Source organism: Gobius niger (genome assembly GCF_951799975.1).
Source record: "Gobius niger genome assembly, chromosome: 19".
Lineage (NCBI taxonomy): Eukaryota > Metazoa > Chordata > Actinopteri > Gobiiformes > Gobiidae > Gobius > Gobius niger.
Window position 1 is genome coordinate 8301928 of NC_136870.1, and position 136007 is coordinate 8437934.

At 42.8% G+C, this 136007-nt stretch overlaps 5 protein-coding genes across 5 annotated transcripts in view; all 5 read left to right on the plus strand.

Annotated features, from left to right (window-relative positions):
- Positions 1–15531, plus strand: part of frmpd2 (FERM and PDZ domain containing 2) — an 18507-nt gene extending 2976 nt beyond the window's left edge. The window contains exons 3-28 of the mRNA XM_079577951.1: positions 1–79; positions 1060–1125; positions 1217–1396; positions 2418–2487; positions 2838–2913; positions 3003–3138; positions 3229–3300; positions 3426–3600; positions 4814–4949; positions 5023–5158; positions 6274–6426; positions 6524–6709; positions 6793–6952; positions 7065–7272; positions 7805–7905; positions 7992–8072; positions 8693–8800; positions 9057–9173; positions 10374–10552; positions 10633–10710; positions 12577–12664; positions 12775–12860; positions 13109–13295; positions 13919–14133; positions 15277–15343; positions 15442–15531. The exon at positions 1–79 is cut by the window's left edge and continues 85 nt beyond it. Of these exons, the coding sequence (XP_079434077.1) occupies positions 1–79; positions 1060–1125; positions 1217–1396; positions 2418–2487; positions 2838–2913; positions 3003–3138; positions 3229–3300; positions 3426–3600; positions 4814–4949; positions 5023–5158; positions 6274–6426; positions 6524–6709; positions 6793–6952; positions 7065–7272; positions 7805–7905; positions 7992–8072; positions 8693–8800; positions 9057–9173; positions 10374–10552; positions 10633–10710; positions 12577–12664; positions 12775–12860; positions 13109–13295; positions 13919–14133; positions 15277–15343; positions 15442–15479 (3178 nt within the window). The 3' untranslated portion in view covers positions 15480–15531. The remainder of the gene's footprint in view (positions 80–1059; positions 1126–1216; positions 1397–2417; positions 2488–2837; positions 2914–3002; positions 3139–3228; positions 3301–3425; positions 3601–4813; positions 4950–5022; positions 5159–6273; positions 6427–6523; positions 6710–6792; positions 6953–7064; positions 7273–7804; positions 7906–7991; positions 8073–8692; positions 8801–9056; positions 9174–10373; positions 10553–10632; positions 10711–12576; positions 12665–12774; positions 12861–13108; positions 13296–13918; positions 14134–15276; positions 15344–15441) is intronic.
- A 55066-nt stretch (positions 15532–70597) lies between these two features.
- LOC306979023 (growth/differentiation factor 10-like) lies at positions 70598–74262 on the plus strand (the record flags this gene model as incomplete). The annotated part of the gene is made up of 3 exons (XM_079577793.1): positions 70598–70890; positions 72227–73116; positions 74071–74262. Exons 1-3 carry the CDS (start codon positions 70641–70643, stop codon positions 74260–74262), a joined length of 1332 nt encoding a protein of 443 aa, XP_079433919.1. The 5' UTR covers positions 70598–70640.
- A 2067-nt stretch (positions 74263–76329) lies between these two features.
- gdf2 (growth differentiation factor 2) lies at positions 76330–77769 on the plus strand (the record flags this gene model as incomplete). Its single annotated transcript, XM_079577891.1, has 2 exons — positions 76330–76660; positions 76886–77769. 2 exons carry the CDS (start codon positions 76330–76332, stop codon positions 77767–77769), a joined length of 1215 nt encoding a protein of 404 aa, XP_079434017.1.
- Positions 77770–79353: 1584 nt separating this feature from the next.
- Positions 79354–81803, plus strand: LOC306979094 (retinol-binding protein 3-like). Its single transcript, XM_079577904.1, has 4 exons — positions 79354–80630; positions 80723–80913; positions 81150–81292; positions 81385–81803. The coding sequence occupies exons 1-4, from the start codon at positions 79443–79445 to the stop codon at positions 81708–81710; spliced, it is 1848 nt and encodes a 615-aa protein (XP_079434030.1). The 5' UTR covers positions 79354–79442; the 3' UTR covers positions 81711–81803.
- A 704-nt stretch (positions 81804–82507) lies between these two features.
- Positions 82508–118684, plus strand: antxr1c (ANTXR cell adhesion molecule 1c). The gene is made up of 18 exons (XM_079577976.1): positions 82508–83042; positions 93269–93340; positions 94162–94233; positions 94390–94471; positions 94550–94580; positions 94653–94726; positions 94845–94913; positions 97542–97622; positions 98433–98493; positions 100131–100229; positions 100859–100928; positions 105070–105148; positions 106856–106951; positions 108225–108263; positions 108428–108526; positions 108606–108773; positions 110550–110630; positions 117031–118684. Exons 1-18 carry the CDS (start codon positions 82885–82887, stop codon positions 117271–117273), a joined length of 1674 nt encoding a protein of 557 aa, XP_079434102.1. The 5' UTR covers positions 82508–82884; the 3' UTR covers positions 117274–118684.
- The last annotated feature ends 17323 nt before the right edge of the window (positions 118685–136007 follow it).

The following is a 136007-nucleotide window of genomic DNA, read 5'->3' on the forward strand; positions in this document are numbered from 1 at the left end:
CTACGAGGACGCAGCCTCCTTCACGGCCCCCGAGGTCCCGCAGGGCCACGGCGCCTCGAGCCGCTCCGCCACCGAGAAGGTCTGTGTGTTGGTGAGGGGGAAGGTCCTGCATTAGCCTGGGTTACTACAGGAATTACCTTATGTCACATTGAACTAAATACATGCAACAGAAATGAGCAGTTTAAGAATTATCCTGGGTTATCCTTTATGCATTTGAAATGTCTAGTGATATCAGAATTTCCCTAAAGGATATGCATTCTATGTATTTATGGCTGATACAGTAGTATTGACGTAGTGTTGAGGTTTTGTAATTAAAGGCACACTGCGTAACATTTTGGACTATACTGTTGCCATCAGTACAATAATGCTCCTAATGACCAGCTCGACACAGACAATGCTATTCCTGCAATGGGTAATCAAAGAATGGATTTGGATGGGAACCTAACCTGTTAAAATCTCAAATTCTACTGATTTTGGTCACATCTCCATGGAGACGAGCTGGAGACGTACCCACTCCCGGTAAAGTTATCTCATGTCTTAGGAGAGCTGAGCCACTCACAGCGAAACTACATATTTGTTTGAGGTATTTTTCAATGCTGAAAATATCTGTCATAAAATGAAAGCTTGTATTTCAATAAAACATTTTGGGTAAAATTCTACGCGGTGTGGCTTTAAAAATATTGATTTTGAATTAATTATATATACAAGATGTTGTTTTATGTTCTTTGGGCTAAAGTAGATGTCTTAAAATCATTGCTATAGATTTATTTTCCCTTCTCATACTTTGTTTGAGTTGATCAGTAACTCAAACAATTTGACGAAAAAATGATCCAAATTGACCCAATGCATTAGCCTAAAACACTGACAGATCTGTTTTTAGCTGATCTGAATTTTTAAAAAGAGAATCATTGGTGTACTAGCTGAGACTGTCGCTGCCCCCCTTATTTTTTTCCTTTCGTTATTTGTGTTTTTGTCCTCTAAATTCCTGGCTCCAAAAACTTAGCCAACTTGCTAGCATGAACAAACTTCAGTTGAATGTGTGTTTTGTTTTTTTGTCAGATGGTTGTGTACTCAGTGGGGATGACCCTTTATTGGTGCGTTGACTACCAGCTACCTCAAAACCAGGTACACAATTCCTACGATGTAAAAATACTGACAGGAAAAAGCCTGTCCTGTCCCGCGTCGCTCCTCACATGTGTGCCCTCGTCCGCTTCAGCCGGTGCAGTTGAGCGCAGAGCTGGAGGGCCTTCTCCTCAGCATGTGCGAGGAGGTGAGTGTGCGGAGGCCCGAGCTGCTCTCGGTGCTGGAGACCTGCGAGCTGCATCACAAGGCGGCCATGTTGCCTCCCGCCGAGCGCTGCGTCAGGCAGCTGGTGGAGGACGTCTGCCGGAGCGCGGTGAGTCACTGTTCAGTACGAGCCAAGACCATAAACTGTGAAAACCTTGGACGTAGCATCGCTATTAGCTGCTGAAGCCCAATAGGAAATGTGGGCAGGCTCCGGTTTGTCCTTGCTGTAATAGACGTGCCATTACAACTTTTTTTGCACAAGTCAATATTGGACACCAGGTCGTCATTCTGACCTCCACATGTTTGTCTTAACACGCTCAATATCTTCCTATTTTTTTCCTTTCGTTATTTGTGTTTTTGTCCTCTAAATTCCTGGCTCCAAAAACTTAGCCAACTTGCTAGCATGAACAAACTTCAGTTTCAGCTTGTTCACAGAAGCTCAACCCTCACTTAGTCCATCGTTATTCTACAGTGTATGGCCAAGACACACTGAAGAAGTTGAAAAAGTTATTTGTATTATTCAAGTGTAGCAACTTTCAATCCAACTTACTGAGTATTAAATAGACAGATAAATGAGTGAAGTGGTTGGTTGGTTGGTTTACTGAGGATGAACTGCAAACAGCCTAAATATTGAATGTACTGTATTCTTAAAGTATCAGCATTGGCCCCTGTTTTTTTGGAAACTGGAGCGAAAAAGAATAAAACAGTAAATACTAATATTATTAACATAATAATAATATAATGATAGTAATAATGGTGTAAAGAAAGGAAAAACAAAACAAAAAACAAACAAAAAAACGACTATGACATCCCTATGATTATTACTGCTATTCATAGTGCTAAGTGTAACAATGCATTTTTTTAAATTATTATTTATTTCTTTTGAATTAATTTTCTTGTTATTATTATTTGGCTTTATTTATGTTGGTGTGTTTTGTGGGAAGTGGGTGGGACATGCGAGGAAAAAACACATAGATTGTCTTGTTTGTTTGCAACTTATGTGAAATAAAAAGATAAGCCATGCTTTTGTGGCATTTCCAGTGGTATGCCTAGATTTTACCCTGGTGCGCCTTGATGTATTGTTTTTTAGGTATTTTGCAGGAGTAAATAAGTTGGACTGTTCATTTCAGGTTGATAACGTGCCTGAGAGTGGATCCCAGCTGACTGACCGCAGCCAGATGGTCAGAGACAGATTACACAGTGAGTGCTGATTCAGTGCTAATTCATGGAAAAAATGTAGTCTGGACTACAGCTGTACGGATATGTTGTTGTATCCGACGCTGAGAAAGTTTGTCTGGTATCTTTCCACTGGGAACTGATGTCCTTTTTGTCAAACTAAGACGTAATGGTCAGATATATTTGTATGTGTCCACTCTGTTGACAGGCTACTTCATTTTAGAATTCAAATTGTGGTCCAAAGCTCACTTTTAACATCCCAAGGTCAATGTGCTAAAGGACAGAAAGCTTTAGTTCTACAGCTGGAAAAAAATTGGTTTAAGCTTTAATAATAGAATAGAGTCTGGCCACTAATTGCAAATCATTGTCTTTAGGAGGTTCTTTTACCAACTCTACCTGGGCCCAGAGGCAAAAGACCAGCACACCCTTCTCCTCATCTGAGCCAACGGGGTAAGTGCAGGCTTCACTTTTAAGCAAATCATCAGCTCGGCTTCAGATATATTTCTATAAATCTCTGAACGGGGCTTTTGTGGGCGCAGGAACGTCCGTCAGCGGGACCCTTACTGCAGCTGGCAGATGCCCCGCAGTCCGTACCTGGACGGGGGTCGCCATGCCAACTCGCGATCCATCTCTCAGTTCAACTCCTCCATGAGCCTCAGTGACAAAAAACTCAAGGTCAGACCGAGAGAAATGTAATAACTATTCGGTGAAAGCAAAAATGAAACCAGAGAAAAGCGAAAATGAAGCGCCGTTTTTATCTTTCAGGATATAGGCCCCGAGTTTGTGCGGGTTTTGGACGAGCCACCGGTTGTGCTAGAGCTGCCTGGATCCATTGTGGTGAGTTATAAATCTATGAAAAAGAATGCGAGGAGAGGGAGTACTAATAATAGGGATAGGATATTATTGCGACGGCTCAGCTTGATTTTCGATCCGCTGCAAAGCTTCTGTTTTTCTCTCTGCAGTCTAAGAAGGGCAAGTCTCCAACCACTCAGAGAGAGCTGAGCGTGGTGATGCCCAGCGGTCAGAGCATCCAGGTCAAGTGTGAGGTCAAGTCCAGAGGAGGAGACGTCTTTGACATGATCGTGGCCCACGCCAACCTGGTGGAGCACTTCTACTTCGGCCTTGCTTATATCGACGGTGAGAAAACGGTCTGAACCTTCTTCGGTGGTTCCCAACCCGGGGGTCCTCTCCCAAGTCACAAATAATGCTCCTCTTTTTCAATATTGGAAAAAAAGGGGAGCAGGAGCAAATCCCAGAAGATTGTAGTTAGAGTTTTTAAAATCCTTCTTGTCGGCATTCACTTTTTGCGTTAAAAAAGTTCAAAGTAGGATGCTACATTTTTGCAACACACAAAACTCAGCTCAGTATTTATTTGCCTTATTGTTGTAGGGCTTCGTTTTTGACCAGTTAAAATGAGGCGCACTTGACCCAGTCTGAAAATACTCTGCTGAAAGTCCGTCCTCTTCAAACTTTAACAGGAGCCATTGATATGAATGTAAATTATTATTTGCAGTGTTTAACAATCTGCCTTTAGCTGAGGCAGTAGGTCCTGTGCACAAATGTTTTTTTGGCTAACTTCCTGTGTGCGAGTGTAGGTTAAAGACTACATTTTAACATTAATTAAGATTAAAACAAAGAAAACTTAAATAAACGTCAAGCCGAGTGTGTTTCAAAAAATGTAGCTGAGATGGTGGTCCATTAGCATTTGTTAGCGTTAAATGAACGTTAGCCTGTAGCTCCAATGCTAAAAGATTTACGGTCATAAACATAGAATTGTTTTGCATTATGATTGATGTCCGTATTATATTATAATTATACAATAGCTGCAAGTTTTCTGCTACTTAACAATCTGCCTTTAGCTGAGGCAGTAGGTCCTGTGCACAAATGTTTTTTGGCTAACTTCCTGTGTGCGAGTGTAGGGTAAAGACTACATTTTAACATTCATTAAGATTAAAACAAAACATAAGAAAACTTAAATAAACGTCAAGCCGAGTGTGTTTCATAAAATGTAGCTGAGATGGTGGTCCATTAGCATTTGTTAGCGTTAAATGAACGTTAGCCTGTAGCCTGCTAAAACATCTACGGTTATAAACATAGAGTTGTTTTACATTAGGATTGAAGTTCGTATTGTTGTATGTTGTAATTAAGTATCCAACAGCTCCATGTTTTCTGCCACTTACTTTTTAAATATGTATTTATTTCAAAAAGAGACGGCTAACTCATTACCTTAGGAAGTTAGCATCGTGTTGCTTTACATTCCGTGCACAGAGCCTATTAGAATAATCTTATCTTGTGATCAATTTGCGCGGGCTGCTATTTTATTTATTTATTTATTATCCAAATTTTCCAGATAATGAGTTTTTCTTCGTGGACAATGACACGAAGATCTCCAAAGTTGCCCCAGACACCTGGAAGAAAGTGCCTACTGCCACGTTTGTCCTTTTCTTTAGAGTTAAATTCTTCGTCAACGACATGTCTCTACTGTTGTAAGTACAGCTTATATTGTACATCTGATTCAATCCTTCTCCACATTCATTGAACTTTCCGTGTGGGCATCAGGCACAGGCAGACGCGTCACCAGTTCTACCTGCAGCTGCGGAGGGACCTGCTGGACGACAGACTGGCCTGCCACGAGGAGACGGCCCTGTACCTGGGGGCCCTGGCTCTGCAGGCTGAGTACGGGGACAGCACTGAGGTGAGGAGAGCTTTGTCAACACAATGAGGTCGGTCTGATGTCTGCGTGTTTGTTCATTTACAGCACAAATACTTCGCCTTCTCTGCCAGTGAATATTGCATTCAAATAGAGGGGAATAGGTCAAAGTAGGGGAGCCGAGGAAGAACAGACAACAGATGAAAAAGTTTGCGGTATCTGAGACTGATCCATGGCTCGCTGTTAGTTCCAGTTTGTTTGTTAGTTAGCTTGATCAGTTCTGTTTGTTTTGTGGCCAATTCTATCACATATCAAGCACATACATACAATATCGAAATTGTGTTGCCCTCAAGTCTTCAGTGCAAAAAAATAACACTATATAGGGCAGGGGTCCCCAATTAAATCAGCTCGAGGTCCGCAAACCTTTCTTTCGTAACTTTCGACATACATCCCGGGTCCGGACATGTGCATTCATTGCTCTTGAAAATGTTGAAACATGAACACAGCTTGTCTGTTTGCAAAGCAGAACTGATTAACGAATCAAAAATGTTGCCATATTCATTCGATGTTATTCAAATTGTTTAGAGAATTTTTAATTCACCCCTACTAGAACCGCCACCTTAACGTGGTGGAGGCGTTTGAGCACCCGAATGATCCTAGGAACTATGTTGTCGGGGGTTCCTGGGAGGGTCTCCCATGGCAAATGGGTCCTTGGTGAAGGGTCAGACAAAGAGCGGTTCAGAAGCCCCTCATGAGAGACCAACAGGCCCGGTTAGAACCATGAGGCCGTCCTTCTGTGGACCCACCACCTGCAGGAGGAGCCATAGGGGCTGGTGCAATGTGATTTGGGCAACTCCAACAGCTGCTGCCCCCACAACCAGGCAATGGAAAAGTGGAAGAAAATGGATGGATGGATGGATGGATGGATGGATGGATGGATGGATGGATGGATGGAATTTTTAATTCAACCTTAGAAATTAAGTATATTGAGAGGATGAAAAGGCTTTGGGGTCCGGACTAAAGCTTCTGGAATATGGTCAAACGTATTTCCTATATTGTTTTCAGATTGCAGATAACTCTGTTGCCGTCCTATAGGGGGTTGGAATGTTTTTTCTATTTCATATACAAAACTGATATTTATCTATCTTTGACATTGTCAGATGTATGGCAGAAACTACTACCGGCCGGACCAGTACATGTGCAAGAGTGTGATGGAGAAACGTGCCTTGCCCTACATTCAGGAGGAGCTGCTGCGGCTTCACACCACCAACGCACAGATGCTCACGGACGAGTCGGAGTCTGAGTTCCTCAAGGTTATATTGTCTTAGTATAATTTAATTTGCTGATTATTTTTATTTAGTTGATTATTTATTTTCTATTACTCACAGCTGTTTCCTTGTAAATCCCCAGGTGTGCCTGCAGTTGCCTGAATACGGCGTCTTTTTACACCGCGTCACGCGAGAGAAGAAGCCTTTAGAGGGAGAGATCCTTCTCGGAGTCTGTGCCAAAGGAGTCATGGTCTATGAGGTCAAAGATGGCTGCCGCTCCACCAGTCAGAGCTTCTACTGGAGGGAGACGGCGACTATCTCCTCCACCGTGAGTCCAGACCCGAGACCGCAACCCAAACAGCCACAGTGGTGCTTTTTTGTGTGTGAAGTAAACTGCCGTTGTTTCCACAGCGGTGCAAGTTTGTGATAGAAAGCCGCGGGAGCAAGAAGAAGTACACCTTCATCACGGAGAGGTCGAAGATTGCCAAATACCTGTGTAACCTGTGTTCAGCCCAGCACAAGTTCAACAACGAGATGAGCTCCCGCAAACTCAGCCACAATCTGCTCTCAGGTCAGCATGAGTGGATTCTTCGTGATCATCTTCTGTCTGTGTGACTAGATGAACGCAGGTAATATCCACAACACGATAACTAGCCATGATTTGGATGTGTCCCTGTGCGTAGATGAGAGCATGGTGCAGTACGGCTCGATGTGTCGGCCCCCGAGCAGCCGGATGAAGTCGTACTCCTGCTCCGAGACGCCGCTGTCCACGGTGGACGACAGTGGACTGACCACGCCTCAGGAGGAGCCCATGTCCAAACTGTGTGAGGACGTCACCGCCAGGATCGAGGCTCGCATCAAGATGAAGAGGCCCAGCACCAACGAGCAAAGGTAACGCCACGACAGCCCCGCTCACTTTGTTGGGCTTTTCATTTAAACAAAACATTACTTGCCAGACGTTTCGAAGTTTTACTCTGATATAATTAAAGTTGTAGTCAAAGTACCACCAAAAGAATGTTTGATCATGTTACAAGTTGTCCTGAAGCCCAACAACAAGGCAGGACAAGATGATAAAAATTGAATCGCGATCGAATGTGCTGTTTCTGTTGAGAGACTGTCATGCATTCATTGTTTGGTTCTGTTTAATGCAGTTCTATGCTCAAATAAGACACATTAACCCACCTACTTCTCCTATTGGTCAGTCTCATCGTGCTCCAAGTGAGTGACAGGGGGCTTTAACCAATCACAATGAGGTCTGAAGCTTTCAGAGGCAGCAGATGGCGTTAGTTGCCTCTTAATAGCAACATTATGACCTGCCAAAACATCTCATCATGTTACTGACCTTTTTTTTGCGCTTAAGCTCTGCCTCCTCTTTGTAATTGGTCACTCGTCTGTAGAAATCAGACTGACTTGTCTTGTGCAGTACGTGCTCCAGTAGTCTGCGCAGCAGCACCGGGATGCGCTCCCCGTCCTGTTCTCAGAGGAGCGGATCCGAAGCACCCTCGGGTTCCCCTGCTGCGAGAGGTACGCGCAACCGGACCGCTAACTTCAGAGGTATGCTAACGCTACGTGATTAGCTTCTAACTCGTTTTCCCTATGTTTACGTACAGAAACGCCACCCAAACTCGGCTCATCTTCAGAGAGAGAGGTCATCTGTGTCACATTAAAGAAAGACGCCAAACTTGGCCTTGGTAAGTTCGTATTAGATTTAACTTGAAAAAAAAAAAATAGTTTTGATCACGATGCTCCTTTTATTCGATGGCTGCCTCTTGTAAAATGAGGATTACAAGTTTATTATGCTGACTTTACTTTGTTTTGTCCTCCTCCAGATCCAAGATTGTTCACTTGTGAGCTAGCAAGTTCGTCGTTAGCATTAGCTTGACAGAAAGTTCAGTTTTGCTCGCTGGAAGTTTGGAAATATTCTCATAAACTTATTCAGCGAAGAGCCTGGATGATAGAAAAGTTAGGAAAGAGTTTGGACCTCAGCTACAAGTTTAAACTTGACTTGCTTCTTTTTCATTGTTTCGTATCAGCAACAAAAAAAATGGTTACGGTGGCTTTAAAGTTTGCAACACCATCTTGCATTGGGCCTCCGCGAAGCTAGAAAGGGCCCTGAGCTCCCCTTGAGTTTCCTTCCTTATCAATCTCAAAAAATACAATGGGCTAAGCTTGGTATTCCTGATCCTACCAAGCTCAAGATCTATAGATGGGCTTGTGACAGGTTCCCCCAGCAGCAGTTAGGGGGACATTAAAGTGTATGTCTTAATTAAAATCTTCCAAAAAGCTGATGTACGTATGCCCTTTTTGGCAGGTATTGTGATTGTGGGAGAAGACTCAGTCGGCCGGTTCGACCTGGGAGTCTTCGTGGCTTCCATTGTTCCCGGAGGACCTGCTGACAAGGACGGACGCATCAAGACAGGTACGCAAGGCTAAAGAAGACGCCTTCGTTACTGCGCATACAAAGACACACAGAATGCCTTTGTACAAATTGACTTATAATGTATTTTGCTGATGAAAAATGTTGGCTTTTATTGAAAAACTAGCACGTGTTGGGAGATGTGGCAAAGCATGGCCTGACGCTGACCTACTCCCGAGCGTGACTCCCGGGCTCGCACACCACATGCGTGCCGGTGAGTCGGCCAGGCCCCCGGTTTAATCGTGCCCTTTGCCTGTAGGTGGTCGCCTGATCTCTCTGAACAACACCAGCCTGGAGGGCGTGACGTTCAGCGAGGCGGCAGAGGTCATGCAGAGCAGCCCCGAGGAGGTGCAGCTCATCATCTCGCAGCCCAAAGGTGCTTTGTGCTTTGTAGACCTCTCCTCTTTAGCACTGCTTTGTAATGGGAGTCATTTGGCCGCTCCGGTTCAATGGGACACCTGTTCAAAGGCCACAGGAAGTGGCTCCGCCTGCAAATGGATGTCAAAGCCTTCCTTTTTAATGGTTTGTATTTTAAAGGAGACGTGTCGTGTTAAACGGGCATTTTTGAGCAGCTTAACCCGACTGTCCATTTAGCCAGAGCTGGGCACTTTTAAAGGGGGGGTATTATGCAAAATCGACTTTTTCGAGCTTTACATCATGTTATTATGTCATTCCCTCATTAAAAACATGCCTGAAGTGTTGCCTTGGCACATTCACGTATTTTTGAGTCATCTGTAAAAACTCTGATGGCGGCCATTTTAGGGATAGGTTTGCCTGAGTCCTCCTAGGAACGCCCCCACCTCCTGGAGACGCCTCCGAGCTTTCGTCACCAGCCGAGCTTTCGTCACCAGCCGAGTAACCAACCACTGCTCCTCAGCAGAACCCCCTCCCCACTGATGCCACAGACAGCGTGTGGAGGGGGCGTGTCGGAAAGGCTCAGAGGTTCTTAAAGAGACAGAGGCCTATTTGAAGACATTCACTACAGCCATTTTGAGAGAGCAATTTTATACAAGGCAGTTATTCTAATTTACTGCATTTACAGACCAACAGAAGGTTTCGTCATCATTGTAGTGTGATATAGACTGGTGCTATGTGATTGAAAAAAGCATAATACCCCCTCTTTAAAAGACCCTTCTGCGGTGCCAAAAATACCAAATATGGTACCAAGAATGTAAAAAGCTGTTATTTCAATCCAAGAACAAATGAATCAAAATGTTTGTTTGTTGTTTTCTATGCTTGATGCATGCCAATGATTTGACCCTTCTCAAAATAGTTTCCATGACCACGGGATTTGTCTGTCGATATGGTTGTTTCAGAAGCCACTCACTTCATAAGTTGGGTTTAAATACCGTGTTGCCAGCATAAAGACAATCACCCATGCGGCAATTATCCTATAGGAGGCTCGTACCTATTTGCTTAGTTAAATCCAGGTTCAGCCCAGCTTTTCTTGCTCAGACGTCACTGTTCATTATGCACAGAGGCTCTATCCGTTCGGAGTATTAGTGATTTGGTAATGTTGCTAATGTCGCCCTGACGTAGCGCCGCATTTCAATGACATTTCCCCGCGTCTCAGCAGTCGCCCTCAGCCCGATCAGCCTGCGCTCTCCTATCCTGAGGCGTTACGAATCCTCGACGCTGCTGACCGACAGCCGCTCAGGCGATGAAAGCTTCGATGACATTGTCTCCGTCATGATGACACCAAAGACAAGCAATCGCCTCCACGTCCCCAGAGACGCGCGCCTCTCGTGCTCGCAGGTAGGCCTCTGTGCTCGGATTGCTTCGAGACTATCGCATCACAGACATTTTGACCTACTTTCCGTATACGTCTCTTTCAGGATGGCAACTGCACCCGACGAGAGGTGATCGCTGTTGAGCTGAGGAAGATTTCAGGAAGTCTGGGCATCAGCATTTCCGTGAGTGGAGCATCCGCTGTAAATGATGGCCCCCGCCTGAGTCCACTCGGCACCATTAAGGCCAAAGAAGATTAGTTGAAGCTAGGGCTTTTCTGCAGATAGACTTGAAATTGAAGTCTTGCATTCTAGATTTCACTCTGCGTCTGTTAAACACGTCCAGAAGAGCTGATATATGAACTGCTAAACTCATACGAGAATCACATGCTTTTCAGGACATGTGCATCGAGGTTAGAAATGTATCATTTTTGTTTTCGTTACTGATTCCGATGCTCAGGTTTGAGTGTCTGTCAAAACCGATAAGCAACATGATACATACTGGGAGAACTTCCATAAAACCAGCATCATCGTTTGTTATGTATGTGAGGGAGTTTTTTTTCACGCTCACTAAACCCAACCACACAATCGTAGCTTCTGCCTCAGCCCTGATGTGTTAGCCAGTGTTAGTGATAATAGCAATAACAGTGCAGCGGTAAAATCAAAAATATGTATCAAAATAGTGACTGGATTCTGCACGGGTTCGCACGTGCTGGTGTTTTGATCACGTTCCTTAAAGGAATAGGCCACCGTTTTTACATACTAAGATATGTTCTTACCTTAGCTTTGACGAGTTCTTTAGGACCTGTCTGATCTTCACCCGTGCCTTCAGTCACCTAAACACAGCGCAAGACGGCGTTAGCATTTAGCCTCTCCCTCTCTCCTCTATAGCTCCAAAACAGGTCAAGATAGAAGCTACCGAGCTCTTCCGCGTTTTCCCTATTTAAATATGGTTACGTGAAGTGTTCCACTACAAAGTATAACACAAAATTAAACAATGTGGATTTTCTAAGCGGATAAAAGGGGGAACTATATTGTAAGGCGTAATAATACCAGGAGTAGTTCGAAATCTGCGCAGTAATCTTCACTTTACTGCGCAGTAATCTTCACTTTACTGTGCGGATGCCAAATTACTCCTGGTATTATTACGCCTTACAATATAGTTCCCCCTTTTATCCGCTTAGAAAATCCACATTGTTTAATTTTGTGTAATTATACTTTGTAGTGGAACACTTCACGTAACCATATTTAAGTAGGGAAAACGTGGAAGAGCTCGGTAGCTTCTATCTTGACCTGTTTTGGAGCTATAGTGGAGAGAGGGAGAGGCTAAATGCTAACGCCGTCTGCGCTGTGTTTACGTGACTGAAGGCGCGGGTGAAGATCAGACAGGTCCTAAAGAACTCGTCAAAGCTAAGGTAAGAACATATCTCAGTATGTAAAAACGGTGGCCTATTCCTTTAATACTGTACTAGCGCTAGAGCGGTTTGATATAATCTCTCTCTCTCTCCGAACATGGACAGTGTTTAACTCACAGTGGGATAAGTAGCTAGTTTGCAGTTTGTCCTACAAAAGCTAAATTACATGCGTCATGTTAAGAACGAAGAGGAAGCGCACAACGTAGTCAGCGTTGCTTGTAGCACACGCCTCAGCCGACCCCTTTTTTCTTTAAGCTACGCCCTCAGGCTACCACTGAAAGCACTGGGGCACCGTTGTAGGCACGCAAGGCAGAAGGTCGGGCCCTTTGTCTTTGGCTAATTGTTAAGACTACCTATTGCGTAGTCTTAACTGAAGCAAAACTGCATTATTTCTGCAGTTAAAGGCCCATGTACATGATATTTTCCCTGGTAGTGGAAGGAAACTGGTTTAATCATGCACCAGAAGCCGAACAACTCCTCTGTACTGTCTACGAGCAACAGTGGAGTCGTTTTTGAGGGAGAAGCCATAGGAGCTGTAGCAAAGTGTTCTGGCTTAAGTGCTGTGCGGGTTTATGTTTGATCGTATAAACTGCCTTTGACATCATTGTACCCTTTTCTGTTTTTGTGTTGTGCTCAGAGTGGAGTCAATGTGCCAAACGGGTGGATTTACATCAAGAGCCTTGTTCCGGGAGGAGCTGCTGAGAGAGATGGCCGCCTGCACATCGGTAATGGACCCGAGCGCCTGAACTTTTTCCTGTTTTATTTCGATATCAGCCACAACCGCACCATTATCATTGCTAAACCAAAGGTGAACATGTACAATGGTGTTTCCCAGGTGACAGAGTGGTGGAGGTGGATGGCGTTCGCTTCCAGGGCTTCACCTATCAAAAGGCTGTGGAGTGTCTGAGTAAAACTGGGGAGGTGAGCCTTCATTATTCAGTATCAATACCATTAGCGATTCTGCGTAGCATCGATTACTCTCCAGTTTATTCCTAGCAATGCCTATGGTCTTAAAGGTACAGTATATACAGTATATACAGTGTTTTGTATAAAGAAGTGTAAGAGCAACATTAAGCTCACACAAACAAAACAAAAATGAATCTCTGGTTAATGTTTCCGATGTTTTGCTCCCCCTCTGCTCTAACGTCTCGGCTCATTATTCCATGCAGGTGGTGGTGATGTCCGTGGAGCGCCAGTCTTTGAACCTGCCCCGTGTGTCTCTGAGCGTGGAGAGCAGCAGCAGCGGCTCCAGCAACAGTCCCTCCACCCAGCCCAAGAACAGCCGCCGCCCCCCGGCCCGCTCCTCCTCCAAGAGCTCCCCAGAGCTGGCGCGCGAGTACAGCTTTGTGAGCGAAGGTATGGAGCGCGGCTGAACTCTCGCACACTTCCTCCGGGCCCTGATCTGCTGACCCTGACCTTCTCCTTCTTATCCCTCCTGCCCGGCTTTTATCCGTCAGCCGCGCTTCTATCTGAGCGCCGCAGACTCGCCCTCCGCTCATGACCGACCGAGTCTCGACTTAACGTGTGCTGTGTTAGAGCTCTCGTCACATTTAGATTGCTTGCATTCATTACCAGGCGATGTGACCCATGCAGTGTATAAGAAGGACTTTTTCTGTTGTGCTTGTGGTAATAGGCCTTTATTTAGTCATATTATTATATAAGTAATCACACAATGACTGTCTTTCCTAATGTTTACAGAAGACTGAAGAGGAAATGCAAGTAAAGTCTTATTTATTTTGAAGGTGAAATTATTAAGTCATTGAAAACATCTAACCATTTTTATCAATGTTATTTTAACACACTTCGGTCTGACTGTTGTTTATGTGCTTGTTATGAGTGTGTAGTGTTGTATGTGAGAATTCAAAGTTGTGAAAGTTCATAGTTGTTATTATTCCTGTAAAAGTGTGGTCTAACCTCCTTTGTAAATATATCTTTGTCCTTCTCTTCTGTCTCCGCCATCTTCTCCTGCACGAGATCAGAAAACACCCAGGAGGTGACTCTGACTAAGACCCCCAGTGGTCTGGGCTTCAGTTTCCTCATGTGCGAGCTGGACCCGCCCCTGAAGGACTTCAGCAGCCTGGTCCGGATCAAAGAGCTGTTCCCGGGACAGCCGGCCCAGCAGAGCGGGCTCATCCAGGAGGGAGACGTGCTGCTGGCCATCAACGGGCAGCCACTTAAGGAGCTGTCCTACCCAGTACGCACATACTCTCACGCCTCTTCATATTAGCACATGTTTTTCATGTTCATATTACTTTTATTTCATCATCATTGAAGAGCAGCAACATTAGTAGGATGACAAGCTGCGACTCAAAAAAGAATATAGTTTTGGTTACTAAAATGCTAATTGTATTTTCCTACATATTAATGTTTATTTAGGCAATGAATCAGTTCAGAAAGTTGCTATTGTGATTTAAACAACTCATTGATCACTCATTGAAAGGATTTATGAGGCATATACTTTATCAGTTGATACATTGAGAAAGAAATTCTCCCTGGGAAAGCCTCGTGACCTAACAAAAATAATTCCAGGACCCACTTTTGGGCCATGACCCACCAGTTTAGAATCATACAGACGGTATAGTATAGAGCAGGGGTAGGCAACGTCAGGCCCGGGGGCCAAAACTGTCCCTCCATCATCAAACTCTGGCCCTCGAGATGATTTTGAGAAACATTATGACCCAAATCAGAGCTCAAAGTACTCTAGAAATGTTAAAAATACTGTCAATTTCTAAGAGATTAAATCTAAAGATTGAGTGGATTTGGTCTGACCTTAAAGCAGATAAAACCTTTTCTTGCCAATGGAACAAGTACAAGTTTTTTCTTAATTCAGATTATTTTGCATAATTTCAGGTGAAAATAAATATATTTTACATTGAAAGTTAATTTGTTTGATTTCCAGTGGGATTTCTATTTGTTCCATTGGCATTGGTGTTTTTATCTGAGCTTAGATTAGTTCAAATCGACTAAAATGTAACATTAAAAAAAAAAAAAATTAAGTAATTTATCTAATTTACGATGGACATTTTTCCAGTGTGTGATGTACAACACTGGCATATGTAGAAAGTGATGCTTTACTCGGGTCTGGCACTTGGTCTTTTGACGATGAAGAAAACCGGCCCTCCACTGAGCAAACTTGCCGACCCCTGGTATTGAGTAACTTTACTGAGTACTGTTACTTCTTGATAATATTACTAATCATAAGACGGAATTACTCTTAAAACTTACAAACTCTTAAAAAGTCACTCTAGTGCCTGAATACATGCTACGGAGCAGGCCTACTACAATCCCAATGCGTAATCCATTCCATGTTGTAACTATTATTATTGTTTGTTAATAGAAGGTGCTGAAGCTCTTCAAAAGCTCTCCCTCTGAAGTCCGTCTGACGCTGTGTCGACCCGGCCCCGGTATGTGCAGCACAAGAACACACACCTCCACGGACGCCTTCACCTTTTACCGTTCATATCTCATCACTGTTCAGCTCTCGACTCTCTGGTCCGCACAGGGGTCCTCCCTTCTATCGACCAGTTCACCGGCACCTGAGCGACGTCGCCGAGTCGGCAATGAGCATTCAAATGAACCGAGGAAGCGCGGGGCACCGTTCCTCTGACGGCCAACGGGACGTTCCAGATGTATCAACACAGATGTGAGTATCAACACAGATTCATTCAAATAACAGCATTTGACATTTGTGGATCATTCGTAGGTGTTGCAGAAGAAGGATGTCGAAGAACAAGAGCTCCAGGGGGCTCTGAGGATCTGTCAGATGATAATAAGATGAAAAGGTAAAGGCAAAGTCACTGATAATAAAGGAGTTTCCATCTCTTCCACTAGAGGGCGGAATAAGACCACACGCCACAAGTCAGCACAAACCCAACTCTTTTTTTTTTGTTCTCCTCTTACAGATGCCGCAGTGTGCTGAAGAAAAAGGGCAGATTCATCTTGATTTGTGCGAGCTCTTTGCATCACTCGTAACGCGGCGCTGTAAATTTGCCTCCCCAGCTGACACGCTTCTATTTTGCTAAACTCCTCCCGGTCTGAAAACACACAACCACTAAATGCTGCGCCTCTCCCCAAGGATCAGTTGCTTTGACTTTTTTTTCTGAATATGGATGACCCCCCCCCTTCTCGCCGAAGTCATTTACTCGCATCTGACAGAGTGGAAATGCGCACACAAACACGCGCCTCCCCCGGGTGAGGTGAATGGGGAGGAGGGGGGGTAAATAACGGTGCCTGTATTCCGCAGTAGTGCATCTGGATCCCATCAGCTCGCCTCTATTTTTTTCTTTTTCTAGGGTGAGGGGGGGGGGGCAAATGATCCCAAATGTTTCTAATTATGCCACTGGAGTCGGCACGAGGCTGCGAGTGGAGGTGTGTGAGCTCCGGCGTGCTTTTTTTTACTCATGGAAGCGGTAACGGAGTCGGACAGCCCGGTCAGGACCTCCGCGGCCCCCCCGGCTCAGGTCACCGCGCGAGGCCATGATGATGAACGATTCTTACGCCTCGGCTGACACCACTGACTTTACAGGAGAGGTTTCATTTCTCTCTCCCGAGCTCGGAAATTGTGTGAAACAGCAGATGAAATGCTTGTTCTTTTGCGAGTGATGACCTGTAAGTCACTTCAGATACAAACAGGGTTAAGGCAAGACATTGCAGGTGATGATTTGGACAATATTTTTTTTAAGATTACTTTTTCTTTTCTTTTTTTCATTTAATGTTTTCATATTAAAAGGAGGCATTTTATTTTTTCCCTCGAGGGGATTTTGGATATCTTGTTCAGTTTTTGAATACATTTGCTTAATACTTTTACTATGCCGGTACGTGAATGATTGACCTTTTTTGGTGTCTATCCAAAACATTTTCAATCAATATCTAAAGGCAGAATGATCATGTTCCTTTATTCCATGTTCCATTCCAAGGCAATTTCCAAGGCAAACACCAGGCATTGTTACTTTAAAAAACACAACACACACATTTCTAGTACTTTTTTCATTTCAATACCATACTGGTATTATTTATTAACACCCAGCCCTATTTTTGAATAAGTACATCTGTAAATGAGTCAGATTTTACCTTGTTTTTGTGTGTCCGAAAATCAATGCGTTTTCAGCTTTCAAAATATTGTTAAAGAGGGGGTATTATGCTTTTTGTTCTTATAACTCCTTAAGCTTGTCTGACTGAAAGTGTCACCTATGACCTTTCATTGGTGACTGCGTCCAACAGTATTCAGTCCTTAAAGAGGGGGTATTATGCTTTTTTCAGTCACATAGCACCAGTCTATAGCTCACTACAATGATGACCAAACCTTCTGTTGGTCTGTAAATGCAGTAAATTAGAAGAACTGCCTTGTATAAAATGTCTCTCTCAAAATGGCTGTAGTGAATGTCTTGAAATAGGCCTCTGTCTCTTTAAGAACCTCTGACCCTTTCCGACACGCCCCCTCCACACGCTGTCTGTGGCATCAGTGGGGAGGGGGCTCTGCTGGGGAGCAGTGGTTGGTTACTCGGCTGGTGACGAAAGCTCGGAGGCGTCTCCAGGAGGTGGGGGCGTTCCTAGGAGGACTCAGGCAAACCTATCCCTAAAATGGCCGCCATCAGAGTTTTTACATATTACTCAAAAATACGTGAATGTGCCAAGGCAACACTTCAGGCATGTTTTTAATGAGGGAATGACATAATAACATGATGTAAAGCTTGAAAAAGTCGATTTTGCATAATACCCCCCTTTAAAGGGACTAGATGCAAGTTGGTAATTTCATGCTCACAACTGCCACCTCAGGTCCCGAAGTAACAACTTTCTGAGTGACAGCGCAGGATTTTAGAGGCAGTTGTGGTGAATAAGTCTGAGCTCACTCTACACATTAGGACATGGCTGGAACATGGGGATGAAAAGTCTTTGTTTTAATATGTTTAAACTCCGTATAGTCCCTTTAAGTATAAGCCCGGGTACATTTGGTGTCTGTAGGTGGAGATGTTGTAAGAAAAATAAATTAATAATAATAAAAATGAGAAAAAAGCTATAAAGTTTAATTTTGCATTTAAATCTATCCCGAAACAATCAATCAGTGCCATATTTACACAGCTCATTGTGAATATCAGGCAAAAGTTAGTTGTATCCATGTGACTGTTCATATATTAACAGAGCAAACTTGCCCTTCAGATAAAATTACATGTTGAACGCTGTGAGCGAAGTTACCAATTGTGTCTTTATTGTGGGGACATTTAGACATGAAAAGAGACACACAGTTAACAAGGAAACCAGACTAGAACGCTCTGTGAATGTGTTGTCTGTCCACTGTCTCGTAATGATGACTAATGCAATCAAATAAAGTACAGCACGAAAGGTTTTTGTCCGTCTTGATTTCTCTGCCTCTGCCTTGTGTTGTGGTAAAAGCGCTCATAATTCAACAAGTCTAAATAATGGCCTTGTCATTAGTGCAGTGATGATGGGAAGCCGAATTGCATGCTAAAAATGTGAGTGATTGCCGGACACTAGCACGCAAGCGAGACACGCCATAGTTGCGAGCCAGTGACTGTTCATATCGAAGTTAAAATTGATGATCATAAGAAAACGCTCGACCATCTGCGCCATTGTTGCCCCAAATGTTCTGCAATTTGACTTTAAAAGAGACATATGCAGCTTTAAACCATCTTTTGTTTTTGAACAGATTGTTAGATTTAGCCGTTTCTTCTTCTACGGTGTCAGCACTTCATTCTGTACTTCCTGGATGCTAAAACCAAAAAACTGTCCTCCACATTTTTAAAGCCCATAATCCAACATTATATTGGTTCTGAGCTGTTCTGCTCAAAGTGTGTTCATCAGAGCGTGCTGAAGCTGTAAACTATGCTGTAAATCCAAACTGAAAGTTAGCTTTTAACAAGTTCTTCCAACGGCTGCCAGCAGGAGGAGCCCCGGTCAAAGTGTTCACCAGCTCTTTCACTTGTATTTCATTTAAAGGATCTATATCATGCTATTTTAGCCATTCCAAAGTTAAGTATAGGCATTTATATGATATATTGTACCTCTACCACTCTGGAGCACTCATTTTTGTGATAAATATAAGTGTTTTCTGGAGGTATTTTTCAAACCTGGAAGACACAACGCTTCGATTCAGTTAACTCCGCCCCCTCTCTCCACACATACAATTTGACCGTAATATAAATAAACAGCAATAAGTGGAGTTACTTCACGATGCAGTTATAAGGAGTTGACATCTGCAACACAGCTTCATAAATGGCTAACACACATGCTAATATGCTAACACACAAGCTTACACGTGTTTGGATTGACTCACCACTCTGGTCCATCGCTGTTTACATTATGGGACTCGAGTTGGTTATAAAAGTTAATCCACTTTGATTCTGGCAAAGGTTCACCAAACATCCATCAAGAGATAGTCACACTATTTTGGTGAAAGTCGCCGAATCCCGGAGAGAAAAAACAACTTCTGACGAGTGGCCTCTTCTTTAGGAAGGTTGAATAAAGTCCTTGTAGCCAAACGCGAGACATAGTTTCAGAATATAAAATATCTAATATCAATGCTGAGGCACCCAAAATAACATTTTGAAGTCTATTTTAAAGCCTCAAAAGCATATGTCCAATTCATGGGAGACTATACTTCATTGTCCCCTTGGGAAACTTGTCCTCTGCCTTTGACCCATCCTTCAGTTCCGCCGGGGGTGACCTGTCAGGAGTGTAGCTTTGTCTTGTCTTATTTTGCTTTTACTTATTTCATGTTAAAGGCACAACAAGTTCTTACTTCCTTCAAATACGTCTCCATATTGTGTAAATGAATCTCCATCTTTGTTATTTCCGCATGTTTGGCAGGTCTCAAACACCTCTTCCTGGACGGTGACGAACTGTGAACACTCCCCTCTCGCCCTGAAGCCTTTATGGACGATGAATGAACGCACACATCACAAGTTCACAGTTGGTCTTTCATGTCACTCTCCTCTCAGCTATTATTGCCCCAATTAAGTTGATTGTGCTAATGTGTAAAGTGGACCGGTGCCATTAAAACCGAAGGGGTGTTGTTTTTACGGCGGCCCTCGAATCCATCATCGGGAAATCTGTGACATCACTTCAGCTCTGGAAACAGAATAAAGGACAAAATTATGGAATTTGACTCATTACTGGCAGCGGTGAGCGGATACCCCAATTACAACTGTATCCTGACCATTAAATGAGTAAATATTATTCAAATGGCGGTCGCAGTGAGGTAGGGAATAGCTTTTTTTCAGAAAGATTTGAAGGGTGATTGGGCTGAGGAGAGAGAGCAGAAACGAAAGATGTCGTTTTCAGCAATCAAAACACAACAGAATGGCTTTAGATATTCTCAAAATAGCAGTAGGAGCAGTAATTCTGACAAAAAAAATAAGATAACGAGGCCGATCTCCTGTTTGAATATGAGGTGAATGAGGAGGCGAGCGCGCAGTTGGAGAAAATCAAAAGGAGCAAAGTTGAAAAGTGAATTCGCAAAGTGTCAACAGCGCTCAGAGTGGGAGGTCGCCTCGGGGGAAGGTTGCCTAATAACACAAGGGGAAAATTCAGCAGCTCTTTCAACGGAAATCCTCACCATACGTCTCTCGGCTGCTGCGAGAAAACAAAACAGGAACGGCAGAAGTGAGTGTGGAGCGGCCGTGCAGGCTTGGTTTACATGAAGAAGCAGTTTCGGTCTTAATATTTCAAATCTAGCTCCATTTAAGCCTTGGTTTGACACGATTTGATAGGATAATTGACAGGATGACAAGCTATTTTTAAGGTTAAAGGGATATTTCAGGATTTTTGATATAGGCCCTCATTTCCTGGTTATCCAGAGTGTTGCTGATTTCTGGAGATATTTTTTTCTTAAATTCATGCAGTCCTTATATTTGCAGAGCTTAGTGGCGCTAGGCTAGTGCATGTCTACGGTATCAGCTAGCCTGCATTCAAAACAGTCTGACCGGCTCCACAGAGCACCTGAGGCAAATCACTTATAACGCCAGACTAACCATATAAATGTCTGTGTCGATAGAGTAAATGTAACTATTTCGCATTCAAAATAACTTATATTTGAGCAGCATCAGCTTCGTGGATGTATGAGCTAAGTAGCTTGAAGTAGCAAGGTCAGCTATACTCCAAAACCCAAAATGCAGAAAAACTGGCTTCTTTTATAGACAATCTTATAGAATGAAATGCCCCTTTACACTTTTTTTGTTTTTGTTTTAATAATGTGAATTTATACAACATATAACCTGCCCCATGTTCTTTTAAAAAAAAAAAAAAAATCTTTAATATGTGCACTGAACATAGTGAGGTCATTACGCTGTACCTTTTTTGTTTGTATTTGAATAAAATAAAGTAAATAATAATAATAAAAAGAAAAAAAAGTTATTGCTCCAAAAAGTATTCTATATAAGTGATTTGCCTCAGGTACTCTGTGGAGCGGGTCAGACTGTTTTTAATGCAGGCTAGCTGATACCATAGACATGCACTAGCCTAGCACTAGCCTAGCGCCACTAAGCTCTTCAAATATAAGGACTGCATGAATTTAAGAAAAAAAAAATCTCCAGAAATCAGCAACACTCTGGATAACTAGGAAATGAGGCCCTATGTCAAAAATCCTGAAACATCCCTTTAAGGTCTTCATTTGTCGTTATCCGTTGTTGGACTCTATTGTTGAGCCACAAAATCGCTTCAACGACTTCTTCTCGCCGTCATGGTCGATTCCAATCCCTTTTGTTTTGATCCACCAGAGCACTTATGACTCCCTCACAACATCCCGCCTCTGTTTTGCCAAATGGCGGTGTTATTTTTGCGAATCGCCGTCTCGAGTGTCCGTAAGCGCGGCCATTATGCTTATCTTCAGTCAGTGCCTCGCGGTCTGCCCATTTTCCTGTTAGCCGGAGTGGGCTGTTGGCAGCGCAGCGGGGGCAGTAAAGCCAGCGTTTGGGGGGGGTTTCTTTTGATACAGTAAACCTGAACTCTGACGCCCTCACTCAGCGCCTCGTCCTGAAGACAACCACATGTGCGAGAGATCAAGGAGCGCAATAGACGCAGCCCGATGTACGACGTGTTTAAGGGCCAAGAGTCAACGACCTGAAATGGAAAACGAACACTGCGAGAGAAAGTCTTTTGGACACTTTGTCGTAAAGGTATTCGGCCTGTTTTGTTTAAAAGAATGTAGTTATCGGAAACCCTCGCGAACTTGACAAGCTCCTCATATGCAGCACCAGTTATTCATTCACTCTGTCAGACTTTAGTGAGGTTCGTCTGATCTGGGGCAAATTGACAGAAATGTGACGCGCCAACTGCCTTTCCAGCCATCGGCGATCGCATCCACTCTGAGACATGTTCACAAGCAATAAGGGTACCCAAGGACAGACTCGACCCAGGTTTGAGTCAGTCGGCTCTCTATCAACTGTTGAGTGTCCTGCCAACAGTGGGGAGAAAAGAATTTCCCCAAAAAAGCAGCATTATGGTTGAAAAGATGATGCCAACATTGATTGGAGTGAAGGCAAAGTAAAAAGGAGTCCGGGAAAACAAGCGTTTCCTGGTTTCAAGGGTTGAAAGAGAACGTAAACTGTTGAAGGACTATTATTATTATGATTGTCAAACAGTGCCATCAGTCGAAGAATTCCCTCATGTGCGACCTTAGAGCGCTCCCTGCAGGACATCCGGAAGTTCAGCATGAGCCTGGCACCGAGCGAATGGAACGCGCCGCATTGTTGGATGGGTCGGGCCACTTCATTTGAACTCAATGATGTGTGCTCCGTGTTGTAGAGCGTCCCACCGAGAAAGCAGAACAGAAGATAAATCAAGATGGCGGTTGTTGCGGCAAGTAGTGAGAACTTTTTGTTCATGTGTTCAAGCTCAAATACGGCTGAAGAAAATCTGGCCATATAAAAGCTTCACGGATACAGTGGGGATATTGTGGAGTGGCTCATTTAAATACTTGACTAAAGATATCCTGACAAGACTTAGGAGGAGGAATATCATTGTCATATCCAAATGTTTACAAAATAAAAGGTATGACTAGAAATACTTAAAAAATATAATAAAAAACATGGTAAGGCAGGGGTAGGCAAGTTTGCTCGGTGGAGGGCCGGTTTTCTTCATCGTTAAAAGACCAAGGGCCGGACCCTCCGATTGAAGCAATTGAAGTAAAGCATCACTTTCTACATAGGCCAGTGTTGTACGTCATATACACTGTAAAAATGTCCATCTTAAATGAGATAAATTACTTAAATCACTTGAATAAAGGTTTTTTTTATGTAAAATTTGAGTCAGTTTGAACTAATCTAAGATCAGATGAAAACGCTAATGTCAATGGAACAAATAGAAATCCCACTGGAAACAGACAAATTAACTTTTACTGTAAAAAAATATTTATTATTCACTTGAAATTATACAAAATAATCTGAATTAAGAAAAAAATTGTTCCATTGGCAAGAATAGGTTTTATCTGCTCTGAGGCCAGACCAAATCCACTCAATCTTTAGATTTAATCTCTTAATTCAAGTAGATTTAAGTCATTTCTACCTATAGATCAGTGGTTCTCAACCTTTTGGAGCTGCGACCCCCATTATAACAGTTAAAGGGGTTCGTGACCCCCGCCCTGGTCACACCGTGAGAAATCGGAACATTAGCCTCCATAATTCTTAAAAAACAAAGAAAATAACAAATGGCTAAAATAAAATTCATCAAATTACGAACATATAATGGCACTCTGGTAAAATAGCACACACATGCAACAGTAAAATATTATAATATATGTTAATAAAAAGATGTATGTTTTATCTACATGATCTGGCGACCCCCCAAATTTGTCTCGTGACCCCCTTGAGGGTCCCGACCCCCAGGTTGAGAACCACTGCTATAGATGAGTGTTCTTTTAGGATTATGGCCTAAAGGGTGCTCTGCCAAGACATTTTAAGGAATTGACCGTATTGTTCACATTTCTAGAGTACTTTAACAGGCATTTGATCTCTGATTTGGGTCATAATATTTCTCAAAATCATCTGGAGGGCCAGAGTTTGGTGATGGAGGGCCGGTTTTGGCCCCCGGGCCTGGCGTTGCCTAACCCTGTGGTAAGGTATGACTCCATGTTAGTTTTAAGTCATTAAAGTCATCACTGTTGCAGAAAGGTAACTTGTGGGCATGACATTTTCTCACCATCTTCGCACAAGTCTCCAGTGCACTGTAAACCCGTCCATCTGCCGAGAGAACCTCCACGATCCTTAGCCTCCTTGTTCTTTTTCTTTCTCTCATTTTTTTTTACGCCATCCGACTGTCCAGGATAAACACTGCGGACTCAGACCCTCCACCTCGCCGCAGCAGTTAACGCCAACCTTCCATGACACTCCGCTACGCTGCGCCCCGGCCACTGGACACCTTTTACAGCCCCCCCGATGCCTCGCCTCCCCCCCCTCCCCCCCACACCCCCCCATAGGAACTGTTAACACCGGCAACTTCATCTTTTTTTTGACTTTTTTACGTAACGGAAGTCTCCTCAACCAATCTTTTCATGGACCCGAGACCAGAAAAGCAAAAGTTTTAGAGTGGGCAAACACGAAATCCAAACAACAAAAAATAAACTCCGCTCGGCGCCGACCACATCATAAAATCGAGTATTTATGCAGGATTTGTGGGTCTTAAAACGTTTGGGTAATTTGAAACGTGTTCTAAGGCTTCGCAGTGTAAATACGAGGGGGCCCGTACAGTAGTGGCATTAATCGCGAGCATGAAAGATTGAGAAGGCGGAGATATGAACGGCCTAAATATTAAACTGAGCCGATACAACTCAGGGCTTGAGACCTAGATGACTGTCGGCCTGCAGTTGTTCATTCATAGAAATGTGGGATGTGAGAGGCTTTGCTTCGAAACACACTTTTGGAAACATATGGGCTGGTTTATTTCAGTTCTTCAGGCTAAGCTCCATTAAACCATACAATGTAATGCATACTGTATATTCCCTTGTCCATTTGTATTCCAGTGGAGTGTTGTGTTCAAAATGTAGCCAAAACACACTCTACCTTGTCTGAGTAGGTTTCCTCCGGGTACTCCGGTTTCCCCCTACCACTAAAAACATGTACAATAGGCCAGGATGAATAAGAGTGTGATTGAGAGGCTACAACCTGGTGTGGCTTGTTCATTACCATGCACGGTCCCTGCCAAATAAACCAACAAACTAAACTTTGCTTTAGGTCAGGGGTGTCAAACCCATTTTGCGTCGTGGGCCGAAATTCAGCTCCCATGTTTTCCCAATACTACTGAGGAAACTTTTTTTTAGTAAATTAATAAAATAGTGCTGATTTGGTCAAAAGCCTGACAGGACTGTAACCTAATAATAATTGTTAGAGAATAAACAATGGTGTTGGAGAGGATAGATGAAGAATAGGCAGCAGTCTGGATGTCTTATACAGGAGAAGTTTATTTACCATCAGTGTGGGACCCGGAGACATGAACTCGAGACATTGCTCTAGTCCTACCATTCAAGTCTGTCTATGCTTCCACAGAAAAGGGCGTCATACTGATGCGCAAGCAAAACAATCAGTGGCTGAGAGTCTGAGCACCACAGTCAAGGCTATGACAGAGATAGCCTTGACAACTTTACAGCTTGACCCAGTATGATAAATAGTGATTTAATGTTATCCTCTGACAGTATTGCACTTTACAAGCCTGTGTCACAAGTTTCTACCTTGTAGTCATTATTCACTCACTCCACACTTGGTGGTGGAAACCTATCCTTGTAGCCACAGTCACCCTAGGGCAGACTGGCTATTTACCACGTGGCTATAATGCGTTGTTTATATCCTGATCTCTTATTATGTTAGTGCCCTCTGCTGGACAAGTGTGGAATTATATCCTTTTTTTTTTTTTTTGACAATTTAAGCTGCCCCCTAGTGACTGGAGTGAGCATTCTGATTATTTCTCCGCGGGCTGGATCACGATCTGGCCCGCAGACTTTGTATTTGGCACCTGTGCTTAAAGTAGTAATCATTGTGTAAAAGTAGCGTTTGAGATGGTGTTTGTGGTTTATACTGTTCATATCTAGTGGCCACCTCGTCATTTAATATCTTAATTTATGACCATGAAAAACTGTCAAATCAACAGGCCGTACTTTCTACAGGGACTGGCTTCTCCATTGTTTGTTTGCACGTGGAAAGATTTTTGGAATCTTGCAAATAATCTTGCAAATCGGCGCAAATAACTGACCACTCCTGGCAGCCAAATTTAGGCCTATACTGCAGAGCTGCTGTCAAGAATTTTGATGGGTCCCTTCACCCTCGCCCTTATCAGGTTCACCAACTCTCGAATTGTTTTTGGATTGGGGTTTACCGCACGCTGTGCACTCTGGTCGGCCTTTGGAGAAACAAAGCTTTGTCTTTTTTATGTCGGTCTATTTCATGAGAACACCATTTTCAATCCCCTCCAACCATACATCACTTTTCATACAGTCGTGTCTCGTGAAGCGTGAAAACAAATAACATCGTTCACCTGTAGCACATGGGAGCGCGCTGACACGACACCGCTCTCTGGCAAAGTTTTGAAGCCCGTTGTTTTTCTTCCGCTCGGGACAGTAAATCCAGTTGGGAGAAACGCGCTGACCACTCCTTCGCCTTTTATTTGACGTGCAGATAATGTCCGTGAATGAAAGGAATCCACTTTTTTTTTCACAGACCTTTAGAAATCTCTGGTTTATTTGACTTTTTACACACCCTTTCCGTGTTCCCTATCCTTCCTCCCATCTATTATTTGAAGACAGGGGGCCCCAAGTCGGCGGTAAATCTCCGCTCGGTATCTGTCCATCAGTTCTCGTAAAAAGTCTAATTGTCCTTGTAAGAAATAGGATCCTCTTTACCTGTAAAATGTTTTTTTCGGGTGGTGAAGATCCTCGTAAATAACGCGTCGCCAAGTTCGAGTCGCGGGAAGCCGTCTTGTTTCGATCACGCTCGGAGACGGGCGATGTGACGCGTGATTGCTACAATGTGGATGTGTTTTCTGGAATCAGAAGCAGAAAAAGCCGTGCGAGCGTCTGTGCGCGTAATGCATCGCGACCTGCGGTACGACGGTGGGGTTGATTGCCTCCACCTGTTCCGTGGGCGCCGCATGTAATCTGGTTTATGTTTCCCTTTGGTATGCAAAGCGTGGGCAAATTTCCATATGCCCACCGCTAAGTGTTGAAATGGTTTTACAAGAGACCATATGTGGACAATACGATGGACGTAGCTCATAAACGCTCAGCTGTCGAGGACTTCTCTCCGTCATGGCGGAGGCTTTCAGAGTCAGCAATTGGTTTGTTGAGGTGTTGACGTTTGGCCTCTCTTCGTAGAGGCTTCTTCGCACTCTTCTGATCGAACTTAATTAACACACAGGCTTCAACTGTGGTAGAAAGGAGTCTGTCGTGATGACGAGACTGACACTTGGGCAAACTGATGGGCGAGCACCTTGATGGCAAATGCGAGTGTGGAGAGGTGGAGACTGTGAGACACGCTCTTGTCTTAAATCATCAGCTCAATCCTGACAGATGGTCCAAAATGGAATCAAGTTTTCAAATATCTACAACGCAATAAACTGTTTAAAGGAGGAAGCACTACGCCATAGTTGCAGTTCCTTAGCTCAGTACGAGTTTGTCACCGAAGTGTCAACCAAAGTGTTGGGAGAACCTGGATTACTTGTTCATAGTTGACCCCAGAAACTTTAGTACCCAGAGAAAGCTGATGAAGATACATGGACAGTTTGCATAACACAAAAAAAACAGAAAAGTCCGGGAACGGGATCCTGGAACCATGCCAACTACTGAATGAGTTTTACTGTGCATTGATTATTCTTTACATCCTTACTATTTATATTGATCCTATGATTATATTTATTATTATGTGATTATATTTGAGCACCTGAATGATCCTGGGGGCTCTGTTGTCGGGGGCTTCGTGCCCCTGGTAGGGTCTCCCATGGCAAACAGGTCCAAGGTCACAGGTCAGACAAAGAGTGGTTCAGAAGCCCCTCATGAAGGACCAACAGGCCCGGTTTGAACCATGGCCATCCTTCTGTGGACCCACCACCTGCAGGAGGAGCCATAAGGGGCTGGTGCAATATGATTTGGGCAACTCCAAGAACTGCCCCCACGACCCGGAAACGGACAAGTGGAAGAAAATTGATTGGATGGATGGATGATTATATTTCAGATAAGTAGATTAACAGTTGTGACAACAAGGGTGATCCTTAATTTTATTTTGAAAATTGTAAAGCCAAAAAGAAACCACTGTTCCCAACTTGCATTTTTAAAAGTCATTCAAATCCAGAAGATGGCAGTGCAGAGCTACTCCCACACTGTGACAAGTTGACAGCCTTACAGCCATTCAACAACATTCCAGGTTTTCTCATTCACAACAACAGCCTCGATTTCCGGGAGAGAACTTACATCAACATTCTGTTCCTCAATCTAAAAAGACTGCATCGTTCGGGCCGGAACTTGGAAACGTCATCCGCACAGAACCCTCGCATGGGTTGCGTTCATCAGTAGCTCATCCTGTCTGTTAGTAATTGTCGTGCTTCCATAGGCTTCCATCACTGAACCCGAATGCCTTCAGTCTGACATTTATTAACAGAGCAGACGGACCATCAGATTATTGTGAACATATGGGCCCGGAGACGCATGTTCGCCATTAACTCTGCATCTATTCTGCGCCCGCATGGCCATAACATAACAGTGGCTCAGGGGGTGAACGCATTCGCATCCATGCACATCGAAAGGTCAGCGGATTGAATTCAAAACTGGCTATGGTTGTGTCCTTGAGCAAGAAACTTCACTCACCTTGATTTGTAGTGGTGACAGAGATCGGCAGCTTTTATTAACGTGCCAGGCTTTTGTAAAGTGAAATGCGGTTCTGGTTTGACAAAGCTCGGCAAAGGATGTTCAAATCATCAGACACGACGACTCGATTTCCCCTTGATCATCATCTAAGAGGGCCATAAGAAATAAATAAACAGCTTTTATTATCGTGGAAAAGTCTTGTGTGGAAAACGGCACCCTGGCTGAACAGTCCCGGCAAATATGTGTTGCTTCTAATGCCTGAAACAGAAGTGCGTTCGATTTTAAAGCCCCCACATGGACTAACCTGGAAATGGAGTGAGTATTCCACGACACTTGATGACCTTTTCAAAGCAGGAGTCGAAAATAAAGTGCTTTTTACAGCTTCAATTCCCATTTCTACAGCCCCGGCCGTGCTCCCGGTGAGGCCATGCATGTTGCTCTACATTTCATTTCACTTTCAACACAAATAATGGCAAAGCGCTGAAAGAAGCTCGGGTTGTCAGTCACGTTTACGCTTCCTGCCTGCTGGGGGGATGTGAGCGCGCTCAGTAGCACTCTCTCCTGACTCCCAATAACCTGTGAGCTCCAATAGGAAAAACACATTAATACTGTATAGGTACTGACAGGAGAATGGATAACACATACAGGAGATGGGGGCTGACATTACCTCATTGTAATAAAAACAACATTATTCTTGCTAAGTGAGATTCCATCCTCACGCTGTGGACACCGGTTTGCGGTGACGGACGTCCCGCGCTCACGGCTGCACTGGCCGGCGTGAACTAGTATTAGGACCATTCAGAAATGGATTAGTTGAACTGTGGGAAGAACTCAAACTTCCTTAACACTTAAATATATGATTTTGGGGTTGTTTCTTAGTCTAAAACGAAGATGGCCAGTGCTAGTACAAATGGAACTTCTCTTACTTATGGCTCATGCCTGCTCAGACCATTAGTAACGCTTCGTGATGGGATTTATGGCTCGTCAATGGGAGCCAAATCGCTCTTTTAAAAGAGCTGTTCAAAAGTCACACGTTTATTTCAGAAGCCAGGCTGTCTAAGATGTCATTTGGTCAAAAAGGGACGTCTTTCGATTGAAATGACTCAAGTTACTACTTTTTAAATGTGGGTTATGTAACAAAATCTTAGCCCTGTACCAGATTTATACTAGTCTAATCATAAAACGTTTGTATCAATTTCATGAGCTTGCAGGCTAGAGTTATTGTTAGCATTTCTGTAACAGAGACACTGAAAAGTGACTCTGACCGTTGTGAAAAGTGTTTGTAAACTCATCCCAGTGACGAGCTGGGATGTTAGAACTGTGTGAGGAAAGTAAGGAACTAACCGTATAATTTACTAGTTCCCTCTTTCACTGTTTGTAAACAAAAAATCAGGTACAGGGCCTTTAAAGGAACAGGCCACCGTTTGTACATACCCATATATGTTCTTACCTGAGCTTTGACGAGTTGATGCGTACCTGTCTGGTCTTTGTGCGTGCACTCAGTCACGCACAGAGACCAAAGATGTTGTTAGCATTTGGGCTCTCCCAGGATATTCCAATAGCTCCAAACGGGGGTGAAGTTGAAAGCGACCAAGCTCTTCCACGTTACGCACAAAGACCAGACAGGTACGCATCAACTCGTCAGGCAGAACATATCTCAGTGTGGAAAAACGGTGGCCTGTTCCTTTAAGAAAAACAGGCTATAAGTTCCTTTCCAAGTTTGGCGCATCAAGCTTTCTCTCATTGTTTCTGATCTTCCCGTCTGCTGTTTTCTAGTGTTTGCTCAGTTACATTTGTGAACTGAAAAAAACTAACTTTTCAAAATTGAGATCCGGCTCAAATCGTTGACGTCAAAGAGACGTTCAAAAGGATCCGATTTGGTCACGAACATCACGACGTCATGATCACACGTCCAACATTTTTACTACTGAGTCCAGATGACAGCTTAAAGGGGCTAGACGCAAGTTAGTCATTTTATACTCACTACTGCCACCTCACGTCATATGTGTAACTGCACCTTCTATATTAAGCTCGTGCATGACGGCAATTCGGGCCGAAGCAACACCGTTTTAAGTGACAGTCCAGGATTTTAGAGGCAGTTGTGGTGAACAGGTCTGGGCTCATTCTACACATTAGGACATTGTTGGAACATGTAGGGGGAGGAAAATACTTAATTCTAACATTTTTAAACTCCGTATAGTCCCTTTAAGAACCTTTGTTCAACCAGCACCACATCTGTACAAATCTGCAAATCTGTACATTCCAGCACGTTTTTCACTACAATGGCATTTGTGTTAAACGTATCCTTCATTTTTAAAACGAGGACGTCCAATCCAGGCTATGGATGTCTTGCCCAAGGACACAACAACATAATAGTGTGAAGCGGAGCTCGAGCTATGTTATGTAAGTGAATAGAATCTACCATTTCAGGTGTGGTTGACTATGTAACTTTAAATTGTCATCTAGTGTCTTCTATCAGACAAAAAAAAGACAGTAATTGTACAGTAGTTACACACAGCATAATGCTACTAAGTGAGTTACATCTAGTCTAGTCAAAAGCCCTCAAATCAAGAATAATATTCAGAAATCAAGTCTATCTTTTAGTTATTAGGTTCCTTCCAGTTTCTACTATAGAAAACCGAGACGCATGATTTAAAAGTAGGGGTGTGTTTCTTTTTGTTGCACATAATATGACTTGCATCTGCGCTCTGACAGATACTCTCATTATAATTTCATTAATCACAAAAGTCTGACATTCTGCACTCCTTCAAAAGAGAAACGCCAGGAGAAAGGCGATCTTTGTTTCATATCCGCCCGCGCTTCCTCTTCCAAACCGCCGAACAGGAGAGCGCACACATGATCTCCATTCACAAACTCCACTGGCACCGGCGTCGGAAGGCCCGTCCGTATTGTCTTAAGATATGAGCCAGATCATCGGGAGCGTGCTTGCGTTTTTTTTTTTTTTCCCTGTCGACCGGGGGATGGGGTGGAAAAGACATGCTGGTCCATTTAATGCTGCTGAAAAGTATATGCTCATCTTTTGTCCGCTCCATTTGAACATTAAACATAAATGGAACGCATACCTCAAATTTTAAATGTTGGATTTGAGATGGAAAGTCCTGCAATGTTTCTTAACCGCAACACTTCAGTCTTTGTTTGGACAATCTATAGAAGCCAACCACAAATTTGCTGAAATAACCACTGCGGGTCAATTTGAATTCATCCTTCTATTTCCACAAGCATTTATGATACAAAAATGCAGCCTGCAAAATCCTCTCAAGCCAAATATGTGTTTTGTAATGCACTCTGTCAATACTTATGGTCAGATAGCAGAAAACTAAATTGCCTGGCTGAGGCCTTATGGTTTCCCGTTCATACTTTTCGTAATTTTGTATCTCAATCTTGTGGGTTTGGACGCGTGTAAAACCACATAGCATTTTTTTTTTTTTTTTGCCGTTTTAGTATTTCAACCTGGATAGACTCAAACAGAGACAAAAGCAGCGATTAGAAAGATTTATTGACATGTGTGTTTTTGGCGATCAGACCCTGGCAGTAAACATCGATATATAGATTAAAGTTGCATATGGATGGGTAGGTTAGCGTTTGGGATGTCTTCTCCCGAAGCCTGGACACTGGTGGTGGTATGGGAGACCGGTGAAGGATGTAGCAGTGTGAAGCAGTGGACAGAAGTGGCGGTGAATGGGGTGGAGGTGGGTCGCAGCACAGTTGGGAAGCAGATGAGCCATGAACGCGAGAGCTTAAATGTGGTACCGAGGATTGGCTGCGACGAAGGTGTGGCTATTCGCTGATGGAAGTGTGACCCTTGCAGACGTAATCATTAGCTGGAGGTAAGAGACGCTGAAATGAGTCTTCCAGGTTGAATTCACGCGAAGGTTTCAGAAGCTATGCAATGCAAGTGAGCGGTCAGAAAGTCCGTGTTCAGTTTAAAATCTTGGTGCTCACTTTTCGAGCCCTACAGGGTCAAGCTCCCTCTTACATTGTTGACCTCATTAAACCCTACGGCCCGACCCGGAGCTTGAGATCGTCTGCACAGAACCTATTGATGGTTCCACGTACCTGTTTTAAAACTCGGGGTGATCGCTCATTCAAAGCTGCCGCGCCCCGACTTTGGAATGAACTCCCACTCGAATTGGGCTCTTTAGACATTTTCAAAAAGCGCATAAAAACACATTTGTTTACAAAAGCATTCTAGTCCAATCAACTCACCCTGCTTATGATGGTCGGCATATGTTATGTTTTTAAGATGTTTTCCTATCTGTTTTTACTGTGAAGCACTTTGTGACTTTGTGTCTGTGAAAAGCGCTATACAAATAAAGTTGACTTACTTACTTACTTACTTACAGAAAACTTCAAGACAGTTCAACTTTCCAATGGGCCATCGATTTGGAATACAGAACAGCTCAAAATGGGTCCAGCGATGGTTAATGGGTTTCCAAATTGATGAGAAGCAAACAAATTTAACGGGATTGCCCACAACAACACTACTCCAAGTATGTTTTGGACAAGAAAACAATATTACAACACGGGGGAAAGCTGGAAAAATTCGATTTTTGCATCATATGCTGCCATTAACACGCTTTGCCAGTCCCGCTTTTTACAACTTCAGGACATGAGACAAGGCAACAAACTCGGAATTGGCCGGCCAAGCAAGCAACACCCCGCATTAACCAGTTTAGGAAATGCCGTGATCCACTCCTCAAGGCAAGTATTGTAGCTGTGAAAACCTGACTCCTTTCACCTGTCAGAAGTCATTATGCCTGATTCCTGCGTGGTATTTTGGGGATTGGGGCTACGGAGAGAGCAATCGGACACAACCCATTGTTTTATGGAAACGCTAACTGACCCGCGCCTGTCCTGTGAAACTGTTCTCTCAAACAAAAATCAAGTCTTATCAGAATAGCAAAACACCAGCTGTTTGGATAGAGCGAAGCGACCTCAGAGGACGCGGCCCGAGCCTTCCCCTCCCGCTAAACCTTGTTTGTATATTCAGCGCGGGGCTGATTCGGGTGCGTATTTTCCCTGAGTCTCCCGATGCAATAGTAGCGGCTCTCGACGAAATCCGAGCACATCGAAATTCGAGTGTATTTATTTCCATAATCCGCCGTCATATAAGCCAGTCCCAAATCAAGGTAAACTGCCAATGAGCTAAATTTTTAAATATGGTCCCGAATATGAAAATAGGAAAGGCATAACAAGGTTGGGCGACCTGCAGGAGTCGGCGGAGTATGCCTGGCAACAAGCGCACCCCCAAGTTTGAAATGCGTTTTTGGAGCATGTGCCAAGAAAGCCTTCATACATTTATTTATCCTGCTTCGCCCGTAAGCCCAGGAATAAAAACCCAGTCCAAGTTGACCCCCAGCCATTGCCGAAAAAGCCCGCTCCGATGCTGTAATGGATATGCCTCTCTATGATTTTAATCCATTGCAAATCTCCCTATTTATTATGCTTGCCGTAAAGACGTGAGCCTAACTGACCCCTTTGCATTCGGGTAGACAAATGTTCCTTGTAAAAGTTAATTCTATATCCCGAACAAATTAAACATCTCTAAACCAAATATATACACGCTCCGGTCTATGTTCCTCGAGCTGCCGGATAAAACAATATTACATCATGCATTTATTATAACTGAGCTGCCAATCATATCAGACTCTTTTTTTTTTATATACGGTTTGCCTCCAGCCTCGCTAATGGCTCTGCTGCCGACTCTGGAATAAGAATTAGAAAGTAATGGATTGTACATAGCATGGATAATGTTAAGACAGGGACATTTTAAAAGGATCCAGGTTAAAGCTTCATTATAGGAACTTATGGAACACCAACCACAGCCGATGATGATGACGTTCCAATCACAGCAACCAAAGACAACGTCTCTCACGGCTGATTAACAACTTTAGTGCTTCGCCAGTTGGTATGTTATTGTATTTGGACATATACTACATCTGGAGCTAAAAAAACTATTTGGATGTTTGATATTTAATATTCTATATCATTGGGAATTGTGTCTCTGTAAGGATAAGATAGTGACCCTGAAACACAGGCACCACAGATGGTCAAGAGTTTGCCTGGAGCTCCCCCCGCAGGCAACAGTGGAAATGACTTTCAGTTTCGTTGCACCGTGTGGTTAGCAGCTTCATGGCGGCATGATAAACACACTGAGCCCAGAACAATGTTGGATTTTGGGCAGTTGTGTGTGTTTGTGTTTTTCCTTTGATGCAGCATATGCACAGGATGAACAAATCGGAGTGCTACAGAAGTAGAAGAAGAAACGACCACTGAACATTAGTATCTGAGGAGTACTTGAAGCAGTAGGTACTAAGAAACTTCTTTTTACTAATACAAATTAATTGATAAATTGAATAAATACTACACTGACAGAAAAGACAAAGGGAGAGAGGGATATTGTACATCTAATTACACAATGGATATATTTTTTTTCACTCAAACTTGGCTGTAAATGCTGTTTAGGTGCAGCTAGCCCGCAGTTAGCTTTGCCCGTTAGCCTGTTAGCTTCTTCTTTGTGATTCCATTAGTGTGTATTGGTGGCTCCAGTCCGGTGGCAGTCAAGTTGCAAACATGGTTTTCTGGCCAGAGACACCAGGAGGAGATAAAAGACCCCCCAGTCATCCCATTAACTCTTGTATTACCCCCAGAGCGACTACGAAGAGGATTTATCAAGGTAAACAAGTTACTTAGTACTGCTTTAAAACAGTGTGAATGAAGTGAAATAGTACTTCAAATATGTTGTTCACCTCCCGCTTCTGGACTGGAGTTTACAGCCTGTAGGCCAGAGTAACGCCTAATTTGAAAGACCTACAAACGGCACGGTAGCGCAGCGGTTAGCGCCTCCGCTTCACAGCTAGAAGGTCCCGGGTTCAATTCCCACCAGGACGGGGCCTTTCTGTGTGGAGTTTGCATGTTCTCCCTGTGTCTGTGTAGGTTTCCTCCGGTTACTCCGGTTTCCCCTACCACTAAAAACATGTGCAATAGGTGAATCCTCCAGCCAGGTGATTCTGACCATCAGCCTGGCTCCACATTATGGAGATGGTCCCCGGGCGCGGCACGGCCGTCGACCACTGCTCCTTACGGGTTGCCCCAGCGGCATCGAAGGATGGGTGCAGAGGACAAATTTCCCTACGGGGACAATAAAGTATGCTTTGTTGCCGTGTTTTTGCGTTTTTATCCTTGTTTCTTCTCATTTTTATTGCTATTTTTTTCAAGACGCTTTTAGATTTGGGTAAAGCCAAACTGGAAACAATGTGCTCAGTTCAGGTGGGGGTTAAGAGGTTAAAGAATCGTGCATACTGCGTACGTATACTATATTTTTTCTCACACATTTCTTGACATATTGACTTTAGGGCTTTGTATAGAGAAAAACAAATGATTGCTATGATTCAACCTTTAAATAGCAATGGTGAGACACTTAACTAACATTGAAGCAGAAACCAGTAACTTTTTCATCTTAAAAAAATTATTTTGGACTCTCAGAGATGGCTATTTGTGCTTTAGTTCCATGCAAAACCTTTATGAGAATGCAGCACAATGTGGTTCGCCAAACAACAAGCTAGACATAAATAATTTTAATCATTCCCATACTATCCAAGGTCTGTAATTGGATAAGCAACGAAGAAGAAAAGCCTTACTTATTTTGACATCCCCGCAATATAATTTATTAGTTTGTTTACTAGTGTATAAATAATATAGAGGCAACTCTCAAATCAGGCCCAGTCGTGCACAAAGCCCTTTTACTGTGCGGTCGCGCTCCATAAAGCCGCTCATTATTTATATGTTGGACAGAAACGTCAAACTGGGATGAAGGCATGAAGGCCGCATCCTACAATAGCTGCTACTGTGTTTGTGTGCTTGTATTTTCATATTAAGGTTGTTAACGGGCCCCTAGCCATGACTCTCAGCAGGGCCCGAGTGCATTTTGTCTACGGTGGATGCATGCTGTTTTACTTTGGAGGCCCTCCGTCATCATGGGTGGCCACCGCTGGGACTTTGGCACACTACGCACTTATAAACATACACAGTCGACCAAATGGTAGGGCTGTAATGGATGCAAGTTGGGGGTAAATCATATTTTATAGGAAGTCGATTTTTCCAAAGCTTTTCCAGGACATCAACAGTATGAAATGGAATTTATAGGAGCTTGGTTTGGCTGGAATTGGAATAAGGAGTGATACGGACACAGTAGGTACAGACGGCATCTCTGGGGAGGGAGAACGCTCACAAACTGTCACGAAGCTGCCGGAGAGGGAAAACACTTTCTATTCCATAGTATATATATATATATATATGTATATTATATATATAGATCTTATTCTACCAAATAAGTTCAACAGCTTATAAATACTTACATGCTAATGGATAGCTATAAAGCAGTACAAAGTAACTTGTTTACCTTAATAAATCCTTTTTGTAGTCCCTGTGGGGGTAATAAAAGTGTTAATGAGATGATTGGAGGGTCTTTCATCTCCCTCTAGTGTCTCTGGCCAGAAAACCACAATTGCAACTTGACTGCCACCGGGTCGGACCCACCAATACACACTAATAGAATCACGAAGGAGAAGCTAGCAGGCTAACGGGCAAAGCTAACTTTGTTAGTATTTACAGCCATGTTTGAGTAAAACAAATTCCATTGTGTAATAGGATGTACAATGTCCCTCTCTCCCTTTGTCTTTTCTGTCAGCGTAGTATTTACTCTCACGGACAATTAAAGTAAAAAAGTCGCAACTTGCTACGACACCTGCAGTGGCGCTTATGACCTTATTTGTGTGTGCTAAATATGCTCATATTCTGCCAGAAAACACCTATTTTGGACCTTTTTTTTTTAAAATAATATTTTGTATAATAGTTAAGTTATCATATGAAGATGGACTAATAAACATGCGCAGAATCATGTTAACATGTTCTTTTCCTCGCATTGTTTTTGTGGTGCGTCCAAGCCCTTGGTTTTGACCACTCACTCTCGCTCCCGTTTTCTGTTTGGACAGGTCATTTCTTTTCCTTGAGTGTGTGTTTATTTTCTTACCAGACGATGAGCACAGCGCAGTGACAACCGTACAAATGCGGGAAGGCTCATTTTAGAGCAGTACTAAGTAACTAATGCCCCTAGAGGCCATAAGCGCCACTGCAGGTGTCGTAGCACGTTGCGTTTTTTTACACATTAATTGTCCGTGGGAGTAAATACTACGCTGACAGAAAAGTCAAAGGAGGAGAGGGATATTGTACATCCAATTACACAATAGAGATCATTTTTTCACTTACTTGGCTGTAAATACTGTTTAAGTGCCGCTATCCCACAGTCAGCTTTGCCCGCTAGCCTGTTAGCTACTTCTTTGTGATTCCATTAGTGTGTGTTGGTGGCTCCGACCTGGTGGCAGGAAGTTGCAATTGTGGTTTTCTGGCCAGAGACACCAGGGGGAGATGAAAGACCCCCCCAATCAGAACAACAGGCCCCGCTGAGTGTTCCCCATCTACTGTTAATGTTCTCTGTTGTTCTTTCTGTCCTATTGTTGAACATGCACTGTGTACGTGAAAAATAATTTCCCCCTGGGGACACTGAAGTGTAAAAAAGCCTTTATGACATCCACCCCTTAATAACACCTTATCACAAATGAAAACAAAACACAAACTCAAAATTCCAAAGTAAAAGTGTAAAAGTCCAACTATCACAACTACACAGATTGAATGCAGCGCAGCACAGCCAACGATCTCTTATAAGTCGATGGGTGAGTCCATTCTAGGCGACCATTTTTTTGCGAAGTGAGCAAATCTGCGAAATCAGCATCCGCCGTCGCTTTGATGAAGTCCAAAAGATACACAAATCTGGATGCGTTTTAAAGCATTTGCGGGATCATCTGTCAGCTACCTGACTGGTCATGTTTCCAGCTGTCTACTGTACAGCGCGTGTAAACAGACTCGGTGTTGCGGCCAAACAAAATGCTCCTGTTTGTTTACTACCACCGGGCAAATAATCCGACCCTATTTACACGACCTTTTGCCGTCTCGCTCACTTGTTGCAACATTTCCATCCCATTTCGGAGGTTTTCCCCGCGATTCTGAAACCTGCTGGCTCTTTGTCACGTTTTCCAGGAACCTTTTGTTTGCTTCTTGATAGAGAATATACATACGGCCCACCATACCGCACCGCAATGCAACAACAAAACGTCCATGCGTGTAAGCCCAATAGTAAATGCCTATAAACAAGAGCGTAATAGGCCGCGTTTGTGTTTAGATAAGTTCCCTTCAAAGACCCCCGCTGGGGCCGTAAAAAACAAACCGCTCAAAATATGGCGTTTCTTTTCTCGTCGCACTCGCATTCCGGCGCCCTCGCCTTTCGTCGTCCCCGGCAACAGGCATCATATTGGGATGTCCATTCATGAAGGGAAGCATTATAGCGCGGCCAGCTCCATATAATCAGTTTTAAATGGGCTCCATGCTAACGAGAAGCGCAAGCACCCCTCCCTCTGTCAGAATGCCAAAAAAACGGCCCCCACAAGAGTCGGGAAGACATAGACAACGGTTAGCTTTTTATCCGCCAAGTGGCTCGCGTCCCAAAAATGTATTGAGGGGGAAAGCGCTGTTTTAGTGGGACGCATAAATATTTCATGGGGAAGAGTTGTTATGGCAGTTTAGACAGAATGGGGAAGTCAGGTAGCCGCCAAAATATCTGAGGTGGAGAAAATTGCGCTGTCGTAAATCTCTATCGTAAATCACACAAAAAAACAAAAAAAAACATCCACGCCAGCCAAAGAATTCCGAGCTCTTGCCGAATTTGTTTTTAATGATATGCAATTAACTTTATCAAAGCTGGTTCACCTCCCCATTCATCTGCGCACAATAACAAACATCAAGACGCTGTGTCGAAATGAAAAAGCCCACAGGGGATGTCTGTTTACCCACTTCTGAAACATCCAGCATAACTAAATTCTAAACACCCTCATGTTCTCAGTGTCAATGACAGTGCCCCAGTCGATGACAGCATGACGAATAGTTGAGGTAACACACATTGGATTTTGATTTTTTTTTTCAATGAGCCAAAATATTTCTGTAAGAGCTTCGCAGATACGTCTAATTTTAAGTTCTAAGCAAAGTGTATTCAACAAGATGACGAATGAAAGAGCAGCCCGCAAATAAGACACAGACCCCAGATCACAGAGAGGGATATATTTTTCCTGTTTTCAGTCCCGGCAATCGAGCTGGCTGGATTTTCTTCACTTACAGATGACGTTTTCGAAACATGTTTTAATCAGAATTTAGCGGAGATAGCCACCTTTTGTTTGTCCAGGTCTTGTTCAAAAGTGAGGGAAAGATGGAGCGTGAAAATAATGACGGACGGATCAGGGCGGCTGCTGTATTGGACTTATGATGAAGAAGAAGAGTGGAAAGTTATGAGCTACTCCCACTCATGGTCGTGAAGTGTGGGCCATGCCTGAAAGGACAAGATACAAGTGGTGGAAATGGGCTTTCTCTGCAGGGTGGCTCCACATCGGGTGAGGAGCTCAGTCACCCAGTAGATACTCGGCGTTGAGTCGCTGCTCCACATTGAGAGGAGCCGGCTGTTCCTGTTGCCTCCTCGTCGCCACCCGAAGGAGGTGTTCCGGGCATATCCCATCGGGTAGTCTCCAAAGTAAATTTCGCTGGGGGCCAAAATATATCAGGCAGACTGTCCATTTACCACGTGATTATAATGTGTTCTCATTGTATCTCTTCTTATGTCAGTGCCCTCTGCTGGACATGTGTGGAATTCTTTCCTTTCTTTATTTAAGCTGCCCCCTACTGGCAGGAGTGAGCATTCTGATTATTTCTTTAAAAATTCATAACTCCGCACATTCCTTTTTTTTTTACATTCTTAGGAATTTGTGCTCTACAAGTCAGGGGCCGGATTGAATCATCTCCAAAAAATCCGCAGACCAAATCCAGCCCGCGGGCCGTCTGTTGGAGACTCCTGGACAATACTGTATCTCTTATCTGGCGGGGGAAACGCCTTGGGATCCCCCCCAAAAACTGGAGATGTGTGTGGATGTGGAAATCCGGGTATATCTGCTCAAACTGGACTCAGGACCTGACTCTGGATAAAGTGGAAGAATATGGATAGATGCTTAGTCACTGTGGACACCTGTGCACCGTCTTGTGTCACCGCTCACAACTACATCACGTGGGAAGGACATCAACTCAGCCTTGAAGAAGCTACATGGTTTGTGTCGAAACATCGGCTTTAAATCTAGCTTGATTGGACTCAGAATGAACCTGCCAGGATCGTTTTGACCCTTGCTACTGGTGACTCTCCAATCACAATAGTCAGTAACAACAATATACAGCATACAGTATAAAAGAACACAGCACAAGCATTTCTCCACAGCAGAATTTATAGCCACCTGCTAATGTTCTCAACCCACTGGCAGCGCAAACCAGAAGCCCTTGAACCAGCTGAGGTAACTTACACTTGCTTTAAATCTCTTCCATAAAGGCGTAACAAGACGACGAGTACGTTCCAGAAACTCAAAGCAAGTCTGGATGTTTGAATTGAATGATATAGTATTACCTTTATGAAAGCATTTTCACCTCCCAATTCATCTGCGCACAATTACAGTCATTAAAACAGCTTGTTCTCCAATCCACTGTGAAATTTGGCGTGTCATAATAAAACTGATTGCTGGGGTGTCGAGGGAAAAAAACAAAAAAAAAACGTCTGCGTGCGCATGACTCATCTTCAAAGACTAAACACGAGCGGGGAAGAATGAAGGAAAAGTCATTTAAGATCACAGCGGCGAGTACAATAACATGAAACGCTATGAGATACTTTTACACACATGTCCTGCACGTCAACGTCATGCTATTCAACCTTATTAATCTTCCACCCATCTCTGTCTGTTTGGCACCGAGTCAGACAAAACACGCAATAAAGCAGTCGGTAATAACTGCACTTCAAGCCTCTGACTTACTGACAAAAAGCATGCGCTGCAGTCAGGGCGCAGTGTTTGGAACCCTCCGCCTCGCCATTCCTCTGGTTCTGATGTGCAGACAGGATGCCCTCGGTGTTATGGCTCTGTCTCGGGCCCGTGTCTGAGAAGAGGGGGGGGGAATCAAAAGAGCACAACCGTGGGACTGCGAGTCTAAATGTTCTGCTTTGGTCTTCGTAAACCGCGAGATAAGGATGAGCAGAGATCGGCCGATAGAGGCGACACAAAACTGAAGGCGCTTTGTGTCAAGGGCCGAAGTCGGGAGCGGGTGGCAGTCAAAACAATGTTCAAGGGCCGTGTGATCGCATCAGACTAACGCACTGCGCGCTTTAGTTCCTCCTTTAAAGAGCTCGGTGGGAGTCGATTGCTTTCGGGTTTAGTTTGGAGAGACACAGTTCTGTCAAGGCTTGTTCAGGCTCGAGAGCGGGGTCTCCAACAGGCGGCCCGCGGGCCAAATCCGGCTCGCGAGATAATTCAATCCGGACCCTGACTTGTAGAGCACAAATTCCTGAGTATGTAAAAGCCACTAGGGGGCAGCTTAAAGAAAGAAAGGATTGAGTTCCACACGTGTCCAGCAGAGGGCACTGACATAAAAAGATATCAGGATATAAACAACACATTATAATCACGTGGTAAATGGACAGTCATCTTGAGGGCCAGAGGTTTTATGATGGAGAGCCAGTTTTGGTCCCTGGGCCTGGTGTTGCTTCCCCTGGTGCATAGTATGGTTTCTGGCCATGAAAAATACAAGGTACAAGCCACCAGTTTTAGTCAACGGCATGCTAACAAATCAATGGCGCAGTTTGAGAGCAGAGCAGCTCGGAACAGGTCCGACAATGGTTTATGGAAAATGTGAAGGACACTTTTGGGTTCTTTGCGTCAGGCACTGAAATTCAGGAATTAAACACTTCAATGAGGATAGGAGAAACCAGATACTGTAGATCATAGGTGTCAAACTCTGGCCCGTGGGCCAAATTTGGCCCGCAATGTAATTATATTTGGCCCGCGAGGCTATACCAAATGACTACTCGAGCTGGCCCACCGGTATTTTACTTTTTTTTTTTTTCAGATTTTGCATATCTGGACTATTAAGTTATATATTGTATAGTAATGAGTGTTGCTTGTTCCATATTCGATGTTAAAGCAAATCTTGTTTGGGTCCATATTAAAAGGTTCATTTGTTCAATGATGGCCCGCGACTTTGTTCAAGTTTTACATTTTGGCCCACTGTGTATTTGAGTTTGACACCCCTGCTGTAGATGGTAGATGTGGATGGAGGAACATTATACCATATATTGTACAAAAAAGTACATTTTGCTTGATGTCGTCAGTATGTCGTCCCCTTTAACACCTGCAAAGCTTAGACTAAGCAGATAGAAACTTGTTGCTGCCTCTGGGCAAGACACTTACATCATACGCCATAGTTTGAGAATGTAGCCTACTCCCTTTAAACTCTGCAAAAAATATGCATAATTTCTTTTAGCGTTGCTTCTCTACACTTCTATTACATCTCACTGAAGATAATGCACAATACAAGTATACCAGAAATTAGTTTAAAAGTCACCGAGAGGTCATAAAACTCCACTTAATTGCCCCGGCACAGAGCGAGAGGCTGTGTGTTCTAAGGTCCTGACGTGAATAGCAGTCACCACACATAGCTGTGGCCGCTCTCAGGTTCAGCCATGCAAATCGTATTAAATGAGCGCTACAATGGGACAAATGGTTTAAAGTTAACAAGGCAGGGAGCATCTGGTAAAAGTGAGTCTTTACAATCCCGACACACACACACACACACACACACACATGCACACACACAGTAACCCGGAGAGAAAGACACATTATCCAGCCATAGGAAGAGAATGGCTTTACGGGACAGCTGTGTAACCCAAGAGAGGTGGAGGAAGTGTTTAAGGATGCTACTGACATGGGCCGTCATCCCGCTTTTGTGTCGCATTGTGCTGAATGGTCATTGGCTTCTGAGTGGTCTCCCGAAAGACATCTCGGGCCAAAATGACTCATTATTTCACTACGGGGACGGGGGGGGGAAGTACCTGCTGCAATTTCAAACCAGAATCCACAATCAGACATCACTGCATCCTCTGTCAAATCATCTTCTCGTCGCTTAAGATCTTGGCTTTCTGATGACCGGCTTGTTTTCCATGGAGATGCTGCTACTTAGCTTTGATAACAGGAAGTCAAATGCAAAGGTAGCTTAGTAGGGGTCCTTTGCTCATGACTTAATGCCCCGCAGTGTGGCTTTTAATGTTACAACGTCGCAATATTTGATCTCAATGCCACCTCCCCGTGCGTTGTTTATGTTTTTTTCCCCCCTCAATACGAGAAAATGATCCAGAGCTCGCCATTTCTCCCTCCACGCTTGTAAAAGTGTCACCGCTGCTCGGGGAATGCGGAGTTAAAAAGCTGTAAAAGTTTTGTGTGTCTGCGTGCGTGTGCGCAGTGAGAGGCAGTCTGACAAAAAAAACCACAGAATGTGCCGGTGCGAGGATAAAAGCACCGCACCTACGCCACGCCGATTAACCCAGCGCTGCCAAATTAAACCATTAAACTCCTCATCATCCCGAGGACGAAAAGAAACAAGTTGACATTGACGATGACTATGATTATGTGTTTCAGAAGTGCGACGGTTTCTACGGCTTTTCAAAAACAGTCTGTGATTGAAGCGTCTGTGTTGACATGAAGGGGGTTGAAGCGTCTTTAAAATCTTGCAGTTTCGAAGCACTAATCGCTGACCTACGCTTGCTCCCGTCCCACTTTGTTTGTCCCCTCGAACCCTGAGGCGGACGCGGTTATAACCCCCCCCCCCCCCCCCCCCCAGGTCCGTCCGCTGTGGTCGGCCGCCCCGCTGTCCCTGAATCAGCATATGACACGGTGCATTGAGGCTCCATGACGACTCGGCATCTTTTTTTTTTTCCACAACAGCTCCTCTGGTGAGTTCTAACTTTGATGTAACGTTTCCATTGTGTTTTTTAATTCTGTTCTGTAGCTCAGTCATCGAAAGTTCTTGAAGATTTCTCTGGAACATGTGAAGTGCAAATGTTTCCCACCACATCAGATGTAAGGATTGTGCCAGATGTGCTCGAGTGCTTCAGAGCTACGCAGGCACTTAGCAGGGGCGTGCTCGGAAGGATTTCATTCTGCTTTCAAAGGAAAGTTCATTTTAGTATCATTCCGTTTAAACAGCTACAAACATGTGATTCTTGCATAGTTAAGCAGCATATCCCAGTCTTCCATCAATTGTTAAAGGGATATTTCAGGATTTCTGACATAGGGCCTCATTTCCTAGTTATCCAGAGTGTTGCTGATTTCTGGAGATATTTTTTTTTGTAATTCATGCAGTTCTTATATTCGAAGAGTTTTGTGGTGCTAGGCTAATGCAAGGCTAGTGCATGTCTATGGTATCAGCTAGCCTGCATTAAAAACAGTGTGACCCGCTCCACAGAGCACCTGAGGCAAATCACTTATAACGCCGGACTAACCATTAGGGCTGAAACAACTTAACGATTAATCGACAACTAATCGATTACTAAAATAGCTGTCAACTATTTTAGTAATCGATTAATCGTTTTCTAGTAAACACAGAATAAAATAGAGCAAAAAAGACATGACAATTATGTATTTTGGATGAAAACCTACATTGTTTTTAAAGTTAGGGTCTGCAGTGTTTTGTACATTTTAAATTTCATATGTATCTGTCTTTGTCTCATCCAATCACAAAGCAGCATTAGCACAAAGAGCCTCCTACAAACGTTTACTTTAAGTTTACTCCATCAACATGTCCACAAGCGGCGCCACTTTAGCTTTATGTGATAAAAAAAATTGAATAAAAACACAATTTCCATGCACCTTTCATAGCCAAGCGATTAATCGATTAATCGTAAAAAATAATCGGTAGATTAATCGAATACCACAATAATTGTTAGTTGCAGCTCTACTAACCATATAAATGTCTGTGTCGATATAACTGACCTTGCATCACATGAATGATCGCATTTTGAGGGACTATTTTCTAGCAGATCACTCCGCCGCTGCGTAGCTTATACAACCACGAAGCTGATGCTGCTCAAATATAAGTTCTTTTAAATGCAAAATGGTTAAAATTACTCTATCGACACAAACATGTATATGGTTAGTCTGGTGTTATATAGTCAGGTGCTCTGTGGAGCAGGTCAGACTGTTTTTAATGCAGGCTAGTTGATATCGTAGAAATGCGCTAGCCTTGCAATAGCCTAGCACCACGAAACTCTTCGAATATAAGAACTGCATGAATTACAACAAAAAAGATCTCCAGAAATCAGCAACACTCTGGATAACTAGGAAATGAGGCCCAATGTCAAAAATCCTGAAATATCCCTTTAACCTCTAACAGCAATTGTAATGCCTTTAATCCTAACTCAGAAAGTTCTCTTAACAACTCTTGACAACATGAACCTCGCGAAAGATCTCCCGGAGACTCCCCAGTTGCACCTTTCCAGACCACGGATCCACTGGCTTTCTGGAGGCTTCTTAACTTCTTAATAAAGTGTCTGAATGACTTTCCAATACTCTCCTCTCTCTTTATGCGCTGAACACGAGCTCCGTCTAAACGCTCCGAGGAGGACGTGCCTTGAAGAGCTTTTGCTGGGTTTTTTTTTCCGCCTTTGAAGGACGCGTAGCGCGGGGGGTTTCCCAACAACGATTCATCACGGTCTGTCATCTCTGAGCGTGCGCGTACGTGTGACTATCTGCCGAGGGCTCCTCTTTAAGCCATTAGCGGGGATTTTGCCTTTTCCTTTGAGGTGGTGATCTATTTCGTCTCAATAAGGCGAGAAGCTGGATTTAGCCCCCCGAAACCTTCCTGCGCGCTCTCGGATTGGACTTTCCAATTCGGCGGCTGCAGATCGTCAAGCGAGAGGACCACCGCCATTGGCCTGCGTGTGCGGTGGTGAGGCTTTTGCGGATCCAGATTACAGAAGATGAGATCATGCCGGGAAAACGAAAGTCTTAATGGTGACCCAAGATGTTTCGCAGACTTGTCTTGTAATGAAATAACCGCACAAAGAGACAAAGGGAACGCAGTGGAAAGATGGCTCCTCGCGGCGAGATAAAGACCGAACGCTAGCATTTGTCTGGAATTCTCCTCAAGCAAAGCGAGACAGTGGCTTTTCTCTGTTCTCCGTGAGGTCAGAGAGGTGGTTGTTCACATTTATAGGGTGAAGAGAAAGTGCCTTCTGTCAAGCCACGTGTCTGCACCATATATTACACTTGATGACTACTTTTTTGTGTGTGTCTGCAAGCCCTTTCAATAATCCATCACTGGAAAAAGTCCCCAGTGCGGCAAATAGAAATATTGTGGTCTTTTTTTCTAACACATTTACAATTGTTTGTGCTGATTATTGTACGTGTGAAAGGGGAAGAACAGTTGTAATCTATCCCTGATATGTTGTGATAGCACATAGCACATGTGTCTTTCTTGAACACTTTTGCCTAACAGGGATGCAGCAGAGTGTTTTAATTCCAGGGGAAAAAAGGAATAGATGTAGAAACGCAATAAATTTGTCAGCTCTATGTTAGCTTTGATAGGTTTTGTTCGCTTAAAGCAGTACTAAGTAACGTGTTTACCTTAATAAATCCTTTTCGTAGTCCCTGTGGGGGTAATACAAGTGTTTATGGGATGATTGGAGGGTCTTTCATCTCCCCCTGGTGTCTCTGGACAGAAAACCATGTTTGCAACTTGACTGCCACCGGACCGGAGCCACCACTACACACTAATGGGATCACGAAGAAGAAGCTAACATGCTAACGGGCAAAGCCAACTGCGGGCTAGCGTCACTTTAAACAGTATTTACAGCCAAGTTTGAGTGAAAAAAAAATGATTTCCATTGTACAATTGGATGTACAATATCCCTCTCTCCCTTTGCCTTTTCTGTCAGCGTAGTGTTTACTCTCCAAGACAATTAATACGTTAAAAAATCGTAACTTGTTACGACACCTGCAGTTGCGCTTATGGCCTCTAGGGGCAAGAGTTACTTAGTACTGCTTTAATAAAATGCTAATTTTACAATTAAGTGACACATGTTCTTTTTCTATTACAAATTACACTTGCATTTTGTCAAAGTCAAGAATTTTGTGATGCTTCATTTTTCATTTAATATTATCCTTTCCCCCCCTTTATGCCATGTCATACTATTGTGTCCTGTCAATGAAAGTGAATAAATCAGGCACAATTTTTCCGCTCTTGGGAAAACATCGGCTTTGATGTATTACATGTTTTCTAAATGAGATGAAAGCACATAGTAGCACACTTGACAAAATAAGACTGCTCTTTTAGGGGTCTTACATGTTGCTTGGAGCACCCATATACTAGACACGAAAAAACAACAACATGCAAGCCACCATTTTAGCTCAGAACATGCAAACAAATCTATGGTGCCGTCATTAATGCAGCTTAACCTCTTACCCCTCGCCTTAACCGAGCGCATTTTCTCTAGCTCAGACTCACATTTTGTTTTCGTAGTCTTTTTGCTTTCTACATTGCTTTTTCTCCTTGCTTTTTGATACTTTTTTTGTCATGTATTTGTCACATTTTTGATACTTTTTAGTCGTTCTTTCATTATGTTTTTGCGGGACATTTTTATTGCTCTTTTGTTGCTTCTTTGTGGCTCTTTTTCATTGCTTATTTTGTTGTATTTCCACCCTCGTGTTTGTCGTAGTTTTGATGCTTTGTTCAGGGCGCTTTTAGATTTGGGTAAAGCCAAACTGGAGAAAATGTGCTCGGTTCAGGTGGGGGTCAAGCAGTTAAATGCAGAACAGCTGAGGACAGATCCAATGGGGGTTTATGGAGTTGGAAAAATGCAAAGGACGCTTCTATCTGCTATGCATCAAACCCATGATGACTCAAAACTACTCCAGCTTTGTTTTCCGTAAGGGAACAACGTTACAACAAGCTCAGTAAAACACCCGTGCTACTGTAAACAAGAACCGAACACACAGCGCTTGGCTAATGTGCATGTCTTACACATAAAAACTAACCTAAAGCCGACACATTCCACCAAAACTGAAGTCCGCCGCCTAACTTTCAAAGAGCGGCTTTGCTCCACTCATAGCTGACAACTCCTACCTCCAGGGCCTGCCTCGGAGACGAGTGTGAACCGCCACATCATTCAAACCGCCCTCCACTGAAGTCTTTCGGCAGGGAACCCTCTCCAGCTCTTTCATGTGCTTAAGTCACGTCTATCACATTAACCTTAATTGGCTGTGCGAGCTCTAAAAAAACAACAAACACATCCTGAGCACCGCCGCGACAGCTCCGGGCCCCGGGGGGGAGGCATCCGAGTGTGACACCGGGCCGAGTCATCAAGCGGCTGAGTACACATGAAACCACTGGGCCGCACTGCAATCTACTGTTAAGAGCCGACCGCTGTAAGCTCAGGGGGGGGGGTGAGCTACTGTGAGGAAGGCGATAGCCATCAAAGAGCAAACCTGACATGCACCAAGGGATTCAGCAGGTACATTAAGGTCACATGGAGATTTCATTTAGGCTTTGGGGGCAATCTGACACCAAGAACAAATTAGCAGTTCCTTTGGAAAGTCTGAGGAGTGAGGAATAATGAATGTGGCAACGGCTGCTACTGCTAATTGCAACATGATGCTGAAATGATCATAAGGATTCCAGGGTGAGTGTGTGGACGACTGGGGCATTGCACAAGATTCTTCATGCAGGCATTTTTGGAGGGGACACAACATTTGTGCTTGTTTCTTGTGTCTTCTGCTGATGCACAGAGTCAGGACTAAACACGACGAGGCTGAGTCTCAGTTTTACCTTGTTAAAATATGGAACAGACTTCCAGAAGATGAAAGACAGGCCTCAACCATCCTTCAAATCCTGGTTGAAAACAGTCACTTTTAGCTGTGCATAAGATACTTACCGAAGTAAACATATTGTCCCTTTAAAGGAACAGGCCACCGTTTTCCCATACAGAGATATGTTCTTACCTGAGCTTAGACGAGTTGAGACGTACCTCCATCCTTTGATCGTGCCCATGGAAGAGCGTGGTCACTTCTTGCTTCACCACGTTTGGAGCTATAGGAATATACTGGGAGAGGCCAAATGCTAACAACATTTTTGGTTGTTTTGCGTGACTGAGGGCACACAGTTCTTCCATACTGTGATATGTTCTTACCTGAGCTTAGACGAGTTGATGCGTACCTGTCTGGTCTTTGTGAGTGCCCGTGGAAGAGCGTGGTAGCTTCCAACTTCACCCCTGTTTGGAGGAATACATTGGGAGAGGCTACATGTTAACAACATCTTTGGACTGAGCACACGCACAAAGACCAGACAGGTACGCATCAACTCGTCTAAGCTCAGGTAAGAACGTATCTCAGTATGAAAAAACTGTGGCCTATTCCTTTAAAGTATTTTATCCACACTCTTAACTTTGAATGCAATGAATTCATGATTATATTAGTTTTATGGATTCATTTGCTCTGCCTTCCTGTAATCGTACGTAACTGTGAACTGCCTTGAGTACGAATTGTGCTCTACAAATAACACTGCCTTGCCATCACTTCAAAATGACCCGCGTGTTCAGGAGACTCTAACAATTTGCTGGATGTCTCTGCACGCTCTTCACCCAGTGTCGCCCTGGGCTGTCCCGTCCAATAGTCTATAGCCCAACATCCCACTCCAAAAAAACTGACCTCCACAAGGTGAGGCGAGTGCACGCCACAACCAACATCTGCCGCGCATTTTCATTCAATCAAACCACAATGGAAACCTCAAAACAATGCCCCAATCATGTTTCAGGACATGGTTTGTGTCCAAATGAATGAAATGTTGCATGCCGCCGCACTTGTATACAGCGCTGTCATATACTAATCAACACAGCCAGATTGGGTGATAAAAGGTTGCCACAAACAACGGGCAGGAAGTGGCCAAATCCACCTCCGTTTGTCATTGTATTCCACAGAAGAAAGGACCAAACTGGCACCAACTATAATGACAAATTTATGAATGAGGTGTATCATTGGACAAATCGTTCCACCAGTGTCATTTGTTTAGTTTATAAGAATATGTTTTTTTTCCAGGATGGCGGCAGATAAATAACTGCATTGACTTCATCATCTATAAATGTTAACCGGTCAACAGCTGCATGTTTTAGGATAAAGTGAAGATAAAAGACGGTTGATGAATAAAGTAAACTAGCCATGTCTGTGGAGCAGCTTAGACAAGTGTTAGACAAGTGTTTCCTCGCACCCCCATGCCCTCCGCGAAGTTTACCCTAAAGCACGCACACCATTCCTGGCCTTATGAGCCAATGTGTGAGACACCCCTCATTAAGTTTGTGTGTGAGAGCGTTTTCACGGGCCCCTCTACTGGCTTATTAAAAGTGCTTTAGAGCGACACTATAATCTGATGTTGAAGTTCACCTTATTTAACGTGTCCTCATGTTTTCATTCACACTGGAGGAGAATAGTGTATTCCTTGACCAAGGCCTATACTCTTTGGGAATTACAAACCTGTCGTGGGAAATTGTGTATTTCTTGTTTGTAAAAAACGCAAAAGTTGGATATGCATTTAATGTTACATACACTGTCAAATGCTGCCATATTTGAGTAACAATTGGTCTCAATTTTCAAACACACGTGCCGCATCGCCAGTGGAAACAGATTGCTTAAACAACACATGTTTACTCCATATCCCTTGACATTTCAGAATATGCCAGGATCGCTCTGTAAACAAACTATGGAGGGCAAGCAAGCATTGGGAACAAGTCTTTTGCTTTTTTTTTTGCACATTTAAATGGTATGAGCCAATGTGTTGAGTCAAAAACTTGATGAGATTAGGGGAAAACTGCCTTTGCCTCCCAGCCTTTCCCCTCTCCATGCATTCACAAACACAAGTCAAATTGAACAAACCAATTGGAGGTCCCAAGATTGATGCTGCTCGTGTAGGAGACATCAACTGCAAATAAATTAATCTGGTTCCAGATTTTGTTTGAGTTCCAAACAAAATCTGGCTCAACGTGTGAATGAGTGAGTGGTGACCAGACGGATACATGTGCAGAGAGTCATCATTCTGGACTTGCCAGAAGCACAAACTTCTGCTGATTCCGCTCCATCTACCCAGCAACATTTAAATTTGTTGCTGCTATTGCAGATTGCAGTTTAATACGTTTACTTGCACCATCAACTCTAGCCAACACATTAAAACCAGTTTTGGGGTCATATCTCCGGGGAGCTAATCTTTGATTCCATTCACAAAGCCAAAGAAACACTTAAGTGCGATAATTAGGCTTCACAATGCCTGTACTATTGTTCTATTGGCAAGCTCAAAGTGTAAGGCAATTAGCTTTGCTACAAAAGGCTCGTAAAAATAATAATACTAATGGCTCCTGAAACAATGCATCTCATTATGTTATCAAGTTAAAATTTTGGAGCTGTGGTTTGCGCTATAAAAGCGAGTAATCTGCCACTGTAGACTTGTAAAACATGTTGTGCTGCACAGTGTATGTGCGACTTCTTTGCTTCATTAGCCGAGGGTTTTCACAAACGCTTTCTAGTAACGCCGCCAGTGACATGAAATTTCAATTTGTACCGACTGACGTCAAAGCAGGCTCAGGTCACTAATTCACTTTAGCAGAAAGAGAACGACAAAGCAAGCTGCACAAAAGCACGCACAAAACTTTTCCAGATAGTGCCTTGGATAGAGCACCGTGCAATAGTGCGTCTCGGTGCCACACCACATCAATGGAGCGGCCCAGGTTGGAATTCTCTCATGGGCCTATTTGCTCCGTCTTTCACCCTCGGCTTCTTGGTCCCGTGCTTCCTGTCTGGCTGCACTGTCCAGACTCCAAATTCCCTCACACAGATAGAAATGGGTATGAATGACTATTTCCAAAATATACAGTATTGCAAAACCTTTTTAATGTATCTTAATTACTCTTTATTGTGCGTATTGTTATAACTAAACAGAGAAACTCTAAGTGGACATCATTCAGCATGGACTATGTTGGGTAATATTCCAAAAAGAAGTTGGAGCAGCAGTCGGTGTTGGACAAGCTTTAAAGATTATACGAGCTGTCATTTTTGGCCACTGACATGCTAACAAATCAACGACACGGTAATAAACACAGTTTGAGTGCTCCTCTGAACGTCTATGGTGATGGTTTCAGGGCATTTCAAACTGTGTCCAAATGTCGACCCTGACCCCTAACTCCTCATTTACTATACAGTGCTGCACTATGTGTACTGTAGTGGACTGTGTACTAGGACACGCATCTCACCACACACTACTGATGACTCAAGTGTCAGAGTCACGTGTGGTGTGGCAAGGAAGCACCAGTGGACTGCACGTCCAAAACACAATGAGTGCACTAAAGTTCGCCAAACTCTGGTAATAACGTACTTCTGCAATAAAGACCCACCAAATTCCAGTAACAGCTTAATATTTATGGTTAAATATTAGTCCAATAAGTTTTATTTAACTTACAGAAAATGGCTTCGATTATTGCCTTTTTGTCTAAGAGGCGAAGCTATCAATCATTTAACAGCTCAAGCGAAAGGTGAGCGGCTAATGTTAGCGTTTCACCGTAACGGGTTATATTTAAAGGGGCTAGATGCAAGTCAGCCATTTTATACTCACTACTGCCACCTCAGGTCTTATGTGTGACTGCACCTTCTATATTAAGCTTGTGCATGACGGCACTTCGGACCCGAAGTAACACCTTTTTGAGTGACGGTGCAGAATTTTTGAGGCAGTTGTGGTGAACAGGTCTGAGCTCATTCTACACATTAGGCTGGAAGATGTAGGGGGAGGAAAATACTTAATTTTAACATTTTTAAACTCTGTATAGTCCCTTTAAGTGTTTTGTTCATGAAGAATACACAACATGCAATTAGAACAGCGGTTTTCACTCATTCTGTGTAGTTCAAAAATATGTCAATGCATTGTGGTCTAATTTGACCGATTGTCAATACTTTTCATCATGCATTGTGGGACATGAGTGCACTACTTACTTTATCCTCTCTGGACATTCAGACATAACAAAATGGCATGACTACAATATAGTGAAAACAGCACAAGAAATACAAAACGGAGTGCTTTAGCAGTGGAAGAAGAAACAACCACAAGTTAACGGATATGTTTTAGCCTGCATGAAGCTAGTCGATTCGGGATATCGTCCCTTTTAAGGAAAACATTTGGCTACTCTTACAGCTATAAGGAACTCTAAGTGACAAAAGCCCTTGAAAAGCCTTGATAACATCTTAAATGTAGTTTCTTGTGTATGCATTATCTTATAGTTGTAAATATCTTGCATTATATCAATGATCGGTAAAAAGTACTTGCCACCAGGTACTTTCTTGTGTCACTTGAGTTCAATCTTTTGTCAATTTCACCCACATCTGCTCAAAAGTACGAGCAAAACCAACCTCTCCATCGCTTGAATTCAGCTGTGCACATGGAAGTCTGGAAGTAAGCACCCTAATCCCACCGAATATCAAAATTCAAATAAAACCAAGGCATGACGGTCTGGTATTCCACTATTTACCCCTGCATGCCTGCCTGCCTGGCTGTTTTTCTCCTCACCGCCTCCCGTTTCCATCCCGTATGTTATCGGTTGCTCGCAGAGAGAGAGGGGTCACTGGGGGGAGCACGTCAGTCAGACAAGAGAGTCACCCAAATGATGACAAATTGTCTGCCATGCACGGGCCCGGCTCCCAATCAAGTCCAGACCTGGGGGTTTTCTCTGTACGCACGCTTCCTGAAAATGGAGATGGATGGCGTTCAGGTGAAGCCCATGGTCGCTGTTCTGTCACTGGCTATGAGGCGCTTTTACCGTCAACCCTGGACGTCCGTCAAGAGATGCGGGCGCTGTTTAAGAGGTGTCTCAACCCGCAGAGCGCATTTCTTGGCAGGGGAATTGGGTCTTGAACACTGGCTATCAACGCTAAAAAGGAAAATTGCACTTGGCTCCGCTTTCCTCCGGCTGCAAGGTACAAAGGCCTTGACCGAGTATGACCGACAAACTGCCTTCACCTGTTTCTGATCTCAAGTCGCCGACCCACTCTGCCACCTTTTCCGACGGGCCGCGGTCCAGAGAGACAAGTAATCGTGTAACCCGACGCTTCCGTGCTCTCCAGTAACGCTGTTCTGCGCCGCTACAACGGGAACAGTTTTCTCATCGAGCCATAAAGCTGAGGAGAATATGCAGGAATGCTTTTAAACATGGACGGCAACAATGTGTGGATTAAAGGCACTGTGCACGTTTTTTTCCTGTTGCAAATGGAAAAATGGGAACGGGTTAAGATTGAATTGTTAGATGTGAGGTCGAAGCTCATCGCGAACTTTCCCAATGCCTTCCAAACGTCCAGATTCTGCGGATGTTTGGAAGGCATCCATTCGCAAATCTCACACTTCAGGGAGCAAAGTGGCCCAGTAATGTTTTACAACTACAGTATAGCCGGCACCAAGCTAATAGTTACTAGCATCAGTGCTTCTTTCGGGTTTATGCTAGCTGAAAATACAGTTCTCCAAGGGGTAAAGGGTCGAGCTTAGAACATTTCGAGGTGCTGAGACACGATTATGCTGCTTTAGGCAAGATTTTATTGTTAGTAAATTCCTCATCAGATTCATATTTCATTTTTTCTTTTTTCTTTTTTTAATACTGGGGGACTGGTGGTTCGGGGCCCAAAGTTAGGTCGCTTAAACACTTTTAGTGGGCCATGATTCTTGGGAGGTGTCATAACAAATTGCTGTTGCTAAATTGTTTGGATTATAATTGAACCTTTATAGCAGGGGTAGGCAACGTCAGGCCCGGGGGCTAAATTCATCCCTCCAGCATAACACCTTTGGCCCCCAAGAGACTTTTGAAGAAACATTTATTCATAAATCAGAGACCAGATACGTAAAAAGGACTCTAAAATGTGGAAAATACTGCCAATATTTTCACATTTCGCAGCAAAACACCCCGTTAGATCATATATTATGTGCATAACTTATATTTGTAGAAAAAAGGTTCTTTACTTTGGGTTACAATAGCGAGTTTTGGTGTTTGGTGTTTTGGCATTGAAGAAAATCGGCCCTCCATGACACAAACTTGCCTACTCCTGCTTTATAGGCTTATTCAATTCTTATTTAACAACGATTTGAGGCAAAATACAGTATTTCACATATATCAATAGCTTGTCATCCTATGGGGGAATCTTGAGAATTTCTGTTTATAGGAAAAGATAGAAATTGTGAAACACATATTTTTGGTAAATTGAACCGATTTAGAATTGATTTCGTTGTTACCATGTCTTATGTCTTCCTTATTATTGTGTCTTCAGTGGAATCCAAAGCAAGAAATTGAATCTGCTTCATGTCACGGGGAAACCCTTTTTCCTGTATCTAGTCTGTGCACTATTGCTCTTTGTACTTCTACAAGCAGGAGATGAACCCGTGACAAACATACATTTCTCTAAAGTCACAATTCAATGTCTTTATGCAACGCTCTGAACCAATGAGCTCATGGAGAAATGCAGGACTTACTGTAGATGTAAAAGATGCCTCTGGGTACAACACATTCCTAGATGAAAGAGAACAGACTTGTGGCCATTTTGGCGTTGTGGCCTTTTGGTTGTAAAGTAATTTTGGGCGGGTGTGGGGGGTGGGGGGGTCATTGTGGGTGTTAAAGGAGATGAAATCAAAACTCACAGGCTGAGCCACAAGGTTTGGACTTTAAAAGAGAAAAGTGAACAAAATAACCAGGCTAGTTTCCCCCTCAAGGCTCCCTCAGACCAAGGTTGTCCAAGACGCAAATTAATGTTGATTGAAAAACAACAGAAGCCTTTGTCTCTGAGGGTTTGAATATGCTTTACAACCAGCGAGATTCTGGCTCGGTGTCCTGTTATTTATAAATGAGAGACACAGCTCAGAGAGTCTTTGGATGCTATCGCTCTGATGACACGAGTTCAATCAACCAGCTTTTTCATGCTGATATGATTTTCTTTTGCAATCCAAAAGAACTCACCGCAGTGGGCCTCCGCACGACATCGGGATTTCAGGACGGTAGACAACAAAAGACTGAACTTGTTTGAACCAGATAAGATAGCTGTTTAACCTATTGTCCATAATAGTTTCATTGTTGACGTCTCCATCTCCAAATGCTCTTCAAAGGCTTTATTGTCAGGTGAGTCTAAAATAAATCGCATTTCAAAACTGGGTTCTTATCTGTCTCCTCTTTTCTTATCTTCCTCCCCCGCAGTCTCTCGGATGTCGGCTGCCAGGATTTATTCAGCGCGTCTGGGCCGTTTCCACGCGGATGTTGGTTTTGCCCGCACAGCGCCCCTTTAACATCTCTATCTGATATGCGCATTCTGACATATCTGCCATGTTTTCCTAAGCTCCCTCTACCTGTCCTCATAAATAAGGATCGGACATGGCACCATACATGTCTGGCATGCTGTCTAACATTACACTGCACTACATCAGCCACTTGATTTCAAACTTTATCCATAGCTTTATGTAGAATTGGTTTGTAGTTGAGAGTTGGCTTGAACATTCATCAACTAAGCATTTGACCATTTTACCATTTTGCATAAACTAAAACCAACTAAAACCAATCACAATTTGAGAGGATCACATACACGACAAAAACAAAGTATGTCATTTACAGTTTATTCAGCACTAAAACTGTGCGAGGAATAGTTAATAGGAAAAGTTGTTTTTGAATTGCTTGGTTTTACATCTTGGACATAAAAAATCTTTGTCCAGATGGAAGTACTTGAAAGTCTTTGTTCAGAGGATGCGACTCAACGTCTAAGATGGCCCTATAAGCGCTGGAGCTGGCTGGCGTAGAGGGATTCTGGATGCAGCTGTGTACGGCTGACTTGGCCATTTCAGGATAGATACAGACGGCGTCTCTGGAATCGCCCATATATGGTCATGTTTGAAAACAGTTAAGGGGGGAAACAATTTGTCTCTAATTATTCAAAAACTACTTTAACAAATGCTGAATTATTAATATAGTTTTCTACTAAATAAAGATACAAAGACATGGGGAGGAGCAACAGCCCATAAATACATAAATAACGGAGAATGCTAACCTGATGCTACATGTCGGGCTAATGCTAACAGTTAGCTAGCACTAGCTGCCATTTTTTTCACAACCTGCTTTGAGAAAATATCCATATGGGCCCGATTTACACGTGACTTTACTTATGTGTGATGAATAAATGTATTATCCACCAGAAAATGCCTGTGGAAAATTGTGTTTCTCTAAAGATTCTATTTTCCCCCTCGGCGAAGCCACGCCCCCTTCTATGACGAGATGCCGTCTGTATCTATTTGAAAAAGTAGTTTCTGTTCTGTATGGAGAGACTATTGCACCGCAGCATTATGCAAATGTAGGCTTTATTCAGTCTTATTAAACCTCTTTCGGACACGTTAGTCTTGACGTTTTTGCAGTATAACTTTAAAAAAGTGTCTAGAAAACACCCCGTACTTCAGATGTTATCAAATGTAGATACACAAAGATCCAGCAGGTGGTGCAATGCTGCAAGTGTTTCCGATTGACGTAAATTATGCAAACTGCTAATCTGCCGATGGAAGAGTGCGACCATGAACAGGAATCAGAATAAGAGGTTTGTGAAGGTGGCAGACTTTATAACACAAAGAAACTTTATGGAATCCTCAGCAGCACAAGTCAACACGTGTTGAGGACATGACATTATAACATGGTTAAAACCTCAAAAAGCCGATTTGGCAGGTTCTTAAACAGTTGCCAGTGTGTGCGCAATAATAAAAAAAATCAAATATTTGGCAATCAAACTTTGCTGGATTAATTCCCTGGCTTTGTCATCAAAATGTATAGTCAATGTCTTGTGACGTTCTAGTTAACGGCAAATTTCAAATGTCTTCATACTCACATAATGTTTTTCTATCAGCTGCTTGACAAAAACAGTCAAAAAGAAATCCAAACATTTCAACACAAAGAGGACATTTTTTTTCAAGCCGAGGCCAAGCATTACAAGCTCTGATCCAAACTGATTAGCAGACAATGTATTCTTATTAACACCGATGCGATATGTGTTCGAATTGGCTGCGGTCATTTCCTCGGACATGTGGACTTGGCTCGGGGTTTGTGAGGATAAAGACTAATTGCTTGTGAAACAACACATTCGGCCAAGTCCCATTGGGTTTGTGTAGTAGCCATATCGGGTAACTCACTGGAGCTGTTTGGCAGAGAGTGGCCGGCTGACTTCACTCCAGACGTATGCACCTGACACGTGGAAAAAAAAACACGGCACCACTGACAGGAAGAGAGACAAGAGCACACTGTGAGCTGGGCTTCCTCTGGGTTATTTGATAAAGAGAGGAAACAGGCCGCAGGCTGGTTCACAGGGGGTTTGACAAACAGGGGATAGCGCATTAGTTGCCACATCACAGTAGATTAGGCTAAATTTAACACCAAAAGAGGGGTGGGTTGGAAGATAATCAGCACAAACAAGACCACAAAGGTCACATATTTTTTTGAGGTGGTAGTTGGTGTGAAAGGTTTTAAGAACCTCAAAACAAAACGGATAATAAAATGTTTTCACAGTTAGCCTTATGATTGATACTTGACTCAATGGAACTGTGAGGAAATCCAGTATTTTGACACAGAAGTTGCCAGTAGTGTTTCTATTTGGGTTGCACCTATGTCATCATAGGTTGAAGGTGGTTCAAGAGTGTGAGATGTCTTGGGCCAACAGCTATCGACCCAGAATAAGTGTGAGGTCTTGTTACAGAGGCTGATTTTGATCGTGTAGGACATTTCTCAAAACACAAGGAACATCCATCCATCCATCCATCCATTTTCTTCCGCTTTATCCGGGGCTGGGTCGCGGGGGCAGCAGTCTCAGCAGGGATGCCCAAACTTCCCCATCCACACACACCTCCTCCAGCTGTTCTGGGGGGACCCGGAGGCGACACAAGGCCAGCTCAGAGACTATGGGCCCAATCTTGTGTCTCAAAACGCAGACGATAGCGTGACATTTTGCGCTCAGTAGGAGCACTTTGTGACCTTGCCACTCTAGACTTAGCGCATTTAAGTGGGTGGAGACACACATTTTCCTCCAACCAGATCGACTCCACGTCCAGGAGAGTGGTTGTGTGGGGTGAACATGTGCTTTTGTTTTGCTTCGCGTTCACGCCAAGCGCGGCCGATCCGCGCCACAGCGGACACTGTAGCTCTTTTTCTCTCGAGACGTGAACATCGTTTAGCTCACGATGGGGTAAATAAAGTTTTTAGTTTGACCTGTGAGAGCCTAAGGCTTAAGAAAGAACGCAAGACAGCGCAATGTAAACGAGGAAGTGAATGTCAGCCGTGTTTCCATCAGTGCAGTCACCTCCTCTTGTGACGCCCCCTCACAGGTGGTGGAGGCGAATGGCACATATAGCTCCGCCACTCGGAAAATAGTTCGCCAAGAGCCTGCGCCGCCCCGTGCGCCGCCACAAGATCTGGCCCATAGTCCCACCAGCGTGCCCTAGGCCTTCCACGAGGTCTTGTCCCACTAGGACATGCCTGGAACACCTCCCGCGGGAGGCGACCAGGAGGCATCCGAAACAGATGCCCGAGCCACCTCAGCTGGCTCCTTTCGACGTGAAGGAGCAGCGACTCTACTCCGAGCTCCTCCCGGGTAACTGAGCTCCTCACCCGATCTCGAAGGGTGCGCCCAGCCACCCTGCGAAGGAAACTCATTTCGGCCGCATTCGCGATCTTGTCCTTTCGGTCATTACCCAAATCTCATGACCATAGGTGAGAGAGGGAGCGTAGATCACAAGGAACCTCTTCATCAAAAGCAGCACGATTTGGAAGTGATAGTGTAGAGCTGATTAGAAATGAAGGGAACATGTTGATAAGACAGATACTAGTGTAATTCCAAGATCTTCAATCAGGATTTGGATGTTCCTTCCTTCTGTCAAAAGAAATTGCTCCGCACACCTGCAAACTCACATTTTAACAAGTCATCGGCCGGCCAGATACTAACACCAACAAACTGTAAAAGTATCCAGATTAATACGCACATTTTTCAGTCAGTGACTGTCAAAACAAAAGCGTTGTTGGGAGAAGAGTTCAATTTACTGTTAAGAGGAATTACATCCAATATTTACATTCCAATACGTCCCAATTACTCCGCTCGTTTTATTATCAGTACGACGACGTCTTTTTCACTGTTCAACTTTGTGAGACAGGAAGCAATTCAGTAACCCCACTCATCACGGCTCCAGTTGTGCATGTCCACGGCACTTTCGAAAGCCGTTTTGATAAATACCATGACAATTCCTATACGGCAGACACGCCATAGCATATTAACCTCAATATGATGGAGTGTGTGAACGCGCTGCCTAAATCTAAGGGGGGCCCTGACTCAGTACAGTGCGCTATCCTCTCAAATCCCTTCAAAAAGCAGTGCGTTCCCTGGTGGATTTATGAAAAGACCCCATTTATAGGCACGAAAAAGAGCCTGTTTCAACAGTCTTTAAGTGCCATGGCCAAGTCAAACAACGCGCCCGGCCAGAAAAATTGAAGGCCGTAATGCACCGACTTAATTCCATTCTTTTGCGTGAAAGGGGAATAAAAGTTTGGGACTGGTTGGAAAAACTGGCTGTGTCCATATTGACAGAAGCACTGACATACAAAGTACCACGCAGCACGAGAAGCAGCTTGAGGCGAAATCGCACCGCAGGCCGCCGCTGTGGGGCCGCGGCACGTCACGGCCAAAATGACAAGTGATTTATGGACAGCCGGGACAGAATGTGAAGAAGAAAAAAAACGCAATCGGAGGGAAATGCGAAAGGGAAGTGGGCTCGCGGAGGAGAAAGAGTAAACAAAGGCGCTGTAATAAAGTGAATGGAGAAGATGGAGAGCGCTTGGTGCCAGCGGTGCGTCCATTTGGTCCATTAATGTGGAGAGTGACTGCTTCACTGACTGAGGGAACGATGGGAAAACGGAGCCTTCCTGTAGGGCTGGCCCTTGAAGTGATGGATCGTACTGAGGTCAACGTCACAGGCATAAACAATGGGGGGCCATTGCTGTAAACGAAGTACTTGCAAACTGGTTTTGTAACTTCGCTGTTTTGCCATTTGCAGTGAACTGGTCGACCGAACAATATGGCTTATTTTACATTTGCATTTGTAATAGGCACAATCTGCTTTTCCCACAGGGTCTGCTCCTAACAGACAATGAAAAGTAGGAAAATGTGAATAGCATGCACCTGCTACATGTCAGCTGTTGCTTTAGATAACATCTTGTCCTGGTAAAACTGCTTATTTTCTTCTGCTCCTCGCAGTGTTTTGACTTTAATTGCACCAAACAAGAAAGTCAACCAGACTCATCAAATGTCACAAATAAGTAAAGCAAAACTTCAATAGCTTTGTAGCCTGAGAGCAACATTCACCTACCTTCATTTCAGACCGTTTGGATGTAACGCCGTCTTTCCTTTCGGTAAAATATGTGACCAAAGCTGGCCTTTAAAATACAGCTGTTTCAAAAACCTGAATAATGGTCGCAATTTGTGGTTGTTGTCAATTTTTCAAACAACTGCCAAACACATCGCGGCAGATTGCTCTCAGACAGAGGCCTCCGAGGCTGCATTGCCAGCAGGGCTCCGTAGCGCGGCAAGGAGAAAATTACAGTCTTAAAAACACTCGAGAAAAGTATAGCCATTTAGCACTGAAAGCTCTCCTCTTGGGAGACATTCACGCTCATCTGTTAAAGTGTCATGCGTTGACGTTCGATTTACTGCGAGCTGGTGGGGTTTCGGGGGCCGCAGCTGTAAAGGTTCACCGTGACATGATTGGTGAGTTGAAGATCTGAGCAGCATCCATCAAACTTTTCGCTGGAAATCAACTCTCTCGGATGGCACGGCGAGATCGTTTTTCAAAAGCCGGCCACGGTCTGTCTGCGGGTTTGTCTCCCGTTTTGCTCCCGTCTGTCTTTGTTTTTTTTTTAAGTTCACCACCTACAGCTTAAAACCTTAAGATCTGGTTTCTCACTTTCCTTTTGTGCATAGGGATTTCCCCGAGTCCATATTCCAAACCATAATGAATCTAAATTTTCCTCCTTGAAGTCGATCCATCATCCTGCTCGTACCGTGTATTGTGCGTTTCAGAGACAATGCGAACTCTGCTTTGTTTAAGAGTTAAAAGAAAACAACATGCAAAACTATTTTCCTAATTGGGCCACTCGAGGAAAAGCGTGTCAGAGCTGAAATCCATCACGCTGATTGCTGGCCTTGTCTTCGTCGGAGCCACATGGGGTTGGTGCTGCTGATGGAGCGGGGCTTGTTGGGGGGTTCTTGTGGTTTGGGATATGGCGCATGCTAGCTCCATCTCAGGAGGGAAGGCCGCACAAGAGCAACTCATTACCTCGGTTAGTCATCATTCCCACCGTCTGCGCGGGGATGATGAATGAGCACGGTCCACATGTGCGGCTGCGATGGTCATGTAGTTCCGAGGTCAAAATGACATCTATCTGGGGGCTCATACAATCCAGGGAAGGAGCAGAAGCGCACTTTCTGCACAGGCGAGCTGTGTGGGAACAAGGACACGCCCTGGAGTGGTTTGAGCTGAGGGCCCTCTATGTGGGGAGCTATTACAGAGGTTAATATATTTGCCTGTGGGGACAGTTCACAGCCCAGTACATCTATTTCTATGATACTTTGGTTACGCAAAGTGACTTCGATTGCTTTACTGTACGGTACGACACTCCCGCAACTGCAAATTATCAGCAGCAGGGAAGAAACTTTTTACTGTGGCTTGTGATAGACTCAGCAGAAGTGATAACAATATTTTTAAAGTAAATATTTAAGTAAGGAATTGGGGAAAATGGAGACATTTGGAAAACTGCCCTAACTTTTAAGCATTATTGTTGCATTATTAGACCTTGTAGTGACCCAACAGCTGTATGAGTGGTTAGAAAGGTGCCTTTACTTTCACGGTGGTCTCTACAATGCTTCAGAATCTCTTGTTTTGTAGGTTTTCTGGTGAGAGGCTCCGTCAGCGGTGAAAAGCTTCTAAACAATTGATCCCGGAGTGTCCTAGAGACCACTGAGAAGGAAAGTAAAGGCCCCATGCTGACCCCACACGCAGCCACTAGGTCACTATAAGGTCAAACATGCACAAACATCATCTTTTTTTCCCCACATAAAAAGTCGCCTAATGCACCTTTAAATATGAATTTGACTTAAGCAAAGAAGTCTAGCTAAAATCAGTTTATCACTACTCTTGTACATAGAAGAAAGAGAGAGAAAAATTGCAAAATGTGAGAAAAAAAAAAACAAATTCATCACTAAAACAATTTTTTTTAACCTCTTAACTCCCGCCTGAACCGAAAGGATCTTTTTCAACTCATTTTTGTAACTTTTCTGTCATTTTTTTTTGTCATTTTTTGGTTACATTTTTTTGTCATTTTTTTGTCAATGTTTTATCAAATTTTTGTCATTTTTTTGTCACATTTTGTCACATTTTTGTCATTTTTTTTGTCACATTTTTGCCATTTTTTTGTAGCCTGGCTAACACCAGACTAAAATCCCAAGTGATATTTAGTCTGGGGACCACCAATTCATTTTCTCGTAGGAGAGGTGTGGTTTACGATCGTCCATACTCGTTTATTGGGCGATACGAAAAAAAAAAAAAAAGTCTCATGCGTCTGCACGTAGCCATGGCCAATCGTATCATCGTATGAGATGACGTATGACGTACCCGCTGTAAACTTTTGAGCTAAATTATTTAGAACAAGGTCTAAAGCTTGATCAAAAAATACCATCGTGTCTGCTGCTGTCACGTTGGATCCGTAAATAAACTTTTTTTTAATTATCCGTAAATAAACTACAAGCTTCCGTATATCGAATAGTGCGTCATCGTCTTGCCGTCCCTCCTCGCTCTGTGATTGGTTCCCAAATCCACCGGAGATTTCGGCCATGGTCCCCAGGCTGTTGTGCAGTTCGAAATAATTCGAGCGCACACAGCAGCCTGGTGTTAGCCAGGTTAATTTTTTTGACAATTTTTTGTCAATTTCTTGTGACATTTCTGTGACATTTTTGCCACTTTTTTGTCAATGTTTTCTCACTTTTTTGTCACATTTCCATCATTGTTTTCGTCTCAGCTTTTTTCCAGAAGCTTTTGGACTGGGGTAAAGCCAAACTGGAGAAAATGTCATCGGTTCAGGTGGGAGTTAAGGGGTTAAGTTCCATATGCTTTTGTTTAAGGTTGTGTTGGCAGAAACGTGTTAGCAATAGATTGTGGCTTCTTGCGATATGCATATTGTGTCATCTTCTCCTTTATGAGGTATTTGGATTACTACATCCTTAATTAATTTTTCTGACGCTGTCTAAGAGTCTGCGATAAAACATTCAACAAGGCATTACCTACTCTGCTGGAGAATGGTGACATTAAATCTCTTCCCAACATTTCACTTGGCTTTTTTTTTACAATGACATTTCCAAAAATCCTCCAGACATATTTACGCAGTGCGGTCACATGCATTATGGTGACAAGTGTCCTGTCAGCAGCTTTCCCAGGTGCTTCTGTTGTCTTCTGCTGCTCGTATTTCACTTGAGTTTTCCTCCAATAAACTCTGGCAAATTGAAGCCATTTGCAGTCATAAATTTGTCATGGGCCGATTCCCCTCTGACTCAACCCCACTGCTGCCACATTACTGCAAACCCCTGAGCTCTCCTGGAGACGGCAAAAGAGGTAACAGTTTGTTCACGCGAAGGGCTGTCATTTTAGTTGACGGATGCTGATTTAGGCTGGAGTGCCTCGGAGGGAGGCGTGGCGCGGCGCTCGCGTGGGGGGGGGGGGGGCCCGTGTGAGTGGACGCCTTGGCACTCGGCAGACTCGGGACGAGGGGATGTCACGGCCTTTAGACTTTCTCTCACAAACATCCATAACCAGCGGCGGCGGGGCGTGAATGGTCATTCAGCTCCAGCCAGCAGTATGAAAACAAGTCAAAGAGGAGGAAGAGGAGGGAAGACGGAGGGGGGCGGATGAAGAATGGACTCTGTGGCCAAAAGAAACACGGTGGGCTCCTCCGTCTCCCTCTCTGTCCTGATGAGCACCCCAGGCAAATATTCGGTGAATGAGAGCATGGTTCTGAGGGGGGTATGCTTCCATTTCACAGGAGGGGAGAAGAAGAGGAGGAGGAGGAGCTGGACCGGAGCTGTCCCAATCTGATGTCACACATGATAAAGAATTTTCGATGAGTCTCCAGGTGCACGGGCATAGGTCAATCTAACCAATTCGTTTTGGTGTTTTGATTGCGGTAACGATGGCTTTGTCTCTCAACTTTGCGCTTCCAAGTGAAGTTTATCTTCATCTTTATTCTTCAATGTCGCGCTTTTGCTCATGCATTTCTGCACAGTGGATTTTTGGCACAACTTGGGAAGCATCTAACACACATGAGGAAAGCAGTGTGAGCACAACGATACATAACGGCACTCTACTTTAGGTTTGTTATTACACAGGAAGAGCATCCAGCATAAATATAAATATGATTTTTTTCCCCCACAAGATTTCTACTTTATTTCCTTGACTCATTTGATCCAGTGCAGCACTCTCTTTCTCTACTTCCCTTCCAGTTCACTGCACAACAAGTTTGATCCGTCAGCCCCATTTACAGCAAGATACGTCAGACTCAATATAGAATAACCCCGTTGCAGCATCAAAACAACCCAGATCGCTATTGTCTACATTAAAAATATCCTGCACGACTGAGAGCTTGCACAAACAGAAAGATCTGAGCTGAAATAAAGAGAACAGCATGACTGCATGTTAGCGGAGTCACACAAACCTGCGCCGTGCGTCTCCGGCACACATACAGCCTTGTAATGAAGAGGAAACGCGTACGTCACTGGCCGCATGTAAAATCAATCTATTACAACAACTAATGCAGCACATGCGCTCACACGATTGTCTCATGTAAACCAATACAAAGTGGGAAAAACAGGTGTGCAGGCATAATCAAGACCGGCGAACAACTGTCCCAACATCCAATTCACTTTGCTGTCCGACGAAGCTGTGCATGCGCTCGAAATGGGCGTAATGCGACGGGGTATTGTGAGAGCCAGGAATGAATTATCTTCCACGGCTTGAACAGGGGAGAGAACGGGTGGTTCGGCTTTAAGTGAGTGCTGGTAACTGTATTGGATGTCACACAGAGGGAAGAATCTTTGCCAAATTGCTGCTCTTTGGTAAAAGTAAAGCACTCCAAATCTCCCTTTTCAAATAGAAGCTGTTTGATGTGTTCTGACGTCTTGAAAAGCTGAAAAATGTATTGTGCTGTTAAATGTAGGAAAATTATTACAGGAAATTACTTAAAAGCTTCTTTTTTTTTTGCATTTTTAAAGACCACTTTCAACTTTATATATATATTTCACCACCGTTTTACAATTTCTCTATAACACATCATTTTCTGCATAATACCACATTGTTTAGCTGCAGGCTGACGTGTGTGGGACCTCAACCCTCAACACTGCCCTTTGATCCCTGGCAGCAAAAAAGAAACCCCATAATGGGGTGACTTTATGATCGTTTTAGAATTTACACTCGTTGGACAAAACAGTTTTCAATACAAACCAATTATCCTTTAAAAGGCTGCGCGGACATTTACTCTCCTTCTCGTATGGCAGGGGTGCCGTAAACTGAGCGAGCCTATGAAGTTTGCTGTGGGTGAGATAAATACTCACAAGGGTTTCAATTACCTTTGAAGCAGCAGCTAATCACGGCTCTGGAGAAGACTTGGCTCAGCGGCTACAGCTGGTTAACCAGAGGACGCACTGTGGGCTGGCGCTGTTCCATGAGGCAGGCTGGCACCGGGAGCTGAGGCCGCACATAGCATTGCATTTTAGACTGAAGCTGTCTATATATGAGGTTTCAGAGTTAAAATATTAGAGGATCAAGGTGCGTAAGGTGAGTAGGCCAATGTGTTTGACTCATGGGGGTCGTAACTTCAAACGTCCCTTCATCTATCAGTCTACTTTTTATCTGCTGACAGCCTCCAACCAGAAGCCTCCTACCAACGTATGTGCTATGTGCTTTTGATCCATATCTGCCTGTTTAAAAGAACAAATCAACATTAAGAAGAGGTTTCTTAATCTTCAGCTTTCAGCAAGTTTTCATATGTTGAAATTCTGTGTTTACATCTATAAAATAAGCCTCTTTCCGGCTTGTTTGGAAACATCATAATTCCATTTAAAGAGTCCCTCGGAGATGTGTTTTTCTAACCCCATTAGGACCAATTAGAGGAGACCACACTGAGTGATAAGACCGTGAGACTCCCTTGGCGAAGAAAGATAGCATCTGACTTAGTGGTTGAAACGAGACAACTTTTAAACACACTCCACTGTTTTCCTGAAAGGGATCCCAGTCCTACCAGTGCTCTTCATCTCCTCTGCAAGTCCCACCGGTGTCAAAGAGCCCCTTGTGGTCCCCTTGGGCACCGTAGGAGGTATTTTAATGGCAGCCTGACCCTCTGTGGCTCGAACCTGCTGCCTTTAAGAGAGAATACAGCCATTGTGCAAACCGAGCAGAGAGAAAATGGAAGCAACCATTCTTTTTATAAAATTGCACGGCCACTAAATCTATATCAAAACTCATCAGTCTATATTGATGCCACACCCGTGATGATGCCAGATAACATCTCCAATACTCTCTCCTGTGAGGTGTTGCATTCTATTCTTTCGCAATAACACAAAAAATATTCCCCTCAGTATTGATCAGGGGCGGACTGGGACTGAAAAACAGCCCTGGACTCTGACCAGCCTGGCCCAAATTAGCGTAATTGTGACACTTCCACAAATACATATTTCAACCTCTTACCACCCACCTAAACCAAATGCATTCTGTCCTCTTTTGGCTGTGTAGCACCTCATTTGAAAGCTAAGACCCACAAAACTGACCTTTTTCCTCGCGCTGTTGCTGTGTTGTGTCACATTTTTTATGTTTTTTTTTCTTTCTTTTTTCATTTTTGTCACATTTTGGTTGAGCTTTTTGTCACATTTTTGTTGAATTTTTGCCACATTTTTGTTGAGTTTTTGTCACATTTTTGTTGAGTTTTTGTCACATTTTTGTTGAGTTTTTGTTCCATTTTTGTTGAGTTTTTGTCACATTTTTGTTGAATTTTTGTCACATTTTTGTTGAATTTTTGTCACATTTTTGTTGAATTTTTGTCACATTTTAGTTGAATTTTTGCCACATTTTTGTTGAATTTTTGTCACATTTTTGTTGAATTTTTGTCACATTTTTGTTGAATTTTTGTCACATTTTTGTTGAATTTTTGTCACATTTTTGTTGAGTTTTTGTCACATTTTTGTTGAGTTTTTGTCACATTTTTGTTGAATTTTTGTCGCATTTTTGTTGAATTTTTGTCACATTTTTGTTGAATTTATAATTATTTTTTCTATCATTTTTTGCTGTGTTTTTTTGTCCGTGTTTTTCATCCTCTTGTTTTCTTTCTCGCTATTTTGATGCTTTTCTTTTTAGCTTTTTTTAGATTTGGGTAAAGCTCGGTTGAGGCGGGACTGGTGGCCCTCGAGCCAGTGGCCCTTCTGTGCTCTTCCAGAATGGACATATGGTCAGTCCGCCCCTGGTATTGATAGAATTGTCTGAATATTGTTGATTCATTTGAATAATTGTGTCAATATCACTCACCTGCAGGTCTGTCTTGGCACATGCAGTGTTTGGACATGTCTGAGAGAGAAGAACATAGAGCACAATAAGAATATAAATAGGCAGCTGATGTCTAAAACTAATATATTTATAGAAACACAGCCCTGTAACAGCAATTGTTTATGCAAAGATCATAAAACAATCATCAAAAACGGGGCATTCAGGCGTAACCGCTGATGAATTTTTATTGCATCCAGTTTATTTTCTTAAAGGCCTATTACAACCTAAATGCAGGCCTAAATGCATTCTGTCCTCTTTTGGCTGTGTAGCACCTCATTTGAAAGCTAAGACCCACAAAACTGACCCTTTTCCTCGCGCTGTTGCTGTGTTGTGTCACCTTTTGTATGTTTTTTCTTTCTTTTTTTTTTTGAGTTTTTGTCACATTTTTGTTGAGCTTTTTGTCACATTTTTGTTGAATTTTTGTTGAATTTTTGTCACATTTTTGTTGAATTTTTGTCACATTTTTGTTGAATTTTTGTTGAGTTTTTGTCACATTTTTTTTGAATTTTTGTCACATTTTTGTTGAATTTTTGTCACATTTTTGTTGAATTTTTGTCACATTTTTGTTGAGTTTTTGTTGAATTTTTGTTGAATTTTTGTCACATTTTTGTTGAATTTTTGTTGAGTTTTTGTTGAGTTTTTGTCACATTTTTGTTGAATTTTTGTCACATTTTTGTTGAGTTTTTGTCACATTTTTGTTGAGTTTTTGTCACATTTTTGTTGAATTTTTGTCACATTTTAGTTGAGTTTTTGTCACATTTTTGTTGAGTTTTTGTCACATTTTTGTTGAATTTTTGTCACATTTTTGTTGAATTTTTGTCAACAAAAACGGGGCATTCAGACGTAACCGCTGATGAATTTTTATTGCATCCAGTTTATTTTCCAAAGGCCAACTCTGACGTCTTTCTCCTCACAGAACGACGCTATTGTAAAGATGATGTGCCGCAGTTGAAAGCGGTTCGCCAGCGGAGCCTCGGTTCTCGTTGGCTGTGCGTCTTGAGGCGTCACCGTGTCATAAAGAGGATCAACTCGTGCGCGCGTGCAACTCTCCCCTCTTCTACACAGTGGGACAGCCGTGGACCGTGAAGCTCGCCGCGCGGCTCAGACGAGGATTACCTGGATACTGGCGGGAGATCTTTCCTTCTTCTTTTCTCGTTAACTTCCAAAGTCACGTCAAGGTTTCTCTGCGGCTGACTTCGAATGGAACTATTTGCCTGAACGTCAGAACCATGGCGCGCCGGCTTTTCCATATTGTGCACGTCTTGGTGCTTTTGGAGTGCGGCTGGGGTGCGCTGGCGTCGCTCGAGGATGTCGGGGAAGCCGTGCGTCCGGACGGGGAGGACTCTCCGCTGTCGGAAAGCGCAAAGCGGGACATGGTGTCGGTGAACATGTTCAAAGTGTACGAGAGGTACAGCAAGGACCCGCAGAGCCACAGCCAGAGGGATGGGAACACCGTGAGGAGTTTTAAAGCCGTCCCGGGTAGGCAGAGAGTTCACACTCGAGTATGAGGCGAAACCTGTTCCAAAGTTTATTCATTTTGTGTGTTTTTGGTATTCTGTGCTTTATAACTTTTACTTCGCTCCCATTGTTTGCTCTTTTGGGCCATATTTAAACAGGGCTTTAACAGTGTTTATTTGATGGAGTGAACTTTTCCTGTGAGGTTTGCTGAGGTCAATTTGGTCTGTTTAAATATATTTTTTAAAGTTAATTTCAAGTTCACCATTGCACCCTGAATAAAGTTTTCAATAATACAGTAGTCATAATAGAACAATGTGGGTAATACATTTGATATGGGGCTATGTTAAATCCGTTCTCCATAACTTACCTGACCTGTCATAAAATGTCATTGGTGAGGCTAACCTCAGTGTCCTTCCAACAGCTGTTAAGTCAATCTCCAGCAGCTTTAACTGGCCGTCTGAGTGAGCATCTTCACATCTGTGTCTTGTCACAGTGAGATTTACTGGAATGGCAGACAAGTCCCGATGTGGGCTTGTTCACCGGTAGCAGCACCAGCCTAGGTGTTAGACAAGAGACTATTATCACACCCAGACACTGGCTGTGAGGAGAAAAGCCTCAGAGGAGCTCGTTCTACTCTAAGCACTTCCATATGCTGTGCACCTACTGGACCGATCCATTGTTTGTCTTTCAGGCTGCGGTGGAAGTGTGGAAGACGAGGTTGAACCTGAAGATTACAGAGATATAGGATGAGGTTTTGGTCATGCGTGAGGCAGGCACTTAAGCGTGCTGCGTTTAATGCTTTCCATGCTGTTGCATGTGTCAGTCACTGGTGTATGTGAGGCCAGATGTATTAGACTGTGATTCACATAAGTCAGTGTGATGGGGAAAGAAAGAGGGAAGACAAGGGGCAACTTCGTCATTGGTCATTTCAGAAGGAAATCCACCTTGAGGGCTTCAGATTATCTGTTCAACCAAACATCTGTGTGGCCAGACCACAAAGTCACAAAGAGCTCAGGCCTTTGATTCTCATATTCTTGGTGCAATTATAGGATTATTCTTCAAAACTCTGAGGATGTTTTGGAACTTAGCATTATCCAATGTGTGTTGCTGCTGCATGTCGTGATTTTTGTTCTTCTTTCATAGCCTACATGTCCAGTCATACTATAATACAGTCACAGTCTGTAGTTCATCAGTTTGTTGATCAATCTCTGTTGACTACCATATTCATTCAAACCTGTATTTAAACAGTAAAAGTCTCATTGAGATAAAAAATCTCTTTCACAAGAGTGCCCTGCCTTTATGTAGATTTGTGTTTTCTATCCTATATAAAATAATGAATCATTTCTCCTTCTTCCAGCACTCTCTCACGGCAAAGAATACTTCCAGTTCAACCTGACCTCTATCCCGGACTCGGAGCTCATCCTGTTTGCCTCTTTTCACTTCCTCCACAAGCGACCGCGGCAGCAACAGCAGCGAATGTGGCGTCTCCGAAGGCCCCGGCACACATCTGAAACCCATCCCCTCCAACCTTCTCCGAGACTCCTCTTCTACGGATCTTCCTCAAATTCGGATTTAGCAACGCCACTGGGAAACATAACTCTTAGCTCGTTTAAGAAAGGATCTTGGCAAACGGGAGACATCACCGCGGTGTTGAGACATGCGAGGGATGTCAGGAAGCTTGTGATCTTGGCTGAACTGGATATGGGATATGCTCAAACACAGCCCCGGGGCAGTTACAACCAGGAGCGCTTGTCTTCGACCAACGTACCGTATGTTTTGATATATGCCGATGACCAAGCAATCGATGAGCCAAACAGCGTTGCTTTGTCACTTCAGCGATACGGTCCGTCATCAGTGGGCGAAGAGTCCGCCTCAGCATCCAGGATTAGAAGAGAGCTTAACCTCCAAATCCAAACTAATGACATCCCAGAGGTCCAGTTAAACAATTTTAAGAACCATGAACTTTGGCAGAACACATACTTTCCTGCCAAAGCCAAAAGTGAGGCGAAGCCTGACAAAAAACAGGGTCAAGAGAACAGCGAAGGTCTGAGCAAGCCCCAGGTGTTGAGCTTTGATGAAAGGACGATGAAGAAGGCCAGGAGGAGACAGTGGAGCGAGCCCAGAGTTTGCTCAAGACGATACCTTAGGGTGGACTTTGCAGATATTGGCTGGAGCGAGTGGGTTTTGGCTCCAAAGTCGTTTGATGCTTATTACTGTGCTGGCACCTGTGGATTCCCCATTCCCAAGGTGAGGTATTTACAAAACATAGGTAAAAGAGGAAAAAAAAGTCTTTCTGCTTGCATGTGATCAAGTTATATTACCTGACAAATACTTGGATGTTCTTACACTTTACCGACCAAAGACATCGGGGGGATCTTCTCTGCCTTTTGGTCTGGTAATAGAAATTTAAACACAAGTTAGAAAAAGAGTTTGTGCATACTTACTTACATGCAATCAGCTACGAACAGCTGAATTTACTTGATTCACAGCTGAAGTTTCACCACAAACCTTACAGCTTCTTCAGGGCTGGATGGTTGACAGTGGTTCCACAAGTCAGCCTAAAAAGTTACATAGATTGTGAAAAAGGTCAGCTTTAAAGAGGGGGTATTGTGCTTTTTTCAATCACATAGCACCAGTCTATATCACACTACAATGATGTCGAAACCTTCTGTTGGTCTGTAAATGCAGTAAATTAAAATAACTGCCTTGTATAAAATTGCTCTCTCAAAATGGCTGTAGTGAATGTCTTGAAATAGGCCTCTGTCTCTTTAAGAACCTCTGAGCCTTTCCGACACGCCCCCTCCACTCGCTGTCTGTGGCATCAGTGGGGAGGGGGTTCTGCTGAGGAGCAGTGGTTGGTTACTCGGCTGGTGACGAAAGCTCGGAGGCGTCTCCAGGAGGTGGGGGCGTTCCTAGGAGGACTCAGGCAAACCTATCCCTAAAATGGCCGCCATCAGAGTTTTTACAGATTACTCAAAAATATGTGAATGTGCCAAGGCAACACTTCAGGCATGTTTTTAATGAGGGAATGACATAATAACATGATGTAAAGCTTGAAAAAGTCGATTTTGCATAATACCCCCCCTTTAAATCATGCACATCTAGCTACTTTGACTGACTGGACTACCTTTACTAAAGCTGAATTACTTGTCAGGTGAAAGCTGTCGACATTGTGCTATTTAACGCTGTCTGCTTTTGCAGGTGGTGCGTCCGTCCAATCACGCCACCATCCAGAGCATCGTCCGAGCGGTGGGAATCATCCCGGGCGTTCCCGAACCGTGCTGTGTTCCAGAGAAAATGAGCCCCCTCAGCGTCCTTTTCCTCGACCCCAACCGAAACATGGTGCTCAAAGTTTACCCCGGCATGTCAGTGGACACTTGCGCCTGTCGGTAGAGGAAGTAGGACTATTACAAACTATATCAGGAGTCCCTTCCGAGGACAACAATGAACTTCTGAGCGGAAATATTTCTTGGACACTCAAAGTAGTGATTTCTTTCTCTGCATCAGCTCTTCACAGATTTTCTCCTCTAAAGTGCACTTAGAGTCTGCTGAGTATGCAATGATCCGGACTTCGTGGACCAGATTAGGTGGATAGGGCATACTTAAATAAGCTGCTCTCACACTTTCATGCCTCTTCCTGCTTTTACTCTGGGAGAGCTTGGTCTCTTTTCTTCTGTTAGCTTGACTTCATTGACTTTTTATTTTATCTTGGACTTTGAACGCACCATAGTCATGAGGACACATTTGAGAACATTTACACATCTGTAATGTTGCAGCTTGTTGTTTTTTTATGATGAAACTAAATTAATGTCATGATTGCTAATGCTTTCCTTTACTAAAAAAAAGTGGTGCTTAACGATCAACTATGTGATTTCTCTCACACATCGCATATTTAAGCCTGTGATTTTATATGCAGCAGTAGAGGATAATTTGTTGGAACTTTTTCTTTCCCTGTGTGGAGCATATTTAAAGAAGACAGTGCAGTGCTGCCCCCTGTTGGGCTTTCTGGGGATGTTGAAGGATTGAATGAAATGTGCCACTTACTCGTGTGTATGTAGCCTTATTCCCAAAAGCAAATGGTAATATAGTTGTACAGTTGTCAAAAATGCTTTATTAGGTTTCACAAAAAACATACGGGCGGACAAGAAATGTTTATATCATGTGTATACTGTGAATCTGTGATGAATACTATTTTCTAATCAATTTAAATAATTATGTTGCTTTTCTTTATTTTTAAAGTTTCAATGTACATTATGTTATGTAAAATATAAACAACTATACAGCTATTAAGGTCATTTCAAATGTAGAAAGTCTGATGGATGTAATTACATTTATTTAATAAATAAAGTAAAGCCTGATCCTGTAACTTTGGGCCTTCATTCACATGGGGATTGTTAGATATAAATGCCCTAAATATATGCTTGAACAAGATAGAAGGAAGAATAATCACAAATCTCATCAGCTTTTACTGTGGTGATTCATGAAAAAGGCCTACAAAACTGATCGCAACTTTTTGTCGTGTTGTCACCCTGTGTTTCGTTTTCATCCTCATTTTTGTCACTATTTTGACTCTTTTCTCAAGCTTGCTTTTAGATTTGGGTAAAGCCAAACTGAAGAAAACGTGCTCGGTTCAGGTGGGGGTTAAACCTCAGCTCGAACACAAAATGGATGTTTTCCACACCAGTTTCATTTAATACACACAAAAAAAGTCATTGTGCTCCACCAAACGCCGAACCAGGTGCTGTTGCTGCTGCAGAAGCGGCTGTTAGACCTGACGATTAAAAAGCCAGTCATTCAGATTGACCAAAGTTGTGATGGCAATTTAGAAAAATAGGGCAAGTTGCACAGTCCAACACCTTTTCAATACTTTACCACGGAATAAATGTTTTCCAAAAAATATCAGCAGCTCTGAGTGACTGAAATCCAGGTCAATGACAGAAGACACACTGACTTGTGACTAAAATACAGGAAAAAAAAATTGATTGATATTGTAAAAGAAGGTTTATTTTGCGTTGTAAATACACTCCCCTTGTGCAATACACTGCACTATAAAAACTCATCATCGGAAATGATTGTCTTCTCAGTTTATGCTGCTACTAGTTTCACCCTGATCTGGGAAAAGGATGTCATGGAGATGTCTGCTTCATAATGACCCCACAGTTTGTAGTGCCTGCCTCATTATCACTGTCAAGTGTTTACAAAGGCTTCATTAGCAGCTTGCCCTTCGATGATAAACAGCCTAAAGAAGGCATCTTTGGCTGTGATAAGGCGGCCTGGGCTACTATTTTGGTTGACACGAGTCCCTCTGTTTACATTGGGATCATGGGAGCGGACATGACTGCGGTCCTTGCAGTGATGATCTTCATTTACAAACTGTGCCATTGCAAAGTCACTTTTAATGTGTTTGGAAGAAGGTAACAGCAGCTAAAGATGGGAGAATGCAGGAAGTTTTCCTTGAAAATGCTGAGCATCACACCGTTCTTGCTCCAGTTCTGTTTGAGTCTTGTGGTTTCCAGCGGCTCCTGTAAACCACTATTTGAAGATGTTGAAACAGAAGACAGTGAAGGACTCTACTCTCAGCTAACTGAAGAGGAAGACACAGAAACACGGATGGCAAACCTTCTGGGGTCGATGAAAGAGGACTTTTTAAGGAAACTCAACCTGTCAGATGTTCCTCAAGAGAAAAATAAGATCACTCCTCCTCAGTTTATGATGGAGCTCTATAACAAGTATGCTTCGGACAGCTCAGTCATCCCTCAGTCCGACGTGATAAGGAGTTTCACAGTGCAAGGTACATGTTTACATTATTTGATAAACTAAAAAGATTTATATTAAGGAGTGATTAGAATCGACTGCTAAACATTATGTGTCAATGCATTACGCATCAAGAAGTATAAGACAATAGCCATTTTGTTTGCATCTAAATGTTGCATCAGAGTGCTTTTGTGTAATTTTTGTTGTTGTGTTAAAAATGTTTAAAATACATTTTACATGTATTGCTTTGTGTCTTGTTTAGATATTACACAGAATGTGGCTTATGGCACCAGGGCCAAACACAGACTGATGTTTAACATCACCATCCCGAGCTATGAGAAGATCACAGCCGCTGAACTACAGCTGTTTTTTCAACCAGACACAAAGGCAAACGTTTCCTCTCACAGTTTCCAGGGGACTGTTAAAGTCTATGCAGTGGACTCAACACAACTTGTGCTTGGTAAAGAAGTGAGCAGTGTGGACAGTATGTGGGAAACATTTGATGTGACTACATCTATCCAAAGCTGGATCAAGTCTGGCAGTGAGGTCTCTGGGTTTGATGTAGTGGTTGATACTGAGGACTGCATTAAACACGCAGGTGATTGCTTCACCATGAGTTTGTCTGTCGGCGATAACACTTCTGCAGCTTTGATAGTCTTTTCTGATTATTTTGGAAGCCAAAGGCAAGAGGCAAAGAAGGAACTGAAGGAGATGATTATCCACGAGGAGGAAAGCATCCTCCATTCAGACTCTGTCTGGGAGGAAAATAAACTCCCCATGGAAACTACTGAGGCTCAGCATCCAAGAAGGAAAAAGAGAATGGCTGAGAGGGAGTACTGTCGTCGGACTTCTCTCAAAGTCAACTTTAAAGACATTGGATGGGACAGCTGGATTGTAGCACCCCCAGAGTATGATGCTTTTGAATGTAGGGGACTGTGTTACCATCCATTGACAGATGAATCGACCCCGTCCAAGCACGCCCTCATCCAAACACTAATGAACATCAGAAACCCCAAAAAGGCCAACATGGCCTGCTGTGTTCCCATCAAACTGGACCCAATCACAGTCATGTATCAGGAGAATGGGCGCCTTACCATCAGGTACATGTATGAAGAAATGAAGGTGGCAGAGTGTGGCTGCAGGTAGTTTCAGAGAGAACTTCTGTATCTGTCTAATGTATATAAAAGTGTTTAGATCCCATGTACATAAGATGTCCATGTAATTTCATCTGAACTAATATTGTGTTGTTATTATTTGTGTTGATACAAATGGTACAAAGTAAATAGTTATTACATGTCAATATGTAACAAAACGTTAAAATAAATTTTATTTTTTGCTAAGGGTGTATTTTAATCATTAATACTGTGATTTTGCTTTTATCAGTTGTAATTGTTTGATAACACCTCTAGAGGGAGACAGTGCACTGAGTGAAGAAACGTTCTGCCACACCAACCACATTTTAGACAATAATAATAATAATACATTTTATTTGTATGGCACTTTTCAAAACATAGTTACAAAGTGCTTTCCACGTTGGATAATCAGTTAAAAAAGCATAACACATAAAACCATAACAAATATAAAAACAATACATAATACATATCCAGAGTAAAACAAATTAGGTTAAAAAAGCTCTTCTGTAAAAGAGTGTGAAAACACACAATACCGTGTGTACAGTGGAATTTGCATATGTGTAGAGGCAGGTCAGGTGCAGTTTATTTTACATACTGGGCTTACCATTATGTTACAAAAGTACTTCCAGATTCTTGAGGATTTTGAGTCAGATAAACAACTGAGAAAAGAGAATAATTGCAGCTTTATTTAAATTCTATCCCATGTCAGACATATTACCATCAATAAAGATGAGCCCAAAACACAAAACAAAAACATGGAAACAAACAACACATAATTCTGATTCACTCACTCTTCCCATTTGTTATTTTTATGTAGTTTCAGCTTCTTCCAGTAAATTAAGGTTTTTGTATTGAAAATGAGTCTGAACTCATTCTCAAAAAGCGACCGACTTCACAAATGGCTCGTTTAGACTCTTGCATCAGGATCAGTTCAGTGACATCCTTTAAGGGAAACCTTGCACAGTTTATTCTATTTATAACTTGTTATAAAACACAATTTAATCTTCTTGGTTAAGGCTTCCTGAACTTTACAGTTATCTTTAGTTAGAGTTAAGTAATTGGAATTATTTGAAATAGCAACTTGTAACTTAGGCGTTTAGATACAAATGTTAAAAATCATCAGAACCCATATCTTTTACTAAGGGCACACCTGTGATACTCTGCATGTTTTTCCATCCCGTTTTGCTTTTTTTCTAAAGGTCCAGAAGAGGGAGCTAGTAAATAATGCAATATAGCGAAACAAAGGAATGAGGAATTCTGTTGAGAATTTTTTTTTTTAGATGTAAATATCCTAAAATTAAACGTTTTTTTAATGGCACTGAGGAGTTTAAGTCAATACTGTGAATGTGCAGAAGAGAATATTAATTTTGTATACTATTAGAACGATTACAATGTATTTTTACCTCAACTGGCTCATGTAGCCTTAGGTGTTCAAATATACCAGAGTTAAAAAAAGATGGGGTATTTCTGTACCTGTGTTACTACACTGACTGGGCATGGCTGGCTCCCCAGAAGCACTCAGCATAATGCCATTAGAGGTTTATAATAAAGCAAATCCTCTTATGTGTGTGTTAACAGCCACCAAGCAGCCACAACAGTCCAGACCAAGAACCTCTTTGCAGAAGGAGGTTCTGCTTTCACTTACGCACCTTCTTTTTAATTTTGACAATTAGACAAATTGTCAAAATGACAAAAGTTTTCTTTTTCTTGGCTTCTTTGGTACTTTTGGGAAATGTTTTCTTCACTCAAGCAGCATTTTCCTCAAGCCTCATGGTTGATATGGCTAAAATTGTCATGGACAATTATTGTTCACCAGAGAAGTTGATTGGAATGAAGGAGGCAATTGGAGCAGCCAGCACCAACACAGAGATCCTGAACATCCCAGATGGACAATCCTTGGCTAATGTGCTCAGTTTTGGTGTTCAAGGCACAGTCAGTGACCCACGCCTGCAGGTGACCTATGAGCCAAACTATGTTCCTGTCGTTCCCCCTCAGATGCCTCCACTGCCACCGGAGCAGCTCGTAGCAGTTCTGCAGACCTCCATCAAGCTCGACATCCTGGAGGGCAACATTGGCTATTTAAGGATCGATCACATCATGGGTGAAGAGGTGGCTGATAAGATCGGCCCACTGCTCGTCGAGTTGGTCTGGAACAAAATACTGCCTACATCAGCTCTGATCTTTGATTTGCGTTACACAGGGAGTGGAGACATTTCAGGACTTTCTTACATTGTGTCTTATTTCACCAAAGGTGAACTTCACATCGACAGTGTCTATGATCGGCCGACAAACACCACCACCAAGTTCATGTCCCTGCCCGCTCTGCTGGGGGAAAGATATGATTTAAGCAAGCCTCTCGTTGTCCTCACCAGTAAAAACACCAAGGGCATTGCTGAAGATGTTGCCTACTGTCTTCAGAACCTCAAGAGAGCCACTATTGTGGGCGAGAAGACTGCTGGGGGTTCAGTGAAGATTGATAAGATCAAAGTTGGTGACACAGACTTCTATGTTACAGTGCCAACAGCCAAATCCATCAACCCCATCACCGGCTCCACTTGGGAGGTTGTTGGTGTCAAACCTGATGTTGACGTTAATGCTGAGGATGCCCTGGCTACTGCCATTAAGATTGTCCAACTCCGTGCCCAAGTCCCAGCTATTATTGAAGCAGCTTCCGTCCTCATTGCTGACAACTATGCCTTTGAAGATATTGGATCTTCCGTTGCGACGAAGCTGAAAGGGCTACTGGCGAGCGGTGCCTTCAACATGGTCACCTCTAAGACCGATTTGGAGACAAAATTGTCTGCTGTCTTAGAGTTTCTCTCTGGTGACAAGAGCTTAAAAACATCCAGTAACACCCCATCACTACCACCAATGGTAATTACTGCTTTTTAAGTATTTGTAAAAAATAAAAAATGCAAGTTTTCCTTGTTCTGATTGAACAATGATTCATTAATGTTTTTTTGTAGAATTACCCTCCAGAGGTGTACATTGACCTGATTAAAGTCTCCTTCCATACCGACATCTTTGAAAACAACATTGGCTACCTTCGTTTTGACATGTTTGGTGACTTCGAGGAGGTCAAGGCCATTGCCCAGATTATTGTCGAACATGTTTGGAACAAAGTTGTCAACACTGATGGCATGATCGTCGATCTTAGGTTGGTAATACAATCTTGCAACAGTTTGAGAGAGTGTATCCATTTTTTAAAAAGTCACTAAAGTTGTAAAGCTTTGAAACTAAATATAGATCAGTGCAAGGAGTCTGTTACTGTCTATAGAAGGAATGAATAATGCACAAAAACTGCAAAGCGTCTTGGAAAAAAGAATATTATTATTATGCCATGTGCTTTTTTTCAGCTTTTTGAAATGTTTGTCTAACAAACTTACTTTACAGGAACAATATTGGTGGCCCTACAACAGCCATTGCTGGCTTTTGCTCCTACTTCTTTGATGCCGACAAGCAGATTGTGCTGGACAAGTTGTATGACAGAACCACTGGTGCCACCACAGACCTCGTCACTCTGTCTGAACTCACTGGTAATGTCTTTACATGTGCTTTCTTAGATCTAGCAATCATCTTGGACTTGTGTATATTTCTCACTCACATCTTCTTCATACATACCTTTCAGGCACCAGGTATGGCTCCAAAAAGAGCCTGATCATTTTGACGAGCAGGGCAACAGCTGGCGCTGCCGAGGAGTTTGTCTACATCATGAAGAAACACGGTCGTGCCATGATTGTTGGAGAGACCACTTCTGGCTCGTCCCACCCAGCCACAACCTTCCTGATTGGTGAGAGTGGTGTCTTCCTGAGCATCCCCACAGTCCACTCAGACACCTCTGCTGGACCAGCCTGGGAGGGAGCTGGCATCGCTCCACACATCCCTGTCCCAGCCGATGGAGCCCTCGACACAGCAAAGGGGATCCTTAACAAGCACACAACAGGCCAAAAATAAAGCTTATGAAGGAGTCTCATCTGCACCGGAAAATTATTCACAAATTAGACTCTGAATATTAGTGAATATTAGTCAAATTGAGTCTCACAAAACAAAACATACCTGCCACATTTATTTGGTAATTTTAAAAGTACATATTTAATCTAAAATGTCCTTTTGCTCCTCATAAAGCACTTAAAAACACAGGTAACATGTCTGTGTTTTGAGCTGCATTTTCCAAATGAAATGTTTCACATTCTGTCATTTTGGATCTGTAAAAATTGTCTCAATTCAAGTGGTTGAAAATAATAAAAACATGTTTCAAGAAACTGCGTCTGCTTTCATAGCTAATATTGATCAGTGTTCAGCCTACAGTGTTTTCTATATAGCTTTATCTAATTTTCCTGAATGTATGTAAACGTTGAGAACAGCGGAGAGAAGAAAAGAGTCTAAAATGTATTTTTATCTTTATGTAATGATAATTTCTTTAAGTAATCCATTAAGTAATGGTAATTTTCCCCCAAAACGATGTATACACTTTACACAAAAGTGAAAATGTGCAGCTAACTAAACGTTTTCCCTTCTTTTACGCTTGTTTTTACACTTTCTTTGACAATAATCATCACAGTCACAGTCTCCTCGAACACCAGCCTGCTTGCTTTGGGAGGGAGGTGCAAAGCTGGGATGTTGACCCATTTTTTCGTCCTTCTCTCCTCCTCATGCTGAAATATGACACCTGGTCCATTTCAGCCAAGAAGTCTGTCCCCCAGGCACTCAGTTCCTCCAGCGCCAATGTGCTCCGCTGTACACTGCTTCATTTGACTTTCTCTGACCTAAAACTATTCTTGATACTTTGGCTGAAACATTTTCTATCTATATGTGCAACGTTTGAGAGCTTTTGAACTTTTTGACAGGTTACTGGATCTGGTCACCTGCATTTTGAGCAACTTTCAAGTTTCTTTGTTCTTTTATTTCTATTCCATTGTGTTTTTTGTAACTATACCTTGAATCAATGTAATGCTGAATCTGCCCCCTCCTGCGCTCACGTGGATGTGGGCTGCCATGCTCGCTAGTTGAGCTCGAGACGTGGAAGCAGCGCGTGCATCCTTTGTCTACATCCCCCATCCTTCGAAAAGTCACTCCGGGACCAACAGTTTCTCCCTTTAGACCCTGAAACGACAGCACAAGGACAATCATGGCGAGACTTTCAAACGCATCTTTCCTTTTAGCGCTTTTGGGATTATTTTTACTCTCTTCTTCATCCGCAAATGCCGAGCCGGAGCTGCAAGACGAGGAGGAGGAGGAGGAAAGCTCGTGTCAGGGAGCGTTTGACCTCTACTTTGTGCTGGATAAGTAAGTAGCACGTATGCATTTAGCTCTTTATTTTATTTCATTACAATAAATCACGTCACCAGGCAAGAAGCGACATTATAACAAAAATATAACCTACCGTTAGACCGTTTCCATCGTAGTTTATCTTATCCTAGCGTTTTTAACTTCAAAGGAGTTTCAGGTTTGCCGCCGCCGCGCGTGAGCGTCATGACGTTCATCGGTGTTGTGCTAAAGTTTGCTGAATAAGCAAAAGAATAATAAAATAAAATAAATATTATATAATTTGGGTAATATTGACATGCTTTAAGGCATATTGTACTAAATTAAACGAGACATTTTTTTTTTCTTTTTTTTTATTATTTATTTATTATTATTATTATTTTGCAATCGGACACCCCCGTAGCAGTCCTTAGCTTTTAAATGGGAGAATACTCAAATTATAAACACATTTAAAACAACAATAACTGTACTCAGCTACTATAGGGGTGTGTACCTATGTTCCCCGGGTGCGGAATTTTTTTTGCAGGTGAGTTGGTACATCAACCATGAGAGTGAAACGTCATACATATATCAATCAGCTTAACCCTGCTCGAGCCACTAACCTTAAGGATAGTGGGCCGGTGCCTAATCTTAATGCATTGATGTTCCCCCACTTCTACAGACGGGGGAACATAGGTACCGGGGAACATAAGGCTGACCCCATATATGGGCCATCTACTATTGTTTGTTCCAGGTGCATCAAAAGACACTATTATTACAATTTCCGCAATTCTAAAGATACCTAAACATGCATAAAGCTCATATGAATATAGACGACTCCCATCAGCCAAATGACGTTTTGGATCAAGCACGTTTCCGTCTTTGCGAAAGGAACTCACTGACTTCTTATTCTCACCCTGCGCGCCCACATTGGAAAAATGCTGTGGTCTTAGCATTTTTGTCCCGACCTTCAAAAGTTCGGGAAAATATAAAGCCGGGGGAAATGCAGGAATGGAGAGGCACTGGCGGTTCTCGTCCTGTTGCATGCACTTTCAGATCTATCCCTTTTAAATGTGAGTATAATTGCTGCCATGGCCGTGGAGGTAATTCAGCAGACAATTTGTTTACTGCATAATGAGAGCCTTCGCTGTGAGCAAAACACAAGTTAATTGCGACCTTGTTTGCGAACTGTACTTACAGCCAGGCATTTGCTGAATTGGATCTTTTAGTAAATGGGGAGGAGGGACAAGCTTGGACAGGAAGTAGCAGGCTTTTTTTTTTTTATGGAGAATGTGCTGCAGTGATTTTTTTTCTTTTTTTTAAAGACTGGGTTTTTACTTCACGCTGATCAAAGACAGAGAAAGGACTGTCCCAAATGACGAGCAGATATTTCATAGTAATAGCCTCCGTGACAATGTAAAAGTCTTGTCCTATCTCAACCGAGTTTTTTTCAGCTGGTCAAGACACAGTTGCTCTCCAGATGTTGCGAGCATTTGGCCTACTCTGTGCTGTAAACACTGACACATGCTTCAAATGAGGAAACATCCCCTTTTTTTTGAAGCGTTTGCAGCTATTGTTAGCCTGTCTGCGCACATCGCCGGTGCCTGCTCAGGGGGGGTGACTAACAAGGATTAGCCGTCAGGACTTCAGACGGGCGGAAGCTCATTAGACCTCTCCTATAGAGCCCACCTACGGCCACCCAGCAACTTCCACCCCGAGGCTTTGAATGTGTATTTTAATGGAAAACAGGATTAAGTGCGGGTATTGTTGGACTGCACCATGAGAATAAAAACATGCCCTTTTCTACAAACATGTCATTCATTTTAGGATATTTTGATGCACAGAGGTTAGCCTCCTTTGCCGTACAGCCAGAAGGTCTGAGGTTCCACCCTTGGACCAGGTGCAACTTTTCTGTGTGGAGTTTCCATGTTCTTCCCGCGCCCGCTTGGGTTTCTTGCTCCGGATTGACTCCCCCTACCCAAAAGATGTACAATAGGGTTCCCTCTGAGGTTGTGACTCCACTGTAAAAGAGAGTGCAACTTTAGCTAAAGACTGAATAAGCAAATATCTCAAACGTTTTAAAATGAAAAGAAAAATGTATCCCTTTTTGCAGGGGTAGGCAACATCAGGCCCAGGGGCGAAAAACCGGCCCTCCATCATCAAACTCTGGCCCTTGAGATGATTTTGAGGAATATTATGACCCCAAATCAGAGATCAAACGCCTGTTAAGGTACATAGAAATGTGAAAATACTGTCAATTCCTTCAAATGTCTTAGCAGAGCACCCTTTAAGGTCATGATCTTAAAAAGAATAATCTTTGCAAAGGAAGAAATGACTTAAATCTACTTGAATTTAGAGATTAAATCTAAAGTTTGAGGAGATTTGGTCAGGCCTTAGAGCAGATAAAACCTATTCTTGCCAATGGAACAAGTACAGTTTTTTTCTTAATTCAGGTTACTTTGTATAATTTAAAAAGTGAAAAATAAATATCTTTTACAGTAGAAGTTAATTTGTCTGATTCCCAGTGGGATTTTTATTTGTTCCATTGGCAATAGCATTTTTTTTTTTAGTTCAAAAAATAGTTCAAACCAACTCATTAGTTCAAATCGACTATCATTTAACATAAAAAAAAAAACGTTATTCAAGCAATTTTAAGTAATTTATCTAATTTCAAATGGACATTTTTTCCAGCATACATGATGTACAACACTGGCATATGTAGAAAGTGATACTTTACTTGGAGGGTCCGGCCGTTGGTCTTTTAACGATGAAGAAAACCGTCCCTCCACCGAGCAAACTTGCCCACCCCTGCCTTATTGGATGGGAGGCAAAATGTATGACCTTTCTAAAGACTTTGACTGATTAGCAAAGCATATTGATTATTTGGGTCACACACACTCATCAGGTTATTGACTTTTAGCTTGAAACAATTATTAAAACGGCCTTTCAATCCCGCGACACATGAAGTCAATTATGAGCTTTGTCCTGATGCAACCATTACCGGTGCTGCCTGGTGATGTCATCTGCTGCGCATTCAGTCTAGTCAACTCTTCTTCACTTCTCCAAACCCTCTTTGTGGCTTTAAAAAACCATGGAATCTATGATGAAAACGGCGAAACGGTCATCTGGTTTAGCTCAATGTTATGTAAAGTGTATTTGGTTTGCAGATGGGGTTGCTGTACCATGAAAGGGGAAAATGTTGAGCTTAGCACAGCGATGGAGATAGATACTACTGGATTTGGCCATAAAGTGAAGTCCAAAAGGCAGTTATGGAAGCCGAGGGGCCACAACGTTACGTCAGCAGTCAAACATGGGAAAAGGACCGTTCGGACATCTGACGGATTCATTCAATTGCAACATGATACTCCAGGTGAAAAGCGCCGTTTATTAGGGCTGCACAAGATCAGGAAAAACTGTGATTTTCATTAACTGGCTTGAATAATGCAACAACAACAGAAAAAAGTGAGCAATTTGGGATTTTTTTCTGCACATTTGGTCAAAACAAGGTTAAACAGAACTAAATTTGCAACATATTGTGGCATTGTTCACCATGTAACTTCAATACTATCTATCTCACTTGGCGCAGATTGATACACTGGTTTGGTATTTCATCTGCATAATCCAGTCCAATTTGAACCTTTCTATAAACCTTCTATAAACATTACCTCTGGAACTGAGATGGATGCAGAACCTTCTACATTCTGACAGCATTGTTATTGCAAAGTGTCAATTACCATGTCACCTGTTTGTCTTCACCCTCTCTACATATGGCCCATGCATGAGCAGGACTTTAAGGTCTAGCGTTTTCTTCCAAATAAAACAGCACGCAGTGACACGCCTGCGCTGAGTCAGCAGGCCCACTTCCTACCGTGTCCATATGCAGCAGCGTTGGGGCTTTAAGGCGTGCATTGAGGGAACCACAGCTTGGGCCGTAGGAATAGAGAGTGTGGCCCTCGGTTGGAAGTAGGACAGGGTGGAACTGGGAGGCCACCACAGGAGTATGCAACCAAAGCACAACCTAAAGAAACTGTTCTATGCTGATGTCGGTGCCTGACGATTTTATTGGCAGAAAATAGTCACAACCAACCCATAATTTCAAATTGTTTATCCAAGTGTGCAAACAACAAAATATCTCGTCTCCACGGGGTGTTAACGGTTGCTAACCCTGTATTTTGGACCACTACAAAGCATGAGATTTGACTTTGGTTTAGCAATGTATTTGTCAGTCTTCTTTCAAATTTTATATCCTACAACATACCACAAGTGTGTCTCAAACATATGCTGTTCCTTTTATTACATTAGCCGTGCAAGTGTCTGCTCTGAATGGGATGAAAGCCGACTTTGTCTCCACAGGGGTCTCTCTGTTCAAGTCTTGTAAAGTGCTATAGGGGCTGACTAACTGAGTTGATTGTTCTTGATTAGAACAGGCCCGGGGCTATATGGGCGCGGAGGGGCATTGCACCCTCATTTTGGAATGTCCAGTCGTCAATACTTGAAAATCTCTACTAAAATGGAAACTTCAGTGGCAAAGTGATTGATGGTGGTCATTGGGTTCGCAGTAACTGGCAAATTTGTACTTTTTCAACTGTCTAAGAGCGTTTTCACACCTAAAAGTCTGGAGGTCTGGACTCACGACTTCACGAACCATTACTTGTGCCCCTATAGTTCAAACTATAAGTCTTGCCCTGAGCAACCTCCAGTGTCGGCAAGTTGCAATTCAAAGTTGGAAACGTTGACTCTGTGGTACCTATAAGCAATGACTCTGCATATAGGTACATATGCAGAGTCTTTTTAGTTTGTTCGTTGCTCAAAGGGAGGAAAAAAATCCACCAAGTATTCCTCAAAAGACAAAAACAAGACAGGTTGAGGGCTAATGCAAACCTTATGAGCAGTGCACACCAGGCCTGGCTTCGTTGGAAAGTTTATTTACGGTTAAAAGGATGGAAACTTTTGTAACACGACGCACATTCCACAGTCCGCTGCACAAGTTGCCCAACTTTTTTGTCAAACAATTTCTCGGTTTTCGGAATAGACGTGTGGCAGCAATCAGGCAGTGACGACTTCAGGCTTCTGCAATGCCTGTAAAAGTAGGTTAGTGGTTTTAGACAAACAAAGCCTTGTGCCCAGTCAGTTAAAATGGAGCACCACCATTGGGTATAGGCTCGGGGTGGTGAGGGCAGAACCAGCTGGAGTGGCAGACAGCTTCAGGGGTGCTTTGGGGATTTTTTTTTTTTGCTGTATTTTTCCTTTCTCAACGCTTTCAACCGTGAGAACAGTGTCGGGACACGCTAATCCATACAAGAGCATAGCGGCTTTTTCCCACATGCCGTCATACCAATGCCTTCTACTGGCATGCTGGGTAATTGATGTTAGTTTTAGTTGATATGTTTTACAGATGGCAATGGCTTTGTTTAGATATTACTATAATTAGACACAGCAACCCCTCCTGGAACCGCCACCTTAGCGTGGTGGGGTTTGAGCGCCCGAATGATCCTGGGGGCTCTGTTGAATGATCCTGGGGGCTCCCTGGTAGGGTCTCCCATGGCAAACAGGTCCTAGGTGACGGGTCAGACAAAGAGCGGTTCAGAAGCCCCTTATGAGAGACCAACAGGCCCGGTTTGAACCATGAGGCCGTCCTTCTGTGGACCCACCACCTGCAGGAGGAGCCTTAGGGGCTGGTGCAATGTGATTTGGGCAACACCAACAGCTGCCCCCGGAAACGGACAAGTGGAAGAAAATGGATGGATGGATGGATGGATGGATGGATGGATGGATGGATGGATGGATGGATGGATGGATGGATGGATGGATGGATGGATGGATGGATGGATGGATGGATGGATGGATGGATGGATAGACACAACATACTTCATTTGTAACATTTGCTGCTTCTAAGTTGCGTTTACAATGTCCATGTAAAAAAAAAAAAAAAAAAAGACAGGTAAGTCTCAGTTTAGCTGGTCTACTGAATTCAAATCATTTCCGGGATGGATAATGCATTTCCAACCAGGAAGTTCAAATTCATAAAGCCTTTGTCTGTCACAGCGGGAAAGAGATTGACATAAAGAGATTCGTAATAAAAGATGGACGAATAGATTGATGTGTTCAGCTGTGCACTTCACCATGATTGGACAGTGTGTGGTGAACCACATATAACCACGGCAACATTCTTGCACCATCTTCCACGAATCTGTAGCGCAAACTCTCCGAACATCTCAATGTGTCATCGTTCTCATCCATTTTCCCCTCACACACAGACTCTAGACTTTTGACCTTTTGGCAGATGCATTAATTTTCGGCGCGATCAGCAGAAATGAATAGAGATGTTTGGATTCTTTAGGCTCTCCCAGACCCAGGGGGACATCGAAAATTCCTGTCTCCTCCTGCCACGGTCTGTTTAGCATCACAGAACAGCGCATAGCTAATGATCCATATCGCTTCCCATTGTTGACAGGTTCTTGGACAGAAGAGGGCAGGGTTGAATCCTACCCAAACATATGCTGCAGAGAGGCAAATGAAATGATACGTGCAAACTTCTCTATTAGCTTGAAATTCAATTGAAGAAAGAACTGCATCTATTTAACTCTCTATCACACATTTGCACTTTTCTGTGTATTTTTTGTTTGTTTTTTGTATATCATTCTTACATTTTTCATGCAAATAGAGTTGGAAATATGTCATGTTATTGATTTTTATCACATTGTAAACACAATCTATAAGAAAAAATCTCTTCACACTAAAAAAGTGCTCATAAACTTCCAATGAAATTTTCAATCTTCCATTAATTTGCTTTTTCAAACTTCTGGATATTTTCTGAACCATCGGGCATCAAATTGATATTGCTCTGACTTATTTTTTTCATAATGAGGTCATTTTGACTTATAGACTATTCAACTGTGCCTGATAATAATGCTCTATGTGCCATTAAAAAGGTGGAGAACAACACAAACGGTTTTGGTTCTGATTTAGGTTAATGGATAATGTGTAATCCTTTTTGTCACAGATGTGAAAGATCAGAAAGAAAGCAGATTCCGTCATTACAGATAACACATATCAGATTGCGCTGTTTACATGCCACTTCCAATAATAAGAACTCCAGCTATCAGAAACAGATCAGATATTTGGTGTACATGTCAATCTAGCTACTGTCAAAATGACTTACTTGTTGAACTGACAGAATAACTTTTTAACCACACAGACTGACTTTGCTCCTGCTGTGTTCAGTGACAGTTAAAATGTGTTGTGATCTGACCGGATTGACCTTGCCGCTGTCATCGGATCATCGCTCTGTTACTTCTGGCAAAGCCGTTCTGTACCAAAGCCAACACATTATCTCACTTCCAGCCCGAAGCAATACAATCTGGACGATAAGCCCGCTTCCCACTCACTTTGTTTGGTTACTTTTGCTTTCATCCTTCAAACGGCGCATCACCAGCCATATGGTCTTCGTTTGTGTCCCGAGATAATCTGTCCAATTGAGAAAACACTCAGTCAAGTTTGACCGTTTTGCGATGACATAACGCTCACAAGCCTCAAACCGTCCGTCGGCACGTCTACACCCCGTCACCTCCCCGTTCTTCGACCCTCAAAACCCCCAAAAGCCGCTGCACTCCAAGACTCGGACCCAGACTTTTTAAAATTAGATCAAAGCCAAAACATGGCCTACCACATAAAATGTTAGCGTGACAAATCGCTGAATAAAATGCCCCACTTCCCCTGGCTAGCGCTGTTTGGACAGGTGAGCAAAAGTGCAAGCTAGGCCTCGGTCCCACGGTTACAGCCGCCACAGACAATCGAGCGGTTCCAATGTAAACATTAGCCGAAACAAAGGCAAGCTAGCGAAGAAACCAGAAAAGCAAGGAGTCCTCGGATTCACCCCGATGTTAAACAAATAGGCCAAAGTTACCCCCGCACCTCAACTTTGACTTCTGTTTATCTGCCCCTGTGTTGCCGTAGTGGAACAATCCTCACAAGAACTTGGCTTCGGTCCTTTGGTCAGGGGGTTAAGGTCGTGCATCTGCAATTCTCGTGCGGCTAGTTTTGCTAGCGCTGCACATTCAACTCGACACCTCTCCCTTTTCTTAACGTCAATCTCCTTCTCGCATCTCAAATTCTGTTCAACACGTAAGGTCTTGTCCTCTTTCTAATAATGTTTTGTAGGAACAAGTCAGGACAAGAGATTGAGGAAACGCTTTGCCGGACAGCGAGCCAACTTTGATAGCGCTCTGGCAATGCAAACATAGCTATCTTCCAAGTCATTAATCTTATTGAAATGTTTAAAATTGGCCGTGTTTGTAACATATCTGTGCTGATTTTGCGAAAATACCAGACTGTTTTTGTTTGTTACTCGTTCAGACATTTGGAAAACCTCTGAAAACACATTTGCGAAAGTAATCACTACTCCATAAGCGTCTTAAAAAGTTTACAACAGCTACAAAACAGGTTTGTTGAATCTTTACACAATGAATAAATCAAGTGTAATCAGCGGCGTCAGCGCTTTTGTAAGTTCATGTTTAAGGTTGTGTTTTTATGTAAGAACTCCACTGTGGTTTGGCACCAGTGAAAGGATATTGGGAAAGTCCCTGGTATGCCCTGGATCTCTGACCACCGGGCTTGGCCAACGAATCTACTGCTAAGCAATGACACAAAACACCATGGGGTATAACCTCAGCAACACTCAGCTGAACACAAAAACAAATTGCTATGTCAATATAGTTAGCCTTGAAGTTGCTGAACTTTCTTGTCCCCATACCTTGACCTTAACCATATACTTTGGTCTCAATCCCACTTATTTTTTTAAATGTAATCTTGTTGAATGAAATGATCTTCAACACTTAGCAATTATAACTATACCTATTGATAATAAACACTAGTATGCTGTCTTGCTCCCTTCATAATGACACTGTACAAAGTATAGCACCTCGGGAACTTTAAAAGTGACAACCCGTTCCGCTGTCTTGTTCAATTTGAAGTAAGAGGGCTTTTAATTAGCAAAGACACCTAGCAATTATAACTATACCTATTGATAAAAAACACTAGTATGCTGTCTTGCTCCTTTCATAATGACACTGTACAAAGTATAGCACCTCGAGAACTTTAAAAGTGACAACCCCCTCCATTGTCTTGTTCAATTTGAAGAGGGCCTTTAGTTAGCAAAGACACCTAGCAATTGTAACTATACCTATTGATAATAAACACTAGTATGTTGTCTTGCTCCTTTCATAAAGACATTGTACAAAGGAACACCTCGAGAACTTTAAAAGTGACAACCCGTTCCACTGTCTTGTTCAATTTGAAGTAAGAGGGCCTTTAATTAGCAGAGATGAGTGAACACCGATGCTAGCGACTTCTACTCTGTCTAATGTCATTACGTCAGTTTCCTATGCAGCACCTAGAATAACATTCAGTCACCCCCACACTTTATTTTGAGGTCACGTCCATCCTATAAGGTCTGTTAGCTCATTCTCCCATGTGTCATCTCTGCTGCTCGCCTGTTAGCTTTAACTGATGGCCTGCTGACTGGGTCCACGCCACGAGGGCCCCTACTTCGAGCCTACACTTAATAAAAAAACTTGCACATACGGATATACAGCCACTGCATATACAGCAACTAGCCAAAGGAAATGAGAGCAAGTCGGGCATTTTTCCTTTTTTTTTTCTAACAATAAATGTCACTTTTATGGACAGCTCCCCGGGGAGACCAGAGCCAACTTCCTTAGCCTCCGGGGGCTAGTTCAGGTCATATGTCAGACTGCTGAATAATGCAGCCACTATTTCACACTAGTTCAGATTTATAATGTACACTTGGTTGACTTTTGGTTATTTTGTCAATTTGAATAACAATGAATGGCAGAATGTAACTTTTTATTATTTTATCAATAAAAAATAAGTGGGTAAATCCATTTAGGTTCGAATTGGGACCTGCAACCATTTGGATTCAATAAGACAATTCTTTGCACAAACAATTTAACCTAATAAATTCTTCTGTTTCAGCAACAACCGATTTTAACGTGTTATCCTGGTTTTAACCTGATTTGATCCTAGATTAGACCTGGTTTAGTATGTTTACTGTGAATGTGAACATTAAACAAGAATAAAATTAAGTCAAAATGATGAAGGACTAAACGAGGACTAAACCAGAACTTTTGCAGAAGAGCAGATCTAAAGAGCCACTTTGGCTGGAGAACTATAGGTTGCTGATGACTGGGTCAAGGTTGCTTCCACTATATTTAATTAATTCTTTCATTCATTTTGTGTCTATCTTTTAGATCTGGCAGTGTGAAGAACCACTGGAAAGAAATCTACGATTTTGTGGAGAACCTGGCAGTTAAATTTAAAAGGTACGCCCTGAATATACATTCTGATGTAGCTAAATGTAGCTTTTCTGGCTGTGTGTGCATAAGATACTGTACACTACAATGTCTTGAGTGTCTAAACAGTTTTCTGCTCCCTGTAGCACCAGAATGTTGGTCTCTGAAGAGAAACTCATATTTTACACTGCAGTTGCTTTAGCAAAGTAAAACAAAATGTGTCCCTGCGGCTCCATGTGGCCATATGCTGAGTCGCTCAGCTAGCACGATGTTTAACTCAACTTAGCTTTGCGTAGAGGTGAAAGAGAGAAGAAGGTGCGTGGAAAAGCAACACACAGGAAAACACCTGGATGTCATCTGTGCAAAATAACTTTCAGCCTCAACGTGCTTTCACGATTACAAATCTGCATTAGCGCAGCATGTCTTCCAAACAATTCAAGCACACTTGTCGTATGTTTAGCTGTTTCCAATTGTTTTCAAATGCTAGTTTTTACCGACTCAGTCACAACTTAACCACAACTGAGGATGAAGTGACATGTTTTGAAAATAGATATTTGAGTCAGTGTCACGCAATAACAAACCCGGGCATGCTCAGCTGTCAGTGCAAGTGCAAGGAAGAAACTGACCTTTGTGCGAATCTGCCAACCCATGTGACACCAATCTATTGACAGTCCAGACCATATCCAGGAAGTGACATTATTGTGGGATTATTGCACATTGTTGTTTTTGGCTTAACGTTTTACATGTGTTTATATTTGAGGCTTCCTCTGTTCTCCTGCGGGGAACAGTTGTTTTAAATGCGCTTTCGAGAAAGTGTTGACATGGGTTTTTTTTTTTTCTTCCTGGTTTAGCCCCATGCTGAGGATGTCCTTCATAACATTCTCCACCAACGCAAACACCATCTTGAAACTGACAGACAACAGGTAAACACAAGAGAGTTTACTGTTATGCCATAAAACTTCACTACTAGTTTTATGTGCTAATAAAAACTTTCTTACAGTATTTATCTTCGGATGATGAGGTCAATACTTGATCAGTATATCATGTCATTTTTGCGTCAATTTACATTTAATCCTCAGAGTGGACATCCGGAAGGGACTGAATGCTTTGAATAGAGAGGTCCCAGGTGGAGACACGTATATGGATCGTGGACTTCACGAAGTAAGACTGTTTAACTTAAATTGAAAACGTGCTTTAGTATTTATTTCTCTTGGCATAATGAAATCTTTTTTGTGGCAGGCAAACAAGCAGATTCACAGGGAAAACTTTGGTAAGCAGTAAATAAGTCAACATTGCTACATTTTTAAGAAAATATGTGCTTAGGAAGTGCCTTTTCTTCCAGGTACGGCTAGTGTGATCATTGCACTGACTGATGGGGAATTGCAGGACCATCAGCTTGACCTGGCACAGAGAGAGGTTAAAAACTCCGCACTAAAATCCACGCACTAAACCAGCCTCTCTGGAAAGAAGACGGCTGCTTTGCTTCCAGCTCGATGGATGTGCTTGATTTATGACTTCCCTTGTCTTCCAACAGGCCGAGAGAGCCAGGTCTCTTGGAGCGATCGTGTACTGCGTTGGGGTGAAAGACTTCAACGAGACGCAGGTAATGTTTCTCCATGGAAAGGAAAAGCAGATGAGCAAGTCGTTTTAGTTTGATTTAGGTGCAACTTAGCCTCGTCAGTCGTTATTTACTTATTTACGACGGTGGTGCAGTCGGTGGAGCAGGTCGTCTCGTGATTGGTAGGTCGTGGGTTCGAATCCCAGCTCCCACAAATGCACACTGTTGTTGTGTCCTTGGGCAAGACACTTCACCCTCCTTGCCTCCAGTGTCTGCGTACATTGAATGGGTGACTGGTTTCTTACTGTAAAGCGCGTTGGGTCAGATAAAGGTAGAAAAGCAGAGTCCATTTACCCTTTACTTAACAGCTTATATTCTTACTCGCTTGCTTTTTAATTTACTTACTTATTTACTTATATACATACTTATTTAATTTCATCCTACCTTCAGTACTTACTTACTTACTTACTTACTTACTTACTTACTTACTTACTTACTTACTTACATACTTGTTTGCTTTCTGTATTCACTTTCTTACTTATTTTTCATTTGATGTTTTGGATCAGATTAAGTCAACATACAACCAATAAGAGAAACAAACTTTAATAAGATTTTGGACAAAAAATGCATAGTTTTATATATTTATTTAGATTTATGGCTCTTTACTTCTCTTTGGAATTAGAGGTCGACTTATATTAGAAAACAATTCTCCGTTGTGAGATCAATAAAGAATTATCTTATCTTATCTTATCTTAATATGGGTATTTCTAAGGGTGATGTCAAAATGGACCACTGATATTAAAAGTCTGCAACATAAAAGGTGTACAAATCCGTGAACAATTTTCACCGCAATGTTTCTCTCGGTTCCGGAGATATCAGCCTTTTATCGTCCGAAAGCCGATATCGGCTGATATTGTAAAACACCCAAATATCGGCCTGACCTCTATTTGTTATCCATTCATTTCAAAAAGTCGTTTAAAAAAGATAGCTCTTTTTAATAATAATAATAATTTAATGATTATTTTCCAAACTATGCCAGTGACAAACACACACACCTTTAGACTAAAATCATCCAAAATTAGAATGTGAATATTTGTACGCTTTGAAAAACGTGTACGTGGCTAAAATCTTGTGCCATAATCAATGACAAGAGGCGACAACTGTAGCAACAATCTGACAAATCACTTCTAGTGCACAAAGCTTTCACTTGTGTTGTCTGAGCCGATTCCTTTGTCCTTTCAGGAGAGTTCTGGGTAAAATTGGCAGAAATAAAGATCTGGCTCTTTTCATAATTCAGGTCTGGTTTGAACCGAGCTGATTCGGTCATGACGAGCGTCACATCAGTAGTTTCAGATGACAAATCTTAAAGTGAGTTTCAGTACTAGTTGTGAGTGTTTAAAGAAGAAATGGCTGAACACTTGTCCTGATAAAGTATGCAATGAATGTAGTATTTCATACTTAATCTGGATACTACAAAAAGTTCATTATTAGTGTATTATTGTGGTTAATCCAGGGATTTGTGGGGATTGTGGCTAATGTAGTGGGCAATGTAAATGCAAATGCACAGTGCAACGCGAGATCACACACGCAATACATTTGTCAGTGTGTGTCTGGATGAATAACCACTTTCATCTTTGTTGAAAAAAAAAATCTTTTTGTGTGTGCTTTTCAATGCTCCTTTAGATTCTTGCTAAGTCTCCGCATTAGGCTCTTTTCTCACTCTGCTGAATGGCTTCGATTCACTGAGCCTCTTGAGCATGTGCCCCATAAAACCATCTCAGAGCTTTTCCTTTCTATAGCTGCCTCTCCGTCTGCCAGGGCAACATCTGCAACTTTAATAATAGTAAATAATTGTCCGACCCGATGATTGGAGTTCCCGTGTGTTCAGATATTTGAGAGATGGGACTCAGGGGAGCTCATTTCAAACTGCAACCAAATCCCCCATACTGTTTAGTTATATACGCTTTACCCACATCCATTGATTGTAAGTGCAGTGATCACTTGATTGAACATGGAACATTTTCTCATTTCCTGCTCGAGAATGTACAAATAGCCAAGCACAAATACATCGGGTCAACGCTTTATTTCAATAACCCACAAAGCATTGAACAGTTGAATTGCTCTCGAATTGTTCTACAGTGTAACTTTAAAGGGGGGGTATTATGCAAAATCGATGTTCATGTTATTATGTCATTCCCTCATTAAAAACACGCCTGAAGTGTTGCCTTCGCACATGCACGTATTTTTGAGTAATCTGTAAAAACTCTGATGGCGGCCATTTTAGGGATAGGTTTGCCTGAGTCCTCCTAGGAACGCCCCCACCTCCTGGAGACGCCTCCGAGCTTTCGTCACCAGCCGAGTAACCAACCACTGCTCCTCAGCAGAACCCCCTCCCCACTGATGACACAGACAGTGTGTGGAGGGGGCGTGTCGGAAAGGGTCAGAGGTTCCTAAAGAGACAGAGGCCTATTTCAAGACATTCACTACAGCCATTTTGAGAGAGACATTTTATACAAGGCAGTTTTTCTAATTTACTGCATTTACAGACCAACAGAAGGTGTGGTCATCATTGTAGTGTGATATAGACTGGTGCTATGTGATTGAAAAAAGCATAATACCCTCTCTTTAATAAGGAAATGCTAAAATGTCTTTGTTTTTTTGTCTCCTCCGTAGCTGGCCACCATTGCAGACACCATCGAGCACGTGTTCCCAGTGCTGGGCGGCTTCCACGCTCTCCGAGGAGTCATCGATTCGGTACATAAACTTTTCTTTCGGCCAAACAAAGAAGTCACTCATATCTACAGTAAATTATTATGTTTTTTTTTTTTTTTTTTCGATGCTATTAGGGCTAAAAAACACAAACCTGTAGAGCGGCCGGTGTGTTTCGGGGCTTAAAGTTTAACCAGGCGCGCTGTGTGTTGGCCTCAGCGTCCAGCACTGTAAGTCTTTGTGTAATCTGGGAGGCTCAGACACTAACATATTCAGGCGGCACAGTGTGCACTGCCCAGTTAGAACCCGCGTCCAACAAAGGTGAAAGAAGGTAATGTTCCTCCATGTTTACATCTGAGGACACGCTGCTATACTCTGAGAAGCCGTATGCCTCTTCTCCTTCTCCAGCGCTTCCAAATGCAAATGTCAGATTAACTTGGCGGCAAACACGGGAACATTTACGCGATAACTGTCCTGAGATCTTGAATGAGTTTTATTTCAAGTGAACATGAGAAATGAAGGTGATGCAAGTGGCTTTGTACGTGGCGCGGTAATGGTTGCCAGATGAGGTGGTCTTAGTTCTTCGGAAACTGCTGATCTGTTGGGATTATGTCACAAAGCACGCTAGGTTTTACAGGAAGAGAGGGAGGGGAAAAAAAGAGGTTTGTCTACATTTGCTAATGTGGGAAATGTTAACAGATCAGCGTTGTCAGTATTATCTCCAAGAAGTTGTTTTTGTCTTGTTGGTTTATTGGACCACTTAGAATTCCTGGCTTACTCAAGACTACCCCCAAATAATCTCTGTTCTTTGTGGTACTTGTACTTGATATCCGTTTGCTCTTTGTGTACTTTCAGATCATCAAGAAATCCTGCATCGAGATCCTGGCCGCCGAGCCGTCCAGCGTGTGCGCAGGAGGTAGGTGCAACTGCGGCGGCGGGTCCCTCCTGGGGCCATTCAGCGCCATGGCAACCTCCCCCCCCTGAGCTTTAAAACTGCGCTAATTTCATTACCGAGCCCCGCGTCGTTCACCCTTCACTACAGTAACGACAAACCCAGCTCGTGGAAAGACATCCCTCCATGGGCTCGCGGGTCACTCACAGGAAATCTACTGGGAAATGAACCGCGGTGGGAATATCATTAAAGGCGGCTGTTAAATTGAGTGACCGTACGAAGGGGAAGGGGGTGGGATTGGCCAAAAAAAAAGTAGTTTTGGCAAAACAAGAAAGCCGGCCTGTTATTAAAAACCCATTTGTATTCATTTGAGGTTTTAACCTTTGAAGTTATGTTTTGTCAAGCTGAATCACGCAATAAAAAAGAGGCTCATGTGAACACAGTCTTGTAACGTCAACCTTTTTTGGGTTCGTTCTGCTGTTTTGTCGAGAGTTTTTTCCTTTGGGATGTGTTTCTAATACTAATGCTGCCATAGTGTGCAGGTGAGGTGACAGCATGAAAACAAAAGCCCAAGAATTGTCAATGTTGAGTCATGAAATTTGTTTACACTCAGTCCGGAAATGAGTGAATGACTCCTTCTCACACATAATAAGCAGTCTATTAACCTCTTACCGCCCGCCTAAACCAAATGCATTCTGTCTTCCTTAGGTTGTGTAACACCTCATTTGAAAGCTAAGACCCACAAAACTGATCTTTATCCTCGCGTTGTTGCTGTGTTGTGTCACCTTTTGTATGTTTTTTTTTTCTTTTTTCTTTTTTGTAACATTTTTGTTGAGTTTTTGTGACATTTTTGTTGAGTTTTTGTGACATTTTTGTTGAATTTCTGTCACATTTTTGTTGAATTTTTGTCACATTTTTGTTGAGTTTTTGTCACATTTTTGTTGAATTTTTGTCACATTTTTGTTGAATTTTTGTCACATTTTTGTTGAGTTTTTGTCACATTTTTGTTGAATTTTTGTCACATTTTTGTTGAATTTTTGTCACATTTTTGTTGAGTTTTTTTTCACTTTTTGTTGAATTTTTGTCACATTTTCGGTTGAGTTTTTTGTCACTTTTTGTTGAATTTTTGTCACATTTTTGTTGAGTTTTTGTCACATTTTTGTTGAATTTTTGTCACATTTTCGGTTGAGTTTTTTGTCACATTTTTGTTGAATTTTTGTCACTCTTTGGTTGAATTTTTGTTACTCTTTGATTGAATTTTTGTCACATTTTTGTTGCGTTTACATCCTTGTTTTCTTCTTATTTTTTGTGGCTATTTTGGTGTTTTTTCCCCAAGAAGCTTTTTGATTAGGGTAAAGCCAAACTGGAGAAAATGGGATCCGTTCAGGTGGGAGTTCAGAGGTTAAAGTGATTCTGTAACATGTTTTGAGTTTTTTTTTAGACCATTAAAACATCTTGAGATAGACCAGCCATGTTACAATGTTTTACTGTGGTCATAATGTAACTTTAACTGAAGCCCAAGGGAAGAAACCCATGTCAGGCCCTTACACAGCGTTTATCACAAATATCCCACTATACCTGTATGTCTTACTGCGCAAAAATCTCCTCCCCAAAGCCCTATAGTTTAAGTGAGGTGACTGTGTGTCCTGCCTTGTCTTCAGAGTCCTTCCAAGTGGTGGTGAGAGGGAACGGTTTTCTTCATGCCAGGAACATCGACCAGGTGCTGTGCAGCTTCAAAGTCAACGACACGGTCACGATCAGTGAGTTATCCTATATTTCCAGTGCAGATGTTTGTATACACAGAAACGGCAATGGATTTAAAAGAGGTGTAAACTCCTCTTTTTCACGTGCGGAGCCATATGAGTATTTAAAGGTGCATTATGCAACTTTTTACGCAAAGATAAAAGTTGATATTTGTGTGTATTTGACCTTGTAGTGACCAAGTGGATGTATGAGTGGTCAGCATGGCGCTCCAGGATCAATTGTTTTGTAGGTTTTCTGGTGTGAGGGTCCATCAGCAGAAAAAAAAACTTCCAAACAATTGAGCCTGGAGTGTCCTAGAGACCACTGTGATGGAAAGTAAAGGCTCCATGCTGACCACCAACAGCCACTTGGTCACTATAAGGTCAAATACACACAAATATCAACTTTTTTTGTGCATAAAAAGTTGCATAATGCACCTTTAAGATAAAAAAGCATAGAGAGTCTTGTAAACAGTTAGGTAGTTGCGAGTTACTGTGCCATGTGGAGGGTCTCCCATTTGGCTTCTGACCGCTAGAAGCCCCCACACAAAGTCCTAAAGGAGAAGAAAAGTTGCTGGGTTCTTTTTAAGGGTAAAAGCTGATACTTTGCGCTTTCTAAGGGTAACACTGCAATGTTTTCTCCCTAGATGAAAAACCAGCCAGCGTTGAGGACACTTTCTTGCTCTGCCCGGCTCCTGTCATCGATGAAGTTGGAAAGTACGTGTTTTTTTCCTCTTACCACTCCCCTTTTTTTTTCCTCCTCTTTGTTTTAAAAGAAAACCGCTTATATCTCGGGCCGCCAGTCTCCGCACGGGAACCACATGTACCGTACATACTCCACATGTGCGTCTTAGCCCATATAAGACGCCTGCCGTACATTAGCTGCTTTTACGATCCCTATCGGAGGCCGCATTCCTCTGGTTCTTATCCCACCGGAGCTTAGCGGACTACGGGGGGCTCTGTAGCGGTGCCAGCGCACGCACTGGTAGAGCCCGGGTTTGGGGTTGTCCGGGCCTCTGTCCTCGATTAGAAAACACTGAGAGCAACTACAGGGTGGGATAAGAATTGATCCACCCAAAAGTACTGCGTATCTAAGACATTTGCTCTCAAATACACACTGAGATTCTAATAAAACCATCTCAGCCGCTCATATTTTGTGCCTGATGAAGGGGAAAAATAGATTCAAGACCGTGAAATTGACAGCACACATTTCTCATCTTCTAATGCTGTTTGCTTTGGTGACAGTGTCCATGATCAAAATTCCTAGTGTTAAATCAGCCATCACGCCTCGATCCTGGATGATGTTTTCCCTGGCTGTCATCTTCATTCCATCTTTCATAGGGAATATTTTCTGCTCCCGGCTAATGACTCCAACTGTGACTTTTGATCACCTGAGAGATTGGTCATCGAATACAGGGTACACGCTGTTTCTGTCCTTTAACGCCACAACAATATTTTTTTCTTTTCCTCAACTCTCACTTTATCGCGCTTTCCCAGGCTCTTGAAGTACTTCTGTGCGCCTTAGTTTACAACTGCTTCGGACGCCTCAGCCTATTTTGGAGAATAACTCGTGTGTTTAAGAGGTTCCTGCAGCAGTCACCAAATGATGATCGCCGAGTCTGCAAGTCCTGAGAAAAAAAGAAAAAAGAAAGGAAGCTTCACACCTTTATGAAAAGCTTTACCACAATGGCAGCTAATGCTAAAGCTGTTTTACTGCATAGTGAAGGCAGTTCGAGCTCTGACGTGATTGGAATAAGTTTGGGGCAGAGTGGAAATACATGAAAATGAAAACAAATTGCAACTCCATAAGCTTGGGACCCTCAAAAAGACAGAAAGCACAAATTAGAGTGAAGGAGTTTAAAGCTGCATTGTGGAACGTTTATGCAGAAAAAAACAAGCTTGATATTGTGTGTATTTGACCTTTTGACCAATGGCTGTATGAGTGGTCAACATGGCACATTTACTTTCCATCACTGGCCTCTACAACGCTGAAGGATTAATTGTTTTCTGGTTATATGGTCCCTCAGCAGTGAAAACCCACCAGAAACTCTTAAAAACAATTGACCCTGGAGCATCATATAGGCCACTGTGATGGAAAGTAAAGGTGCCACACTAACCGCTGGCTCATTAAAAGGTCAAATATGCACAAATAAAAAGTTGTTTTTTCCACATAAAAAGTTCCATAACGCACCTTTAAAGCAGTACAAAGTAACTTGTTTACCCTAATAAATCCTTTTCATAGTCCCTCTGTGAGTAATACAAGTGTTGATGGGATGATTGGGGGGTGTTTCATCTCTCCTGGTGTCTCTGGCCAGAAAACTGGAATTGCAACTTCGCCAGGTCGGAGCCACCAATACACACTGATGGAATCACGAAGAAGAAGCTAACAGGCTAACGGGCAAAGCTAACTGCGGGCTAGCACCACTTAAACAGTATTTACAGACAAGTTTGAGTGTAATTGGATGTACAATATCCCTCTGTCCCTTTGTCTTTTCTGTCAGTGTAGTATTTACTCTCACGGACAATTAATGAGTAAAAAAACACAACATGCTACGACACCTGCAGTGGCGCTTATGGCCTCTCGGGGCATGAGTTACTTAGTACCGCTTTAAATTAAGCTGAAAACAACCTTTGCACGAGCACGTACATACACTATGATCGCCAAAAGATGAAATCATGTCATGGGAGAAAGCGTTTATCGCTCTTGAGAGGCAGACAGACTGGATGAAGGACTATTTGTTTCTTATGAGGAAACAACATAACAATATGGTAAAAACAAAAAAAGCCTGTGAGCATTACATGGGACCTTTAAACCTCTTGCTTCAAACGCAAACCCACCCCCTTATCTCTTGGGCTTCCTCCACCTCTGCCTTCTTTGCGGTGCCTCTGTGGCTCTGCTTGTTTGGCCAGGCGCCCTCCTCCTCCTTCCTGGTCGTATCTGCCTTTTATTTGCCTGTGTGGCACGCTCGCCCGCTCTTTCATCCCGCTGTCAGTGTTGGGCTCCGGGGCTTGTCCACTCGGAGTGATCAAAGGCTTGTAGCAGCGAGTCTGGGCTTTCAACTGCGTGGCCATATGTGCGCACGGCTCTGTTCTCTGCAGGGAAGAGAGGAAACTTTAAAGAGTGGCTGCACTTAAAGCAAGGCCAGCAAAGACTCATTGGGAGACGTCGATTCAACGTCAAATGTGTCGGCGCTTCATGGATGTCTCCGTATCACGTTTACCAGAGTGTGGGGCTGGCATTTTCGGTGCAGAAGAAAAGAAACATAATCCAGATAACAGTTACGCCTCTTTTGCACCACATTGAGCCTCACTACTGAACTCCTCTTCAGCCTTTTGGCCCCTGACCTCCAGCTGTTTGCTTTCAGACATAAACTTCACCTACTAACCCAGCTTTGTTCTTCCTCCTCCTCCACCTCCTCTCTCGCTTTTTCTCAGTCAGACCAGACACAGACACAATCTCGGGCCAGACGCCTGCGTTCCATCTGCCAAAGCATGCTCACTCAACATCCACCTGGACTTTTTTTCTTTTTACCTAATAGGACCAAATCGTTTTAACTATAGGCTCAGCGAGGGCCTAGGGGGTCAACGCAAATTCTTCGCATTTTTCCGAAAGCGGTTTTCCAAGAACACAGAGGCGATGTTCTGTCAGCGTTGTCTCTTGAGCAGGGACGTGTATTTTATGTCAGATATTTCAAAAGCAGCCAAGGATCGGAGACATGGGGGGGGGGGGGAATCTATGAACCCTGAACTTCAGATAGTATGTACAGTATTCTGTAGATTTAGCAGAAAGTAAATTATGATTGTTTATTGTGTAGTAGCACAATACTGTACACATGGGCCACGAGCGGATCTTATGTCCATCCTTGGAATATTGAACTGATGTTTCTATGCCACAAATGTCAAATATATCACGTATTTCGACTTGTCTTCATGAAATTGCCACTTAAAGCAGTACTAAGTAACGTGTTTACCTTAATAAATCCTTTTCGTAGTCCCTGTGGGGGTAATACAAATGTTTATGGGATGATTGGAGGGTCTTTCATCTCCCCCTGGTGTCTCTGGCCAGAAAACCATGTTTGCAACTTGACTGCCACCGGGCCGGAGCCACCAATACACACTAATGGAATCACGAAGAAGGAGCTAACATGCTAAAGGGCAAAGCTAACGTTACTTTAAACAGAATTTACAGCCAAGTCTGAGAGAAAAAAAATATTTCCATTGTATAATTGGATGCACAATAACCCTCTCTCCCTTCGCCTTTCCTGTCAGCGTAGTATTTACTCTCCAAGACAATTAATAAGTTAAAAAATCGTAACTTGCAACTACACCTGCAGTTGCGCTTATGGCCTCTAGGGGGAAGAGTTACTTGTTGCTTTAACTTGTGTAAAACTATAACTAATTTAATAGTTAGTTACCACTGGCAGTATCCCATCAAGCGTAATGGTGGCTGTGGTTAGCACTATTCTTAGCTTCTCTAGACACTTAAATCTTGTCTAGCCGATTACAAATCAACATTCGCATTTAGCTTTCCTTTTTAATTGCCGTCATGTATCGTCTCTCTCTCGCAACGTAATTTCAGACTGACCAGCGTTGTGTGAAGCCGTGTTTCTGCCTAAAAGACCTCTCCCTTGTGTGTTGTGGTTGTTTTCTGCTGGCGCGCATTACATTTCACTCCTAATGAGCCACGTCACGGCTCTCTGGCTTTGTCTGAGGCTCCTCTGCAAAGGCATTCAGCATCGGCATGACTTCATTCGGCTTTTCTACCAAAGTGTCTCTGAGGAAATACCCCAGACACATTTCCATGGAATCATTCATTTGATACTCGGCAGATCTCATGCCTGTTTGTCTGTGTCTGCAGGGTGATCTATCTCCAGGTGAGCATGAACGATGGCCTCTCCTTCATCAGCAGCAACGTGCACATCAGCACCACCGAGTGTGTAAGTACATGCGCTAATGCGAGACAAGATCATCGAGTTTTATGAGGCCGAAGAGACTGGATTATTATCATTACTATCATTGTATGTGGCAAAGACAGAAGTTGGCAAAGTTATCTGCAATCCGGCTCGAAGGACCATATTTGAATTACAAGTCAGGGGCAATGCAGCAATAAAGTGTCACACGGTCCAGTAAGTGATGGATCCTGGGACCTTTTTTGCTGTGAGACCTGTCGCCAGCCATGCCTCCAAGTGCTCAAATTAATCCGTTGTCTCAGTTTCACCCTCACGAGCTTCTCATCCTTCCACCAGTGTAAACAGACACTCTTTTAGGCACTCTTGTCCAAGTACACAATACCAGTGTGCCCTGACCGGAGCTGAGATCAAACCACCAACCTGTGATTTGGTTGGGCGAACGCTCCACCACTAAGCCATTCCCACCCCATGGTTCCCATCAATTGTATTTCCTCATAGCCATGTCTTTCATCTACACATGGCAGTTTCCCATACATCCCGAAACCATAGGGGATTTGCGCCATCCAAAATGGCGTCTGGACCTCCTCACAGGAGACAAAAGGTCAACGCAGCAGGTTCATGACCGAGCCTAGCGCTATGGGGTAGCTTTAGTGCTGGAAGTGCAGGTATCGCACTGTAAATCTACACGCCAACCGCAGCGCGCAGCCCGGCGAAGCTTAGTTCCCTCAAACCAAGATTAAACGCATTGCAATTTAAGACCATTTTGAGCCATTCTGTTAAATAAAACAGGCATGTCGGAGCGTATGGCCCGGAGCCACGGCACATTTCTAGGCTCCCCCCTAAAGAAATGCTCGCTTTGAAGCTGCTTTTCCTCAATCCGTGTGACATCATGGGCGTGACAAACAGTGTAAATCCAAACAGCTGTGGTGTGGTCTGGGATATAGAGCTCAATTAGACATACCGCTGCCAATTAGCTGTTTTTTCACCACGGAGTTAGACCATTTTTTGTTTTTATGGAAGGAGTTTTGTTGCAGTATTATAAGCTCACTTTCAATATAGCATCTGTTGGGTTGGTTTAGTTAGGGAAGTCCTTAAAGTCTCCGGTTGTCTCTCTTAAGTTATTTTTAAACCATCATTGTTTTCTCTAGTAGTCCTGAAAATACTGCATCCTCACTCATGATCATCCTGGCTTCAAATCTGGAGATGGTCTGCTTTTGACAGATGTCCCAGAGGCGATAGTTGATGGATGGATCCAAAACAATAGAGTCTACGAATGCGATAGAGAGTGGAAAACAAACTTCTCCGCCTTCAAAATTTCTCGCAAACCACTAGTGAATGAAATTGCTCCGATTGTAAATGACAAACACATTGATTAGCTTATTTCATGTAGGTTTTTTTTCACCACAGACCCCACTGCGTTCAGATAAATACGCCACAAGACAGATGTAGTAAACCACATGCGATCTTCATTTGCGGTGAATAATCGGAACCATGTTTGGCTTGTGGACGTCTTCGGGACGACTTATATCAACCAGTGTCGTCTAGAAAATGTAAACAAAACGTTGTCATTTATGGCTACAACACTAATAGAGAGTTTTTTTTTCAAACTGAAGCCGCCTTATTGTGTGCGTCATCCATGCACCTAATGTCGGCTTTGAAAAATTCGAAAACCCGCATCTGTTTCGGTGAAGTAAGTGTCCCCAGTTTTAATGTCTATCCCGTGTGTGTCTTCAGTTCGACGGGACTATCCTGCTGATTACTCTGCTGGTGCTGTTCCTGCTGCTGGCTCTGCTCTTCATGTGGTGGTTCTGGCCCCTGTGCTGCACTGTGGTAAGGCACTTTCAACAAAAGCGCTCGCGTTACCATGACTCAACCTGCGAACGCTGCCAATGAGTGCTTAAGGAACGAAAAATTACAACCAAGCTAAAGATCACATTTCCGAAAAACCAGCTTGGCGTTTTATTCATTTTTGCATTTCAAGCTGTTGTTCCCTTTTGCTTATGATAAAACATTCAACACAAGTACGACAAGTACTGACGTAGACCTAGCAGTGGAAGAATATTTGGTATAAACGTTTTTTTCTCTATTGTGCGCTAAAATAAACGTACCAACCAAACACTGATTAAGCTAGTCTGCAACTGTGGACAGTAGTTTGGCCCGTAGAAGTGAGCAAAACAGCTGTATTCGTCTCAAAGGGGAGTTGAGTCCAGCGGCTCTGAGATGAGAGCAGCCTAGTTACTTTCAATAACTGCTCCTTAAGTTCTCTGAGGGTGCATGGGCAGGTGCAGATGGTTTTGAATCAGTGGTTGTCAAACTGTGGGGGTCAAGTATCAGAGGGTGGACATTTAGCTTACAGGTCCTGTAGGTGGACATGTTGTTTGGGCCCATGAAGACATATCAACTGGCTTAAAGGGGGGGTGTTATGCAAAATTTTCAAGCTTTACATCATGTTATTAAGTCATTCCCTCATTAAAAACATGCCTGAAGTGTTGACTTGGCACATTCACGTGTTTTTGAGTAATCTGTAAAAACTCTGATGGCGGCCATTTTAGGGATAGGTTTGCCTGAATCCTCCTAGGAACGCCCCCACCTCCTGGAGACGCCTCCGAGCTTTCGTCACCAGCCGAGTAACCAACCACTGCTCCTCAGCAGAACCCCCTCCCCACTGATGCCACAGACAGCTGTGGAGGGGGCGTGTCGGAAAGAGTCAGAGGTTCTTAAAGAGACAGAGGCCTATTTCAAGACATTCACTACAGCCATTTTGAGAGAGCAATTTTATACAAGGCAGTTATTCTAATTTACTGCATTTACAGACCAACAGAAGGTTTCGTCATCATTGTAGTGTGATATAGACTGGTGCTATGTGATTGAAAAAAGCATAATACCCCCTCTTTAAACCCCAGTCTGAGGGCAAAGGGATAGGCTAGTGGTTCTTTTTGACAGGAAATGGGTTCCCTCTCCACAGATTAGTCTTGATGTTTTGCCTCCTGAAAAAGCTAATAACTATTGAAGTTGATGTATATTCTTTATATCTTTTGGAGTGTTTTGAATGGTTTGTGTTTGTTATATGCGTTGTTTGTTACAGCTTTGTTTTTTTCTACAGGTCATCAAGGAACCACCTCCTCCACCTCCTCCTGAGCCTGTGAGTTTATTCACTTAACAAACACTCTTTGGTCGTTCTCTACAGATCAAAGAATAGGGTTTTGTCTATAAGCTAAACCTTTGCTCTGATTCTCCGTAAAGCCTGATAGTATTTTTAGCTCTTTATTTTCATTATTTTAGCTGATTGTGTCTATCGCATCATAGGAATCCGATGACGAAGACGGCCTGCCCAAGAAGAAATGGCCGACTGTCGACGCTTCTTATTACGGAGGCCGAGGGATCGGGGGAATCAAGCGGATGGAGGTGAGCGTCACTTCATATTTCAGCCGTGGACAGTAATGCTAGCGCGAGCCTATAATCTTGTGGTGTCTGCTGTCTGTAGGTGCGCTGGGGAGGGAAGGGCTCCACCGAGGAAGGGGCCAAGCTGGAGAAACCCAAGAACGCTGTGGTGAAAATGCCCGAGCAGGAGTACGAGCCGTACGAACCCAAGCCCAAGAAATCTCACAACAAGAAGCAGCCGCAGAACAGGAAGTGGTACACGCCTATCCGGGTAAGCGGCGTACACACACACACACACGCCGCCATTTTAGATCAAGAGATTTGATTAGCATTCATTTGCACACATTATTTTGACACTGAAACTAAGAAAATGATCTTCAAGATAATTGTAAAATGTCTCTATAAAGAATCTGACTGCAGCTATTGGTTTAAACCAAACTAGTACACAGTCCACTTCATCGTACAAGTTTGCTGTCGTTCATTTTTTTAATTGTTGGCTGATACTTTTACATTTTAGAGGTGTGAACCCACAAAGAGGTCCATTTGGAAGCACAGTAAAGATAAAGCGATACTTTCACGAGTCAGCGGGGGAGACTAAAGCCTGCTGTAGACACATTTATGTGTAATTAGTTGCATAAACCCAAAATCCAACTTGGTCCTACAATATATTCCGGGGCATCGTTAAGGGTATTAGATCTGGCCTCCGTCCTGGTTTATTGTTTTATCAAACAATGGTGCCCTTTGTAGCAAAACGGGCCTTAATACAGCAGTGCACAGAAAGTCTACTGAGCTCTACCTGAAACAGTATGAGCAGTGTGGAGGGTGAGGACAGTGCGGCACAGTGAGCAGAGCAGTGATTCATGTGGAAGCTAAACACTGGTCATACATGAAGGTCACGACAGGGTGAGGGTTCTTGGATGTGTCACTGGACGTGATGAATGCAGAATGTGTCATGAGCTGAGTTCAGTGAAGAGCTTAAATCTGCAGTGCCTTGGGCTTTGTAGGGCTGTCACGATTATTACTATATCAACTTATCAATAATTATTGATAAACGATACATTTTGGGCTCCATATTTATCATCTGTAAATTTATTGGCATTCCACCCCCCTATCTTGTCTTTATAAAACTTTGATTTCTAACTGAAGCAAATTAAGTTACATTATACTGTATTGCATGTTTATTGCAGCTTGTGTGGTATTTTCGGATATGATGATGCACTTTAAAAACAAAGATTTACTGTCATTTTTATGCCTGAGAGTTGACAGTATCTTGTATCGTTAGAGTCAATAATATCGTTTATCGCGATACTTTCCTGCCACAATATATCGAACTTCAAATTTGTTGTCGTGACCTAGTGCTTTGATTGTTTTTTTTTTATTTAAAGGTACATTATGGAACGTTTTTTACATGAAAAAAAGTTCAATTTAGTACGTATTTGACCTTTTAGTGACCCTGTGGCTGTATGAGTGGTTAGCATTTCGCCTTTACTTTCCATCGGAGTGACCTCTATAACCCTCCAAGACCAATTTTTTTATTTTTTAGGGTTTCTCGTGGGTTTTCTAGATTGAATGTATGAGTAACCATGGAGATAGTTCCATCAGCAGTGAAAACCTACCAGAAACCCTAAAATGACTTGATCCTGGAGCATCAAAGTGGCCACTGTGATGGAAAGCAATGGTGCCACGCTCACCACCACCCACACCACCCTTTTTTTTTTGCATGAAAAGTTCCATAATGCACCTTTAAGATGTTTAAATCAAACTGTGTGCCATTTCTTCTTGTTTTTCTTCTTCTTCTTCTTCTTCTTCTTCTTCTTCTTCTTCTTCTTCTTCTTCTTCTTCTACTAAAAACTAGTTTATCTAAAGTCAATACAAGATATCCAAAATCCTCCTCTGACATAATCTTTGCATCTCATATATCAACAAAATACATTCATTTATTTACTTTATCCCTTATTTTTTTAACTTATTCATTCTCTCCACTAAATAAAGATGAAAGAAAACTTGCAATACATTTTCCTTATATTAACGCCTTTTCATTTTCCAGGGTAAACTGGACGCTATCTGGGCGCTGTTCCGTCGCGGCTATGACCAAGTCTCCCTGATGAGGCCTCAACCCGGAGACCATGTGAGTTTTACTTTTCTGAAGGTCGACTGAGACCCTTTCTCTGCTTGATTGGCGCAAAGTGGCAGCCATATTTCATTTCATTTCTTAATCAAAAACACCCAACTTTCGAAACTTTCTCAACACTTCATATTCTATGCGCAAGCCGCTTTCTTCGTCGAGGCGTTTAGGTGATGAAATGTGCTTTCCCTGCCCTCGCAAAGTGCAGTCATTCCGCTTGAATAGACAGAAAATAAATTGTAACTTTCGCGGCAGAGGAAATGTGCAATGATGTTATATTTTTTATTTTGGGCGTGAGTGAGAAAATGTGCGTCTGGGGGAAAGAGATATTCTCGTAAATCCGCGATTGTGTCCGGATCGCACACATGCCCTCGCCTCTCGCTCACAGTCACGTCTCCGAGTCGCATCACGAGCCGAACCCGGACACATGCTTCACATTAGACGTCATAAAGTGAAGAAGCGAAGAGAAGGCGGTGAGACACATCCTCGTGGCGCGATGTGATCGTTTTAAACCGTCCCCGCATGCAACTCGTGAAGAATTCTGATCTCACACATGTTCCACGTTTAAAACCCTCCGTCCCTTTTATTGGGGAGTTCTTTTGTGTGTGTGTTTTGATTCGCTGAACATGCTCAGGAGAATCACATGAAAACAGTTGTTGTAGGTAATGTCACTGGAGATTCATGCAACGATTCCGCCCCCTATAAAACTTTATGACTTGGAAGCTTTCATGCACAGTCAAAACGAAACAGAACAGATGAAAGTGCACATGATAAGAGAATTCATTTTAGTTTTACTTTTAGTTCTCTCCAGGACAATGGTGGGTCGTGGAATCAGTGTTTTCTTAAAGAACATTGCTTAAAGGTACGCTGCGTAACATTTTGGACTATACTGTTGAGGCAAAACAAAACATGCTCCTAAATGTCCAGCTCAACACAGAAAATGCTGTTACTGCACTGTGTAATAAAAGAATGGATTTGGATGAGAAACTAATCTGTTTATATCTCAAATTCTACTGCCTTTTGTCACATCTCCATGGAGACGCACCCACTCCCAGTAAAGTTTACGGTCACATCTTAGGAGGGGTGAGCCTCATAAATGTTTGTTTGTACATTCATGAGGTATTTTTCAATGATGGAAATATCTATCATAAAATAAATGCTTTTTTATTTATTTTTATTTGTTTGGTAAAATTTACGCGGTGTGGCTTTAAATATACAATAATTTAGAATTTTACATACACACACTCTTCAGAAGTATTCTTCAGAAGTAAAATACCTGTGGATTTGAGAGTGATGCCCCTGCTAGTCCTGGTCCTGCCTTGAATTTGCCTTCAATAGAAACATTACCAGACTGTCTTGCACGGTTTACTGTGTGCCTTAATAATGTGAGGAGTTTGTAAAGTTGCACATGTAAGTCAGTAAGTGCTTTACTTGTGCATGTTTTTGGAGGGAGGGGAAACCGAGGAACTGAGGAAACCTGTCTGGCTGCCTTCAGTGCTCTTCTGAAACGCTGCACCGCCTCTTGAGTTTGTCCCTGTTTCAGAGCGTGGTGTCCTGCACTGGTCAGCTCCACCTCCTTCCGCGTCTGCCTCGTGCACAGCTCCGTTCTCTCCACAACGGTCTATCACCATCTTCTCCTCGTTTGCCCCTTTATTGTTTCCTGTGACGCCTCCACTGTGCTGTTTGTAGCTCATTAGCTAACGCTGGGTCCTTCATGCTAGCATAGACCAATGGGCGTTGGCTGCTCTGCTTTTTGACCACGACACTGGGGGCCGCCATTGCTCCGCCATTGCTGTAGTACCTCCATATCGCCACTAGGCCCCCATTGAAAAGCATTGGAGTTTAGACACCTTAAAAACAACTTTAACGCCTGGGTTCAATTTTTTCAACACTAGACTAGGCTAGATGTTCCTCCTGTGATAACGCTATGTTAGTCACAATTTATGAAACCAGGCTGGTTCTCGTAAGAAGAATTTTAAAAATCTTGTACTTAATGAGGGTCGGACTGTTAGCATTGGAGCAGCGCGAGCTACACGTCACGCGAGGGCGGAGTCTACGGTGAAGATCCCGTCCTTATGCCCTTTTTAGGAACATGCTTCGTCAGAGCTGGGGAGGGGGAGTCTGTAAATCCGCCATGACTTCCCCCTCGACCGTGGTCATTATGGTAAACGGGGAGGAGTGAGCAGAAGCCGTCCATTATTTTTTACAGTCTATGGTATAGACTCTCTGCAGAAGATATCGACTGAACCCTTCAAAAACACAACAAAGATGAACAAAAGTATCCAGTGAAACAATGTGGAACCCAGAAACTACAACTGTAGCTCGCAGAGAAAGGCAAAAAACCCAGCTGTACCAAGAGAGAGGGAAGTTGCTGCTTGTTTACGAGTCAGCTTGACCGAGATGCATAAAAGTGAGGAGCAAGTTAAACTCCTTACACCCTGTTGCAGATTCCAGTATTGTCATATATATTATTGAAGCAAAGCAACCAAATATTACCACCTTGAAAATTTGTCTCCAGCAACGCAGAGCTGTCAAAAACACAAATGCACAGTATTTTAAGAAGACAACCTTAGCTTTTGGAACGTTTAAAAAGGAGGTTTCATCACACTTCCTCCCGTAAGAACTCTCAACCATTGCAACTTCGTCAACTTAAGTCACGTTCTCGAGCCGAATCGTAAAGCCAACCCGTAATGAATAGTGAAATGAAGTGTTTGCCTCATTTCGCACTGATGTCTTGTTGTTGAGTGGATTACCGTCGCTGTTAAACGCGTTTCGCAGCTTTGGATACTGGCTGCAAACTAGAGACTTTCGCATGACTAAGAAAAGCGTTTTCGAAGGGCAGAAATTAAGCCTTTCCCCCCCCCTTCGCTCCAGTGACGTCGCCCCCATCAAGTCATTTTGCGGTTTGGTTACCGGGCAGCAGAAACATCTCGGCGTCCCGCAGGCTTGCTCATTTCCAGGTGGTGTGATGTTTCATTTCAAAGAGGCGCAAAAAAAAAAAACCAAGCACCTTACCTGAAAAAGCTTGTGTGGATTTTAAACACACAATTCACATCCATCAACGTTGGCCTAGTTTCTCTCCCAGCGTCAGGGTCGTTATTCTCAATCAATACAAAACGCCAATAAAAAGAAAACTAGCTTAAATCAACAACAGCTTAGCGCCTTGGGAAGCGATGTGTTTTACATATACCGACCTCCGCCACAAAGATTAGGCCTCGTTCTGTTTGCGGCGTGCGCGTAGTTAGAAGTCTATAGGAATAAATGCAGTCCCTTATAGCTCGGGTTGAGGAGGAATGCAGTAAAAGTGAGCTCTGGTATAGGAAAAAAAAGAAACGTGGGATCTGTTTGCCAAGGTCCTGAACACATGTATTCCCACCCTCATCTTCACAACCTTCTTGTACGCAGTTGCTACACGATCGAAAATCCTACTTAATTCTTGAATGTAAGTACATGAGTTGACTTGTTTTCGCCTCTATTGCTACTTCAAATACTCTTCCCATTATTTACACTAGTGGTTTACTTTACTTGAAGTTCATGGCAGCAAAACATTTAAAATTGAGTTTAGAACCTCTGACTAAAACTGCTTCTGTTCAGTGTTGTCGTCGAGTCTCGATTTATCGGGTCCAAGTTCCCCTCAAGTCGTCGTTGTTCCAGACTTCCAAAGTCCTGAATGTGTAAATCCAAGTCCCTTAGAACTCAATGTCAAAGTCCTGAATGTTGAAATCTAAGTTCAAGTAAGAATAACTGAAGTTTCAATCCAGTTCCAATCAAATGAAGTTTCAGTCCAGTCAAGTCACTAAAACCAAAGTCATCCGAATCCAAGCCACCCGTCTAATAATAATAATAATAATGCATCGGTTTTATTACATTATGCATTGCATTATTCATTCACTCCATACCCGGTGGTGGTAAACTACTATTGTAGCCACAGCTGCCCTGGGGTAGACTGACGGAAGCGAGGCAACCAGTCTGCGCCATCGGCCCATCCGACCACCACCACCAACCACTCACTCACTCACTACATTTGCTAGGCTTCCTGGTGCTACTAAACGGTCTCCCATCCAAGCACCGACCAGGCCCTTCCCTGCTTAGCTTCCCAGGTCTGACGGGATTGGGTATCGCAAAGGCGGTATGTCTAGAACTTAACACCCAAATCAGTCCAAGTCATTGGTCCACAAGTCCAAACCCAAGACTTCTTTTGCCTGAAACTGAACTGCAAGCTCTATCTGTTGCTACTACCTTCACTACTCAGTTACTTCCAAAGTACATACTGCTGCCGCTTCAAGGTCGCGTTGTAGAGTAAGTTTTAAAGGAACAGTCCACCGTTCTCCCATACTGAGATATGTTCTTACCTGAGCTTAGACGAGTTGATACGTACCTGTCTGGTCTTTGTGCGTGCCCGTGGAAGAGCGTGGTCACTTCTAACTTCACCCTGTTTGGAGCCATAGGAAAATGCTGGGAGAGGCTAAAAGCTAACAACATCTATGATTGTTTTGCGTGACTGAGCGCACACACAAAGACCAGACAGGTACGCATCAACTCGTTTAAGCTCAGGTAAGAACATATGTAGGTATGTGAAAACGGTGGCCTGTTTCTTTAAACCCCAGGCCGAACAATTAGGCGATTTAACAAAGTGAGAGCAGATTTGAGAGTAAACATGTTGGGGCAACAAAGTCGGGGCGTGAAAGTCCAGTTTGCAACCGAAAATGAACAGTCCAACGGAGAAAAAAAACCTGTCGGATGAAAGCTGAAACAAACGTCTTCAATTCAAAACAGATACAGACTTGAAAACCGTCTGTGATTACACAAACAAAAGGGTCCTGGAATCTCCGAGTTACTTCCTGCCTTTGCACAGGACATCACCTCCACGGCACGTGTCAAACCATTAAGACGTTAGCCCGACCGTAATACAGAAATGACAATAAATTTGATACAGAAAATTGCAGCCGATTTTAACCACATCCATTACGCTGACATCAGGGCTATAGCGGAGTGTGTCAAAGTACTTGTACATACGCTCGGTGCAGTTCTCATGAAGTCGATTCTCTCTGGGGAGGCAGTTCCGGGATAAAGGACATGAGCTAATACCAAAAGACAGAACACACACACACACACACACACACACACTGCCCTATACACTCTTTATGACCCCGTCGAGACTGACAGGTGTGGTTTTCCCAAGTCCAAATGTTTAATATGAAAATACAGCTTGGTGCTAACAGACTCGTGAAGGCTGTGCAATGTTGATAGACAGAAAGCAACATTACTTTGCTTTGCTGTGAGCATTTCATCTTTCTTCCTCTAATTTAAGTGCCGTTTGAATGTCTTTTAATCGTCTTGACCTCTCTCCAGCGTTCCCTCGTCTATATCATCTGCATTCATGCACACATCAGCACATTTTCCACGGGCTACATACATTCATGTTTAGACTCCATCTCCATATCCCCTCTGCTGTGAGGCCCGCATGTCATTTCACGTACATCGGAGAAGAGCTTGCGGTTTGCTAAAGAGGGGGTTAAAAGTGTAGTAGGACAACGTTTTTCCTTTGCGCGGTTTCTACTTTTTCGCTGTTTGTCTTGGTTTGGATAACAATAGTCGTGACAATTGCTATTAACTCGTCAAACACAATAGCTAAGAACAGATTTTTGCAAATAGCTTGCGGGTAATTAGCTTGTTAGCACAGCATTGCTCAACTGCAGCTTTGAAATAATGAATGTGGGTGTGTGGGGTAACAATAACCTCCCTGAACCGGGCTCGGGTTTGTGGTTACAAATGTTTCAAACGTGGCCAAGGAATGAAATGTGAGTCTTTCTGAGCAGACTCACGCCGGCTCCACGGCCTTTCTGAGGTACACACAGGATTTCGCCCGTGTTCCTTTCAAAATCAGTGCTTGTTTTTAAAGGTAACGTTTGTTGGATGCGCTTTTGTTTGTTTTTTAGAGGGACACATCTTGATCTTACACTTAGAAAATGCAATATTGATCTAAAACAGCTGAAACAAAATATCCAGTAGTTTCACTTCCTGGCTTTCTAGCGATCTCACAGTAAGCCCCTCCCACCCCCCTCCTTTTTCTCCCCTTCACAGCTGTTTCAATAAAGAGACTTAGCGATGAGAAGATTAAGCTGAGAAAGAGATGGAGTGGCGAGGAAAACTCAAAGATGCGCATGTGGGTCGGAATATAGCTCAAGTTATGTTATTGTAACATGGTAAAAAGGTCTAAAAAGTTGATTTTGCCCCCTCTGCCAAGTTTATTCTTCTCCTGTGTTGAAAAGGTCTGTGAGGGGTTGCACATTTTTATTCACTTTATTGACAACATGTATTTAAGTGTGTTATGTTGCTGTTGTCTTTTCTTAACGTCATGTTATGCCCTGTCAGTAATCCATGTGTTGACTTGTTTCTTCAGGGTCGCTGCATAAACTTCACCAGAGTGAAGGATGAGTCGGCTGGAGCCAAGGCCCCGCCCCGCAGCCCGGTCAGAGCTCCCTCTCCTCCACCGCCGGACTATGCCCCTGCACCCCAGAGTGCCAGCCCCCCACCCAGAGCGCCGCCGGGGGGTCAGCTGCCTCTAGGACCTCCTCCGGCCCGCACGCCCCCCGGTCTGCCCTGCCCGCCGCCCTCTCGCCCCCCGCCCACCCTCCAGCCCTGAGTCACAAGCGGCGCACGCTCGTGCACACACTCGCACCACAGACTTTGGAGATAGAGCTGTGGTCTTCCTCGATGCCAAAGACTCTCTGCTACAGGCCAAAGATCAGCACAAATCTAATCGCGGGCTAATGCTAAAGTCTGACTAGCTTATGACAGAGTGTCAAGTCACAGTAATGGAAATTTCAAAAATGATAAATCTCTAGACATAGTACTTTTTGTCACCATTGCTAATTAACTGGGTCAAATTCAACTTACATTTTATCATTTGGACCACTACTTAAAACAAACAGATGCACATTCATGTGTGACTTGACCTGCTCTGCACAAGCTGAATTGAGGGAACTTTTTGCAGTTTGCATTATAAGATCACAATTGTTGCTGGACAGCAAAGTTTGTACAGACATTTTGTCCTCAGAGAAATATGTAATAGAAGATTCCATTCTTATGGAGACCAACTACTGATGTGCAATTGAGCTAAGTTTCAAAGAAATGATTTGAACTGGGAGTAGTTTTGTATTAGGCCATGGCATGGTGCAGTATTGAGGGAAACTAGCAGAGCTTGGATTAGTAGTATTCCAAAAAAATTAGCATCCAGCAACTTATAAGTAAATTTCTTGGTAAAGAGCACATTGTGGTATTGGATAGATGACTGATCTACCAATGAGTGACAGGGAAGTGTATCATACTTTAGGAAAGTGTTGAAATTATTGATTTGTATGAGACCCCTTTGTGAATGCAATGTTGGTTATTCGGAGGCTTTGGTTTTAGTCCTTAATCATATTTCATGTAGTTTATTATGTAGAACAGTGTTGTGTCTTATGTTGGGAGGCGTCTCTGCGCACTTAAAGCTGGTGGTAAACATTGTCATTCTCACAGTCCTGATACTGCTCTTTCCGCTGTGGGCTTTATGTTCACTTTTATCACACCATTCACAAAGCAACTGCAGGGCAGTTCAACCAACCTCTAATTTATTGGACTCCCACAGTATAGAGGAGAGTACTTGAACATTGACAAGGTGTCCAAGCATCGCTTGACACTATGCACAGAATCAAAAATCACAACAAGCCATTAGTTCTTTCTGAAATCATGTTGTTATTTTATGTACGTCATTCACATTTCCTGTACAGTTGTGTCATACATGCATTTTCTTATTGTTACATGTTTTTATAGCCCTACCATCCGTCACCTGTAGGCACAGTCATTGACATAAACTTAATTTTTGAACATTGATAAATGGATATTGTTTTCAGCATTTGATTTTCGTTCCAATTGACATCCACATTAGTACATTTGTATGTTCATCTCGATAAAACGCTTTTTAGGCATTCTCATTCTCTAAACTGGCCAGTGGTCAAATGCCTTGTATTAACCAAGTTTGTATGTATAAACAGCAGTACTGAAGCCAATATGAAAGACGTAAATGTTTACTTCCTGTGATTGAAATGACTTTTTACTTTATTAATAAACTTTGGCTTACAAGCTTCCAAGAGATTGTCCTTATCTGTCCTTCCCTTAACCTCCTCTTATCTGAGTCCCATCGACCAATGGCCCTCAAACTGTGGTACACGTTCCACGGGTGGTACTTGGGCTTCTTCAAGTGGTACAAATTGTCATCTGCAACATTATACATTTTTCTGCTTCAAGCCTTTTCTTCTTAAAGGTTATATTCTTCTTGTGATGTGTTCTCCATTGACTTGCCCCAAATGAGTGTGTTTTGGAAGAACGAACCAGAGTATCCACCACGCCTCATTCTCTTTGCTGATGAAGGAATAAATGCTTTCCACAAGTACTTGGTCTTTCCAGTGTCAAACGAGTTCACCCATGCAGGTTCCTTCCGGTCAAAACTTTCAGACTAACCTTTGGATGTCTGTCAAACCTCCCAAATCGCCTGCGCCGTCCAATTATGTAACCTGGTGACCTCAATTCAAGCATAGAGCTGCGTGTGGAGCCCGGTGGCCAACATCAGGTGAATAAAACCACATTTCGAATCGGCTTCACCGGGTCATGAAGTGAGCGCGTTGAGAGCAGATCCAGCTGGGTAATTACTGCAAAGTCCATGTTTTTCCCCTGTGCATGCAAAGAAGAGGAGGATGTGGGATGGTTAAAAGGGTGGGCAGAATCAAAAATATGGAGCGAAGAATGGAGAAAATGAGACAGCGGCGGGAAAGCTGTCTCTCAAAGAAAAACATGAGCTGGGGCTTTTCTCCTGTTGGTCTATCACCTCCGTGAAGCCGCAGACGACAGAGTGGGGCTTGGAAAGACGGCACCGGGGTTTGGCGGTCCATCGGCTCGAGAAAGGTGTCGTTGCATGTAATAATTCAAACAAGGGCGTGAAAAAAAAAGATGCAGCAAAGACCTGAGCTCCTTGTCATTCGATATTCTCAAACTGATTTAAAACCTCGAGAACAGCTGACTTCTTCAGCCTGAACTCTGACTGAAACGCTCATCTGTTAAACTGACAAAGAGAACGTGAGGGTCTGCTAGCTAGAAACGCACTCGGGCAGCAGCTAAGAGATTTTACCGTTTTAAAACTAAGATTAGGATCCACCAGTCAATTCCCATTGTGTCCTCGTCTTTGATTTGGAAAATTGTGTCGCCCTAGCTGCATAAGTAGCTTTAAGAACGTTTACCCATTCCCCCCCACACACAACAGCTGTTAGCACTAGCATACTTGTTTATGGTTGCTTTCCATGCCGGCTAAAGCTCTACTTTGACCTCAAAAAGTTGTGAAATATGCTTGTTAACGCATCCCTGTGGAAAGTTATGAATGAGCTCAGAGTAGACCGACAGTCCGAGTTTAACTAGCTTCCTCTGTCACAGGTTTAAAAAGAAAAATGGGGACCTAGCCTTAAAGGGACTATACAGAGTTTAAAAATGTTAAAATTAAGTATTTTCATTACCCTACATGTTCCGGCCATGTCCTAATGTGTAGAATGAGCCCAGCCCTGTTTACCACAACTGTCTCTAAAAGCCTGCACTGTCAATAAGAAAAGTGTACTTCAGAGCGCGTGACGTCATGCGCATGCCCGAGCAGCTGCCGCAGGTATCCATTTCTCCGCTCTAAGGAGGTCACTTTTGAACAGTGAGGATGGAGTCTGCGGAACGCAAGAAGAGACCGGCCTCGAGCCCAGCGGAAACTCCATGACAGACCCCAAGAAAACACAAGAAAGTGAAGCAACAACTTTCGAGCGCTATTAAGCGAAGTAAACTGGAGTCAGACCGGCGCAGGTCAAAGACGAGAGTCAATATTGGAGCAGCTTTTCAGCGAGGGCGAGCGCTAAGAGATGCTCTCGGTATGAGAAAAGACTCACCGTTAGCTTTCTTTTTACTCAATAGGTAAGACACAATTACAGGTTTACGTGAAAAATAATATCGAATGCTAATAAATGTACAAGCTATCAGCGAATCATTGCCTTTAGCCAGTAGTACGTTTTCAAAGCAAGTTTTTTGCAACTTCAGTGAATGTTCGTTCTGTTCAGTCATTGTTATGCTAGTTTGTTAGCTATAATTATTAGATTTAATTTATAGTAGCTATGTGGGTCTGCATTGTTTATTTTGCTTAGCATGTAGTGTATTGTGGCCTTGTGATTTATCAACTGGCTACATTATGCTCAAAATTAACAACGGTGATGAGAAATTGGCAATGTGACATACATCTTAGATTTTTGTCTACGTTGACAAAACGCACAAATAACACTTTCTTACCTCAGTTGAAGTCATGTCTGCAAATCTGTGCAAAACGGGATGCAAATGCTGTTGTTTCTGTTTATCCGTGCGTGTACTAGGATGCGCGCGTCATGCACGCGCTTAACACAGAGACTGCAGTTACGCATTACACCTGAGGTGGCAGTAGCGAGTATAAAACTGAGAACTTCCATACAGCCCCTTTAAACCTCTTTCTTAGCATGGCTGTATTTTACTGCACTGCCCAAACAATCTTGCTAACTTGTCGTTTGGCTAGCAAGGCTATCTTGATCAAGATACTGACCTTACCGACCTTGAGAATCGTGGCTTTTAGCTGCTTAAAAGGCTATTTCCTCATAACAATAGTCTAGCCATGCGGAGGATTATATTAGCCTTTATAAAACGGGCATTTAGCCACATCACAAACAAACCCTTTCTGCTCTGTGTTTGAGTCTGCTTCACGGATACGCAGACAATACTTGTGGTGAGAAAATTCTTCAGTCGACCACAGTAGCGTTTAAGTAAACCTCCATCAACTATATCATTATGAAACACAAAATATACGCAAACATAAGCACAGCATCCAACTAAACAACTCTAGTTTAGTTAGCCCAACAAATAAGAAACAAAAAAGGGGGGCAAATGTTATATTTAGTAAGCTAGGTGAAATGTTTATTGCATTTTTTTGGTGTGTTTTTGGTGCTTTTTTTCCCTCGCTCTAGCGCCCAGCCCGAGGCCCATAGGAATGTGCTGATGGCTGACTCCTTGGTCTTGGTCTCACGTTACCACAAAGTCAAAACCTCAGTGACCCAACGCGCATGCTCACACGCACGGTCACACACACACACACATACACACACACACACGGATACTGTAAGCAGTATTTGTCATCGTGCCTTTATTTGGATGCCCTCGTTCCCATAGTGACCGGCAGAGCGGTGTGGAAAGATGGAAAGCTGTCCAGCGTGCGAGGCTCAGTTGTGGGTTTTCTTCTGCAGAAAAGTTGACTTTACTTGACCATGCTCTCTATTTAACATGAGGGGGAAAAAAGGACTGCTGTGTGCATTGTGCGCTGAGTTTTTCACCAATTGTAAACCCAGAAGCAGCGCAAATAAACATACTTTGTAAACTCATCTCTATTGTTTGCACAAAACTAAAAATTCAAACTTTTTTTTTTGTTCCGTTTTATAAGTTCCAGATAATTCTTCATTGAAGCTTTTACCACTACAATGCTTCGTATTCGTAAAAAAAAAGTGTGTCTAGGAAATACCCCTGGATATACCAATGTAGTCATAAATGTAGTTACACATAATGCCAGAAGAGGGCGCATTACTTTCTCTCAAGACAGCTGGCCAGAGAATAGAGGATCAGAACAAGTTTGGCGAAGGTGTCTGTCTAGAGTTTAACCTCTAAACCTCCACCTGAAAAGACCACACTGGCTCCAGTTTGGCTTTACCCAAATCATAAAGCTTCTTGGAAAAAAACATCAAAATAGAGGAGAAATCATGCCGGTAAAGCAACAATAACACAAGACAAAAAACACTAACTAAAACTGACAAAAGAGCTGCAAAAACGTGCTGCAAAAACAACAAAGCCAGAGAAAACGGGGCAAAAAAATCGACAAAGAAGCAACAAAAGACTGACAGAAACTTTCAAAGGAAGTGTTCCTCTGGCCTGTGGGCTGTGAGCTGCCGTCGAGAAGCTTCTGGATTTCATTTAGATAAAGCTGAACTGGTTAAAGCGGGTGGTAAGAGGTTATTAACACACTGAGGAGCTTAAAAGAAAATATCTGTGTGACGTTTACTGAAGTATGGGCTGGCGATATTCCCTGTAGCATGTGCACGACTCCAGGTAATGCTTTTCTGATAAAGAGGGCCTTTAAGTTTGTGGGGGGGGGGGGGGGGGGGCGGCTATGATCATGCCATTTGTTTCTAATCACCTAATCACTAGAGTTGGACAAACAAACCAAACATGTTCATGCTCTCGGTTCTGGCGACGTTTTGGACCCGGAAACTCCCTAAAGCAAACAAAAAAGCCCTGCTGACTCACGGGCCCCGGGTCATAGAGTTCAGCCCACTGTATGTTGTTCCAGTTCCATCGTCTCCATTGTTTCATTCACAAGATCCGCTCTTTCTCTGCTTATAACACATTGTTTACACGTGAAGATTTAGCTGCAGCGCACAATTATGTCCGACCGCGAACAGATCCAGAGAAATGCCGTTTCCCTGCGGTTGTGCCAGTCGTGACAATGGCAGACATGTTGTTTTGCCGCCTCTGCATGGGTCCCATTAGCTGTGCGCTGTTTCCTTTTGGAACGCGCCAACAGTGTTATTATGGGGCACAGACGGACACTAGCATCAAGGGAAGGGGGGGTCTGGTGCCAGTCGTGCTCATCTTGGCATCTAAAACTGGTGCTTTCGTGTATTACGACTGATGACACTGCAGGAGCGACATGATAGTTACTGTTTTTACACATTGTTTACGGCACAGACAGTTTGTTATGTGTCACGCTACATCTTGGGTTTTAGATGACTGCTAGCTTGCAACCGACTCGTCCTTATCAACAAACCTGGCAGGCTGTGTTGTGATGATGTTATGTATGTTATTGCCAGACGGTGCAACTATCTAACATTTTCTGCAACTTGCTACAGGAGTGAACGTTTGTGTATTCGTAGACTCGACTGCTCTGGAATGACAACAATATCTCCTCTGACCGATTCTTCACCCTACTGTGCATGTTTTTGGTTGAAACCATGGTGTCCGGAGGGAACTCATCAACAGGAAGACTCCGGAAGAACGTGCAAACTCCAGACGGAAAGCCCCCAGCCCGGGAACCAAATATAGGACCATCTCGTTGTGAGGAGGACGAAGTACTAACGCAGCTATTATGCTATCAAACTAAATACTTTACAAATATCTGCACTAATACATTTTGACTGTTTTTGAATGTTGCGATTTTTTACTCATTAATTGTCCGTGACAGTAAATACTACGCTGGCGGAAAAGACAAAGGGACAGAGGGATATTGTACATCCAAATACACAATGGCGATAATTGTTTTCACTCAAACTTTGCTGTAAATACTGTTTAAGTGGCGCTAGCCCACAGTTAGCTTTGCCTGCTAGCCTGTTAACTTCTTCTTCGTGATTCCATTAGTTTGTATTGGAGGCTCCGACCTGGAGCAGGGAAAGTTGCAATTGTGGTTTTCTGGCCAGAGACACCAGGAGGAGAAGAAAGACCCTCCAATCATCCCATTAACACGTAGCACCCAGAGGTACAACGAAAAGGATTTATTAAGGTGAACAAGTTACTTAGTACTGCTTTAACTGACGCAGTTTTGTTTTGTTTTGTTGAGACCAGCGGTTCTCAACTAGGATGTCAGGACCCACTATAAGGTTCCAAGCCGTGACCCAAACAAGACTTGCATTTCTTATATCATGTAAAACACCATATTTTCTCTACAAATAAATATTGAATAAATGTTAAACAATCCAATAAACTTGAAATTATGACCAAAACAACAGTCATTTTTACAGATTCAGATGTTTCTACAGAATATAGAAGATATTATGTTATAGAAGATAAATATTGAATGTACTCTGGAAGAGGCTCGTGACCCAATGAAAATGGGTCCGCGACCCACTTTTGGGTCTCGACCCACCCGTTAAGAACCATTGCTCTAGAGTAGACTCTGTGTAGACTATAGGTTCTGGTAACTGTCAGACAGTTGCATTTCTTTTTCGTACCCAACTGCTCTGGCCATGACCCAAACCCTTCCATGTGAGCAACCTGGGACCCACAGTAAAAAGTCCTTGGCGTATCAAGCAGCATTTAAAACATGGTTTATGAGTAAGACCGGGCCTTATGAAAAATATGAACGTTTAAACAACACTGCAACTGCACCAACATGGCTGGGAAAGGTTAATAATATTCTTTTAATTTTACTTCATCATTTGAACTCCATTCACAAATATATTTCATGTTATTTATATGACTAGCTTCTGCCCCTACAACTAGGAACGCCTGACTTTGAAACCAGGGGTTTGAGAACCACTCTAAATATATGAAAATACAAACATTCGTCCGCATCTGAATGACCCTCTCCTAATTCCAAACATGCGCCTTTAGCAGATTTCCTATTGTAAACACGTCGACGCGTGGAAAAAAGCGTCATGCCGGCCTCACGGTGCCAGCACTGCTCCTGACTGAATGGAATAACAGTTCTGTGATGCAAACGTGGCACTGCAAACCTAACCCCCCCCCTTAACCTCCCCTCCTACGCACCCCCTCCCTCCCTCTCTGCCCTGCCAAAGCCAACACAACCATCCAGACCCCAGGGGCAACTCATGCAGCGCTCAAACACCCTGTATCCCCCCCCCTGCATGCTTGTTCTTCTTGCTTGACCTGAAGTTGCCAGTCATCGTCCAGGTATAGTGTAAGTTTTAGTTGTTTTTTTAACGACGCCCCCAACCAGGAAGCGGGAAGAACACGGAGGATAAACAGATATCACAGCATGACTCTGGCACATATGGAATTAGTTGTCCGGGAACTAAAGCAACAAGCGTGACGGCGGAGGGGATTATTCAAGTAGCTGGAAACAAAGAACTGGCCAAATCTACACAACAATCTCTTTTACTATTTCACTAAATAGACACAGTAATAAATGAGAAATTGTGACTTCAAAGGCTGTTTCCTCAACAATAACAAAAGAAAATCTCTCAGTCTGTGGGATGATTTAAACCAGCTCCTGACTTGTCGAGCATGCATTTAAGAGTATGCAAAAAAAATACTGAAAAAACAGTAAGTCTCTAGCCCATTCCTGTGCAGAGTTATGTATTCTTAAAGAAATAACACAGCCAAAATTATAAAAATGGAAATAAGTCAACACGTGTCCAGGAGAGGGCACTGAGAGAGAGAGATCAGGATATAAACAACACATTATATCCACGTAGTAAACAGTCAGTCTGCCCCATTGGCGGCTGTAGCTATAATAGTACAACCACCAAACAAGTGAATGAATAATGACTACAATGTAGCACTTTGAGAAACTTTAGACACCGGCTGACGATACAAGTGTAAGCTGTTATTGTTATTTATTAAGCTGTCAGGGTTATGACCAACCCTGCTTTATTTTAAATTCACAGCTCATTATTATCATTCATTTATTGAAAAATGTTTTCCCAGTATTTTCCTGTGAACATTATATGACGACCCTGGTCTATAGGGACAGCATATACAAAAAATGCTAAAATGATGTATTTTCCTCCCCCTACATGTTCCAGCAATGTCCAAATATGTAGAATGAGCCCAGACCTGGTCACCACAACTGCCTCTAAAATCCTGCACTGTCACTCAAAAAGGTGTCACTTCGGGTCTGAATTGCCGTCATGCACGAGCTTAATATAGAAGCTGCAGTTACACATATGACCTGAGGTGGCAGTAGTGAGCATAAAATGGTAAACTTGCATCTAGCCCCTTTAAAGGGACAGGCCACCGTTTTTACATAGTGAGATATGTTCTTGCCTTAGCTTAGACGAGTTCATTTGTACCTGTCTGGTCTTCACGCGTGCCCTCAGTCACGTAAACACAGCACAGACGCCGTTAGCATTTAGCTTCTCCTCCTCTCCTATATAGCTCCAAACGAGGTGAGGATAGAAACTAGCAAGAGAGAAGAAGAAGAAGAAGAAGAAGAAGAAGAAGAAGAAGAAGAAGAAGAAGAAGAAGAAGAAGAGATGTGTTTACGTGACTGAGGAAGACCAGACAGGTACAAATGAACTCATCTAAGCTAAGGTAAGAACATATCTCTGTATGCAAAAACGGTGGCCTATTCCTGCAATAAAAAAAAAAGTGTGATTTTTTTTAATTTTGTTTAAGATGTTTGTTTAGATGTTTAATGCCATGATGTTACATGTAATGAATATACAAGATGAGTATAAGTACAAGCTGTACCGAGCCGAAACCCGACACTGGTAGTGGCGCATTTAAGCTAATTCATTGCCTGATTTGATGAGTTTTTAAAAGCATCAAAGCTGGTTAGTTACGATGGAGGAAAGATGGAGGAAAGAGGATTCTGGCAGATCAGTCGATAAACCTTTTAAGAGCATTTTTATCGATCATGACAGCGTTGCTCCATGAAAGCTGTGGAACGCACTCCTAAACTCATAAAAATGTTTTATGAAAGTCAGCTAATAGGTTTGTGCGCCCACTAAATTTGTAGCATAAACTGAGACCAATATAGAGCGTTTTTAGTAGTTGCTGATTTTCCATTGTGGTTAAGCAAAGGCCAGGACACCCACAGTTTGTTTAGCGCTTCAGGTAGGTACTTAAATCCACTATTTCACTTCTGTGCATTTTTATTCCAGCTTCACAGTTAATGTTGGGGATTTGAGGGGAATGCTGTGCCTCATGTGATTTCATTTGGCATTTCACGGCATTACAAAGTGATTTCAAACCAGAGGACAGTCATGGTTACATAACTGTTGGGGTAGCGTCCAAACAATGGGGTTTAGACTGTGTGCTTACCAGAGGGAGAATTATAGGGGCCAGCAAGACAAATGTATGTGCTGTGAATGTTTTAAATAAACAGAGGACGGCCACACATTATGGAGCACTATCATTGAATTTCAACAGTGGCCAGGATCTTTGAAAACCAAAATAATGACGTCTTTCAAATTGGCCACAAATGGTGCAATTTTAAGGTCACATGCAGTATTTGACGAAGGGTGGCGACAGTGTTGGAAAATCCCATCTTTTTTTCATTTTTGGTAAGAGCTAGTTTGAAGACTATTTAGCTGAGTCAAGTTACACACACACAAAAACAAGCCAACATTTTAGCCATCGGCATGCTAAAATGTTGATGGCACATTGCACTTGGTTTTGCCATGGTTCAACATGCAGTATGACTCAATCGAAGTACTCGGCTTCACTTATAATGGACCGCAGTTGTTGATATGCACGCTAGAATACACATTACTGTAAAGTAAAAAAAAAAAAAAACAGAACGGCGATGAAAGGCTGCGAAGAGAACAATGACGAAAAATACTGCCGTTTGGTGGGGTTTATGGAATTATACAGAGGTGCCAAGGCCAATACTAGAGGAAAGAAGCAGCTAAAAGAAAAGAGGTAAGCTAAATGCTAATATACTAATATGCTAAAACCAGCTAAAGTTGTGCTAACAGTGGCTAAATGCTATCATCGGAAAAATCACCTTTTTGTTGTGAAATATTGTATTAATCCGTCATGTAATAGGCTTTTAATCACATGTAAGGAAATAATGTCAGCTCATTTTCTTTATGCGTTACATGGGTGGTATGTTTTTGAGGGAAAAAAAGGCAATGAACATGGGAAAAAGATAAACAAGACCAGCTTAATATACTGTAGCTAAATATAGGGAACTCATTCCACGACAAGAAATTGTTTAATATATTTTTTTGTTAAAGCAGTACTAAGTAACTCATGCCTCTAGAGGCCATAAGCGCCACTGCAGGTGTCGTAGGATGTTGCATTTTTTTACTCAATAATTGTCCGTGAGAGTAAATACTACGCTGACAGAAAAGACAAAGGGAGAGAGGGATATTGTACATCCAATTACACAATGGAGATCATTTTTTTCACTCAAACTTTACTGCAGATACTGTTTAAGTAGCGCAAGCCCGCAGTTAGCTTTGCCCGTTAGCCTGTTAGCTTCATCTTCGTGATTTCATTCGTGTGTATTGGGGAAAGCTGCAAGTGTGGTTTTCTGGCCAGAGACATCAGGGGGAGGTGAAAGACCCCTCTAACCATCCCATTAAGACTTGTATTACCCCCAGAAGGACTACGAAAAGGATTTATTAAGGTAAACAAGTTACTTAGTTCTGCTATTTACTACTTATATCGTGTGACAAATTTCAACATTGTCCTATCCTGGTTGACCTTTAACACACACAATCCTTCACCTAATTGTACATTTCTGCCCTACAATTTGATAGGACAAGATGGTGGTCAGGGGGAGTAACCTGGCAGCAGGATCAGTCCATTTTACGTGAGTATACTCCATGACCATTATGTTGACATTTTAAAGAAATCCCATTGTAAATAGAGACTGGAGCCAACTTCTAGACACTTAGCTTTCAAAATAAATCATAGTCTCATGAAAAATGGCATTCCGATGTGATGGGAAAGAACATACTGACATACATTTTGATCCCCCTGTCATGCGGTTTGACTATGTAGGTCACGACTAATCATCCCCGTGTGTAAAATGTCATGTCATGAAACTGTTAAGTGCTCCACTCCGACAGGGTCCAAACATTTACTTAGCGAGCGCGGGGGGGACAATAACTGCTCTCATCACTGTCTTTCCTGCACTGGAGCTATTTATGACACCACAAGAATAAACTGTATTTATGGGGCGCTTACAAATGACATCCAGATGGCGCTAACGAGACGCAGGACTGACAGCGTGGCGGGGGACGGACAATGCAAACAGACACATCAAGGCTCGCAGTTTTCTCAGCGGTGTCATCACGTCATTGCTTGGGTTTACTGTAGACCAAGAAATAAAGGACTGGATGGAAGTCCTTTCCAACCTCCAAGTGCTGCCTCCTGCCATTTCGATTACGTACTGCAACCCTCCTCCAACACGTGTGCACTGCAGCAGAACCACCCGTCGCCCCAGCCTCTCATGTCTTCAGGGAGGAGACTGCGGAATCTACGGGCCAGTTCCAGTCGACTGATGAACAGCTTACCTCTATACCGTTCCAGAAAACTCCATAAACTGTACAAGCTTATTTTGTTGACACTTCCACTGTCTTAAAGCCAATTCCCCTTAAAGGTGCTAGTATTAGTGCGTTCTTGACCTTTCAGTGACCCAGTGGCTGTATGTTACAGCTTAGCGACTTTACTTTCCATCCCGGTGGCTCCGATGAACTCCAGGATCAATTTTATTTCAGGTTTTTTTAGGATTTCTGATGGGTTTTAGGAATGGATTGCTTGTGTTACCATGGATATGGTTCAATCATGAGTGAAAACCAAAAACAGTTGATCCTGGAGCGTCCTAGGCCATCGGGAAGGTAAGTAAAGTGTGTTATGCTGACCACCCAAGCATCCGCTGAGTCACTGAAAGGCCAAATACGCACTAATATGAACTTCTTTTTTTTACATAAAAAGTTGATGAGTCTCTATTTTGTCATTATTATCTATTATCTATTCTTATCTATTTTGGCATTTTAGGCCATTTTTACGGATAAAGGGCCTTATGTTTATATGAAAAAAGTCATATTTATGTCAGCGATCTACAGCAAAAGTGTCTAGATGATAATTCTATATACAAGCATCTGCTGGGTCACTGAAAAGTCAAATACACACTAATATGAACTTTTTTTTAGTTTACATACAAAAAAGGTCAAACATAAAAAGTTGCATAGTGCATCTTTAACACACAGTATGTTGACGCAGCTACTTCCCTGAGCAGAGGGCACATATTATTAGTACAGTATGTCCTCCTCCTGGTCACCCACTGAACTCCATCAGCGTAGTGTCTCTTACGAGAGCTTCACTTGCCAGCTGATGCCCCTATATGCTCAGCTCTTCTCACGCCTCCAGATCCTGTCCATCCGCCAGTCAGAGAGCTCCTTGGAAGCTGTGGTTTGTTTCTGAGACAGCCTGACTACACCAGACTGTATAGCTCAGGGGACTCAACAGAGGGCTGCACGGAATTAGCCGGCAGATATGAGCTGGATTTTCCCACAGTGCAAGGAAAATAGGCAGCGGTCACCTGCGGGGCATACAAGCATTATAGATCAGACTCTTGTAATAGGCTAAAAAAGAAATAAGCCAGTCAATAGGGCCTTCTGCTTCAGTACTGCAGCAATACATGGGGAATGTTGCAAGTTTTGGATTGTTGGTAGAAATCTGAGTCTGGATAAGTAGCATATTTTAGTCGGGGGAAAAGGCACTGACACGCAGAAACGCTCAAAAGCTGCTCAACTTCGCGGAAATACCACAGGACCTGGCACCATTTGATCATATTCAAGCTAGACTATGCCTGCGTCAAAAATTAACATCATTTTGCTCGGGTTTGCCTATGAAAAGTTAGCTAAGAAAGCAACACAAACCAATGAGCAATGTATTATATTGTGAATTGGAACGTCAGAACAATGGCCAGCAAAGTGTTGCGACATCGCACATACCTCAAGAGATAAGCCAGGCTCCATTTCGGGTTGAAATCCGTTGGTTTTATGGGTAAATATCTCTTTCCAGATCAGGATTATGCTGGCTCATTTCTCAACCGGCTGGACTGATCGGCTTACCGAATACTTTTCTCATTCGAAGCCATTGTGCAGGAGAGAAAGCCAGGAGTCCACACAGGTCAACGCTTCTCCCCATGTCACAACAAACCACAAATTATGATCTCACTGATCGGACAACCGGCAATTAACTATAGCACTGAGTATTAATTACACTGTTCACCCACTCACTGTTCTAATTGAACTCTTGGATCCCTCAAAGAATGCAACGGTTTCGACCTTGAGCTGTACCAAACCCGCTGCCTTCCCAAGCTTATTTATGCACCAGGATCTGAAACCATGACATTATATTTGGCAGGAGGACCGTGTGTTAGTGAAGCACATGTCTCCACTTCTTATTTTATCAGTCCATCTTGTAGACTTGAGATCTTTAGCAGAGCGAGATTTTTGATCCGTTGCGGTCTATCAGAAATAGTTTGTCTTTAACTCAAGGTCTGACAAGATGTGGCAAACCCGACCCAAGTCTGTCCGAGCCGGTCCGAAAAAAAGAACTTAAAGCTGCATCACCCGATTTCTCCTGTTTCCAAAATCATGCCCAAAGCGCCATGTAAGGAACTCTAGGGCTGTGCAATTAATCGAAATTCGATTACGATTTCGATTACAACAGTAAACGATTACAAAATTAGCATAATCGCAAAAAATCGATTTTTTTTTTTTTTTTCAATTTTTCAAATTTTTTTTTTCAATTTCTTTTTTTTTTCTTTTTTTTTTAATTTTTAATTTTTGGATTTTTGTCACTTTTTTGCTGGATTTTTGTCACTTTTTTGCTGGATTTTTGTCACCATTTTTGCTGGATTTTTGTCACTTTTTTGCTGGATTTTTGTCACTTTTTTGCTGGATTTTTGTCACTTTTTTGCTGGATTTTTGTCACTATTTTTGCTGGATTTTTGTCACTTTTTTGCTGGATTTTTGTCACTTTTTTGCTGGATTTTTGTCTTTTTTTTGCTGGATTTGTGTCTTTTTTTGATGGATTTTTGTCTTTTTTTGCTGGATTTTTGTCTTTTTTTGCTGGATTTTTGTCTTTTTTTGCTGGATTTTTGTCTTTTTTTGCTGGATTTTTGTCACTTTTTTGATGGATTTTTTAAAAGGCAACAAATAATCGTTTGAATAATCGTGATTTCAATTATGACAAAAATAATCGCGATTATTATTTTTTCAATAATCGAGCAGCCCTAAGGAACTCTTCACACTCATGCGCCAGCTAACCCCACACACACACACTGACACCTTTCCCGCCAGCCTTTAGCTCCTCTGGCTGCCCTCCTTTTTGGACATGACGCCGCGCACCTGTCAGGCCATGAGGTGAGCCAGTTCATTCACACACTCCCTGTACCATTAGTCCACTTAGTTTGGTCCTGCGTTAAGTAAGTGGATGAGACTGGCGGTAAAGATTAGCGGCTAAAGCCTACACGCATGGTCCACAAAAACAGTCCAGTAGGTGCTGACCTTTGGGGATTTTTTTATGTCTATTTCGGATAAGTCTGCTTTGCATAACTATTCCGTGTCATTATCGGTCTCATAAACATCCTCATGACTCACTATTGCTGGAAATCTACACATTTACTGTTGTGCGTGGGTGTTCAGAAAAAATGAAGGGTCAAAAATAGCAAAAAACAACCCCAAAACAGAGTGACAAACAAACTATAAATACAGTAGGTAGATGTACTTCCCATATGAGGGGTCATGGTTTCATTACAGATTATGCCACAGTTTCGCAGTTGCACATTGCAAAACGCTTCCCTATATTATATATACAACACATTTTTGCGGAATGATCTAGTGTCATCCATGTATATTTGAGAAATTCAATGTCACAGGGACAAAAAACTAGCGATGGATCTCAGGCCTACCAGCAAATTTTGTTTTCAATCCAAGAAGCTTGTATTACACTACAAAAACTAAATATCAAGCATTGGCTTAAATGACTTGAATTGAGGAAATGTATCTTGTTTTGAACAGTTTTCACTCATTTAGACACTTTTCCTGATCGGACCAAGTTTACTTTGCTTGTTTGAGGACATTTCAGACCAGTTCTAGGGTAAATCTCGCTTGAAATAAGAAAGTAAAATTGCCAATGAGATAAGACCAATTTTCTTACCCCATTGGCAAAGAAAATGACCTGAAATAAGGACGAAATGCATCGAAACGAGTCAGAAACATCTCAGAACAAGTGAAATAATCTAGGACAAATGCCCAAGGACTTCTCAACTAGTCAAAACAACTAAAATTTTGATTATTATGCTCAAATTGAGATGTTTATACTGATCTAGTTAAATACTTTTTGGAGTATAGATGCAGCGATTGATCCAAAACACCGATCTCAACGGCAGATAAATTAGACAAAATGATTGTTCTGGACATTACCGGCAAATAAAGTAACAAAAATTCAAGTCATTGTCTTTAATAGGTGGCGTTCACGATTTAGAATGTGATGCTGGAGGGCGGGGCCAATACAACTCTATGGGAGAAATGCGTTTTTTTGTAAGAACGAAAATTGACAAAAACAAAAATTGACAAACGTTACTTCCTCTTCAGATTCACAAACCTGTGATATTATTTTTATGTCTGAAAGTCAACATCATGCTCATGTTTTCGCATATTGTCACCACTTTATCTGAGAAAATAATTGGACATTAGTTCATGTGTGCTGACAGAGGAGATAATGAACTTTGTGACAGTTTTTGTTTCATGTGGATTCCTCCAGTAATGAGAGCCAAAAAACAAAGACATAAACATTTTGTCAGTTACCACAGTTACCACAGTTGCCCTCCACCTCAATGTTAAACTACAGGCTCTTTAGCATGTTGTGATGTCACGTCTGTTGGCCACAAACTCTCCAGGGTGAACTCCTCCTAAGTCTCACAGTTACACGAGTGTCTTCGAAGCATAAGTAGTTCTCTGATGGGTTTGGTGTAAATAAAAGTAGCTGACTGTGCAGAAAAAGGTTGGACACCCCTGACATACTACCTGCCAAACTGCTGACACGAGTGACTGCAGCTTATGATGTGCAAACTATGATGCCGCTAACCTTTGTTGTTGTTGTTGTTGTTGTTGGTCGGGAAATGCTCGACCACCAATGGTTACTGTTTGATCCCTATTTGTAGACTGTATGACACACTGTTGTTGAATCCTTGGCAAATGAGAGCAACTTTCGGCCTATATAAGACCATGCTTTCTTGTGGTCAGGCCATAGCATGATATAACCTTTACTTATATGGGGCAAGTCAGTATGTGAGTCAGTACAGCTGTTATAAAATGGGGAAGTGCTAATGACTTTATATCCATGTCACGTCTGGAGCTGCTCATGAGATATTATTAGCCTATTCTTTCACAAGGAGAAAAGTTTAAAATCAATTGGAAAACATCCTACATCAACGCTTTATTTTCACAACCTACTGAAAAAATAGTCAGTGTCTGATCATTTGGAGCACGTTTTCCGTCGCTGGCACGTGTGTTCTGAGTTTTACGGCAGTTCCGTTGCTCGTGTCAATACACAAGCTGGAATGTTCCATAGTGTGGCTTTAAATCATTCTATAATACCGCAATTATGCCGGGATTTGTAGATCATTGAAGGATTTCCTCGCCCTCATGCACTTATTAGTCGAACACCAGATGGAAAAGTGGCACAATTGGGCAAAATGGTAAAAATATTAAAGCCATATTCATTTCATTTTGGGGACTTTGTTACGACCCGAAACAGCGCTGTGTCTGGAGGTTCGGGCGTCACCTTCGGCCCCGCTGGTCAGTGTAATGGATGGGATGGTGACCGCAAATCTTGATTTCAGGGTAAAAACTATAGCGTCAATGGGGGATTTTTCGTGATTCGGTGAACCGCAGTTCTCCGGGGAACCAGGGGATGACTGAATCTGCAGAAAACGACATTTGCTTGGCACCGGTGGCTGAAGAAAAAAATCCCCTTCTAAGAACCAGGAACTATTGCATTACCTCCGACGTTGGGCAATATAATAATAATGTGACTGATTAAGAAATGATTTGTCACATCCTTCCTCAGAAAAACTGCTTCTCAAAGTTTCTCAAAGCATTCTCCCCCCCCCCCTCCACTGCATACTTGAGGTAAACAGCCAAAATGTTTTCCATCATCTTACCTTGGCAGTGGTTGTCCATGTTTTATTTGCTTGCAACAGAGCGCCATCTTGTGGCGGCATGGGGTAAGGCGTCATTTTAACTGCAACATATTAGAAGATTGAAAATTGAGTCAAGAGCAGCATCTGGTGGCTGTTTGGAATAATTTTGACACAAACAAATAGGTTTATGTTGGCTACATGCACTTTATAAAAGGTACTACAATTTTTTTTTTTATTGCATTTGTCAATAAATAAGCTCATCCAAACCTAATATATGGATATTTTCATTTAAAGCAGTACTAAGTAACTTGTTTACCTTAATAAATCCTTTCCGTAGTCCCTCTGGGGGTAATACAAGTGTTAATGGGATGATTGGGGGGTCTTTCATCTCCCCCTGGTGTCTCTGGCCAGAAAACCACAATTGCAACTTTGCTGCCACCGGGTAGGAGTCACCAGTACACACTAATGGCATCACGAAGAAGAAGCTAACAGGCTAACGGGCAAAGCTAACTGTGGGCTAACGCCACTTTAAACAGTACAGCCAAGATTGAGTTTATTTGTAGAGCACAGTTCATACACAAGGCAATTCGAAGTGCTTCACAGTTGAAAAGAAAATTCAAGAAAACAGATGAAATCAATAAAAAAAAAACTCAATATAAAATTAATCCATTTGTAGTATT

What these genes read in the sequence shown, in the direction of transcription:
- antxr1c (XM_079577976.1), top strand. Translation starts at nt 82,885, where the DNA reads ATGGCGAGACTTTCAAACGCATCTTTCCTTTTAGCGCTTTTGGGATTA. An exon ending in TGGATCGTGGACTTCACGAA is followed by an intron (nt 94,472 to 94,549) that starts GTAAGACTGTTT and finishes TTTTTGTGGCAG; the next exon opens with GCAAACAAGCAGATTCACAG. An exon ending in CTCCACCTCCTCCTGAGCCT is followed by an intron (nt 108,264 to 108,427) that starts GTGAGTTTATTC and finishes ATCGCATCATAG; the next exon opens with GAATCCGATGACGAAGACGG.
- LOC306979094 (XM_079577904.1), top strand. Translation starts at nt 79,443, where the DNA reads ATGACAAAAGTTTTCTTTTTCTTGGCTTCTTTGGTACTTTTGGGAAAT. An exon ending in GGCATGATCGTCGATCTTAG is followed by an intron (nt 80,914 to 81,149) that starts GTTGGTAATACA and finishes CTTACTTTACAG; the next exon opens with GAACAATATTGGTGGCCCTA. An exon ending in CACTCTGTCTGAACTCACTG is followed by an intron (nt 81,293 to 81,384) that starts GTAATGTCTTTA and finishes CATACCTTTCAG; the next exon opens with GCACCAGGTATGGCTCCAAA.